The sequence below is a fragment of the Pseudonaja textilis genome, chromosome 2, assembly GCF_049901715.1.
Source record: "Pseudonaja textilis isolate UNSWEBS1 chromosome 2, rPseTex1.2, whole genome shotgun sequence".
NCBI classification, from domain to species: Eukaryota; Metazoa; Chordata; class Lepidosauria; order Squamata; family Elapidae; genus Pseudonaja; species Pseudonaja textilis.
This window is the reverse complement of record NC_141991.1, coordinates 71,908,756-72,035,662: the sequence shown is the minus strand read 5'-3', so window position 1 is coordinate 72,035,662 and position 126,907 is coordinate 71,908,756. Positions and strand designations below refer to the sequence as shown.

The window sequence follows — 126,907 nt, the reverse complement described above, 5'->3', positions numbered from 1 at the left end:
GCCCTTCATCTAGCCAGCAATGTTGACTGACCCTACTTATAAAGGAAATTGGATGTGGAAATTCTGCAAGTACATCAGACAGCTGAAGAATAAAAAGGGCATTGGAAGAATATTTGAAGTAAAGAAGATGCCCTGAAGCTAGCATACCACGAAGGCTTACTGAATACAGGGCAGACCAAACTAGCCTACAAGAAAAGCCCAAATGAAGAGTAGAACACAGAGGCAAAGGCAAAGTATTACATAGTACATTAAAAAAAAGAGCAGGCAAAGCAGATAACGAAAAGACCTAGCGAAGAGGTGGAAAACTGAAGAAAGAGACAGACAGGCTGCACAAGGCCAACATTTAAGAACAAATGCAAAGAAAGCCAGAACTGAAAAGACAGCAACGGGCATCAAATGCCACCTCCGTAATGAAGCTAAAGAAACACTGGACCATCTAGTTAGCTGCTGCAACAGGATCACACAAACTACAAACAATGGTATGACAAAGGAGTAGCAATGCTGCACTACAATATCTGCAACAAATATAATTTGCCTGCAAGCAAGAACTGGTGGGACCACAAAATGGACAAAGGAATAGAAAATGAAGATGTGAAAATGTTCTAGAGCTTTAGAATTCAAACAGACAAGCACCTGCCACATAATACCCTAGACTTAACAATTGTTGATAAGAAAGACATAAAGTCTGCATAGTGAATATAGCAATACATGGAGACAGCAGGACCAAAGAGAAACAATAGTAATAGGAACCTTGGGTGCAATCCCAAAACATCCAGAGCAATCAACCAATGGGACAGAAGTTGCCTTCAGAAGTTGTGGGAGCTTCATCATTGGAAGCTTTCAAGAAGAGACTAGACTGCCATCTGTCAGAAATGGTGTAGAGTCTCCTGATTAGCGGGGGATTGGACTAGATGACCTACAAGGTCCCTTCTAACTGTTATTCTGTTAAATCAGGTGACCTTCAGTTCCCCATATTAAAAGCACAGAAATGAGGCCTTTTCCAACCTGCTCATTATATTTTGAATACACTTTTCAAAAGATAGTATTTTTCAGTTTTAACAACAGAGGGTTCACTGTCCATAGATATTGCCATTCTTTTTACTGCAGTGGAAACAGTCAGTATGGACAATCAACACAGCATTGGTACTAGTTTTTGAATAAAACCAAGACAATTTTAGACACAAATATGTTTGTGAGTATAATGGAATTTACCATATTTTTTTAGAGTATAAGACGCTCCAAAGTATAAGATGCACCTAGCATTTGGGGAGGAAAACAAGAAAAAAAAATCTGCCTCTGCCTCCCAACAATTTGCCTCCTTGCAGCAAACAGCAAACAGCCTGTTTCAGCTTCAGCAGATCCTGATTAGCACAAGCGGCTGATTGTCAGTTGGATCAGCTTCCTGACAATCAGCTGTTTCAGACTGCAGGGATTGCCCTAGCCTATTGCTGGCTCTGCACGCCCCATTTTTGGCCTCTGCATCCTGTTTTCAGCCTCCATGTGCCCCATTTTTGGCCTCTGCATGTCCCATTTTTGCCCCATTCTGGGCAGCAGAGATTGGAACAGGTGGAAAATGGGCATACAGAGGCTGAAAACGGGGGGCGCGGAGGCCAAAAATGGGATGCGGAGGCTGAAAATGGGGCACGCGGAGGTGGCAATAGGCAATGACAATCTCTGCAGCCTGAAATAGCTGATCATCGGGAGGCCGATCCAACTGACAATCAGCTGCTTGTGCTAATTAGGCTGTGCTGAAGCTGAAACAGGCTGTTTGCTGCTTGCTGAAAGGAGGCAGAGGCCAAAGGATGGGTGTCAGTGGGTGGGCAGGGCTTTGGCAACATTTGCTGTATAAGATGCACAGACATTTCCATCCACTTTTGGGGGTGGAAAAAGTGTGTCTTATACTCTGAAAAATGTAGTATATCCTTCCCAAGGCATCCATTTTTCTATCAAGGAACATGTGAAACTGTCTTGAGCCAGTCCCAGTTGAAAATTCTGGAGACCGAGTCTAGGACAACCTGCTTGCAAAGTAAGTTGTCTACTCCAAATTACCCCTTAACCCCCAATTAAGATGAAGCATGAAGGGTTGAGATTGATAACTTTAAACCAGACATGCTTGGACAATAGTTTTCCCATATTTCATCCCCATTACATCAAATAGGCATGTTCATATTAGTCTAGAAGAAAGTTTGATATCAGGTCTTCTCTGCGCCATCAGCTATTTATTTATAACTTTCAGGCAAGGAAATTAATTCAGATCTTATTACTGGAAGGAGTGATAGTCCACTCATTCTTCTCCCTGATTGATCAAGGGCCTGAATGAATAGAAATTCTGAAAGTTGGGATCCCAATAAAAAGACTCTTCATTTGAGAAGAAATCATTTTTTTCTTGCAGTATGGGATAATATGCAACCTACACATATCACTTTCATGGTTATAGAGGACAAGTTAAAGAAGGAAGACACAACTCTGATAGTACATTGCAATATAGTTGAATATTATATGCCAGAGAGCAAGAACAGCACCTTCTGTGTTCCTCACCTTTGACCAAAATTCAGAGGGTGTTTCCAGCCCAAGTATTTATTGTAGAATTCCACTGCAAAACTCCAAACAGTGGTATTTTCCATTCAAAGTCTTCCCACAGTTTTCTACAAACCTTTTTTTTTCTTATCACAGATAAGAAAAGGAGAAACATGGTTTAGCTGGGTAATGCCTTCTGACTGGCAGTACTAACAGCCTTCCACCTTGATATAAAAAAGATGTTGAGATTCTAGAAAGAGTGCAGAGAAGAGCAACAAAGATGATTAGGGAACTGGAGGCTAAAACATATGAAGAACTGTTGTATAGCACTGGCTATATTTAATCTAACAAAGAAAAGGGGTGACATGATAGCAGTCTTCCAATATTTAAGGGAATGTCACAAAGAGGAGGGGACAATCTATTCTCCAAAGCACCTGAAAACAAGAAGTAACGGATGGAAACATATCAAGGAGAGATCCAACCTAAAACTAAGGAGAAATTTCCTGACAGTGAGAACCTGAAAATACTCAACTATCAGCTTCTTGTAAAAAACTTTCTCGTCTTAAAACAAATGGACAAACAAACAATAAACTGATCCATAGGATTAGTCTGTAGAAGTTTGTAAAGTGTGTAGAACTATGTTTTCTAACTGAAAGTATCATACAGAGCCTGGGCTCTTATTTTAGGATAGGATAGGATAGGATAGGATAGGATAGGATAGGATAGGATAGGATAGGATAGGATAGGATAGAGCAGAGCAGAGCAGAGCAGAGCAGAGCAGAGCAGAATAGAATTCTTTATTGGCCAAGTGTGATTGGACAAAAGGAATTTGTCTTGGTGTAAATATTCTCAGTATACATAAAAGAAAAGATACATTTGTCAAGAGTCAAGAATCATAGGATACAAAACTTAATAAAAGTTTGTCTAGCATTATAAAAATATGCAATATAACTGGCTGCAGTTAGAAAAAAATGAAATGAACTTTCTAGGTTCTTCAAAAATATCACAAAGAACTGAGGAACTCTAGCAGCATTCCACCATATATGAGTAGCATCGTAGAGAAGTTAGAACTTATCTTCTGATCGACTTCACAGTTTGGGATCATTTAATATGAAATTTCATTCAGTAGATCCAAAAAACTGTGTTAATATCCATGAAGTATAAATTTCCTTTTAATTACTAGCATGTTTATATCGTATTATATTTCATTACATTTTAACTGTATGTACCATTCATCCCAACAATATTGACATTTCACCATAACATGTTTTATATATCATCATAAAAATGTTTTTTTCATAAATGAGTACTCATTGATTGCCTAAACAACTGCATATCTTTCTAAGAAGGTATTGTATATTTTTTATAACTGGTTTCTGTGCTATACAAACAAAAAGACAGATGAGAATAAGATAAAATAGTCTTTTCCAAGAGCCAATTTGGTCTAGTGATGAAAGCAGCAGGCTAGAAATCAGAAGACTGTGAGTTCAAGTCCTGCCTTAGGCATGAAAGCCGGCTGGGTGACTTTGGGCCAGTCATTCTCTCAGGCCAACCCACCACAAAGGGTTGTTGCTGTGGGGAAATTTGGAGGAAGAAAGTGTATTAGGTATGTTATTCATAAAAAGAAATAGCAATAAAGGCAGGAAAAACAAACACACAAACGAATACATAACTAAATATCCTTGTTTATGAATACCTAGATTGACTCCTTGGGGCAATGGGAAAAATTACATCAGTGATCTGCTTCTTCAACAAGGTTTATTCTTTCCTTGTTTTGCTCAACCTATTTTTCAAAGTATCAGAAGGCAAGGCAAGAAGCAATGGATGAAAACTAATGAAGGAGAGAAGCAACCTAGAATTAAGGAAAAATTTCCTGTCATCACAATTAATCAGTGGAATGACTTGCCTGCAGAAGTTGTAGGCGCTCCCATCACTGAAGGCTTTTAAAAAGAATCACAACAGCCACTTTTCTGAACCAGTATAGGTGTTATTCTGTTTTCTTAAGGGGCGGGGGGATGAAGCTGTCAATGGCTGCTCACTCATGTCAGCTTTATATTATCTTTGGAATCCAAGTATCAATCTTTGGGGGAACAGCAACAGAAAAAGATGATTATGAGCTGAGAGAAACAGGATCATGGAAAGGTGCAATTCTAATGTTCTAATGTTAGAATGTTAGAATAATACATCTAGTTCATTCTGTTCATTCTTTAAGATACCAGGAAAAACAATGAAAAAAGCAGGCCATGCACTATTGACTAGAACCGTTCTACTGGTTCCAATTTTGCTAACAAGTACAGCTGCTTATAGCGGAAGAGATTCATACTGATCCCAGAGAAAGGATTAAAACGTTCACCCAGAGCAATTATTCTATAATGATTTTGCAATGATTACATTCTTACAGAAATGCCCATAAGCAAAATACAAGTAGGAGAACCTACAGTACGGTACAGTCCTCCCTCTGTTTCCTGTTGTGGAATATCTAAATGGGCCTTTCTTCAAAGGGCAGGAGCTGATCCAACGGGCACCTCCGTTCCCAGAGCAAGGAAGATGGACCATAATGGGTCCTGCCCCGTCAGCAATATCTTCCGTACATGCAACAGAACGATCGATCTTAATTCATTCAATCTCAAGTTTTGTGCTTCTGCAAAGAATACCATGAACATTTGTAGCCCTTGCACATGGTGTTTTTCAAACTGCAATTTTTAACCCCTGTGCGTGCCATCAGGGCATTATGGCAGTTGTGATCTGAAACCAGCGGGAAACTCATTTCCTCAGATTGTAGCAGTGAGTGGAAGTGACAAGAAACCATCTAGGGTCCACTCAGGCAGGGGTTCCAGTCTATTGGGCAGCCTTGGAAATCAAGGGATGTGGCCAGTTTTTCCATTATCTTCTTTCCCCACCTTTTGTTATTGCAGACTAACTGAATCACGAAGAAGTTCCCCAGGATGACTAGCAATGGTGATCTCCAGGACAAAGGCAAGGAAAGTTACCACACAGGCCCCTTTCCCTTCCCAACCCAGCAGACAGGTTCTTCTGCAACTCTTCCTCTTCCCTTCCCTTGGGTTCTGCAGGCACCTGGGCAATTCTGTGGCCCGGGAAGCGAGGAACTGAGGAACTCATTCTTAATACGGCCCCTTTTAAAAGAGGAGAAAGCTTGCTCGACTCTTTGCAGAAGCTTGACAGAGGAACTTGGCCTGGGCTTCTTCTCAAATCTTTTGCTTTTTAAAAGTAATTTCGGAGGAAGCAAAGAACAACTTGGCTCCAACTTGGCTCCAAGTCAAAAAGAGGCAAAGCAAGAGAAGAGGCCAAAACTATATCAATCATTTGCCTTTTCCAAGTGCTGAACCTTTCAGAATTGTGCTATGGCATCTGGTCATTCTCAGCTAGAGGATTTCCCTGGGGAGAGTAGTCCTATTCTAGATCTTCAAACTAATCTACGTTTCTAGAATTAAGGAGAAATTTCCTGTTAGTTAGAACAATTAACAGTGGAATGGTTTGCTTTCAGAAGGTGTGGGTACTCCATCACTAGATGCTTTTAAGAAGAGACTGGACAACCATTTGTCTGGAATGGTAGATGGTAGATGCCTGGGCAGGAGTTGGACTAGAATGCCTCCAAGGTCCCTTCCCATTCTGGGATTCTGCAATTCTTTCCCAAGTGACCCCCCTCCCTGCCCATATTGGTGTAGTTGGTGCAGGCCCATGCCCACCTGGGTTGGACCCAGTTGCCTTCTGGCAGTCGTGCGCAATGGAGCTAGTCCTGTGGAATCACCTGTCCATTCCACACTTTCACCCTTCTCGTGGTGCTGGCCACGCTCTCTCGCAGCGGTCGGATCACTGCTTTTGCCCCCACAACATTGTAGGAAGGTGGGAAAACAGAAGAATCGAGATTGGGGGTAAAGCCAAGGCGTGGTTTACTTTTGCACTTTTTCTGTTCTGACCTAAGCTTCCTAAGAAAGCATAAAACACAATTTTAGTTCCGGCAAAACCTCTTTTATTTCCACAGCTGTGAATTACGTTCATTCACAGCCTGCAAGGCTTCACAAACAGCCTTTCAGGGGAATGTTTATAAACACCCAACTTATCGCACTTGGAATGCTGCCAGAGAACTAATTGCCAAATGCAGGGAAAGGCCAAACTTGACAGAGTCAAATAGAACTTTTCAAAACTTGAACCGACCGGATGAACTAATTGCTTCTTTCAAAAGCTCACATCCCGTTTGCTCCTCTTTTATGTCCTATGGGAGGATCCAATCATCTCTGAGGTGTGGCCTTACTCTTGAGTCGACCCTGCTTTTTCAACTGTTCTTGTCTTCTGGTAGTCCTGCGCATACGCAGGCTGGGAACTGGTTCCAGAAACTCCCCTGCCTCAGTGCTGTCTGAGTCTGAAGGCAGTTGATAACTGCCAACCTGCTCTGGCCCCATCTCTGCCTCTAATGCAGAGCTCTCATCCGAGCCTTCCTCAGCCTCCAAGACTGGCCCAGGTTCCTCCCCAACCTCCTCACTACTGTCCAACTCTGCTGCCAGTTCTGTCAGATGCCGGCAGGCCACAACATTTTCGTTCCGATTTTTCTTAGGGAAAGTTCCTGGTTTTTTTCTGATTTCAGACTCATCTCCTTTCCCCGGTTCTGGCCCAATGGACCCTTTGGTTTCCTTGTCCCTGTGAAGTTCTGAAGTGAAGCTGAGAAAGCAGCTTCTTCTGTGGTTTTATTGCCTCCTAAGTGAAGCGGTTATTATTATTTTTTCCATCCATGGAAAGAAATTAAGACTACGGAGGAAAATCTAACTAAAGCAAGTGGTGCTGGCGATGGTAATACACCTGGTGTTTGGAGCGATTTTGATCTCAGACCTCTTGCAAGCTAGATTAATAATGCCATTCAATAATATAATAGGTGGCCAGTGATGCAGATCAACTGCTATCTTTATACTATTGGCCACCAGATGGCAATAAAATTTAGGTTTTTTAAAATGGTAACATGGGGGTCTGTAGATAAAGCCTCTTAATTTTGCACCATAATGGCTACCATTCTTGTAAGAACAATTCATTCTTGAAGGTGGCCATAATATTACTAAGCTTAATGTTCTAGCTAGCATCACATGAGATCAGCTTTAGTCACTGAAGTGGATAGTATTCAACACACTAAAGAGATTACTCCAATGCAGAATATATCAATATCTGAAATGCAGCATAGATGGCTTGCATTTGTCTTTTCTGTAGTTGAAGCAAGAAAATCTTGGGTTAAAGCACTTTTGTGCAAGAATTATATAATTATTTATATGTTTATATAATTTGCACCAAGACAAATTCCTTGTATGTCCAATCACACTTGGCCAATAAAAAATTCTATTCTACCTCACCCCATTCATTCCTAAGAGGTCCTTAAAGAGGTCCCACACCAGCGTGCCTACCATCCGTCTTACGGTCCCCATTTATTTGTATTTACTCCCTTGTTCTTGTTTATGTTCATACTTATACTTGTTATCCTGCACATGTTTGACAAACAAATAAATATTTTAAAGTTTATAAAATATTTATATATTATAAACTTTATATAAATTATATAAACTATATATGTTTATATAATTCTGAAATCATTTTCTAGAAGTCAAGAGGTTGGAGAGCTTTTGTAGCTATAACTTATCAACAGACAAATGAATAATGCCTTTCTTGCCCTGTATTTGTCATGGTCTTGTTGTTTAAAATCAGTTACCTAAATTCATCTTCATCATAATCTATTTAGGATATGAATTAGGCACATCCATCTCCTGAGATAGATATATGATACCATCAATTGTTATGTCTGGAAAGCTCTTATAGCTGGATCAGGACTCCTCCCTTGGACAAGGGGTTGAATAAGAAGATCTTTAAGGTTTCCAGCCCTATGAGTTTATGATTCATGGCATAGTGAGATGAGACTTTTAAATAAAAATAAAATTTCCACAATCCATTCCCCCTAATTAAACAATGAGCTATGAAGACTATTGATTATCTCCAATACCACCCATACTTCTTCTACTACACGTATAACATTTTAAAATTCTTTATTGCTTTTTATAAACAAATATTCACAATAAACTCTCACAGAGAAATTTAACTAAAGATATATAGTGCATTTAAAGTATGGCCCAGCCTTGTATTAAATAATTCCTCTTTTTGTCTGGTAATTATTTTATGTACACCCCAAAATGGACTCTATCACACATTCTTTTTCATACACAACTTTGCACAATATATGCATATATACTATATCCATAACATGAATAGTTCAAGGCAGTGATTTGTGGAATATATTCAAACAGATGTCGATGAAGTCAGCCCTTTTTAATTTCTCATTATTTCCTAAATAGGAATATAGTTTCTTGATAGTTTCTGGGAAATTATGAGTACCAGAAAAAAGATAGGGTCCATCAAACACCATCCATTAGTGCCCTTTCTGGATTAGTATGGAACCCTTGTATATTATTTCTTAATAGAAATAACAAATTCCTAGATAAAAGCCAATGCAACACACTCCTTTTATAAACTTTTGTGTTATTTCAGTCAGATGCTTCCCCCTGTCAATTACCAGTGACACAACTGCAGGATAGCCTGTCTTTAAAATCTCAGTTCTATTCTGGGAGTTTTTAAACCAATGAAAATCTTGGTTTTTAGGAATAAAAGCACTATTAAAAAATTCTGACTACTACTCAATAATGCTTTAGTTCCAATCTCTCTGATGTTTACAGCAAGAATCCACATTATCAATTTTGCTACCTTTACAATGCACAACCAATAAGTGCTTTCCATTGCATCATTACAATAAATGTAACCATTTTCAGAATGGGATACATGAACAAAACAGAATTGATGTAGTTTGCCACTTGCTTTTCAAGGAATCACTATGACTGAGAAAAACAATTTCTACCAGCACTCACTGAAAGCGCTTTCATATGTCCTGGTTTGCAATTCCATCTTTCTGTCCAGATACAATCCAACTTTATAAAACAGGGCTGGACCGTGGGCAGAACCATCCATGCTGTTTTTTAGCATAGTTACCCAGGAAGGAAAATGCTGCTGTTAAAATGGAAAGGTTGCACATTTCAGTAAAGTATACTTGAATTAAATGCCTTCTCCTTCAGGCACATTGAGAATGCAGATGCACTTGTTTTGTTTTAAAACATCACTTCTTCACAGCTTCCATAGTCACTCTCCACCATGTCAGAGCCCTCATAGTTAGAAGGCAATGCTGGCTGAGTTCTCACATTCGGTACAGGCCTGATTTCACAGTCTGCGTAGGAGGGCTGGGCCACACTAAGTCTCATGCTAACCCTCTTGTACCCATTGTCTGGATGGTAAAGTGGCCCTTCATTTTCCACCAACTGAGAAGGGTAGTAGCTGATTGCAGTGTATTCGTTCTGACACTGGGAAGCAGGTAGCTCAGCAGAACCAGGGGGTAAGAAGTCTTCCAGATTTTGATTGCTGTAACGAGGCGGAATAGGAGCCCGCTTGTTGTTTTGATCAAGTGGGAAAGGAAAGCCACCATAAAGGCCAGCTGGATCTGAGTCTACAGTAGGAGGAAGAGGTCGATGGCACGGGGAAGGTGGAAGGGGAGTTTCAATAACTTCATATTGATGATATTCTTGAGTGTCTGTTGACTGATATCTTGGTGGCCAGTAGGTTGTTTCTCCTGGATACACTGAAATAAAACCAGAAGCTTATGAGTATCTCTCAATAAATGTGTAGTCTGCAATAGCTACTATTATTTCACTGCATATTACCACATACTTTTTTCATAATTTGGAGCCTGAAGATCTGCCATGGGGAAACTTGTTTTCTTAAATATTATATAATTAAGAATCTGAAATATGTAAACTTGTAAAGTCTGCCAAGCATGGATAAAAATTATCTACTTGCAGAGAATACCTGACCAGGAGCTAAAACAATTTTTAAGGCCTAACGTGCTACTCTAGTTCTAATTTTCGAACAACACAGTACCTGGTTTGAGGGAATTCTTGACAAAGATTTTTCACTGCATGAATCAATCTTAGTGACAGAATTAGAGACAGGATAAACAAAATATATTGATAGATATTTTCAGAAGTGAATTACATGTTCTTGACCAATTCTCAGACCTATCAGGTTTTGTCAGCACTGAACAGTTATTTACTTATTTACTGTACAAATGCTGTTTCCAACAACTACTCATGCTCATTGTATCCTGCAATTCTACTATTTCTGCGGATACACAAAACATATTGAACTAGAGATGGCTCCAGAAACATTCTGACATCAGAACAGCAGCTTTGCGACTTGTGATCTCAAAACAAAATGTATATGTTTCAAGATCTTTATTTTGAGGGGGAAACAACCCATACATACTCAGAACAAAACATAACCACTTCATTTTCAGTGTTCTGATTGTTCTAAACCCAGCATCTGAATTGCTGTTTCTTTTCTTCAAAAGTTTTCTAAACTACCCAGTAGAAAACCAGGGTTCAGTCATATTCTTGTTGCTTTTAGTGTAGGCTTGCGTGGAGTAATGTGTGAATGTAGTATTCAAAAAAAGGCATCTGTTGCCAAACAAAAAGGAGACTGATCACTGCTGCATATATATTGGTGGTGATTTTGTTATTTATGCCGACCAGATAGTTTGAACTGGATTTAGTTCTTTTGACTATTGGATCCTTTCCAAGGTTTTAGAGTAATTTTAAGATAAATATACCTTTGCAATACATGTCCTGTTAAAAGTAATGTTATTTTCTGTAATTTATGTCTTGAGTAGCTGTTTATTTCTACTGTGTCCAGTTATTACTGTCATTTGCTGTGGGGGATTTAAGGTTGCTATGACCAGTTGTTGCAATTAAGAGTTTGTATGAGACGATTTCAGTATCTCATTTCAATTTCAGTAAATTGTATCATTTTGTGCACCACCATTTTAATTGACACTTAATATGATAATATCCCATATATTTATGTTTTTCCTTTTTCCTCATCTTAAAAGTTGTAATTCAGTACAAATTTAATGCATCTCTTATATATTTGAATGTTCTTTTATTCTATATATAGATTTTTTCCTCTGAATATGATTCTTGTTTCTAATTTTTTGATACTTATTACTTTCTGCTTTGCCCAAGGTCATACAGAAATGGTTTATGAAATTTCTTTTTCTGTTGTGTTTGATTGTACTAATCAGGTCTTTCTTTAACATGAACTTTCTTTAATATGAGGTGTATGCCCATTATTATAACTTTGATATTGACGAATATTGCTACTGGAAGATAACAGTCATAACTGTTCTATTTAGCTCCTTTAAAAATAGTTGAAAATTTTCAACTATCAAATCCTGGCTACATTTGTTTACTTAGAACTTACTTGATTCACTATGTCATATTGCTCTTGATGACTGATATGACATATTTTGCTAACTAGCTAGTATTTGTGTAACTACATTCAATATGTAGAGCAATAATACATTAACTGGAAAAGGAATTAAAATATATATATATTTATGTTTTAAATGTGACAAAACTGATACCACCATAACACAATACTGTTATGAAAAAGGAGAGCTGGAGACCCAAAACATAGGAATAACCAGTGTGGTTTTACAGCATAGAAAGAACATTACTTGGAAAGACCCAATGAAACAGAAGAAAGGGGGAAAGAGAAACAAAGATAAAACAAACCCATTTTTTCTCCAGTCCAGGAACTCTTCAATGTAGAGTCATTCTCAGTGTTAGATAATGGGGCAGCAGCTGGGAGATTGGGAGCCACACTGCACACAATGGCACCCCGTTGTTTCTGCACATTGCTTGAATGGAAGGTAGTGAATTCTGGCACAACAGAAGGCTTGGCTGGATCTAGAGCACTGAAATGGTTGTGATGACCATTATTGAGAATATTGAGTTCAATCGGTGGAAGACCTTGAGTGCCAACCCCAACACTTTTTGAGAATTCATTCTTGGAGAGCAGGTCTGGATCTTCTTTGGCCACTGGCTTGTGAGCTTTGACTTTGTGGCAGTAGCATTTGTAGATGGTTATAATAGCTATCACCAGGATGACTATACCTAACACCCCAGCAGAGATTTTGGCAATCACTTCAGGCTTCCAAATCTCACTGGATGGATTAATAGTTGTAATCCCAATTGTTTGGCTGCAGAATGGTCCCTGGAAGTGATCTGTACAGATGCAGCGAAGAAAACCCTCACTATTCACACAACGTCCTGAGTTCTTGCAAGGATTTTGCAAACATTTCTCAGCGACTTTTTCACACCTGTGATGGAAGACAGATTATAAAGGGATATCAGCAAGCAAATACCAGTAACTCTAGTTATGAAACTAAAAGCAGGAGTTTTAGAGAAAAGAAGGAGACATAAATATATTGCAGTTTTCTGCACATTTGTGAATTTGGTTCATTTGTCCAGTTCATTCCTTTACAATATATGAATGAGGTTGAGGAAAGAATTAGGAAGCAGAAATCAATACTGCCCTTGAGATATATAGAATTTTTCAATCCCTGTCAAGTTACCCCAGGTCCATAGAGTTTTTCCAAATTTCTTCCTCTGAAATAGAGTGACAGTTCTGGTCTCAGAAGAACAATATCCTAATGTTAGAAATCTGAATCCTCCTGAGAAAACCCACAAGGATGATTCCTGGGTCTGAATCATGGGTTGGGAAGTGGGAGAAAATTGAAATGCCAATCATGATCATATCTGCTCAACTGACAGAGACCTGTGGATCTCAACACATAGGACTGCTGTGTCAGTGAATCTGAATTTAAGTGGAAAGTTTAGAAAATATAACTACACGATCTTCAGAGCTTTGGGGTCATGCAGATATTAAAATATGATTGCTGATTTGTTCAAAACAGCCGGACCTCACCTAACTCCTCCATAAGATCCTGATATATTAGTGTGAACTTTGAGCAGAGAAGACAAACATAAAATATAGTATATTTAGAGGAGCATTTCTTATAAAACATTCATCTTCTTCTTCTTCTTTTCTTCAGCGTTTGTCTCATGCTCGGGCGAGGTCCGCTAATGTCCTTAAGTACTGCTTCCACACCTCTCTGTCTACCACGTATGTCGGGTCTGCCTTCGCGATCTCTAGATCGGCCTTGATCGTGTCCATCCAGCGTTGCTTAGGTCTACCACGCGGTCTCGCTCCTCCGACAGTCACCTTCATTGCAGATTTGATGATAGATTCTTCCTTGGCGCGGCTCACGTGGGCGAACCATCGTAGCGGGACTGCCTCATGACCGTGGAGATGGGCACGACGTTGAACCGTCTCGCACTTCTTCGCTCCTGACGCGATCGAGTAGGGTGAGGCCTACCGACCATCGGAGCATTCGCATCTCCATTACCTGGAGTCTGCTTTGACTTCTTTGGTCGCCGCCAGCACTCTGCGCCATATATGGCCACGGGCGCACCACAGAGTTATAAATTTTCACCTTCAGGCGCATCGGCATCTTCTTGTCACAGAGGACGCCCGTGACGGACTTCCATTTGCCCCACGCCTGCGTTGATCCTGGCTGCCACCTCAGTTTGTAGTAGGCCTTCTTCCCAAGAATAGTTCCCAGGTACTTGAAGGTGGAGGCGCGCTAGCTCCTGCCCGTTCACGTGGATGGAGCCTGTCATTTCATTGTCAGTGGTCAGGTATTCGGACTTCTTTAGGTTCAGCCGGAGCCCGAACTGCTCGAGGCGGTCGTGCCACTGTTGGGCTAGGTGCTCGAGTTCAGCCTTGCACAGGTTATAAAACATTCATCTATATAAACAGAATCCTAAAATCTCAAGTTAAAATTTGCATGCCATGTAAGAGACACGAAATCAGACAATCACAAAACAATGAAAGTCATGCCCTAGATGTTCACAACAGAAGCTCATTCAACAAAGCAATTAATTCTAAGTATTCATCGATATTGTATCTCTAGTCTTGATTATTGATACAATCACAACAGTTAATTTGTCTACATAGCAGTTCATTCATGCATTCAATCAATCTTTCTGTTGAAAGAATAAAAAGATAAGCAATTGGATCTCAATCATAATTGCCAAAAATGCTATAATATTTGAGATAAGGTGAGCAAAATCTTTAAAAAATGTTCTAAAGTTGGTTATTCATACATTCCTAAACAGACATGACAATTGCACTGTGGTATTCATTGTGTGATGAATATGTGCAATGCAGGATAATATAGGCATGTATTACAATGTTGCTGGAGTTTAGAAGGACAAAGGCAACATTGAGAGAATATTCTTACCTTTCCCCCCAATATCTCTCTGGGCAACGGCAAATATAGCCGCCTTTCTCAGAAAGTTCACATGTCCCTCCATGTAAGCAAGGATTTCCTTCACAAAAGCCATCAGCCACTTCACAGTGATCTCCAGAAAACTGTGTGGTGCAGGTGCAAACATGACCTAATGAAAATAGGTTAAATAAAAGCAAAAATAAATATATTTTTAAAAAGTGGGCAGCCATATACAAAATCAGCATATAATTCAGATAATGTTATGACAGTTATAACGATTAGGTGTATAGTTCCTCTTCACAAGGAATAACTTCTTTAATGCATTGAAATCTCCATTAAGAAGCTGAGGATATGATGTTTCCACTTAAACCACTTTGGTAACTACAATTACATGCACAACAATTGACACTGCAGGTAGCAACACTGATGTGAAAAGTATTGTAAATTCACAGGTACAGTTCAGCCATATGCTATTGACCTGAATATAAATCTGCATGGACTTGAATTTGCACCCCTTCTCTTGGTAAACATTCTTGTTTATGAAGGGCAGCTGAACTGAAAGAGGAGCTGAGCAAACAGGATTCTAATCTTGTCATTGTAGCTCTAGGAAAGCAAGAGGGATGTAGTCCACTTTGTGTTAGTTGCTTATTTGTCAAGACATGCCACTCAGTTGCAGTAGCAGGCTTTAAGAAAATGTAACAAAGTACACAACTGAACCCCAACCCTAGAGAAGATATTTCCAAGAGATTTATGGTAGACACTTTCTATTACCAGTATCAAAGTTACTTCCAGGTGACCAAGATAAAGGAAGAATATTAACAACAACAACAACAACAACAACAACAACAACAATAATAATAGTAAAATTAACATAGTCGAGAAAGTCCAGAAATATTTCACAAGAAAAGCTCTCCACTCCTCTACTCGTTGTAGAAGAGTTCTCCACTTCTCTACTCGTTACCTTATGCCACCAGACTCGAAATTCTAGATCTAGAAAACCTACAACTACGCTGCCTTCGGTCTGATCTAAGTATAGTATATAAAATCATACATTGCAATGTCCTACCTGTCAATGAATACTTCAGCTTCAACCATAACAATACAAGAGCAAATAATAGATACAAACTCAAGGTTAATCACACCAAACTTGATTGCAAAAAACACGACTTCAGCAACAGAGTGGTTAATGTCTGGAATACTCTACCTGACTCTGTGGTTTCTTCCAGAAACCCCAAAAACTTTAACCTTAGACTGTCTACTATTGACCTCACCTCTGTAGGGGGCGTGCATAAGCGCACCAACGTGCCTACCGTACCTGTCCTATTGTTTATTTATTTTTTCTTATATGTATCCATGTATTCATAACTATGTTTTTACTTATACTTATTATCTTGTAAGCAATTGACAAAGATAAATAAATAAATAAAAATAAAAATAAAAAAAATAAGAACTGTGCAGGCAGAGAAATTATTTACACAAAGATTCAGTGCAACTGAATTTCTTCCTCCCTTATTGAACACATTATTTTCACATTGCCATTTTTATTTAAAATTTTATTCACTCTGCTGGAAGCTCATGCAGTTATTTTCACCCATTTCCATAATGCTTCCATGCTTTATTTCCACCAGAATCACTCTGTTGTAAGTCAGTTTACAACAACAGTTCATTATAGTTAGAGCCTATCAGTTCCTTCATTAAGAGAAAATCCTGCAAATGGAAGTTTAAACATGTAGCTCACTGATACATAACGATGAAAATGAGAATATTCAACCTGCTCACTTTACCCATCCCTTCTCTTTATCCCCCAGAAATTCATGTCTTTTCAGAACACACAACTTTGGATTATAGAGGTTAACTAACTAGGAAGAGAAAGGAGAAGCGTCTGTGATCAGTTACCTAGATATTTCACAAGTCCTTGTAATTTCCCCAAGATGAGCTGCTCCAAACTACACTTACCTCCATTTTGTACCTCACTGCAGAGTCCGTCATTAAGGCAGGGGTTGCTGCTACAGGCACCACTGTGTGGACAGCACTGCCTAATGCTTGATTCTTCAACCACCCCTCTGGACCGTTTTTCTTTGGGCAGAACCACCAGATTTCTTCCATCCATAGTAATCATATTCAGGCAGCCCTTGAACCCACCAGTGATTCTCTGAGGCTGATGATGCTGTACTAGTCCTCCAATCAACAGATCTCTGGTGGAGTGGGAAATGCTACAGCTCTCTGGGAGATGGAGGGAGGCATTTCCCATGTCATCAACCAGCAAATGGATCGAATGGCTTTTCACTTCTAGAAAGACGGAATGCCACGTGCTGTCACTCACGAAACGGTGAGATGAAAGGTTCGCACTAAAGCCACTCCGACATCTGTATCCAAGATGAGGTACTCCGTTAACAAGCTGCATAAGATATAGAAAGCAGGTTTAAAATAAGCATTTTGTATTGCTTTAAATTGCAAAGGTCTAAGAATCTAAAGCATAATTTAGACTTTTTCCCCTGCATTGGCCAATTAAACAACAGCTTCATTTTGAAATATCTACTGAAATTTCCACATCTAACTGCTTTACTTGCATTACTGAGCAATTATCACTTCAAAATAATAATTCTTTGACATTGGACAATTTATACACTCCAAGTTATAAGTGTCCATCTAGATTTCAAATCGCTCCTACAATTTTTGATGAATCAAATCTTTGCTGCTCAAAGTTCGTTATTTCTTCCTGCTCCAATCCACTTAGTGAGGAACAAAAAAACTACATGAAGTAAAGTAACACTTTTTCTTCTGTCAGAAAATTTTAGGACCAGAATACATTGTTTTATTAATGGGATTAATAACACTGCAGGTAGTCCTAGACTTAAACTCATTTATTTGGTGACTATTCAAAGTTACAACAGCACCAGATTATGCTCTGAGAAAGATTTAGGCAAAAAATGACTTATGACTGGTCCTCACTCTTATGACTATTGCAGCATCCCCATAATCACTGATAAAAATTTGAGCACTTGGCAACCAGCATATATTGATGATGGATTGCAGTATCCCAGAGTCATGTGGTTGCCATTTGTGATCTTCCTAGCTGACTTCCAACAAGCAAAATCAATGGGGAAAGCTGGATTCATTTAATGACTGCACTTAACTGCAGTGATTCATTTAATTACCTCAGCAAAAAGGTTGTAAAACTGGGTGTGACTCATTTAACCAAGACCTAGTTTAGCAATAGAAATTCTGTGCCCAGTTGTGGTAGTAATTAGAGAAGTCTGTGCTACTTCATGGCAATGATATTAAAGACTATGTTTATGAAGTTTTTAGTGACACTGATTATGTACAGTACATTCTCTAATATATGTTATATACATATAAAAAAGATGGAATATATTTTCACCTTCGCTCTTGGTTCCTTTTTTAAGGGAGGAACAGAGCCGAATTCAAAGTGAAGTGATTTTCCTCTTTTTCTTTTCAGCTGCACTGGCACTTTCTATTTGTCACAAGGACATGCAGAAAAGATGGGGCTGTGCTATTGCATGTGAAGTACCATGCATGACAGCAGGACGCCTGACCCATCTGTCTCTGTCCCTGCCTATTATCTATTCAGAAATGAAGAAAATACGCTGACATTTATGAATACTTCTGGCCTTTGGATTTGAGTGAATCAAATGGCTTAACAATGATTCTATTCTCCTTCTAAAACTACAGAGGTTGCTGCCTATTCTGGAATGGCTTTTCCTTCACTGCAAGCAAGCAAGCTGGAGCAGCGGCAGGATTCCAACAGGAGAAAGCAGCTGATAGCTATTTTTTTCTCATGCCTGTCAGGTTGGAAACCATGAGCAGACCGTTCTCATTCTGTCTGAGAGAAAAGATTTTATATTTCTCCAAGCCTGCTTCAGAAAGAATCAGTGCTTCAGGGACTAGCCTAGAATAGGCACAAAATTGGGGCCTCTCCTCCCTTGGATTCCACTGATTCTTCTATCACAGAGTGAGTCATTTATCCATAAACAGAAGCATAGTGGATTAGTCAGGTCATGCAAAGAAAGACAGATAGGAAAAATGTTGAGAAAACCTACAGATAGTGTGGGACATATAGGGATCACCTATGAATGAATCTATGATAACCTCTTTATCTAGTGATCATACTGCAACACTTAGTAACAAATCCAGGAAGAAGTGAGATGTTTTACTAGTATTGTTCAAAAGAATGAAACAAATTAGGGTTCAATTACATAAAACTGTTCTGACAACACAATCCCTAATCCTTATGAACCAGAGTGTATATAGGGAAGAGCTTTCTCTATATCCCAGGAAGGAGGAATCTATACTTCCATATGATCTTCTGAGATGCCAATACTAAGGTATACAAAATTGCAACTTAAGTGCATAAACAGGTTCAAGGAAAGTGATTTAAAAGTAATTTACATTGAATTTATCTACTCAAATGTATTTATATCCTAGCTAGTGTTAGAATGCTGATCTATTTGTAAATGGCAAGTGTGCTTTAGCAGCAACAAAGAGGGAAAAAGAGTACTAAAATTCTGAAAACTAACCAATTATAAAATCTTACTTCTCTATCAAATTGTATTAAAATTGATGAGTCACCAACAAATAGAAAACTGTATCTGGAAGATGATGCCACCTAGTGTTCCTTTGGTAGATGGGCAGCCATATAAATAGCAATAAATAAAGGGGTATTTTTTACTTCTTGACAAGTGATTACTTCTGCACATTTCTTTGAATTGCACATGGATTTTAAACACACAGCCAAAAAAGAGGATGTTATGAGAAAGTATGTAATTAAGATTTCCCTGCATCTACCAAATGGTAATGGAAGATATTCAAAGATATTAATATGATTATATTTTAATCTCGTATCTTGTTTATAAACTCTCAGTGTTTACCTAAACTGTTCATGAAAAACTAAATGATGTAGCATGAGATTCAAAAATCATGTTAAATTCTGTGAAGTACTTTAAATCATATACCTATGGCATGATCTATCCATCCCTCTATTAATAGAGGAAAAGCTTTACGATCTGTGAATGAAACCATATTTTCCGATTATATTTTTTTTTATTGTTTACAAATATAAATATCAAACACATTGCAACCATTCTGGCATTACTCTGCCATACATTCAAGGATATTACTAAACCATTAACATTCATATTATTTGTACAATATTAATTTTTGTTACAGTTGTTTTATCTATGCTACTTGATTAAATCCTCTATCATATCACATTCTGAATACTATGATACTTGGAATAAGTTCTATCAATGGTTGCAAAAGAGAGATAGAGGCCGGAACAAAAAATAGTTAGGACAAATAGACCCAGAGAATGAAAGCATATTTTCCTTTAGGTCAATATGTAACATTGTTCCAGATCTCAATTGGATTAGATTGTAAACTTGGATGAGTATGTGAGTGGTTTAAAGGCTCTTGAATAATTAACTTGAAAGCAGAAAGTGTTATACTTAAGAGTTACCTCATTAGGCAGCCGATGAGATTTTGTTTTGTTTAGTACAAAATGCGTTGATCTTATTGACTCTATATTGTAGATCTTACATGTTTCATTTTACTAAGATTGTATGTGCTTTAACTTTCTTAAACTTGTACCCGGTCTTCTGTCATTATGGCTTTTGGCAATGCATAAAATAAGATTTATCTCATAATCTAAAAACACACCTTGCTACTATGAATCAACGAAAACATAGAAAGTAAAATATATTGTGATATAGAATGGTACCACTGATCAGGACAGACCTTCTAAGCAGAGATTGCCTTTCAAAAGACTCTAATATTAGATTTCCAATAATGCTCAGCACTGCCCCAGTTCCTTTATCATCATTGTATGGATATCTGAGCAAACTGGGAATTCTACTCTAATAAATAAATAGTCTCTACACAAACATTTCAGTGGAAATGAGAAAATGTGTGAAAACTGAGACATAGCCAAGGCAAACAAACTGCAACACAAATTATTTTTAGCCTTGGCTTAGAATACAAAATACGCAAAAGCAGATTGCAAATTGTCATCCACCTGGCTGAACAATGTTATTATCCAACTGGTTTCTCTCTTTATTTTTATATAACTTTTCTTAAGCATTGGATACCTACAAAGATCCCTGTGACTGCCTTTTCCAGTTACATATACATACATATATATATTTATTTATTTAATTACAGGCCCGTTACAGCATTCTTTCCACTGAATGCAGGAAGTATGGCTTTCAAATCACTACTATATCTAATTTCAAATGGATGAAACATACAAGAAAAAGATGCATTCTACTTGAGTAGCTTTGATATAGAATGTAGAGATGTTGGGCAATAACCTGTCGGGTTTTTTTTGCAAACATAGATTGACTGATTAAAAACAGGTATATCCCATACAGTTAATGCATTTACATGATTCAAGGTTGCTTGCAATTAATAAAAAAGAATAAAAATATAGCAATAACAGCCGACAATATTGCTTGCCAGATCTGAATTGCTCTGGTAAAAAACCTGGATTGACCATCAGATGATGGAATCAAATTTGTTTTCAGGATCTTTTTGCTGTCATCTAATGGATGTCCAAAGTTCGGAAGCCCAGTTCTAGTAGCCTAGTCAATACTAACAATTTAGATTCAAGGAGCAGAGACTGGCACAGCAGATCAAATCAACTATACTGGCAATTAACTTGGGAAATTTCAGTCTGACAAATGAACTGCCTGTCAAATTATGAACAGTGACAACAAAAAGAATTAACTGCTACTGTCTCCACTGTGCTGCTTCTCTCCCCAATATTTGTACATTTAACTTCTTTTTCATTTGCGTACCTCTATTAAATTTCATGTAATTATGATAATATATATCCTCCACTTCATCATCCTTCAAGTCATAAATAAAAATACTGAAGGACACCAAGAGGCATCAAACCCTGTGGAATCCCACCTAGTATCTCTTCCTTCCAATTCGATTCACGAGGTAAAGTTTGTAAGTCCCTTAATAGTTGTATCCTTCAACTTACACTTAAGCAAGCTTGCTGATCATGAAATAACCTTAGGAGTCCTTTGCTGAGATCAAATATATTATGCCCACAAATTACATTATGTTCCCACAATCTACTAATAAAATTCCCCTATAGATAAATGAGATAAGCTTATTCATTAGGTTTTTATTAGTTCATGCTAATGAGCAGGAGGCAAAGCATAATAATATTCAATAGTAGGCAATAATTCAACATTAATAACATAATGTTCAAGGTGCTTACAGAAGGGTTACTTCATCGTTTACTCAGAATGTTCCCAGTTGACAGGTTGACTGATCCTGCAGTTCTCTAAATCTTTGCAGTTGGTATAGCTGCTAAAACTCAATGAACTTCATTGCTGGAAATGCATATGTAAAAGGGTGGGGCAGAGGGACAAATGGCAAGACACAACCTTGTAATTTATATGCTTATGTCCTGTGTTGGGCCAGGTATTAAAGGGGTGGATTTGCATTGTAATGTCACTAAATGTCTCTAAAGGTGATATTCTACTGAGTTTAGGTTAGGATGCCTATGGCCAGAGTTAAAGCACTTTGATGGTGGTGATGTCATGCTTAACAGCAGGCATTTAAATATTAAGAAAAGGAATGGGAAGGGAAGAGAAGTGGGAGAAGAAAATACAAAGAAAGTACAGAATCAGCAAAGTGTAAATCAGAAGTGACCTTACTGGACAAGAGGATATTATTCAAGTTGAGAAAGAGAAGAAATCATTGAGGAAAGAACCCAAAATGCTAAAGTGTTGCTGGTGAAAACTACAACAGCAAATGCAGGTTGCCTTCCTACTGAGTCTAGATGAAGACACTGTGATCTAAACACACTGAAACAGAAATTGTTACACTATTTTCCTCCTGAAATTACATGCAACAAATGCCCTTATCCTCTTATCAAGCCCTTTACCGCCAAAGGTAAAATTATGTTAGATTAAGACATTTTATATCTTTTCCCTGTAACACATCTTACCTGTACCTATTTTATCAAGTATTTTCTACGTATTTATTGCATCATTTTAATTATTTTTACTGATCACGTATCTCCTGTACATCCAAATCGACTTTTGCTTCTCCAATTCAATTCATCCATTTGAAAGACACAAATTTCTACTGAGATAATGGTGGCAGCATTAGGTTCAAGGAATGTGTTTGTCCAGGAAACCAGATTAAGAGGAACTTACTGTATCTGCCAGAAACCCTTTTATTTGGCTAATTGCAATTTTATATATAAGTAAACATTCTTATCCAGAAGGCAAGGAAACCGTGCTGGTTTCAGTCTTGAGGAGTGGTTTTATGGCAAACGAAGAAAAGGCTGAATTGTACGATCAGAGGACAGATGAATCCTACCTGTAGAACAGCACTGTTGCTTCCATTGGTTGTAAGCAATATGGCATGAAGCTGGTGGGTTTGTAAATGGAAGTGCATCTGCCAATCCCGTTTGCCTTGATGGTGATACCATATGTAACTGTGCCCACTGAACCTCAAAGCTGTGCCTGACAATATATGCAAAGAAAGTTACAGGCTGAAAAAAGAACAGCTGCAAACAATTGCGCTTCACAGCTAATAAAATACATTAAAAACATGTTACTGTTCAAACTTATTTGTGTTGTTTGTTGATTAAAGGTATACAGCTTCTCATCTAACAGAAGAGAACAGCAAACAACAATCAAAACTGCATTATAATTAAAAAAATATATTAAAACAATGTTAAGGCTGTGATAAAACTTGTAGCTATTAATCATACCATGCTGGCTCCATCCATATCCTGGCCCCATTGCTTGAAGGAAAAGCCAGAATTTCACTGTCTGAAGCCAGCAAAATAAAGGCCATCTGTATTTCTTGGGGAGGCTAGTCTATAAGGCATCTGCCATATCATAGCACACTTCTGAGACACCATCAGGCAGAACTACTTCAGTAAGGAGACTGGGTGCTTAAACATCATACCAAATTTAGGAATCATCAGGGATAGGTAGTGTCATATATAACCTGGACTTGTGACATGTAGGGCTGTAAAAGATAATGGCCAGCATCTTGAATTGTGCTCAGAACTCTACTGGGAGCCTGTGCAGTTCACATAACAATAGTGTTACGTGGGCATTCCATTGTGTGCCCACTATTGCATGCGCCCCTGCATTCTGGACCAGCTGAAGCTTCCAAATGCTCTTCTACAGCATCCCCACATAGAGCATTTTGCAATAGACCAATAGGGAGATGACTAAGGCTTGAACAACACAAGTAGTATCTCCCAACCTAGAAAAGAGTTCAGATGCTGCACAAGATGTATTTGTCCAAAGGTTCTTTGGGAGGGAGGATGGAGAGATCGTTCCGCAATAATGGACTAATTATGTTTGGCACGGAAATTCTTCTCTGGCTTAGAAAGAGCCTGATATCTCTTAGAGGCACTGAATAAATGACATTTCCCAACAAATATGTCATGCTTTGCTGCTCTGCCAGATGTCAGAGAAGGAGCTTTTTTCCATACCTATCTATTCCATTATTGGTGGAATCAAGATTAATGTGCAGGATAGAGTTAATTTTGAAGGTCATGAGATAGGACAAAAGACAGTAAAACTTACTAAGATACCACTGGGAATTCTATAGGGTTAAATCTATATTTGTAATAAATTAGCTATTTTCTCAGATTTGGGAAGCATTTTTTTCCCCTAAACTCAGTTTTGAACCTTAGTGGGAAATTTTTTTTCCAACTTCACAGGCAAGTATCTACATGGTCTAGCAATCTGAACAAAATGCAGTAAAATGCCAGAGTTCAGAATTAAAACATTCCAGACATTGTACCATAACAAGCACTGCCAGAGAACATTGCAATATCTGTTTTACAAAGTAGGGGAAATGATGATCTTAAACAGCAATATTTTCTCACCATTGCAAGAGCAGATCTGTTCCAAACTGTGCCGAGGAGTGAGCACACTGAATCGGGCAGAACTATATGTGAACACTGTGCCTGGATCAAGTTGAAAGGTTTCTTTGCAAGTGCGTTGAATGATACAGTTGACTTCATGGCATGGGACATAGGTCACTTTCTTTACTCGCAGCCCAACTCGCTGGTCCATTTCTTCAGTCGACTGAGAAATCCGGGTAGCAATGAAGCTGGGCTTATAGAGCGAATATTGGGGTTCTCCAACTGCCAACAGAAGATCTACCCCATTAGAAGCCTCTGAAGGTTGCAAGCTAGCCATGTGGACATTCTGTCGCTTTGTCTCTAAGATATTCCCCAGAAACCGCTGCAGGTTGCGCCAATGGTCACTTATAAATTCTTCTGGGTTAAGATGACGGAAATGCAGTGTCACAGCTTTATCAAGGGCATCCTGGCTGAAGGACCATACATGAACCTGGACTCTGGTTATGGTTGAAAAGGTTCCATCACTCACACTTACATTCAGAGAATAGTGGCCATGTTGGAGACCTTCGGTTGCAATTATTTTTCCATCTGAAAGTCCCACAGAGAATTGTTTCTTTTCAGGGACTACTGACACAAAGCTGTACAATAGAGTATCATGGGGATCTCGATCAGTGGCATGAATTTTGCCAAGAACTCCACCTCGGAAGGTTCTTTCATTGGTTGTGATGAAGATCTCGAGAGGAAGTGCGGAAGGAGGGTACTGGCTTTGTTGTATCACGTAGATGCTTATAAATGCTGAAGAAGAAAGAGGAGGGCGACCACTATCAACAACCTATTGGACAAAATTAGAAAAATCTTTATTACCACCAGAACTTACATACTTTTCTTGTATATCTGATCTGCTTACTTAAGCCACAAGGCAAGAAATCCAATCCTGCTGGCTGCCTGCAATTTGGCAGTTTGAATCTCACCAGGCTCAAGGCTGATTCAGCCTTCCATCCTTCCGAGGTCAGTAAAATGAGGACTCAGATTGTGGGTGCAATATGCGGACTATGTAAAATGCTTAAAGAGTAAAAAGCTCTATGAAGCAGCATATAAGTCTAATTGCTATTGCTATTTAGGCCAATAGCCATTTCTTCCATCAGCCAACAAAATGTCTTTCTTGTTATTATTCTCAAGAAACATCTATTTCAATACAACAGCTACGACAGCTCTCCTTGCATATTTTAAGTACTAGCAGGAAAGAAGTCTAACTTAGGCAGTAAACTGGATATATAAAATGCTGAAAAGATACCAGTTGCATTTTTGAATGATTACAGTGAGATCCAATGAAAATATCTTTGGGAATTAAGGGACACAATGCCCCTTCTGCAAAATACACTTATGAGCTTTCATATTCTGTTGACTTCATTTTTAAATATTATTGGTCTCTATATGTTTCAACAACATTCCAGAGGGTCTGTAATGAAATCCAATTTTGATAGATTCTACAGGCATTATATAAGACTGGGTTTGTTTGTTTTTTAGAAAATTGTCAAAACTTATACTTGGATTCTAGTATTTTATTTCTGAAAAGAGGCTGGGATTTTCTTTTGATACAGAGTTTCACTGTACAAGCCGGTGGTATTTGGTGAACAGTAGTCTATAGTAGTGAACAGATGTTCCCTGAACTATTCTTTTCCATAATGGCTGACTAATTTGGCAGCCCCTTATCTACCTTTCCTTGGTCACTCCTTGTCAAAAAAAAAAAAGATCCAATGACCTTCTTCCTATTAAGTTTCAAGTTGATCCAGGTATACATCTACCTGGACTTGCAGAAGATATTGTTCCTTTGTTCTTCTGTTCAAGGTAGATGATGTCACTAACACTCCGGCCTGGTTAATCTGGAATGCCTTTCCTTCATTTCCCTCAACAATTTGAAAATTGTATGGTGGTCCATTCTCTGGGGAATCTCTGTCACTCACAATTAGCTCGAGAACACTGGTGCCAATTGGAGAGTTCTCCTGAAATGTTAGTGGGAGAAAAGCAGATTAATTAGAAAAAAGAAATCAGTCTCCCTTGTTTTGGAGGAAAAGCGAGAGAAGACAGAATGATTAAAAAGATACAAACAGAAGAAAGGTCTGTAAATTAATCTAAAGATCATTATTATGTGCATAATAAACATGTCCCAAACATGTTTATTTCGTACTTATTTGAATGTTAAGGGACTATGGTAACTTGTCTACTATTGCTATAAGATATCTGCTGATCACAAGTGCACATTCCTGTCTATAAATCCAATCAAATTCAATGGCTATATGTAGCAACCTTTAAATGAATGAAACAATGGGATTGCAACTGACTGATTTCTTCCTGCTACTAAGTTTCTGCTATCTCTGGGTCTTTGGCAACCCTATGATTAACTTGGCAACTTTCAAGATTATCTCTGTAAAAGACTAATTGGGTAAGGTTGGTCTCTGTGAATGATTAGCTTACCTGAACTGCAACACTGTAATTGAGCTGAAAAAACCTAGGTGGGTTGTCATTAACATCAGACACATGAATGAGTACGATGGTGTCACTGGAAAGAGCTGTCTCTCCATTGTCCATGGCTTGGATTTTGAGAGAATAGCTGGCTATCTAAAAAATATAACATATTTGGAAAATTTATAACTCCAACAACTATTAACCCAGTGATTCTCAAACTTGGCAACTTTAAGATTTGTGAACTTCAAATTCCAGATTTTGCCAAGTTTGAGAAACAGCATGTTAACCAAACAGTGATGATTAAATAAGGCATTCCAGTTTTTAATACAGATGGTTAGTTTCTTCTGACCTCCCCCCAAATTCCACCACACAAATAATGAGAATTTATTACATGACATCTTTCGTACCCATAACTCATTGATCAACTCCAATAATGGATTCTAAATAAAGAAAACAGTTGTACTTTTGTTTTCTAATCAAGGCACTTCTCAAATGGAGAAGTAATGCACCAAATCAATAAACTCATGCCTGCGTCCGTCTATTAACAAATATCACTCCTTGCCATGTATTAGGGCTGTGCAAAGCAATTAAAAGGGTTCTTTGCAATGTGCAGAAATTGCTGAGATGACTGTGCACACACTCAGATGTAGAGGGAGCTGTGAGCAGTTTTTAAATCAACTGTGTGAGACAACTATAAAGATTCTTTGGATCTTTTTCAAATGTTTGCACAGCCCCACTGAACAGCACTTCCTATCATTTTAGAGCTGCATCTGGAATCTTTCTAAGGTCAAAAAATGGTAAGTAGGTTTTTCTTGGTTCTTATATGTCAGGAGAGGGGCATTATGAATTTCTCTTGCAACACGTCTTGTGGAGATATGACTCAGAGATTTTATTTTCAGTATCAAAGGGAATCATGTTACTCACTTCTTCTCTATCCAAGTGTTTGGCAGTATAGATTTCTCCAGCTTTGGGATCAATCATGAAATGACTTAATGGATTTCCTTCCACAATAGAATATGTGATTTGATTGTTCATCAAGCCATCCTTATCATTCGCTAAAACCTGTCAAAAGGATAAAAATGCAGTAATAACAACAAACACAGACAGTCCTCTTTGTAGGCACAATATCATTGACTGTGCCAGTTCCAACTTTTTATAGAAGATATTAATTTTGGGATTGATTATTAATGTAATCAATGTTTGGCTTTTCTACACTGATTTGATATCTTCCTTTCCTTTCCTTTCCTTTCCTTTCCTTTCCTTTCCTTTCCTTTCCTTTCCTTTCCTTTCCTTCCTTTCCTTCCTTCCTTCCTTCCCTTCCCTTCCCTTCCCTTCCTCCTCCCTCTAATATCAAACTCCTAGTAGCCTTGTCTGACTATAGTAGCCTTGTTTCTAGTAGCCTTGTCTGACTATAGAAAAGACGAGAGATAGCCAATTTGACTTCAACAATGCCATTCTATTTTTGTCTTTACCATTTCCCTGTTAACAGGAGTCAACTCCTATTATTCATAGTTCTTCCAAGATAGCAAAACACAAAATGAGAGCAGGAGAAATGAGTTTGCAGCATGGGCCTGGCTTGGACAACCTATAGTCCCAAAGCCATAAACAGACATAGGAACTATAGAGTAAGGGGAGTGGGAGTGCCAGTGATAAAATATATATAATGATGACATGAAGCAAGCTCTGCCTCTTATGCCCTTGCCTGCAGTATTGCAATAAAAATAACTATGAAAAGTTGGAAGTTGCATCATAATGTTATGGTGTATGTTTCATCATTTTGGCATGGCTTTAGTCAGGAAAAGATTGCCTGGGCAAGCAGACCCTGAAGCTTTTTTTCAGGTCCCTGGATTCCACTGTTAATGATGGTGCAACAATTAGTAGGGTAGATTCCTGTCATTTTGAGCAAAAACAATACAAACTACAGTGCAAGCTATGAAGTAGGAATAATTGTAACTTCTAATAGCAATAGGTCTTCCTGAAGATCCCTCAAAAATCCAGATAGAAAAACACAAAAGGCAGACCCCTGTGCAACACTGTAAAATGTGGCTTGCATCCCACAGAATGTTGTCCACCCTGATTGTGATTATGTCTCACCGTGAACACTATTTCACCAATGGCTGCATCCTCACTGATGTTGGCAATATAGAGATCTTGGCCAAATTCTGGCACATGATCATTTATGTCTGTGACATTGATCAAAATCATTGTGACATCACTGAAAGATGTAGAAGTTTTTCGTATACCCTCGATGGTTAAATAATATTCATGGGCAACTTCAAAATCCAGAGTTCCATTAATGTACAGGATGCCTACGAATAAAGATAGAATTAAACACACACACACACACACACACACAAACACAAAGTAAAACAGCCGAAACTCTTATGCAAACTGGCTACTTTGAAATTTTTTAACCATTCAAAACAATCAAGCAACCCAAACTTGAAGGTCATTGGGTGCCATCTAGTGGTAATAGGATTGCCACATGAACTGCTTTATGGGCACATCAACTTATCTCAGATAAATCAATATTTTTAATTAGAAATTTCAACATTTATTGAGTTTTGAGTAGGAACATTAAAAAGTAAATACAAGGAAGGAAGAATAGCTTTGACATTTCTCTAAATTCCTTCTCTGTCTGAAATCTTAATATGTTCATAATTAAATTAGTAAAGAAATAGAACAGGGATAAAATCAATCTTGTTATAAGAAAGCAATTGGTAGACTGGATTATTTGCTGAACAAAGAACTCACCAGTGCTTGAATGGAGCCTGAACTTCCCAAGATAATTTCCGCTTGTGATTTCATATCTAATCTCCGTGTTTGCAACAGTACTTCTTGTCAAGGTAGATAGATTCAAAACTTCTGTCCCAACAGCCACATTCTCCTTTACCTCAATTAAATATTCTGTGCTGAGAAATACTGGCAGATATTCTTTTAGATCCACAACTGAGACAGTCACAGTAGTAAAGGAAGAGAGGGACTGTGGAACCCCCCTGTCCTCGGCCAACACAGTCAACTCCAGAACTGAAGGGGATTCCTTAAGAGGCTTCTCTAGAAGGATTACACCAGTTACCTCATTGACTGAAAAATGGCCATTAGCTGACTCAGCAAGGTGATATCTCACCTCACTATTGAGACCTGGAAAATATCAAATGAGAAACGTCATGCAAGAATTCACTTGATTCGGGAATTATTCTTTTAGAAACAGGATGAACGGAAGGGAAACTAGTACCTGTCATGACTTATGTTTTTATTTTTTTAAACAATATCTCCAAAGTTAAAGTACAAAAGAAAAAAAAAGAAGGCATCAACTACAAACAAAAAATGACCCCCCCCCTCAACTGAACAAAGTACAATAATAAAAAAGTGTGTGGAACAAATAACAAATATACCATTAACATTCAACATACAATGTCCACCCTGATTGAATGTTGAAAAATATATCTCAAATACATGATACATTCTATCTCCTCTTACATAACAGGTCTACAACTAGTTATTATTTCCCAATCTTTTATTTATTATAAAATACTATGTTACATATAAAGATGTCACCAATGTGGAAATCTGTTGTGAATCTATCAAGCTGACCCAGCGTCTATTCACTTAAAAGAAAAAGTTAATAGGTAACCTCAAAAACAAAAATATGTATCTCCTTTAAGCATTGAAAACAACCACACATGATTTAAGATTTGGGAACAACTTACTTTCATCAGGATCCTTTGCAAAAACAACTGCAATGGGCGTTTTTATTGATGTATTATCATATATGGCTACAGCATAATGACTGGGATAGAACCTGGGAGCATTGTCATTTATATCATCTATGTGCACAGTAATTTCCATCTGGCAAAAACGCCCCCCTCCATCTGTTGCCTTGGCAACAAGGTGATACTTTGAATTCAGTTCCCGGTCCAATAACGTAGAAGTAGTCAGTTCTCCTAGTAAGTATAGTTGGAAGACAAAGATTTGGTGCAGGACTTTCAGTATCATTATGGGCAAAATTTCTTCTATGCAACTGTACATTTTAAAACATTTTAAGAAATAGAGCCAGGCAAATAGAAAAAAGGATATGACTATAAATGCTTACCAAAGATTAAAAAATATATCTTTTATTCCCCTATTCATGGGCATCACAGAACTCTTTAGAATTGTATTATCTAAAAACTATAATATTCTATGGATTGATATCTAAGGAATCTTTGTATTTCCACTGGAATTGGGTGGTCAATAAATTGAAATAAATTGTAATAACTTTTCAGCTTTGGGCTAATCTTTTATAAGACTATTTTGCAAAAAAATACCCATGCATACTCATTCACACAAAGAATGAATCTATTTTAAGTTTTATAGGAGCCCTAGAAGGTAGTACCCAAGGAAACCGGATTTCTTAATGCAAAGTCTTCTTGCATCCTAAGAACAAGAAGGAAAACACCAGACAAGACTATTACAGTAAGTTTTGGTGCATGAGAAGTGAATAATATTTTACACTAAATTAAATAGTTTTTCTTGGGGAAATCCTACCAACAGTTTACAATAAGAGGACAGAAGAGAGAAATACCAGTCTTAATAGTTCAATTGAAGAAGTCTTCAAGATACATCGAAAAGTCTGCCTACCTCTGCTTTATAGTAAACAGGAGCAAACTATATTGTTAATTCTAATATGTGGTGAAGGAATGAGTATGAACAGCAAAACTGTTCCTTTAAAAGGATGTAATAATTTTACCTGTATAAGAGTCCAGTCTAAAATCCTCAGCACCAACTCCATGAAGGCTGTAAGTGATCTGACCATTGCTACCAGCATCAACATCTGTAGCCAACACTTTAAGAACAGAAAATCCTTGGGATGCAATCTCTGAAACTTTCCCTTCGTACAGTGTCTGGAAAGGAAGAAAATTATTTTATCAAGTTAAAAGGTTAACATTAATCCACACGAACAATATACCTTTTTGTTAACCAATAACACTGAAGTGTTACAGATGGGCCCCTTCCTGTTACCCTAATGCTATCCAACATTATGTTATTCCAAGGTAATAATAATTCATGAATCCTCCAAAATGAGTAATAGAAGTTTTGTTCAGGTGAGTAATTATTAAAATAATTGCTCTATAATTGTGCATTCTCCAGGTCAACTCTGGCACCATATCAATACAGAGCCTGTGTGTACATGTTTGTATAATTTCAGAATGAAGCCTTTTACATAGATCTACAATTACCTGCTTGCATTCAGGGCTGTTATCGTTAACATCAAGGACTAAAATCTCCACTTCTGTGGCTGCTTGAAATTTTCCATCAGATACCATGACTTTGAGCAGATATTTTTCTGTTTCTTCCCTGTCCAGAAGCTTCTTGGAAAAAACCTTCCATTTCCCATCAACTTCAGTGATACCAAATTGCCCCATAACATCTCCTTCTGATAAGACAGAGAATATATATGGTTATGAAAAGAAAGTGTTTCAGGTTTCAAAATAACAAAAAGAGGCATATACCTGGAGTCTTCTAGATATTGTTCACCTATGTTATGTGTAGAACCAGAAAACTTACTTGATATCACATAGATAACTGATTCTGAGTTAATTCATAACATTTAACCAGGAGACTGATTATGGTATGTACTGAAGCAGCTATTTTATTATCCTTCAGTCTGTGGGTAGGGACAATTTTATAATAGATACCGACTATTAATTATGAAGATACATAGGGAACTGATTAAACCATTCTTTGGTATGCTGGACAATGTTTCAATCTACACTGACAATTTGAGAAGTGATTTCTTTGATATATTACAGTGAAATGCAATTCTTCTTAGTTCTATTCTATATCTATGCTGAATAAATCACAAATTATAAAATGTGCCTCCATAGTTTATATTTGGCATGCAAGGACACATATATTAGTTGGTTAGAGTATACAATTGACATGAAATAAATGCATAATTAACTTTTGATCGTTGGTCAGAAATTTAATTCAGGACTGGAATTAAAACTGCAGGTTTGAAATAATGCAGCTGCATTTGACTAACAGCAATGATGTTCTAGAGTCAGATAAATGTCACACAGTTAAATCACAATGCATTTTAGATCAGAATTTTTCTTATAGCAATTATTGGGCCTGGTGTAGAAGTTCTCTATATAATAAGACCCAATAGAAAGTACTCTTTCTTGGAATATTGGCATGTAGCTATTTCTCTACACATTTAGTCTCAAAATATCTCCTGATAAGGCATCTGTTGCATCAAATGGCCACTGTTAATAATGAAAATCATCTTACATTTGCCACTGCAGAGATATCACAAGATTAATTTATAGAAAAGGGTGCTGTTCAAAGTTAAGTAAATTTATCCAAAGCACCCTCTCCACTTTTTACCAAATCTTAACAAATATAGATACATACCAGTGATGTAACACACAACCTGTCTATTTTCTTCTGAAAGATCTCTGTCAATACTATTAAGAATGGTTATCATCTGCCCAGGCTCAGCATTCTCAACAACCGATCCTTTGTAAATTTGTTTGGAGAACTCTGGAGCATTATCATTTTCATCAGTGACAGTGACTTCTACTAGAGTTTGAGAAGAAAATTGGATCTTCTTTCCATGATCTGAAGCTACAACAAAAAATTTGTAGCTATTCTGAACTTCACAGTCTAGTTCTTTAAGGGTCATAATCCAGCCATTTTCACTATCAATAGTGAAAAAATCTCTGATATAGCTTAATCCTGATCCTAGGCTATAGGTCACTTGCCCATCACTTCCAGTATCCTGGTCATTAGCAGTTATCTGAATCACAGGAGTCCCTGCTGGCATGTTCTCCATGACAAAAGCTCTGTAAGGATCTGCCTCAAAAATAGGTTTGTTATCATTGACATCTTTTACGTGGATGTTGATGGTTACTAAAGAGAACAACTCAGTATTCTTATATGAAGAACGAGCTAAGACATCTACTTGGTACCATTTCATCTTTTCATAGTCCATTGGCTTCTGAACAGTCAAGATCCCTGTTTGCTTATCCAAAGTGAATATCTCTTCCTCATTACTTTCAGCAGAGGTTCCTTCTACCAGACTGTAGATGATGGGTTCTTTTCCTATAGCTCGAACTAATCCTATTTCTGAACCTTCTGGGAGATCTTCATATGCTGAGAAAGTATATAATGGCTCAGAAAACCTTGGCAAAGACACTTCCCTTGGAACAACTTGAAGCTTCACTGGGACAACTGAATGCCAGTTGGGAGGCTTGGCATCTTCAGCTTTGACTCCAAATTTCAGAGTTTGGTTTTCTAGTCCCTTGAGACTCTCCTTGACTACGATAACACCTGTGGCAGTGTTAATCTCAATCACATCTTCTGTAATGACTCTATCAACAGAGTAGATGACATCAGCATTTACTCCTTCATCAGCGTCATAAGCTAAAACTTGAATGACTGGAGATCCCTTTCTCATATCGGACCGGATAGACAACAGGTATTCAGAAGCTTTGAACTGAGGTCGATTGTCATTTTCATCTGTAAGTATTATTTTAACAGTGCAAAATGCCACCTTTCCTCCCCCATCCTTGGCCATGATTTTAATATCAACAACTCTTTCTGTAGAATTTTCTCTGTCCAGTTTCTGCAGAGTTTCAATGCGCCCCTTGTCATCGATTAGAAACTTCTCCTGGCCAAGCTTGTTTATGATGATATAATTTATGGTGCCATAAGCACCATCATCTGGGTCAATAGCTGACAACTCGATCACTTCAGTTCCTACTTTTGTATTTTCAGCTAACACAACTTCATAAACATCCCGTTGAAATGCTGGGCTATATTTATTTACATTAGTTGTATTGATATATACTGGCACAGTGGCTTTAAAAACTCCATCTGAAGCAGAAACTCTAAGACCGTAAAATGATTCCAGATTTTTTTTGCAGTGGTTTAGTGTAGAAATGATACCAGAAGTGCTATCCATTGTGAAATGCCTTTTCTCATTTCCTGAAAGTATCATATATTCCAGTCTAGGAGTATCTCTGCTGTCAGGATCAAAAGCCTGTACCTTTACAACAACCTGACCACAGCTGACCATTTTACTCACATTAGCCTGATACTGAAGTTGACTGAATTGTGGTGGGTTGTCATTGATATCCAGCACGCTGACGATCACAAGAACTTCATTGCTGAGTGGGGGCAGCCCATGGTCTGTGGCTCTCACTTTAATATGAAATTCGCGGTTCATTTCATAATCTAGACCTTGAGTTGTTGATATTTCACCAGTGCTGCCATCAATGCTAAAGAACTGTGAGGATTCTGAGCGATCCTCTAAAATCTGATATGAAACAAGCTTGTTCCACCCTGAATCTTGGTCAGTAACCAAGAGCTGAATTACAGGGGTCTGAGCTGGCACATCCTCTGAAATAGATACAGTATAAACTGTCTGTGAAAATAACGGAAAATTATCATTAACATCCTCAACATGAACTTCCACAATTGCTTCTGAATAGGAACCCGTTGCTGTTTCTGTAGCTCTGACAGTAAATGTATGTTTTGTATCAGATTCATAATCCAATTGGCTTGTGGCCATAAGCATGCCGGTCTTGAAATCAATGTGGAACAGTCTGAGAGCGTCTTTTTCCACAATATTATATATCAAGCGTAATCCTTCAGGACTTCGGGCCTGGAGGTGGAGAATGGGTGTGTAGGGGGGATTGCTTTCAGGCACCTTTGCAGTATAAAAGAGACTCGGGAACAGAGGGCTAGATTTGTTCTTCACCATTATGGTAATCTCTTCCTCAGCATACAAGGGAGGCTCACCACCATCTCGGGCAATAATACTCAGTGTGTATTTATTTAAAGTTTTCAAATCAAGTGGTTGTTTGAGTGAGATGTCTCCTGAATAGGTGTCAATCCAGAAATGCTGGTACTCTTCTACAAAGGAGTAAAAAATGACTCCGTTATTTCCCAGATCCTGATCTGTTGCAGAAACCGTAAAGATAATATCACCTGGCTCAGTGCCAGCCGGTATTGCTATATAATAAGGTAGGTTTTCAAACTGGGGTGGATTATCATTAATATCATCCACTATTATTCTTACAATTGCTTGAGATACCCCTGGTGGATTTCTAACATCTTTTACTTCCACTGCTATTTCATACACATCTTGAATTTCACGATCAAACTTCACGTTCTTGGTCTGTAGCACTCCTGAAGATGGAATCATTCTGAACCACTCTGTGCCATTCAAGATAGAGTAAAAAAGGGGTTCATTCAGTTGATTCCCAATAACACCAAGAACAATAATAATCTGAGATTCTGTGGAATTTTCCTTTACTGTGGCTAAATATACATCTTGATCAAATTTTAAAATGCTGTCCTGTGGTTCAGTAAAATGTAGTCTGACCAATGTACCAGCCACGTATAAACCATCTCCAGCTCTAATTGTAAATTCATGATAGTTTCCTACATTAGTATGATTTACTACAGAGATAGCACCAGTTGTTTTGTGGATGAAAAAAGTATTCGTAAGGTTTCCTTCGGCTATGCTATAGATTACTTCAGAGTCTGCATCTTTTGCATTAACTTTTAAAAGTTCCATACCATCATGAATAGGAAGTATCACAGAAAGGTCATAAAAACTTTTGATAAATACTGGAGGACAGTCGTTTATATTTCTGATATAAATGGTGACTTGAACAGGTTTGGAAGCAAACAAAATGGGGTTGCCACTATCATGAACATGGACACCAAAGTGAAAAACTGTATTATGTTCATAATCTATATCAGCACAAGTAGTAAGAGTGCCCATAGTTTGGTCTATTTTGAAAAAAGTCATGGCTTCCATCTCCAAAATTTCATAAATCAACAAAGCATTAGAATCTTGGTCAGCATCTGTTGCATTTATCACTAGCGGTACATTGTTTTCATCCACAACTATGCTACCAAATGGAATATTCTCATCGATCCAGCCAATAAAAGAAGGCTTATCAAAGATAGGCAGGTTGTCATTTTGGTCTATGAGATAAACAAACACTGGAACATCCATAAATGATCCTGCCATGTTGGTGGCCCGAATTTTCAGCTGGTAAGATGAAGTCTGTTCAAAATCTAAGCTCTTCTGGGTAGAAATAAGTCCAGATTGATAATTGATAGAAAAGAAGCCCTCTTTATCTCCAGCTTTTATTTCATAAGTAACAAATGAAGAGCTTATAGCCGAAACAAGGATTACTGGAGATCCAATGACTGCAGATTCACTGATCTCGACAACATATTCTTCTTCTGTAAACTGTGGGGGAGTAGTATCAGAAGCCTTAATATAAATGTTCACAGTAGTTGAATCTTTCAGCTGGGGAAATCCTTGATCTTCTGCTTTTACTGTGAGAGCAAATCTTTCTTGCTTGGATTGATCTAACTTCTGAGAAACTGTAATAATTCCAGATAACTTGTTGATAGTGAAAAAGCCTCCGCTGTTCCCTGAAAATAAACAAACAAATCTTAAATGAAAAAGCATAATTAAATTCTACAATGTTTATTGTTTTCTATCACATTAGTTTGCTATATTTAAATGTACCCTTTTTTTAGTCCCTGGGAAGAAGTTGTTTTTCTTAAGTAGATTTAAAAAAAACGTGCCTTATCTTCTTTGTGTGTGGTCAATTAGGTCTTTTTAAAACTAATGAAAATAGGTATATTACATTTCTACTGCATGAATGTATCCATTTCCTCTGAAAGCAAAAACAACATTGGATCTAGCCCTTTGATGATGTCATTATGCCACACTCCCTAAGCATTCTCTTAAATAAATTAAATTGTATCAGCTGATGACTTGGAGACACTGATGTTATCAGAGACGATTGTCTTTAAGCAGGTCTGTTTACTTTCTTACCCTGTTCTCAAAACTGTCCAGCAAACAATTCTGGAAGGCAGAAAAAATGGTGTCACCCTCTGTCAATCTTCCAATCATTCTGAAATCTCCTCACATATTTCCCTGCTTTAATTCTAAACATACTTTAATGTGCATGTGTAGTCACATGCATGTGTACACACACACACACACACACACACACACCATGTATGTTCAGGAAAACCTGCCCACAGAAAGAAAAATGACTGGTGTTTGGTATCGTTTACCCTGGTTCTATGCCTCTCTCACCTTTCTGTATCTGGAAAACAAACACGTGACTCAGTCTGTTCATAATTTGATTCTTTGAGTCAAGAAGCATCAGCCCAAGATGGGAAGCCCCCAAATATTAACAACAAATGTGCCCTTTGATTCAAAGAGGAGTGTTAGGGAGTGTTTGGTTCAAAGAAGGGAAACAACAGAAAATATTTATGGTCCAGTTGGCTCTAATTTTCTTATTTTATTTAATGTTGAATACATAGTAGATTCAGAACAATATGCTTATCTGACATATATCATTGATGCAGTTAAACATATAGACAAAAAATCTTCATAAGGCAGTACATATAGGTACCTTACCTGCTTCAAAGCAATAGTGGACTTCAGCATTAACTCCTTGATCTAGATCCACAGCACGGACTTGCACAACTTCTGTGCCAATTGAAGCCACATTCAGAATTTCTGCTTTATAATGGAGGCTGGTGAACTGTGGAGGGTGGCTGTTACAGCCCTCGATATGAATGACAATTCGGGCAAAGTCTCGCTTGATAGGGACATCCTGGTCTCGTACCTGAACAGCCAACAAATCAACCACAGATATTTTGTTTAAACAATATTACATTACTAATAAATTTAAGTTTGCAATATAATTTTGAATGTATTCCTTCTCATTCTATCCACCTTTTTAAAAAAATCATGAGATACAACAAACAAACTTTAGAAACCCTGCTGCAATCTGCCCACAGCCCATAAGGTAAGACAGAAGAGGATAGAAATTAAGCAAATCATTTATTTTCTGCTCCTCACGTACCATAACTGTCAAAGTATGCAGTGGCATGGATTGAGCATCAAGGTTTGATACTGTGACCAGCATGCCACGGCTTGGGTCTATTTGAAAGAATTTCAAGCTCCTAGGATCTAAGCTGCTATGAAGGGTGTAGATCAACGCTTTCCCATGATCCTGGTCAGCTGCACTGACGCCAAGGAATTCTGTCCCAGGGGGCGTGTCTTCTGGAATGCGAGCTTCATAGTGGTACTCCAAAAACCGTGGTGGATGCTGGTTAATGTCAATCACATGGATGTAAGCCTATGAGAAGAAGACAAAAAGCAAACAGTAGAGAAGGTCAGTAATAGGGCTATGCAAGCATCTCCTTTCCCTGATGGTACAACGTGGCTTCGGATACACAATTTGTGTGCATGGTCTGTTCCATGGGTTAAATAATTCCTAAGACATGTGTTGCTACTGTTCACTTTAGAGCCTTCAAATTTCTTCTTTGGTATCCATAGTGGTGGTATTCTACTGGTTTGGCCCATTCTGGCGTACCAGTAGTACCGAAGATCAGCTGGCAAAGAACCGATTCGCTACAAGTCTCTTGCATGATCCCACCCCTGCAGCCATGCCCACCAAGCCACACCCACAGAACCAGTAGTGGGAACTTTTGAATCCCACCTCTGGGTATCCATTATCTTGAACAAACTGCTTCAAAAGTGTGTATGTATGCAAACCAATGCCCAATGATGACACTTCCACACTTTTTGAAGTTTACCCTGCTTTTTCTTATTCTCACAGTTCTCATGCTTATTTATGTACAAATTCATGTAACCTTATTATTTCTTTATGAATTAATGCGAAGTAGCTCCAGATTGTTAGTGGAAAAGGGGAGAGTTTGTACAATGTATCTTGTGTTAAGTCATCTTTATGGTTTGAGAATCTGCACGAGGAATTGCTAAAAATACTATACCTTGGTCAAACATTACTATGGCAGCTAAATCTACCTTTTACTTGTAAGCACCTGGTTGCATAAGAAGATAATAAAATGAGCCTACAGCAAATTTCAAATTCTGGTGGTCTGGCAGATATCCCAAGATGCCAGATGCTGATACTAAGTTTGATTTGATGGCACAATATATATTGTAATGATATCAGGACTTCATCCCAAAATGAGATCATCTAGTTTATTACAGCTAGTTACATGTAAATGAATGGAAACGTAGCCAAACCAGACTGAGATGGTAATAGTAAAGGAGAAAAAGGAAGAATGAAATGATGCCAGGAAGCAGCAGCTGGTGAAGAAACAAAATGAATATAGAGCAGTGACTGGTTTGGCTGCCTCAATATACTTACCCCGAAGCAAGTATCAAATTAAATAATACTTATTTGTTTTATGAAATGTATGGAGTTGCCCAACTCAACTAGCATTAGGCATTTATGATAAAAAAAAACAACTGGTAGTGGTCCCCCTCTCCACCATACATCATAAAATGTCTACACCCGAGTAAAAATTATTTACTTATTTATTTATTGAATTTATATTGCTGCCTATTCGCCCATGGTGACTCGAGGTGGCTTGCAGAATGTAAAACCATGTCTAAGAAAAAATAAAATAAAAACTAAGAAAAAGAATTAAATAAATTAATAAAGTACAATAGAAAAAAATCTGAAAAAAAAAACCCCAACCTGACGACAGCAGATCACATGAGCCATTTGATGGGCTCCATCCTGCTCTGGGTTCCCCAGGCCTTCAGCGCCTTCCAGAAGAATATTAGAGAGGGGGCCATTCTAATCTCTGGGGGAATGATGTTTCAGAAAGAGGGAACCACCACAGAAAAGGCCCTTCTTCTGGTCCCACCAGGTTTATCTCCCTCAGGGATGGGACCCACAACATTCCCTGCCTGCCCACTCTGATGGAAACTAAACTAAAAATAATGGAAACTAAAAAGAATAAGACCTAATTAAGAAACAACCAATAGAAATAGAATTTCATCCCAGGGTGGGAGGGAAGATCCAGGTTTTCAAATTTGCTTGAAAGACAACAAGCTCAGGAAATTAGAGGATATTGTTCTAGAGCAAGGCTGTCAAACTTACATCGCCACAATGATGTTATGTGACATATCAAAATTTCCTCCCCACCTTCGTTAATCTGGGCATGGGCGTGGCCAGCGTGTGATGCATCCAGCCCGCAGGGCGGGAGTTTGACAGCCCTGTTCTAGAGGCAACATTTCAAAGAAAGCACATTTCCTGAGACCCATCTTGGAAAAGGACTTCCTTTCTTCAGTAAAACCCAAGCCCATGATTTTGCAGTAGCAGGTTCTCTACCTATCCAACAATCTATGTTAAAGTAAGCAGAGAAAGAAGTTTCTGGGACTGGAATTGTTATGTTAGCCAAGGTATTGAAAGATGACATGGTAACAGAATAAAGTTCTAAGACATTCAAAAAGACAGTGAGCTACTACGGAATCCCAGTGGAAAGGCACTCTTAGTATTGATTACCTACCCTTTTCAACATTACATATAATGTTCACAGCCTCTAATAAAGTAAGGATCAGACTAGATTATCGCTTAAAGTAGCTAATAATCAGACTAGATCTTTGCTTAAAAGATCTCCTCTATAGAAGTAATACACTTCAGTCCTCAGCTGCCATAAAAGATGAAAATACTCAGAGACGAAACTCATGTCTATAATTCCAGCTAGACAAGGCTCTATTGAAGTAGCTTATTGGAACATACATTGGTCATATATGAGGGAAAAAGTAAAAAAAAAAAAAAAAAAGACCAGCTCTATATCTCGCCTTCCTCAACAGTCAATAGATCTTGGCAGAGTCTGGAATTAGAAGTGTATTTGTAGATAATTTGCAATCCTTTTGGATTTCCAATCATCAATTATTGAAGTAGAGATTTAGGAAAAAATCTCTGAGTAAGGATATCCCTCTGTTTATTTGGCTCACTGAATGACCAACAGTAGTTTGGACCCTTCTTCCCCAAATGTGATCACATTATAGACAATATTTTGTTTACTGGTTCTAATCCACCAGAGTGTGAGAACTGGGTAAATTGATCATTTTAGAGAAAGTTTAACTCAAAACTTGAGGCAATAATTCAACTGGCATTTGAATATCTAGTACTTTTCTAAAACAGATGTGAGCACTATATACAGTCCATTATGAACTGGACTTTGAGGCACTGACCTGTGTCTTAATGATGCTTGATCCATCTGTGACTTCTATGGTGAGATTGTAGTTTGATCTTTCCTTTGCATCTAGAGTTCGTGCAATAACAATGCTGCCAGTGCTCTTCTCGATGTCGAAATTCATAGCATCATCACCACCTTGGAAGAGAGGGAGGACTTTAGAAATAAAGAATTATGATGGAGGCTAGATGTCTGAACATCCGCCTCTCCTGGGGAGGACCAGAGGAAAATAATCCTTGCTGTTGGCAGCATTTGTAACAAGCTCACTCATGGAGTTTGATTAGAAACATTTAGTGGGAGGAAGCAGAATAGCATAAAAGTTGGGTGGGGAATCTCTGTGAAAGGTTTCTATTGTCACCACTGATCTATGTTTATTTACTTAATATACAGTATTGACTTAAGAAGCTAATGTCTACTTGTAATGCAGTGTTACTTAAGGTAAAGGGAGGGGATTGACATCAACCAGTGAAAGGCAGGAGAGCAGGGAATATTGGGGCAAATTGGCAGAGAGAGGATATATTCTGGCTCCACTTCAAGGTGCAATGCTTAAGCCAGTTCCGCTCTCATGCTTATGCCCTGTTGAGGCTTGCCCTATTTCCTGGAGGACTTTTTCAGTCCATTCCCCTGCTCACTTCCTTTTTTGTAATTCTTTAATGGATGATACTGGACTCTGTGTGTGTGTGTGTGTGTGTGTGTGTGTGCGTGCATGTATGTGTGTGTGCACATTTATGGGTGTGTGTCTGTCCAATAACAGGAGCTTGGCTGTTTTCTTGCGGACGTTTCATTACTCAAACTAGGCAACATCTGACTGACTTATTTGTGAATACCCCAGGCATTAGGCAGCATTTGATTTTCCCATTCTTAATCAAACTGAGACAAGAACCCAAATTCTATGCATCCAAGAGCATAGTTGCAGCAGTAAAATAAAGCTGAAGGATAACCTGAAGAATTACTTTTAGCTGCCCTATTGAGGGATTCCTGAAGAGAGAGAGAGAGAGAGGGAAGAAGACACTCCTGCTAACCCCACCCCCCAACAGTATAAACCAGAGGTCTCCAACCTTGGCAACTTTAAGCCTGGAGGACTTCAACTCCCAGAATTCTGGGAGTTGAAGTCCTTGAGGCTTAAAGTTGCCAAGGTTGGAGACCCCTGGTATAAACAGTCTTCTTGATCATGAATCAATGTTTGTCTATTAGACTCACAAATGCATGTCTCATATAATTCAAACAACCATGGAAGGGTAACGCATAGGATAGAGAAGTAATTGTTTTGAATGCTGGGGGAAAAATATGTCCCCTCCCTCCGTGTAAAATGGTTTTGCTTTTTTTATGTATATAAATTTTATTTGAGTTTTCACAAAAAGAAAAGAAATACAAGTAAAACATCTTTTTTGATAGCAGCATAATCCCGGGTTACATCTCTTCGTACAGACACAAATTCAGGTTCATGCTCATTTTTATATTCTATTCCATATCTTATTACTACTCTACATTTTCTACATGGCTTCTCCCCTCTTTTAACTTTCTTAATTTTATTTTATTTATTTCATCTCAATTCAAATCATTGTACTTATATTCTTTGTCTGTCCGGTTTCAACTGTCTACTATCTTTTCTCATTAAACAAAATTTCTCCTGTAATCACTGATTGGAGTATGACGCCTTTATATCTTTCCCCTAAAATTATAATACTTAATATAATACATAACTTCCATTCAGATTCTGCTTGGTACATTCTAATACTACACACTGTATTCTTGAAAAAAGAAAAAATTATAAATGTATAATATAATTAAAACAACAATCCATTCCAATTCAATTCTATCATTAATATTAATATTCATTTAAATCTTAACATTTTGCACATTACTTTTCAAATAAATATCATACTTCTATGGGAACAATTATAAACTTTCCATAGTTAATTCCCTCCCCTCTTCACTTATATTTTATAAAACATTGACTCATTAAAATGTTCCCGTTCCTTCCTAATTCAATTTTCTCATTTATTTTATTTCACTTATTTTATTAACAAACATTTCACTAAATTACACTAACCATTCTATCCCTCATTCTAATCATATGTTGTTTCCAATTTTCTAAAGTTATTTCTATTTCAAATATAACAACACAATCTCATGTACCTTTACAGAATCCCCTTTCAGTTAGATTTTCACCCATTATCTCTAAATAGGTCCTGTTTCTTTATATCTTGCTCCGGACCTTTGTAACTTCTTTTCCTTTCCTTCTCCTCTCTCTTCTTCTCTCTCCCCCTTTTACCTCCCTGTCTCTCCACCTCCATTTCCCTCTTCTGTATTCCCCTTTTCTGTTGCTTTCCAACATTATATCCACTTTTCAAATTATTTTTCCCTTCTTTGGCTGTTTTTTTAAGTATTAAATTCTCCATTCTCTTTCCCCCCTTTCCCCTTTCTTCCCCACACAGAGTTACTTGTTCATTAAAGATGGCTTCTTCTTTGTCCCAGTCTTCTTGTTTTGCAGTCTTTTCTTGTTGTTTCTCGTAGTTGCAGATCTCCATTTCTAAGAATTGAAAAATGAAGCCAAAAGAGCCCTTCCCTTCTTCTGCATCTTCTTGTTCTTTTTAAGTTCCATTTTCAATTCATCCAGAAGTGATGCCATTGTAAAAAATTTTAAACAACCACCCAATTGATTTTAGTCATTCAAATATAATAACCAAAAATCCAAAAGTCACCAAGCAATCCAAATACACACAAGCTGTTTCTTTTTACACTTTCTTTCTTTTTCACTTTCTCTTCCTGGGGTTACTATTTAGTTGCAAAGTTTCAGTAAAAAATTTATCTTTTAGAAGTCTTATTGAAATTTTACTTTAGATTCTTTTTAATTCCAGGCAGTCTCCTCCCTCCATTCTCCTTATTCTTTTTCTCTCCCTTCCTGCTCATAGAAGAAAAAGTTTTTAATGTCCAGAAATCTTTATTGTCCCTTTGGCATTTAGTTATATTTTCAGCTTAATTGCCTATTGATGCCAAAGCGGATTTTTCTGATTTCTTATTCAGATCTCTTAGTTGTCAATGTAAGGAAGGAGAGAAAAGAAAAAAAAACCTTTCCCTTTTCACTTTCTTTCGCTGCTTCTGACTCTTCTTTGGGAGCGATGTTATCTTTTGTAAAATTTAAATTCCAGGGTACCTTAGCTATTGCTTTTTCAACTTAACCCGGTCAGCCAAAACTTTCACTTCTTATCTTCCTCCTGCACTTTCTTTTCCGGTTGAGTTCTTCTTTGAGGTGGCCATTTCTGACCACCGCTCCTACCGCCTTCGGGAAAGGGAGTTTGGCCAGCTGAGGAGGAGAGATGTGGCTCTCCTCGACCCTACTGGTGATCTCCCCCCTCTTCATCACCTCTACAGGATGGCTTAGCCCCGAAACCAGCTGGCTCGGGGTGCTCCAGCGGCAAGCCCAGGCAGAGACCGCGCACGATCGCGGATTCCTGTCTGTCACCGAAGCCCTTCAAGTCAAATGTTTTTGCTTTTTCAGTAATGATTTAAGGTGGAAAAAGGAAAATACTCAGGAAAGCAAATGTCAAGCAAAATGTTCATGTTAGGAAGAAATAACAGAAAACAAATACAAAAAGGGCTAGAGGATGCTGCATTGTGAGGTTTGTGAGAATGAACTTGTGCAGCTGACTTACTGTATCCAAGCAAACAGGTGAGAATATTAACTTGTACAAATGCTTAAGAAGGCAAGTGAAAGGAAAGAAAGGATAAAGGGAGGCACAAAATTTGGAAATTACGGTCAATGTGATGAAAGTTCCGTAATTCCGGTGAAAACCATACAATGTTGAATAGACTATGTTCTGAAACATTTTGTTCCCTCCCACATGATCCTGACAGAATAGCAAAGAAAAATCAAAGCACTGCTCAGTTTCTAAAATAAAGATTATTTATTTCCCTGCCCTTGTATTTACATTTAAATTTATATTGCATGCTACATGTAGCATGCAACACACTCTTTCAGAGACACAAAGGCACATATAAAAAGAAAACTTTGTGTAGATACACAAGCCTGTTTACTGGTTATAATTATTTTATTCTCTGTTTTGCAAAAATGTATCACATTTTTATACAGAAATGCTCATGCAATGAAAGGCTTGCCCTCAGGTCAAAAGGTCAAGAGGCAGGGACAAATAATTATTCAAAGTATAGTTGGAAATCAACCTAGCATCCTTACATCAGAGGGTGAATGGGATGGCATGCATCCAGATGCTACTATGATAAATGCTAACTTTTTAAAGTAAAATATACTAATGTACTATAAAATATACTATATTGATACATTATATAATATTTCCACAATAAAATGTGCTTACTCTAAGAAATAGTCCCTCATAGGAACACTAAGTTCATTTTATCCTATACAAGAATATTGATTCTTCAATTCATACACAGCAGCATGCAAGTTATGGTTATATTCCCTTCTGTATTCCCATTTTCAGGCTTTGTGAAACTGTCACAAAGATAAAATTAATTTGTAACAGGCATGCTCTCTTTACCTCTTCGCTCTTTGGAAAAAATTGCAATATATAAATATGAAATATACTCTAAAAGTGGTATCTTTTAGATTCAGATTGTGCTGTGTTTTGGAGCAGACTGAAAAGGGATTAAAAGTAAAGAAGTAGCTCTACTGACATCATAAGTTTACCTGGATTGTATGGGGGGTAGTGGAAAGCAAATACAGGTGGTCCTTGACTTATGACCACAGTTGAGCCCAAAATTTATGTTAAGTGAGTTTTTCCCCATTTTACAACATTTCTTGACACAGTTGTTAACCAAATCACTGCAGCTGATAAGTTAGTAACCTGATTGTTAAGTGAATCTGGCTTCCCCATTGACTTTGCTTGTCAGGAGGTTATAAAATGGAATCACATGACTCTGAGGATGCTGCCATGGTCATAAGTATGAACCAGTTGCCAAGTATCTGAATGTTGATCACATGGGGATGCTGCAAATGTTGTAACTGTGAAAAATGGCCATAAGTCACTGGTTTCAGTGCTGTTGAAACTTTGAACAATCACTAAATGAACTGTTGTAAGTTGAGGGTTACCTGTAATGCAAAGTACGATGTTGAGTGGTAGCGCAGCAGTTAGCATGTAGTACTGCAGGTTACTTCTGCTGACTGCCGGCTACCAGCAGTTCGAATCTCACCAGCTAAAGGTTGTCTCAGCCTTCCATCCTTCCAAGGTTGGTAAAATGAGGGCCCAGATTGTTGGGGGCAATGGGTTGACTCTGTAAACTGCTTAGAGGGGGCTGTAAAGCACTATATAGCAGTATACAAGTCTAAGTGCTATTGCTATTGAGCCAATTAACCCTTAGATTCTGCTCCAAACAAACCAATTCTCCCCAATCATCTAATTTCCTTGCTGCCGTACAATTTACTTATGTAAAGGTGATTTCTGTGCTGAAGGCAAAAGTTCAGAAATGATCTCTGTGATGAAGGCAAAAGTTCAGAAAAAGTTTACAAAAATGATACCTTTAGAGATGTGGGTTTTTGTACCCCTCTGTAGCCACACAGATTACATTGGATGAATAAAAGAAGACGGACACGATTGGGTAAGTATAGTTCACTTCATTGAGGATGATACTGACGGCACCAAAATAAAATACAGGTAGTCCTCAACATATAACCATTCATTTAGTGATCATCTGAAATCATAACATTACTGAAAGAAGTGACTTATTACCATTGCAGCATCCTCACAATCACAAGGTCAGAATTTGGGTGGCTGACAACTGGCATGTATTAATAATGATTGCAGTGTCCCGGGGTCATTTGCAACTTTCCCAGCTGGCTTTCGACTTTGACAAGCAAAGTCAATGGGGAAAACTGGATTGGCTTAATGACTGCATGATTTCCTTAAACTGCAATGATTCACTTAACAACCAAGTCAAAAAAAGGTTGTAATATCAGGTGCAACTCACAAAACAACTGCCTTCTCTCAGCAATGGAAATTTGGAAATTCTGGTTCCAAATTTCAATTTTCAAAGAAAATATAGCCTAGCTTTCCTTATCCTTTCGTTTTCCAGATGTATTGGAAATACATCTTCCACAAATGCCAAGTCATGCTGGCTTAGACATCTAGGAGTTGGAGTCTCAACCTTCCTGGAAGGTCCTAATTGAGGAAAACTGATCTAGTCCCATTTTAGGAATAGGAGCAAATTCACTCTGCTAAAACTGTCTCTTTGATATGAATCCTTCAGTAAAAGAATGCAGCTTAATGCAAGCACAACTGAATGAATATTACAGAACATTGTAACGAAAGCTGAAGTAGGTGGAAAAGTAATGCTAGGACTGACTATATGCTATAGAGCAGTGGCCTCCAATCTTTTGGGTGCCAAGGACTGGGTTCCATGGAGGACAGTTTTTCCATGGACCGGAGTGGTGGTGATTTTACATGCTCCCTGGATTGCACATGTGCGCAGATGGGGCTTCACGTGCTTACGCGGACCAGTTTTTGATAGGCTGTGAATCAGTGCTGCTCTGTGGACTGGGAGTTGGGGATCCCTGCTATTGAGAATGCCTTATACTATATACACATACTTTAAAATTCCTATTTCTACTCCATGAAACAATTTAATTATAAAGTTTCTTACATTCATTTTATGTTGGGAGGAGAGATCATCCCATGAATGTTGACTTAGTTTTTACCAGATGCATAGAATTGTTTCCTTGACTGAATTTAATTTTACAATTTGTATTTTATTTCCAGATTCTAAAAAAACACAAAAACAAAATACAAACCAGTCTAATTTATATAGTGTTGAACTACTTGAAACTGTGTGTTTTTAAAAGTTCAGCCTCAGTCTAGAAATCTTCTTACAAAACTACTTATTTATCTCAAAAATGAAGTTACCTCATTTTTAGTAAATGAAGTTAAGTAATTCACTTTACTATTGTTATGAACTCCAAGGGTCAAGGTGGGCAGTGATTAGTGATAATCACAATACAATAACATCCAGTTATTGTAGCTTCTTCGACAAAAAATTGAACCGTGTTTTTTCCATTTTACTGCATATGTTATATGTTGTTTTATGTCCCTGGAAGATCCAATGATTGTACTTGCTGAAAATAGATATTCTGATGAAATAAAATTATAGGATAAGTCCTTAACTATCCACTTCACAATTAAAGGCCAAGAAAACACCATATTCCCCTTAAGCGTGGCCCATGGCTACCAAAATATTGCCCATCCCTATACTATACAAATGAATTTTCCACTTTGCTTCAATATTTCCTGCATTACCTCATGGCATTTACTGAAATCAGATACAGCCCAGCTTCTAATTTTCATCCACAATGCAAAATAATCCTTCCCACAATGGGAACATTGTTGGTCAATTACAGCCTTTTCCAACCTGGCTCCTTCTAATTGTGTTGGGATTGCCTACTGCCTAAGGATTCTGGGTGGCTGCTGCCTCAACATGCTGGACTAATTACTAGTCCATAGATGGCTATCACATAGATTTTGGGTAAAATTCAGGTCATTATCAGAGTACCAAGTTCTTAATTTTTAAAAATAATTAATCACTACCTAGTAACAAAGAGATCTCTGCTGATAACAAAATTGTGCACACAATTCCTGCTGATCAATACATTCCTATAAAAAAAATCAAAAATGTATAGTAAGAAGATGTGTGTTTCTGTCTGTTTACAGAAAAAGAAAAGAGCATTTCAGATTAATTGGCCCAAACAATGGAGAAGGGAACAAGAAATGCAGAAGATTAGTTCCATTCTTCCAAAATGTTTTTCTCTCCCCCGCCCCTGCCCCCTTGGGTAGATTTATTTTTTATTGTTGTGGGAAATAAGCATGGTTATTACATATTCCATGTGAGCCACAATATGTGTTTGGACCTGTCTGAAAACACTAAAATTTTCATTAAGATTGGAACACTGCCAAGCAATGGCATGCTGCAAGTTGTATAGGTACTATAATACAAAATGTACATTACACTGTTCATCGAACTTTTATCAACTTGAATACTGCTTCATATCAGTGCTGAAGCTTTGTTTATAATACTCCTGCCACCTACAATATGAACAGCCTTTGATAGTCAGGCCCCTATGGATATGAAATACCAGGAGAATACAAGCAACGTTTTTTTTTTTCCAGTTCAGAATCACTGTGAAGCTCCTTTCTCAACTGCACATATTCTCACCTGTGATATTAAACCAGATCTGGCTGAGCCCAGCATCAACACTGATCACTCCCACCATGTGGTTCACGGGATCTGTTTCCATGACTGTAAAGTTGAAATGAGGTTCATCAAAAGCTAATGGCTCTGAGGAGGGGAAGGGCTTTGGGATCCAGTCAATGTGAAGCCTCACACTGGAGGAAAGCTGTGGGGTGCCACCATCAGTAGCCTTGACCTGCCAAAAAGAAAACACTAGCTCATATAGATCTAGGGATCTGAAAGATAATATATTCATACTGAGGAGCTTCTGCCATGCTTGTGACTTATTCCTACCTAAATTAAACTTCTATACTTTTAGGATGGGAAAACACAAAACCAAGTTAGACAAACATAATGTATCAGGATTACTGTATTTATTGACTTCTATTGTTTATACAACCTCGTATATGCAGGACAAACCATATTTTTACATTCTTTTAACTATTTAATCAAGGCACACATATTTATTTGCATCTACCACCATGCCAAGGATTGAATGATAAGGGTTATCAGTAGGACGAATAAATCTAATTAGGTAAAAAAATCCTCCTAAATTAAAAAAAAATTGAACCATGATCTGAAATGCTCAGCTTAAGCCGATTTACTGCTCAACACAAAGAAACATACGAGCCCTTCTATCCTTGATAAATTGTTCCTCTACTAAGATGCCTCCAGGACAATTACATCCTACATTTCATTGGCCTCTATTTTTATTATTATGCTCCATCGAGTCTAGCTTGTGCTACCACAGGTAATCCCAGTTTAATACCTGTCTTATTTAGCAAGTGTTTGAGGTTATAAAAAAGTAACTTTAAGTGCTAAAAAATATAATCTGCATATTTACAATCATCACAACATCTTCATGGTCACATGATGAGATTTGGGCACTTTGCAATTGGTGGGTGTTTATTCTGTGGTCATATGATCTCCATTTGTGCACCTCACAGCTGGCTTCTGACAAGCAGTCAATGGAAAAGCTGGCACTAAAATCTCAGGCCATAATCACACAATGTCTTAATAACCATGGTGTTGCAAGCCCATTACGATCATAAGATGTTTCACTTAATGACCATGTAACTTAGAAATGAAGTTGCTGATCCGAATTCTGGTTTTTAAACAAAGACTACCTGTCTCTCACTTTGCACTCAGCTTGATAAATGAATGAAGCTCTTACTTAATTCCACATATACTGTATTATCTTTAGGATGAGTTCCATGTCAGGCTGTTTTCCTTTCCAATGGTCAATAAAAAGATTCTACTGTGAATTCAATATTCTAGTTCAAAGAATTCAGCTTTAATGAACTGAACAGATGGCATACTCTGAAAAAAAATGTTTAATTTGTGTGCAAAGATTTCACTTTGTAGTGAAAAACAATACATGCTACTAATCAAAAATATTTTTCCACTCTTCAGTGTGGCCTTGCATTGCCTAACTATTCCATGCAACATTAATGCCATTTTAATTCCCTTTTCCAATACTTCTTTAAATTGGGTTGGAGAAATATGTTATTTTCTTAAGGGAGTTAAAAAATTGTCTTTATTGAATTGTTTCAAAATCAGCTAGGGTCAAATCGTTATTAAAAGAGTTTTTTTTTAAATGTCACCAGAGTCCAGTTTAACTACAGCCACAAGAGGAAAAAAAGTGTAAATCACAAGGAACAGTATTGTTTCATATCATTCCCATATTCAGAAGGACGATCACCTGTCTTTAGTCTCCTTATGCTTCTAATGATACTCACTGTAAGTATGTTGTATTCTTGGGCAGAGAAAGCCTTTTGGGAGAACACTATGCCTGTCACTGGATGGATGCTGAACAGTCCCTCACTGTTTTCTTCTAGGCTGTAAGTGATCTGGCAATTCAGTCCCTCATCACGATCAGCAGCAATCACCCTGTAGACCGGCAAAGGAGTTTCGGACGCTGCTTTTTCTGGCAGCTGAACCATAAACAACTTTTGGGAGAAGCTGGGAGGATTGTCATTCACATCGAGGACCTGGATTACCACTCTACTGCTAGATTGCAAAACCGGATCCCCATTGTCTGAAACTGAAACCTGCAAGAAAAAGGCAATAGAGAGTCCCATCAGAACACAATGGGAGGTAAGAACCTGTTTGTAATATAGGCATGCACTCCTTTCTAGGCAGGAAACTCGCTTTCAATTATGATTCATCTAAAGATGACTGAAGTTAGTCTTCAACTGTTTGTTGCATGCTGGACTACACTGACTGGATTGATAGATGAGACATAGACTCCGATAAGAACAAGTGCCTTAAAAGTCTAAAACCAAGTTGTTGGAAAAAGCAAGTGTTATTGTTGCAAAGAAGAAAGACCACCAGCAGAAAAACAAAAAATACAATTGCTGTGTTTGTGTGTTTAATACAAAGATACAGCCCACATTTATAACCCAAAGCTGGAAAAGATTACGAAGTAATTGGTCTGTATCATGGAACCCACAGGCACCAATGTACTCAAAGACAACTTGCTTGATGGCCCACATAATCTTTATTTCCAAGAATGCTTCTGCACTCCGGACATACAACCAACACTCTCACAAAATAGAAATGACAGAAGGTTGAAGCCCTCTCTGTTGTTTAAAAAAAGTCATTTATCTTAATTCCATAATAAATGGCTTTCAAAAAACCCAAAAACAAATGGTTGTACCCATCACACCAGCTATTTTGTGAGAGTGCCCATAATATTGTATGTTCTCAAAGATCCAACTATGCCCATTAGCTCAAAGGATTGTAGGTTTCTTCATTAAACTATACCTGCTAGATTGTTTAGGCAAAGGAGAAGACAACAGAAATTCACTTTAATAATTTTGGTATTTGTAGCAGAACCTGGGAAGAAATTTAGTAAAAATCCTTAAAAGTAAACATACTGGAATCTGCATTTGTAAATTGAAGCAAAAGTTTGTCTAATTCGGTCCTTTCAGTTAGAACATGTCATGAACAGCTATCTTAATCTGAAATGTATTGTTACTCACTTTATAAATTTCAATTAATAATCACATGGTCATTAAATTAAGTAAGTCAACATTTTTTATACTATGTTCTCTCAAGTGGCAGGAAATTAATGACCATATTCTATTCTTCATGGCTTAGGAAAGATGTCCTTAAAATGGTACCCTCCAGAAGGGTTGATTTTAAATCTGATATTTTCCAGCATTAATGTTTTGGATAAAAGCAACATGAAGGAACAGACATCTAGAACATCTGGATCCATCAGCTTGGCTTTGGCACAAGATTCCTGCTTTAGTCTTCAGTTAGGAAGTCAAGTCATGAGATATTTCTTAAGCTGGCACTGGGTACAGAAGCACAAAAATGCAGAACAAGCAATTATCTTCCTGAGCAATTTGGAAATGATGGAACGAAGTCTTCCTCCTTCTCCTCTATCTATGCTCTGACTTGTAAGGAAATGTCTTTGAGGATTTTTTTTTTTTAAAAAACTACTTACAAGTAAATAAAACTAATTGCAACTTCATCATTACTCACTTCTAAGATATGTTCAGCCTTGTGTTCACGATCTAGCTGCTGAGAAGTGGTGTAAATCAAACCTATTGGGGAGAAAAGAACATTGTGAGATCCAGGCACTGCAGTACACATGATCCTCACCTGTGCCAATCCTCAAAATGAGGTTACCCTGCAGCAAGTCAATGCTATAAGCAAAAGAACTTTACAGTTAAAAATACTTCCTGCCGCCTAAGCATGGAAGCTTTCCGCATGTCCTAATTAATTAAAGTGATTTAATTCATCCCCTTCCCAAATGTTCAACAGCAATCTCACTGTATTATAATATCCAGATTGTTAAGCCTCCATCATCAGATAAATCATTTAAACGTCAAAGTAAATAGCTTGGATTGTGTAGGAGGAAGATACTTTAGGATTGTATATAGAAACACATAAAATGTCAGGGTTCCAGAAAAACCCAACTCCAATTAAAAACTCAGAGACAGGCATTTTCTCAAAGCTTCCTTTTATTAGAGTAGGTTTACTGGCACATCTGGGAAATCCCGAATCTGAAAGTTCCAGGTTTCCCTCCAATAAATAAAAAATTACAAATCCACCTCCTGCACCCATCATTCCATCACATGCCCCAATCACCATCCGTCCCAATTTGAGACATCCCCTCAACCACTCCTCAGCCAGGTGCGGGAATAATCTGACCTTGACTTTAAAGAAGAATGCTATTATGTCTAACCACATAAGCTCCATAAAATCCCCCCTCCCATCTTCCCATGCTCAAGAATGTGGCAGCGTGGAAGCTTCTGGTGCTAATATGTCTTCAAAAGCTGACATAAATATTGGTCCATCTATCTGTGATGTTCTGTCTATCTATCTATCTAAAATGTATATACTGCTCATCTCACTAACACACATTGTCACATGATTCATATTAATTAACTGTAACTTCCTGAAAGTTTCAACTTTTTTAAAAAATCCAATCAATCAGGAATTGGAGTGGGGTTATATTCTATGTAAAGGTCTACTAAAACTTTTTTAAAACTGAAAATGTGTCTGAAAGTTGAAAGCTTTGTTTTTGAATACAATCTATATCTCAAAGCTGAGAATTTGGAACACTTGTTATGCCTTATTCTTATATTTCACAGGGATTATAGCAGTCAGCTAAACTGCAAACATTACAGACCTGTTAAATAAATGGAAAACATGCTCAGCAACTGATCTTTCTATATATTGAGTACATCATTTGTTTATTTAATTGTCCCATCATATGTAGTTTGCAACATGCAACAATGAACAATGTTTCCTTAAAAGTTGATAATATTACCCAGATCACCCACTTTCATAAAAAGAATATATAAAAAGAATGCCAACAACTGTACAATAAATGCCCACAGTAACCTGCAATCAAAGATAATTCCAAACACTTTTTATTGGAAAAATAAGTTTGTTTATGCTGCATTTTGAAGACCAAAACATAGATTTAATTTTTCTTCTTCATATGTATAGTTTGTAGTTTATCTTATCTTCTTCGGCAAAAGGAGGTCTGGAAAATGTCATAACAGTTGTTCAGTTTTTGAAACTGAAATTACAGTAAATGGAAAAACCCACCACTGTAATGCTTTGAATAACTTTTGACTTAGGATAAAGTAGTAAATATTAGGCAAGATTCAAGGATATTTGAAGGAAAGTTCTGAATCTTATCAGTTACTGATCAACAAGAAAGATAGAAGCCTATTGACCATTTACCTCTTTCCCCCTACAAAATTCAGCACTGTGAGATTCAAATGAAGGAAAATGGGTGTTGGTTCTTACCTGACACACCATTTCTCTTCAAGCTGTGAGGAGCATCCAGAAGTGGGTGGTGCTTCAGTTTCTGCAGTTGTAGGCTGAGCTTAATTTTGAGGAACGCTCCTCCCTCCATCACGTGGCTCCAGCGTAGCGTTCCCCAGTTTTGCGAAGACGAGAGGAAACAAAATTCGTGCTCTCATCCTAACAATCTAACGGTTCATTGGCCGAAACAAGACCCCACCAGACGGTGAAAGATAAGGGAGGGGCTGGATGCTCCTTGCAGCTCGAAGAGAAATGGCGTGTCAGGTAAGAACCAACGCCCATTCTCCTTAGAGCTGCTCGGAGCATCCAGAAGTGGGACATAGCAAAGTTGGGCCTGTCCTATGGGAGAGGCACCGTCTGGTCTGTAGTCCCTTCAGGTTCTCTAAGAACCTTCTGTAGAACCCTTCTCCCGAAGGAAGCCTCGGATGAGGCATGCCTGTCAATCTTGTAAAGCCTAATGAAGGGAGATGGGGAGGCCCATGTCGCTGCCTGGCAGATGTCGATTATTGGGGCCTGGGTAGCCCAGGCAGCCAAAGTTGCTGCACTCCTAGTGGAATGAGCCGTGATGCCCCTGGGCACCTGAAGGGCCTGTGACTGGTACGCTTTGGCAATGGCCGCCCTTATCCAACGGCCTATGGTTGTTGGTGGAACCTTGAGCCCTTGTGATTTAGGTTGAAAGGATATGAACAAGGCCTCAGACTTATGAAAGGTCTCAGTGCATTTAATGTAAACCCGCAAGGCACGTCTGACGTCCAGAGTGTGCCACTGTCTCTCCCTTTCCTCAGTTGGCCTGGGGCAAAAATTAGGGAGGATAAGTTCTTGAGCTCTGTGGAAAACCGAATTGATTTTGGGCAAGAAAGAAGGGTCAAGCCGGAGGACCACTCGATCAGGATGGAACACACAAGGGTCTTTCCTAATGAACAGTGCAGCGATCTCTGATATCCTATGGGCTGATGTGATCACTACAAGGAAGACTACCTTGTATGATAGAATCTGAAGAGGAACTTCCCTTAAGGGTTCAAAGGGTGGTTTTGTGAGTGAGGTAAGGACCTTGCTGAGGTCCCAGGTTGGGTACCGGTGGAGGGTCGGAGGGTGTAAATTGGTGGCCCCCTTCAGAAAGGCCCGAATACAGGGATGGTGAGAAAGGGAACCGGCTTCTTTACAGGAGATAACTGTAGACAAGGCTGCTACCTGACATCTTAATGTATTGGGGGACAGTCCTTTGCTGAGGCCCTCCTGCAGAAAGTCAAGGACTTGGGCAATAGAAGGGGCAGCTGGGTCGATATGAAGCCTGACACACCATTTACGGAAAATGGACCAGGTGGCGTCGTAGATTCTTATAGTTGAGGGCCATCTGGCAGCAAGAATGGTGTCAATGACCCTGTTAGAAAGGTTCTCCCTCTTCAAACGTTCCCGCTCAACCTCCAGACGGCTAGTTGGAGCCATTGGTGGTCCTAGTGGAGAAGTGGGCCTTGAGACAGGGAGATTCTGTCTGCTGGGATCCTCCAGGGAGGGGCCACTGATAGGCTGCGAAGGTCCGCAAACCAAGGGCATCGGGGCCAATAACGTGCTACAAGAAGCAGTTCCGCCTTCTCGTGAAGTACCTTTTGAAGGACTATGGGCACCAGCGGTGGGGGGGAATACATAAAGTAGTCCCGTGGGCCACAGACACCGTAGGGCGTTGTGGTTCTCCGTCCCTGGGGATGGGAATATTGAGAAAAACCTTGGAAGTTGGGCATTGAGGGGAGAGGCAAATAGGTCCACTACTGGTAGACCGAAGATGGATGCTGCCTCCCTGAACAGTGATGGGTGAAGACGCCACTCCGACTGGTCTATGGTGGCCCTGCTCTACCAGTCTGCTTGGGTGTTTGATACACCTGAAATGTAATCTGCCCTGAGGGAAAGGAGGTGGGACTCGGCCCACCGACAGAGACGCTCGGCCTCCCTCATTAAATGTAATGATTGAGTGCCCCCCTATTTGTTGATGTGTGCTTTGGCCGTGATATTGTCTGTGAGGATGAGGATGTGGTGGCTGCGTACCTGGCGAAGGAAGCTACGGAGGGCCAGGTGGACAGCGTGAACCTCCAGCCAATTTATGTTGCACAGTTTTTCTGTCGCTGACCATCTGCCCTGTGCTGTAAGGGACTGAAGGTGAGCGCCCCATCTGGACAGACTGGCATCTGTGGTGACGGTGAGTCTTGGGGGCTCCTTGAGGAGGCAGCCCTTGTTGATGGATGATTTGCTCCACCAAAGGAGGGACATGAGGACCCTTGGTGGAACCCTGACCTTGACTCTTGAATTGCTTGATCCGGTTCTTTGGTACGGAAGCAGGAACCACTGGATGGATCTGGAGAGTAAATGGGCCCAGGGAATAATGGAAAGACATGATATCATTTTACCCAGTAATTGAGATAGTTCTAGAAGGGAAACCCTCTTGAGGCGCCTGATGATTCTGACAGATTTCTGGATGCTGAGGATTCTCTCCGAAGATAGGAACACCTTTCCCTTCAGAGTGTCGATTACCGTCCCCAGGTGGGTTATCCTGGTGGAAGGGGATAATTGGCTTTTCTTCCAGTTGATAAGGAACCCATGTTCCTGGAGGGTGGCTAGGGTAATCTGAGTATCCCTCATTGCCTGATCCTTAGAAGGGGATAGGATGAGGATGTCATCCAGGTAACAGTGGAGGCGCACAGGGAGGGTTCTGAGGTGGGCAGCTAGTGCGGCCAGGACCTTGGTAAAGGTTCTGGGGGCAGAGGCTAACCCAAACAGGAGAGCCACGTATTGGAAGTGGAGGTTATTGTAACAAAAACACAGAAATTTGTAATGGGAAGGTCGGATGGGTATGTGAAGGTATGCCTCTGAAAGGTCAATAGAAGACAACCAGTCCCCTTGTCTAACGCCCAGCAGGATGGATTGCAATGAGTGCATCTTGAACTTGCGATATACCAGATAGCGGTTAAACCGCTTTAAGTCCAAAATCGCTCTCCATCCCCCGAGTGCTTAGGGACCACGAATAAGTGGGAATAGAATCCCTGCCCATGTTGAGACTGAGGGATGGGCTGGATGGCTCTTATATCAAGTAGGTGCTGAATGGCTGAGTCCATGAGGCTGTGCTTAGTGCGGTTCTTGGAGAGAGGGCATGGCATGAAAAAGTCGGGGGGGGGGGCAGATTGAAATTCGAGGGCAAGGCCAAACCTGATGGTGTCCCTAACCCAGGCATCAGAAGTAGAGACGTCCCACTGGTTGGCGAAAGCCTGAAGGCGCCCGCCAATGGGAATTAGATCATGTGGCCTATCTGGAGCGCCTGAAGGGCCAGCTACCAGAGCCTCAAAAGAGCCTTTTGAAGCTACCACCCCTTCTGCTTCTGTCAGAGGAGTCGTCCTGTCTTGAGGCTGGCCCGACCCAAAGGGGGGGGGCTTTGGTACCTGGGAGAGTAGGAGGCCTGGAGAAAGGGACGAAAGGGAGCTCTCCAAAAGGGCTGAAGGGATCTGGGCTCTGACTTCCGGGTGAGGGAAGGAAGAAATTTTTTCTTATTTCGCCCTTCCACTAAAAGGGGATCCAAGGATGGTCCAAACAATTTATTTCCCACGAGGGGAGCGGAAGCCAATTTTACTTTATTCTTGAGGTCTGCCTGCCAATGCTTTAGCCAGAGCAGATGGCGGGCAGAGACATGGGAGGAGATAGCTCTGGTGGAAAATTTGACAGAGTGGAAGGTAGCGTCGGCCGAGAACTCAGCTGCGGCCATAATCTTGGCTATGACCTGATGAGCTTGGACATTGGAAATTGGGGCATGCTGCTTGAGCTGGCGAAGCCAGCAAATGGATGACCTGGTAAAGAAGGAGGCGGCCGTGGCCGATCTGATTGCCCAAGCATCTGACTGGTGAGCTCGGCATAAGGCCAGCTCAGCCTGCTTCTCATCTGGCCTCAAGGCCTCTAAGGGGTCGCTGAGGGTGGAGGAAGAGGCCAGACCTACAATGGGCTCATCAACCTCCGGAGTGCCTAATAAGTTGGAAAATTCTGGATCCAGATTGAAAAACTTCTTATCGTGGGCTGATGGGGCGGGGTGTGTGCAGAAGAGGCCAACTGCTTGGACACCAGGTCAAGGAAGATGGGAGGGGTTGGGATGACTTCAGCTTCCACTACTGGCTGTTTGAAAATGGAGTCCTCTGGACCTTCCGGGGCAAGAGGAGAGGGATCAGAGGAGGTCTGAGTCTTTAGCCCCGAGATATTTCTGGCCTTGAACCGGAGGGATTTGAATAATTGGGGCTTGAATAGCCCTACAAAGGCGGGTTGGTCGGGGGTGAGACCCTCATCCTTGGACATCTCCACCTCTGATGGATCCACATCGGAAAGGGGTTCGTTATATTGTAAAGACCCCAAATAAAACTCCTCCTCCTCCTCCCTAAATAGATCTAAGCCCCCTTCCCTCTCCTCCTCCCTTACTGAAGGGGAAGCCTCCCCCTGAGGGGGTACCTGATCCTGGAGCGGTTCCGATCTGAGTGGGAGGGATCTTACGGAATGAGATTCAGATTCGGGGGCCAGTGGGTGGAGACCTGGCCTAACTTTCTGTTGGAGTCCTTCTGCGATTCCCTGGAGGATAGCCAACTCCATCCAGGATCTCAGTTGCTCCGGAACCTCTTGTATGAGTGGTTCCTCCCAGCGTAGGCCGGCAGCTGTAGGTGTGAAGGTAACCTCTGGTGTTCGTCCGACCAGTGTTCCAGAGCCTGGTGACCCTGAGAGGGTGAGCTGTGCCTGGATAGGGAGGAATAGACTAAAGGAGGGGGGGGGGGTTGAGTAGAGGTAGAGGGAGTGGAAAGTGGTAGTACTGGAGGCACTGAGCCTGCCTGCCTGGTGCGTCTATCGATTTCTTTTTCCAGTGCCTTGTGGCGTCTTAGGGTGTCCCTCTGGGAGGCTTTGGAGGCATCCTTAGCCTGCCTGCGCAGATGGTGGGTTTTAGACTTGGCCTTCAAAGAAGGGCCCTTGGAAGGATTGGCCTCTGCCATTTCAAAAATAATTGAAAAAGATAAGAATCAAAATGGGGTGGTTGGCACGCCTAGGGGTCAACCTACAACAAGGCCGGGAGCCCTGGAAAAATCCTTTCACCTCCTCCCTTTTTACTTCTGCTGTATTATTGCTATAATATTATTTCCTCTTTCTCTCTCTCTCTCTCTCTCTCTTTTTGTAAAATAAAATGTATAGAAAAAAAAATGGGTCCAATGGACCAATGAACACCAGAGGCCTTGGAGAGAAAGTTAGGCCTTGACCAACTGCCTTCCCAGGCGGAACTGGGCGGAAGTGGTGCTGCTTTTTTATTGCTGCGCCAGCTGAGACAGGCTGCAGGAAGCCAACAAGTCAAATTATGGAATTAACCTCCAAGCGAAAGGCTGGAACAAGAAGGCAAATTCGGCTCTGAGCAGGCCTACGGGTCCTGTTGCTGGGCTGGAATCACACCGCAGCGTTCAGATCGAGGGAAACAAAAAAACAAAATGGCACCCGACCACAAGGTGGCACTTAAAATGGCGGCCGCCTGCGACGTGGAATACAGGGCCTCTCAGCAGCGGAAAGAAACAACCTCCCCAGGGACAATGCAAAGTCCGCAACAGAAGAGGACAGAAAAGGAAGAGGAAACAACCTCTTCCGGAGAGAAAAACGGCGTTCAATGGGGGGGGGGGGAGAACGGAATGAATCGAAACGAATTAAAACAAGTCGGTAGAAGTAATCAGAAAAAAAGGAAAACGGCAGGCTTAAGCAACTGAAGAGGGAATGTGGGGGTAGCGTGGGAACACTGCTAGCCCTCCCCTTTGCCACCCACTGGGGTGAGAAAAACGCTTCCCAGAGGGAAAAGGCAGTCTGGACCAAATGCGCAGGGCTAAGTGGATTAAGGAAAAATTATACAACCCGAGAGGAGCGAAAGGAATGAGTCAAACTAAGGATTTCTTGAAACGGCCAAGGAGAACTTTGAATCTCTGCCTAGTCTTGCATGAGGCTGAGCATAAACTGGGGAACGCTACGCTGGAGCCACGTGATGGAAGGAGGAGCGTTCCTCAAAATTAAGCTCAGCCTACAACTGCAGAGTCTGAAGCACCACCCACTTCTGGATGCTCTGAGCAGCTCTAAGGAGAACATCTGGTTACAGACAATATGGGGGGAAAAAACTAAATCAGAAAAAAACAAGCAAAAGAGGATTCAAAGAATCCCTCCTGCTATGGCAATATTGATCCCTTTCTATAAACAATTTCTGTTTTCATTACTATATATGAGGAAAACAGCCTTTAAAAATGATTGTGCTAATTATTACCTTGTTAACAAGCACAATAGAAATTCTTGCAAATTATCAAGGAATTGCTAATTGAAGAGGATTTTGCAAAGAATATTACACCCATCTCTCTTCCCTTTCCATCAAGAACACAGAATTCACTGTATGTATGGCAGCCTAACAGCTAGCCTAACATAACATAACATAACCCTATTGTTGGCAAGTATTTGGCATTGCAAAAGCAGGATCATTGTCAAGAGTTGAATTGCTGTAAAAATGGCCATATGACTTGGTGAAAGACATCAGGGATGTACACCTGCTATTGATAGAACACTCCATGGGCAAAAGCACATATAATGTGCTAGAAGCACATTATATGTGTGGATTGTGGGGATTGTGCTAGAAGCATTTGGAACAGGGCTGCAGTTTGCAGGCATCACTTGTTCATTACTTTCTCCCTGTTAGGGATTATATACAGTATATTCATCTTTGGCTCCCATTATAAACTAAAGACGAAAGAAAGCAATGTGTTAAGACAAGCTGCATTTAATGGACTTGTGTGTTCTATATGGTGTGTTATTGTTTTTTTCATCCTACATCTATGCATGAACAGAAGATCCCAAGAGCAACAATGAAAGCATAAAAGAATATTTGCATATATATATTAGCTCTAAAGATCTTTGCTAAACATGGTTCTAAATAGTGTGCCACGACTCAGTGGAGGCAAGACTCAACAGAGGATGTTCTGATGATCTAAGTATATAGTGTGAAAATACACAGGTTGAGGGACTTCAGCATGAAAACAAAAACTTCCCTCTCAAGTATTGTATGTTTTTCCCAATACATGTATGTAAACTGACAGCAGAATCGAACTTGCTATGCCTATAAGACCAAAGAAACGTATCTAATTTGCAACTGTCAAGTTGCCCAATTTTGGTGGTAGTTGCTGAAAACAGTCAATGTTTTATTATTATCTACATTTTTTATCATTGCCATGGTAATTCTCTACTGTTTCCCCCCTATTTCCAATCTAAGGATTACTGTAAGCTGCACAGAGATAAATTCTTTAGCGATAAATAACAATAGGGGTTTTTTCCTCGAAACATTAAATGCTAGCAGCTTTTCAAAATAGTGCACTCTATTTATTTATTAGGAATAGACTGCCATCATACTTGTCCAGATTATGATGCCCAGAACTACCAGTCAGCACAACTAAAGGATCCAAATACAAAAGTTACAACTGTAGTTTATCTATTACAAGTGAAAAGTTCCTTCAGTAATGTAGATCGAAAATGGAGAAGTGTGTTATATGAATAGTCTTGACACATGTAATTAAATACAGGAGAGTTTTTACATTTTTCTCAGAAAATATTTTTCAGAACTCTGGCATGGCATGGCTCTTCAACAGGTCATGAAGAAAAGCATGAATGTGAAAAAGAAAATTTACTGCAAGTTTGATTTATAAAAGTATTTTCCTGAAAAATATGGAATTGCTGGCACAATTATGGGAATGGAGATAAAGAGTTTCAAATTTATTTATAACATTTATTTGCCACCCATCTCGTATCCAAAGGCTCCGAGTAGAAACACTGGGTGTACTAGTAATCCTATTATAATAGGTAATCACATTATCAGAAGTCCCAGCTATGACAACAATTGGAATCAGGATTGCCATTGCTAAGTGAAGTAATGTATTTGTAAAGTATGATGTCACTGGTTGCTGTCATAACTCCAAGACACATGGATCATTTTAGTGGGAAAAGGTGGGAGTCCCAGGAGAACAGGGTGCCATTGGGGTGGGGAGAAGAGCTTGGGAGAATCAGGGGAAGGCCGGGATAGGCCACATGTAAGTCACAGAAGGTCTCAGGAGGGTCTGAGAGGGTTAGGACAGGGGATAGGTGTATTGGATGGTTGCAGCTATAACAATTAAGTATCTTTTGGTATACTAAAAAATAAACACTTGTTTTATAGTGTGTTTTATTCAAACATGCATACTTTTCTTGACAAATATCTCCTAGATAACTTATAAATAAATAAATAAACCCAAACAGTTTTAGTTTTAGCACTGGCTAGTTAAAAAAAAACAATTTAAAATGACCTAGATGAGTGTTCATAGGAGAAAATCAACACATGAATACTTTGGGGAAAAGTTTTAAAGCCTCCTTTTTTAATTTGCCTCGATATTTATTGGGCACTAGTAGGAAGGAGGCAAGCTGGTTTGGCTGCCTTGTGACTCTAGAATGCCTCAGTTACACACATATCCACCACTGATTTCCTTACAAGGTCAGTTAAACACCCCATAATGAGATCTTAGAGCAATTGTGGTTATTTTTTAATCACGCTAATTCCAAAATAGAGCTGTGGTGTTTCTGTTCCTGCCAAGGCAGGCAAAAATGAAATGTATTTGTGTGGATTCCAATAGCAAATCTTAGAAGTTGCATGAAAAAAGGCCCTAGACCAAAGTTAACTGGATGAATACAATCATTTGCCACTACAGTTTCTTGTCAAAAGGAAGGAAGTGTAGATATTAAGCCATCTATCTGCTAGAAGACAGATAGAAACTGGAGATGTAAACTGCTAAAGAGAGGAGAGCCGATTTCTAACCTAAAGAGAATACATTAAGGCATGAGCAGAGGGTTAGACCATTAGAAGCCTCCAAGATCCCTTCCAACTGTTATTCTGTTAAAAATCCTAATTTTTAACTTTCTTAATTATATTTCACAGCTTCTAAATGTCTATTAAAAACAAGAAATAAATATGACAAATAGATATTCAGAAGGGAATACTGTAATTACATTATTTCACTGTCAGGAAATTTAACAAGTTACGAAGTCACATTCGGATATTGCACTGATTGAGAGATGTACCCAGAGCTCAATCATGCACCGCCAATCTTCATAAGTTACTTTACAAATAAGCGCTATAAAAAAATGTCACATGTATGAATGAAAAATTTTCTTTAAGTGACTGGGAATACATTTTCCCCCTCTTCCCCTATTCAATGTATCTAGAAATATGACTTACATATTCTGATGACAGATGAGTTTCTAGAAAAATTACAATGGTAACAATTATACAGGTTGTTTACTCAGCTACTCAATGAAATGTCAGGTTAGTATGTTTCTGCTTTATCCATCATCTATTTCCATTTTAGATGCAGCAAATTAGTACATGACAGATTAATGCAGGCCTCAGTTTTACTTTTTATATGGTCTTTCAGGTGTACAGATTATGCCAGAGGTGGTATTCAGCAGGTTCTGACCAGTTCTGGAGAACTGGTAGCGGAAATTTTGAGTAGTTCGGAGAACCGGAAAATCCCACCTCTGACTGGAGATTTTACAGTATCCTTCCCCTGCCACGCCCACCAAACCACGCCCACAGAACCGGTAGTAAAAATATTTGAATCCCACCACTGGATTATGCATATATTGGGAACTCAATCAAAGCATGTTACCAAAAGGGCATACACTATCATTCTAATGTCTGCTCTACAAAACACCCTTTTAAATAAATACATACATAATTTGAGCATTTGTATAATTACAAGCTACAAATGATTAAAAGCATGGTTTTCTTCTAGTGCTATTTGTGGAAATGCCCAAACAGAAAATTGTCTTGGACTGACATCTCTTAGGTGCCCTGTACCTGTCCTATTCAGCTGATCACCACTCTTAAGCAATAACCTTTAGCACACTGTTAAAATCCCAAAAGGACCAGAACACTCATATTTATGCTTAACACCACTAGGATTATAAATGAGAGAGCATGAGACACCACTGAAAAATATTATCAGAAGACCTGTGTCTGAATGGGATTTATTCATTTTCCTATCTTTAATTGAGTGTACTTCCTGGATTAATGTACATGTTTTTAAAGATGTTGTATTTTTAATGTTTTTACTGTATTTTTTAATGAATATTAGTTGCACAATTCCTGTTCAACAGATATTGTCCATGTGTAATGGAATTTGTGTGTGTGTGTGTATGTGTGTGTGTATATTAAAACACTTGCACTAGTAGAATACCTTCCTTCTGCTTCTTGTCAGTAAAGAAAACCAAGGGCACGCCTGAACAGGAACACCCTTGTTTTTGTTAGTCACCAAAAACATTGAATTTCACTTCATTTCTTCTGGCAGAGTTCAGGACAAAGCCCTGAAAACAAAAAAAGCCCAGAAAAAAGATAAAAGTAAAAAAAGGCCTGAAAAAAAAAGGACAAAGCTACAACTTGCCTAGCTTGAGAAGTTCTGAATTGAAGGAAAAAAGGAGTAAAAATGTAGGATTTTCCCATCCCACTACATCCATATTATGAATAAAGATGAAGTGTATTTTCCTAATGAAAGGATTTTCCTTTCAAAACAATTTGCACTGATTATCTTATTTCATCATGACTGAGAGAGAGATATTTTCTCCAGTGTCTAAGAACAGATTGTTTCTATGTTCATAATTGGTTGCATGCATACATTCAGATTGTGGAAGCAAGCAATCCCGGAAAAAAAAGTAAATTCAAACTTGCTTCCAAATCTGAATTTCTGGCATGGTCTAATCATCAAGATTACTTCTAGCAGCCTCCCAAGGCAGAGGGGACTATGCCAACATTGTTGGAAAGCTCAGAGAAATAGCAAGAAATAAGTTAACTCATTGAAACACTAAACAGAACTTTGGGGTTTAATAGAAGATAGGTACCAGATATCAGGTGTCTGTAATTTGTTTCAGCTCATGTCTTAATGTCACAAACAGAGAAACTAGTTCCTCACAGAATCCCACTTCCAACTTCATAGCATCTAATGCTTTAGCTACAACTACAATCTTTAAACTACCACAGAATTAGAAAAAGTTACTGTGATATGACAAGCTGAAGTGCAAAATGCTTACGTGCAGGTGCTTAAGACTAGGTACATTTAGTACTACTAATTATTGTGGTAAATAATTACACCATTTAGGTATTCATTGTAAAAAAAAATCTATTATAAATATGTTACATTCACGAATACATGCATGCTGTTAATAGCTAATTTATTCACACAGTAATATGCTCACACATTGTTGAAACATAGGACACAAGGGCAACCTATTACAGTTCACTGTAACAGGTTGTGGGTCAGTCTGCATTCATGACATAGGTCATGTATTCATAAGGTACATTTTCCATTTAGTTCACAAAGATGAAAATTATATTGAAAGATTTCAAAAACTAGCAAGAGTATTTGGGTTAGGGATAGTAAGACTATCCCTGTTCCTCAAAATAACTACAGTTAAGAAAAAGTAAGCATTTTATTTGTGTGTGGAGGACCATGATCCCATCCTACGTCATCCAATAACTTACCTCCATTATTAACTATAAAGCTACTGTCAACCAAAACAAGGAGAGATTTAACCTGGAAATAAGGAGAAATTTTTGGACAGAACAATTAACCAATGGAACAGCTTGCCTTTGGAAGTTGTAGAAGCTTCATCACTGGAGGCTTTCAAAAAGAGATTGGATTGCAATTTGTCAGAAATGGTATAGGGTATCCTGCTTGGGGGTGGTGGTGACGGACTAGATAGTCTCCAATCTTTTCAAGGCAGCATTTTTATTCCATTCACTAACAACACTAGGACCATCATTCTGTTCCCTATTAAATATTTATTTCTATGTGTTTCTGCCCATTGAACATGATAAGGGTTGAATATCCTGGAGTATTTTCCAGGTAGACCTCCGTTCCTTCTGCTTTATTTAATGGCAAGTAATGTAGCAATGCAAACTTGCAGTGGCAAGTAATGTCGTTCAAAATATTTAGAAAGTGTCAGGCTGCCTACACAATATCCTGAAACTACCAGCAAATCATTTTCTGAGTGCAGCTCTTTAATATTTAATATCACATAATCTATTCAAAACTGCGTAAATCTGAAAATAAAAAAAATAATTAAGTAAACATAATTAATATAAAAGATATGCATTAAAATGGGTGGATTTGAAAATCCATGCATAGACTATGACACTCACACAGGAAAGTTCTGGTTGCAGCCAAAATGTTTTAATCAAAATCAGAATGAAAGTTTTAATAAGCTTGGGTGAATCCCAAGAATTACAAAACTATCCTTCGGTAGATAAAAAGCAAACAGAGAAACAGTTCAGTTATAATGCTCAATAGATCCAAAATACAGATGGTTGGAATAGGAGAAGAGAAAAAAAGAATGGAATAAAGGTTTTTAGTTCACTAACTGGGGTACTTCATATTGCAACACTTTTTGTGTCTTCACATTTTGAAACCAGTCCCTTTTTTTCTTCTTCTCTTAAAAAGCTAAATACAATTTCATTATTATCACCTTCTGACTCAGGACTGAAACTCACTTCTACAAAAATTATTTGCAAAGTATTATTTACAATTAGCATTGTTCACATTTGCTGCAGTAAAACAAGTTATATGGATAGGAAAAAGGACAGTTTATAAACTGCAATGAGTGAATATGCTTTGCTTAAAGAGATATCTTACAATGAACAATTTCATCAACCACAGTAGATAAAAGTTAAACTATTTTATCAGCCAGAGCTGCAAATTTTAATTGAAAAATAAAATAAACAAGAAGTATCCAGTGAAAGAAGTTGTAGGAAAATACAATACAAATCCAGGAAGCTGAAAGACAATATAGGAAAGCAAGAAGCTAACCTAAGTGCTTAACTTACAAAAAGAAAGAACTGGAAATTCAGACTGCCTGGAAGATCAAAGCTTCACTTCTTTGCTGGATGGAGATAGAATGACAGTGTGCCTACTTTTATTTATTTTCTTATTTTACAGCATTTATATGCTAGCTATTTTGCAAGACTCTGGGTGTCTCACAATATAAAACCTTGACTTTTGAAGTCTTATTTGTTGAACAAAACATAATGATTGGGTACACATGTAAATTTAAACGATAACAAGTGGTTCACACATTGTGTAAATTAAAACCAAATCAAACAATAAGTTAGTGTGATTTGCGAATACAAACACTTCAGTTACTTGATACTAAACAAAAGATGCTCTGGACCCCAAAACTAGAACTCCACAAAATATTCAATACAATTCTTAGGAAAAAAATTACACTTACTAAGTACTCATAATATGTACAGTAGATAACATTAGTTATCATATATTACAAAATTTCTCTCCAATTAAAAACATATGTACCAAATGTCTGTCCCATATGCTTCTATGGGATACATAGGAGTGCCTTCTTTGTGATTTTCAGGCACTATATACTGGGAGATTGAAGCACCCAAGTCCTTCATTAAGTGATATCATTACTAAAATTCAGTAAGTAATATCATTACTAAAATCTGGACATCTGAATTGTAACACACATATAGCCAATGCAATTATTTTAGATATGATATTATGTGGATTCTAAAGGGCAATAGCCACATTGGACAACAGTGTCACTGCTGCATTCTGCATTAGTTACAGTTTCTGAATCATTGTCAAGAAATAACTTCGTTCAGCATCTTTTGGTAGTTTTAATGTGAAGTTAATGGGAGCATAAACTGATCCGTTTATTGTAAGTTGTAACTGCTGGAACAGGTAAAGCCAGAGCTTCAATCTATTGGAGTCAATTTCAGTTTACTTCAGTTTATTCAGTTTTCAACTTCAACCTATTATAGCTTATAGCACTTAAGACTTATATACCACTTCACAGTGTTTTACAGCCCTCTCTAAGTGGTTTACACAGTCAGCATATTGCCCCCAACAATATGAGTCCTCATTTTACCGGCCTCAGAAGGATGGTAGGCTGAATCAACCATGAGCCTGGAGAGATTTGAACTGACAAATCGCAAGCAATCGGCAGTAGGCAGTCAGCAGAAGTAGCCTGCAGTTCTGCATTGTAACCACTGAACCACCGCAGTTCTTCTAGACCCTAGTTAAAGACTTGCATCACCTCATTTAACTCAGATGTCAGAGGGAAATAGATTTGCATATTATCAGCATATTAATGGCACCCAGCCCAGACCCACAATTGACCTCACTCAGCATCTTCATAAGAATATTAAACAATAAAGGTGGTCCTAAAAAACAAACATCCTAGAAGCCACTCTCTGGAAGGAGATAAGAATAATGCCAAACACAGATAATTAACTGATCAGGATACCATGATCAGAGCTATATTCAGGAAGATTAATATAACGAACTCCAGAGCATATGATCTAATGCCCCAGGTAGTTCTGGAGCTAAAATGCAGGGCTGAAACCCACTAAAATAATTTGGATAATTCAAATGAATGCATAAAATTGATTGACCCCTCAAATACCTTCATGAAAAATTGAATTTGCAAATTAGTTATCTTTAAATAAATAACACCATCTCTTTTGACAGAGAGAATGAATTCCTGATATAAGGAGGCATTTCCAACATTCTAGATCAGTCCATTTCTTCCAGATCTTAATAGCTTAATAGCTAAAAATCGAGGCTACATGCAGTAGCTAGAAATGCATTTTGGGGAAAAAATATCTGGATGACCCTCCCGATTCTGTTACAAGTGTCATATCAGGTTGCAAACAGATGTAAACAACTTTGTCTTTTATATTTTCACAAAATCATTTCAATGGATTACCAAAGTTTGCAGAATGATAAGCCAGCATTCTATAGTACAGAATCCCTTTGTGATAAAAGCGGTTCTATTAGACAGTACCATGACTTCTTTCTTTGCCCCCACATTGCATGTAACAGGTACATCTTAAGACTCCACAACCTCTCCTTTCAACAGGTCCAATATAGCCTCTTTGTTGTAGATATTTCCTCCATATATTGGTGGAGGGGAAAAACAAGCAATGTTGTCATTATTGAAGGACAAGACTGGCACAGAAGCATACCAACTTTGTTAAATAATGTTATTCCCTTTTAAATGGGGATATCTGAAATAAAAGGAATCTAAGAATTCACTGTTTTGATGATCACTTGTACAATTCTACAAATTGCACAATTTATTCACAATATCATAATCAGTAATGGTTTATTTGAACGATATTAGTTTTAGATGTATCTTGTATCATGTTAGGTAGCAGTCTGGTTCCCACATGTATGTTCATCACATGATATCTAAAACATCAAGTATAACCTAAAGATATAACACATGGCATTAGATATAGGAACAGATTATGGCAGACTAAATTCCACATACTAAATTACTTATCCATTATCTATGTGTCATCATTAATTGACATTTCAACGGACAACAATTGAAGCAAAGTATAAATATGCAGAACTGTTTTGTGATCAACTCAGCAAGTAAAATGTTTAAGAATCAAACTGCAAGATGATTTGCATCTTCAGAATACTGAAAGAAGCTGAAAAACGTATTTAGCATGGGGAAGGCAACATGCCTCCTACTGATGAGATGAGCCATGAGGCAGACAAGGAAAAGAAAACAGTGTTGTTTACCAGTGGCATTATGGTCACTGGTCCTGATACAGAACAAGGTTGCTAACCTCTACTCTAAATAGTTTTCTCCAGACTGGAACCCTCCATATGAGTTATACCATATGGGTACAACTCTCAGAATTTCTAGATAAGATCAATGCTGACTTTATTCAATTGCTTTCTTCATTTCAATAAAATCTAATCCTGAAGGCTCTAGGCAGCTACCAAACTCATCATAAATGAAAACATCCATAAGGGAAAAAATGTAGGAATTACACTTCAAACAATTCTGACCAGTGCTAAGGTAGGAAAATGCAGTATTAACATTTATCTTAAAATTAATATGCTAGACAAAATAGATAAAGTTAACAGAGAACAGCATATACTGCTACCTTTCAAAAAGACTTTGACTATGTATCAGAATGGTCAAACAAATGGCAACTTCAAATCTCAACAAATAAATGCTCTGTCTTACATATTGGCAAAAAGAACAGAAAATAAAATACAGGCTGAATAGTCAAGACCTTGTTGATGATCTAAACTCTGTCAAGGATTTTGGAGTACTCATCTCTAATGATCTAAGTGCTAGAGCCCACTATAACTACATAGCCAAAAAGGCGTTAAGAGTTTTTAACCTAATCTTACGTAGCTTTTTCTCTGGTAATATCACACTACTAACTAGAGCATACAAAACATTTGCTAGACCAATACTCAAATGCAGCTCATTAGTCTGGAAGCCACATTACGTATCTGATATTAACAGAGTTGAGAAAGTCCAGAAATATTTCACAAGAAAAGTTCTCCACTCCTCTACTCGTTGTAGAATACCTTATGCCACCAGACTTGAAATTCTAGACCTAGAAAAGCTAGAACTATGCCGCCTTCGGTCCGATTTAAGTATGATATATAAAATCATACATTGCAATGTCCTACCTGTCAATGAATACTTCAGCTTCAACCATAACAACACAAGAGCACACAATAGATACAAACTCAAGGTTAACCGCACCAAACTTGATTGCAGGAAATACGACTTCAGCAACAGAGTGATCACTGTCTGGAATACTCTATCTGACTCTGGTTTCTTCCCCAAACCCCAAAAACTTTAACCTTAGACTGTCTACTATTGACCTCACCCCTTTCCTAAGAGGTCTGTAGGGGGCGTGCATAAGCGCACCAACATGCCTACAGTCCCTGTCCTATTGTTTCTTTTATTTTTCTTATATGTATCCATGTATTCATAACTATGTTTTTACTTATACTTATTATCTTGTAAGCAATTGACAAACCAACTAAAATAAAATAAATAAATAAAAAATATGGTCAACATAGAAATTTAATCAAGATTAATTACTATTTCTCAATCCCCAAAATTATATGAGATAACAACTTCCTCATCTTAATGGAAGTTGTACTAAGCACTAATGATTTTGTTTTTGTGTTAATTAATCTCCCTTCTGCAACGATCAGAGAAATCTAAACTAAAAACAGTATACATCTTTTCCAAGCAATATGAACATATATTTGAATGTAAAAATAGTGAGCAAGAGAAACTAAAGCACACAGCTTATACAGTAGGTATGTCTTTAAAAAAAAATCCTTACCAGTGAATGGATTAATGGCAAACATTCCTTGGTGGTTTCCATTTATGATGAGGAAAGTCAGTTTTCCCTGTGAATCAGTATCAGGATCAAAAGCTTCAACTTGAAGGATGGAAGTGTTGGCTGGTGAATTCTCCAAGACAGAAGAATAAAAGACAGTTCTGGACATCTGAGGTGGATTATCATTGATGTCACTGATTTCAATGTAAATTTCAACCACAGAAGACAGGGGGACTGATCCTTTATCAACAGCAAGTACTGTCAACCAATAATGAGAGCACAATTCTCTGTCGAGTGGCCCCATGGTAAAAATAAGACCTGAGAGAAACAGAGTATTACATGGTTTCCAGCATCAAAAACAAAATTAAATACAGTATTATTATCTTTTTGAGAATTAAAGTGGAGTTTCTCTTCTGGAACTCTTGAAAAGCAACTTAATCTATGGAAATACACTGTTCTTCTTTATAGTGACTATATTTTCAGTTTCTGCAGATATAAATCTATCCTAACCAATACAATGCAAGCTATATAACTGGTCCAATCTTATCATTAAACAAACAAAAACATTTACTATAAAATCAGGTGCATCTGAAAATGCAATGTGCTCTTTTGAGAAATTTATATAATATAGCCTTCTACTAACTCTAGTTAGTATATTACGAAGAAGCATGCATTCAATGCCTCTTACAGCATTATTATTTTTTTGTTGCAAGCAGGCAATGTTTGTTGTATACTAGAAGGCTTATGATGGTTAATACCAAAGAAAAAAAATGATAAATCATAATCTTATTTGATCACTCTTCTTCTATACTCCCCCTACAATATACCATTATTACCTGTGTCATTTTCAATGTTGAAGAGAGCCATGCCAGATCCCTCTCTGATGAAATACTGGATTTGTCCATCTTTTCCTCTATCACCATCTTGAGCTACTACTCTCATCACAGGTGTCCCTTCTTGGCTGTTTTCTTTCACTGATCCTTCATACACAAAAGAATCAAAGGAAGGAGGGTGCAGATTTTCATTAATGTCCAAAACATTTACCTCAATGTAGCAGAGAGAAGAGAGCTTCCCAGCATCACTAATCTTCACCGAGATGTTATAAAACTCAATTTTTTCATAATCTAATTCTTTTTCCAATGTTAAAGACCCTGTAAGTTCATTCAGATGAAACGTATTTTCATGATCAGTGATCAGACTGTATTTCAGCTCTCCTTCAGAGGTAATATCTGGATCAAAAGCTTCCAGGAATAGTAGAGTGGTCCCTAAAGGCAAATCCTCAGGAACATTCATCTTGTTCAAGGCTGGGATACAGTACGGAGCATTGTCATTTACATCTTCCAAAGAAATAACCAGATCAGCAATTGCAAAGAGTTGATGGCCCTTTTGTGGCTGGTCTCTGGCTTCAACTTTTAATATGTACTGAGGCTCCAATTCTCTATCAAGAGTAGCAGTCACTACTACTTCTCCAGTAACACTGTTGATAGCAAATTTATCACTGTGTGTCAGAAAGGAATATTTCACTCTGCTGTTGTCATTTGTATCAGCATCATTAGCTGTCAACACAGCAACTGTTGTACCCATTCTTATGTCCTCTGGTATAGGTATTAAATATGTGCTTTGCAAAAATGTAGGTGCATTGTCATTTACATCCAGAACATTCACAGCTAATAATTTCCATGTTGACTTCTGAGGACTGCCGAGATCATATACTGTGATGTTAAGTACATAGAAACTTGTTCTTTCATGGTCCAAAGGAGAAAGTACTAGCAGTAAACCCACTTCTGTGTCAATATCAAAACAGCTCTCCTCGTTTCCCGAAGAGATGACATAGACCATCTTTCCATTAAAGCCAGCATCACTGTCTATTGCTGTCAACTGAGCAATGGTAGAGTTAACTGGGGTTGTCTCCGGTATATCAATAGACCGTGGAAAGGTGTCATCAAACTGTGGTGCATGACGGTTTATAAGATATGTATTCAAGGAGGAATCTTCATCCTGGTGGTCTGGAGAGGGGGAGACAGCAAACTGCATTATGGTGTTAGCCAATTCCTTCAGTACCCCGGTTTCCTCACATTGAAAAGAGAGAGGAGTTTCTTGCTTGACCACAGTAATATTTATACATGCTGGGGATGCAGAATTATTTCCATCAGTAGCGCTAATTTTGAGAGCATAGGAAATCGGTAGGAGCGACTGGTAGTGGAAATCCTTGAAATGTGCTCTCAGGGAAATAACACCAGACACCGGATTCAATTCAAAAAACTGTTCTTCATTGCCAGACTTGATTTCATATTTTATGGGATTTAGTTCATCCCTATCAATGGCTGAAACTGTGAACACAGAGTGCCCAATAGGTAAATCCCATGGAATGCTTCCATTGCAATTAATCTTCTCAAATACTGGCACATTATCATTTAGGTTATTCAGAAAGAGGGAAACATGAACTTCAGTCTGATGACGAAAAGGAGATCCTGAATCTGATGCCCAGATGCGCAAATAATACAACCTCTGCATTAACTCATAATCCATTAATTTGGTAGTAGATATGACGCCTGTAAATGGGTCAATGACAAAGGGAACCGTTTTCTGATTGGCTATATTATATGTAACGAAGCCATTCTCCCCACTATCACTATCTGTAGCCTTTACTGAGAGAACACTTGAGCCAGGAGGCAGATTTTCATCAAAATTACTGAGGTATGAAGATCGGGTAAAGCTAGGAGCATGATTGTTGCAATCAATAACGTCAACAATAACAGTGGTAGAAAGGTGTCTATAGGTGGCTGTAACTTCAAATTCAAAATGAGACTGTTTATGGAAATCTATTCTTCTTGCTGTAGTTATCACACCAGTTTGTGGGTTGATTTTAAAGTTAATGCTATCAGAATTTAGTTTCAGCATATATTTTACATTTTGGAGAACTGGAGTAATTTGAACCATGGCAACATGACTTCCAGGGGGCGCAAATTCATTGAGTTGGACTTGATAACTATCTTTTTCAAATTTGGCAGAGGAATATTTAGAAGGTTGTATTTGAACAAATACAGCCTGGGAAAAAAGAGGTGGCTTGTTCTTGTCTTTAGCCTGCAAGCTGAGATTGAAACCACGTGGACTGTTGCTCCAATTGATCTCTTTGTCTGATACTATCATGAAGTCATTACTTCCCATGTATGATCTTACAGTTCTGAAATGCCCTCTTGGGTCTCCATCCACAATATCAACAGCATCCACCCCAGCTCCTGAGCCATCAGCTTTTACACTTAAAGTAGCGTAAAGGAGATCTTCAGCAGAATCAACTAGCTTCACTGAAGCAATAACAGGGGGTTTCCTGGTAGATGGTTCCACCAGGATGGTAAGACTGGCCATATTTCCAAAACCATTTCCTTCAGAGATCTTCCTCATTCTGTCCACAGCCAAGGCCTTTAACTGGTGCTTCCCTCTGTGGGTAGCATTCAGTCTCACTGCACTCATGATTATTCCACTGGTGGGATGAATGGTAAATAATTGTGACCTTGTGCTTAGCATATAATAGAACTCTGCATTCTGACCAATATCAGCATCTGTGGCACTGACCCAACCAATTGTAGTTTTCGGAGGTGTGTCTTCTTCAACTGTCACTTTATAAGAAGGGGGTGAGAATAGAGGCTTTAGGTCATTTCTGTCAAGAATTTGGACCAGCACTTTGGCCCATGTCTCGTAGGCAAATGTTTTCTCTCTGGCATGGATTATTAAAAGATACTTGTCTTTGAACTCTCTGTTCAACCGATCAGTGTTACCACTTCTGGTTCTAATTCTCAAAAAACAGAAGTCTCCAACAATATATTCTTCAGCTTTAAAGAGACCACTAGTATCCCCAAAAACTATTTGATATTTGATATCCCATGCTGGATCTGTGATGTATATACCCATTTTGACATAGTTCTCCATGTAAGTTTTGGGTGCTGAGTTTTCATAGATTGAAGTGTTATAAAGAGGATAAGTAAAGTGTAAAAGGGATCCATTGCCTTTCTCCGAATTCCCCTCACAAGCCAGAAAAAATGCTAAGCAAAGGGCAAAGTTCACAAAAAGCTTCCTTGTATCCATTGCAGATCCTAAATGGAGGGAAATGAAAACAAGAGAGTGAATGGTTTTAGACAGAGCATGATTATAAAAACATAATGTGACACCTAAACTATATGTTTACTATTTACTATCAAGTTCTTTTTATCATTTTTAAAGCTTAAACAACATAGATTTATTTTTTCAGAAACCCTTTCAAGATCAAAAACCAGAAATAGTTCTATTTTCTATTTTAACGGTACCATCTCAATTCTAAGACAGCTCATTTTGCACGTATTGGACTGTTTGGGAATGCTGAATTGTGACCCTGTAACATGCATATTGTCATCAGGATTTGTCATCTGCTGCTCTATATGCCTTTTCCAGTTCAGGCAAGAAACTGATTTCCATTTCTTTTCTTCTGAAACAAAACTTTTTTTTAGTTTAAAAGCTTACTAGATTCTTTTTTCTTGATCCATTTGTTTAGGTTAGCAGTAATTAGTCTATAATTTAAGAGAATCCCATAATGACATGTTTTTTATATAGCAAAAAAATGTAAGTTATGACTGTACAGCAGCTACATGATTCCAAGCAAAGGCGAAGCTGCTTTTAGATTGGATTCTGCAACTCATTTGGGCTGAAAGCATCTTTCTGGAATGGAAGCACTGCAGCCTTAATATGCCATTTTATAGTAACATTACATACAATACAGAGATTTTGAGCTGCATATAATATGGTATTCAGGAAGTTGTCATCGTTTTCCTTAGTGAATTGTAGAAAGGTCCTTCATATGACTAAATCTCATGTCTTAGTAACTGGTTAAATATAATTGGCATGTTCATGCATCATGTTAATCCATAAACCAAATAAATCTCATTAAGGCTTAATGTGCTACATAAATTGAAGTGTGTGTGTGTGTGTGTGTGTAATATCAAAAGTTGTACAGCACTTGAAAGTATCAATTTCTTTCTAGAAAAAGCAACCATTTTAATAGTTAATCCACTATTAATTGTTTCACAGTATAATTGGGAAAACATTCTCTGACCCCTACAGGCACACTAATCAGTAACATGGAAAAATCCATTATATTGAAATACCATTTCATTTGGCATACAATGTAGCTGTCAATTTCTAAACATTTCATCACTGTTCGTTACATTTATCCTACCAGCTTCCCTTAAATATTCTCCAAATGTATTGGATTCCCATAATTGGTCTTACTTGCTAAGAATTATGAGAACTACAGTCCATTATTATCAGGGCATCAGCTTGGAGGACACTGATCATCTAGAGATTAGACAAAGAGCAAATTAGCACATGGAGAAGCAAGATCAATCCTATATTACTTTGTATGTAAGTCTGAAGTAGTAATTATTCAGATACCCAAATAATTCTGGGAAATTCCTCTTGCAGTTTTCAAGATTAATTCTTACCCCTGACTAGCTTTTGAAATTCTTCTCTGAAGTCCAACTAATTCTTCATTCTTGAGTTTGCCAACTATGTGGGGCTTGACAACTAGCAACTGAACATCTTTCCTAACTTTTCCCTTTCCTCACCTTCCTTATTGCAGAGAGCAGCAGTAACTTCTTCTAAAAAATAGCATGAAACTGCTCCAGAGGGTAGGATTGTAACAGTATAAAAGCATTCTAATATGCATATTGTCAAACTAAAGATTTCATTGCACAAAAAAATATCAATAACATACATTGGAACATCCCAAGACTACTATTATATTCTTGCACAGCACAATTCAGTAACACTTATAGCTGCAGCAAAAAGGGATGAACAAGGAAAGCTATTTTCTCTCTTCCTTACAGTACTGCTATGGCTTCAGGTCTGCAGCATGCAAAATGTGCAGGGCTAATTAATTATCTGAAACAGAACTGCTAAGCTGTCAGCAATGCTTTCAACTAAGGGGTTTAGACCTTGTGTTTCCATACTGGTCAAAGAGGCTTCCTCCTTTGTGGCCAGGAGGAACTGTCACCTATACAGTTTCTGCTCAGAGGTTCATATAGTATAAAATGCACATTGGAAGAGGAAATATATGAGTTTGGAAGAGGAAAACAAGGCACAGGAAAAATAGAATCTATGGTACTGAAGTTATATTGAAGTGGGTTTAGCTTTCTTTATTTAAATGAACTCACCCTGATACAACTGTGGAAGAATACACAGTTCAAAGAACAATCAATATCTACTGAGTGCATAATCATTCTTAACTATCTCTAAACATTGCTGCATTCATCTCTCAGACATATATTTCCCTGCATGTCCTTGTCCTTCCACAATGTAGACAAATGGCCTCCAACCTTTTGGGCACCAGGGATCAGTTCCATGGAAAGAGTATTTTTTCACAGACTGGAAGGGGTATGGTTTCATGTGCTGCCTGCATCCTGCAGAGGGGGCTTTGCTTGGTTGGTTACTGGTTACACGCAGCCTGGTTACTAACATGCCACGGATCGATGCCAATCCACAGGTGGAGGTTGGGGTCCCCTAATGTATGCACAGGAGTATTGGAATCATTATCTGATAAACTTGGGAGAATTTCACAGAATATTATCTTGACTAGACAATCAAGGGAAGACAGATTACATTTCTGTGCATTCTTTTCATACATTTGCTTAAGGTATGCTTCTTAATCTGCACCCCAGTCATCTTTCCGAGCTTTGTACTTTACCATACTAATAAAACTGACCCTGTTGTGAGTCACTTGAAAAACTGGAAGAGTTCGCCACCTGCATCCTTTTCTTTATTTTTTCTAGTGCTCTTTAAGAAGATCATAAACATGTTTCTACATGTGGGTCTCTGTGACAGGAACCTTAAGGTAGGACAAGAAAAGGCCTATCTACAACCTCATGCAAGAGGTGGGAAAATACTGTCCAAAAATCTGCCTTGGCCATACATTTTGCTTCATTATCTGGGAAGGTCACTTGAAAATAGCAGGTTAAGTAAACAAATACACAGGAAATCACATAGATTATTTATTCAGAAGACCAAAGAATTAAAAGGTCAGTTATTCTTACATTTATAACTCCTACCTTTTCCATTGGGAATCCAATTATTGTACATAGTATTATTGTACATAGAAAAATCCCCCCAGATCAGTTTCTATCAGTTCACATTTAATCTGATGAAAGTATTGATTCTTGAGACTGCTTTCAAAGATAATTTTGGGGAAATTTTCATGGGTGGAAGATGGGTGACCTATGATGTCCTTGCATTAATTCTGGCACAGTGAAATACCGATATCTATCTTTGCAAACTTCTCTATCTTCTCACTCTGCTAAACTTGAGGGAAGCTGACGCCATTTCTCCCATAGGCAAACATAGGGGTTTCAAAGAGATGAAAATCTGGTAATAAATAACAAAACTAGGACTTTCCTCCAAAACAAAGATTCAAATTGAGATTAACAGAGGAATGAACATAAGAGGACTGTTGCAGAAGACACAAACTAAACCTTCTGAACTGAACATTCAGCCAAAGTTTATTGAGCATGCCATCAATCTTCTTTGGGGAAAAAATGTTAGGACTTTCTGTGATCTGCTGGTCAGGGAGCTGGTTAGCAGGCATATAGACAGAAGCCATTCATATTGTAGAAGCAAAGTTCACTATGATGAAAAATTGGAGTTTGGGAGAATCACTGGGAATTTTATGTTCCTGTGACTAAATAGATAAAAAAAACATTAAAGACTCAACAGTAGACAATGGACTTGACTATAAGTGATCAAGGGATCAGAGAGAGATTTAATTCTTTTAGTGCAGATCTTTAATTTTTGTGGATTTGTTTTTCTAGTGGTATAATAAAGTACAGTCCCTGATAAAGTGCTTATTGAATATACAAATACACAGCAGACACATTTAATGCTACCCTCTTTCGATTAGTTAGGGGGGGAAATTCCCTTTTTAATAAGTTTGATCAGAATGAACAGAGGACTACAAGAATGTCATTTCATTAGTTTTGGCATACTAGCATTCAAAAATGACATAACCTCCATTGCTTTGTCTTTCTAACAGAAAATTTTATTTTTAAAATCACATCCTTTCTTCAGATAAGTATATACTATGAGCATGGCCTTGCAAAAAGTTGTTATACAAAGCATGACATACATAAACATATCCCATAATAATATTATCACTATTCAAAAACTGATGTGCTGCAAATAAATATAGTACATAGTGTGGATCTAACCTGACTTTTATTGTTCCTGAAAATATTAGAAAGTATTGAATTTGAACCACAAAGTAAATTTACATGATTAGTAAGCTGTATTTGTAGTAGTAAAAGTTATATTCAACCACTCCAATATGTAAACCGTGGCTTGCAAAATACAGTGGCTGGACTCTCACAGCACAGTAACTTTAGCAAATTGTATTGTGACTTAATGTGTAAACACAGCCAATGTCATGAGATGCCAATAAAGCTATCAAGTAGAAAAGCAGTGGCTAAACTGGGGCACTGCTGTGTTTTATATTTTCGTCTGTCCTTCTCAATCTATAATCTGCCATAATAATGGAGGCTATAACCCTTGAGATGAGAAATGGTTCACACTCCAATTATGTGCATTTTGATATTATTCTGTAAAGAATCTAGTGACCTAAGAGAAGTATAACTCCACAGAGTAAACATACAGGATGAAGCTTTGTACTGCCAGGACTCCCAGGGCAATAAAGAAAGATAAATGACTACATTAGGGGATTAGATAGCAGATGGTTGTCTGCAGAAATGCCACTTTGTCTCTGCTTGCCTAAAGAAGCTGTAGGTGGGACTTGGGAAAACCTTCAGCATTTTGGGGTCTTCATAAATAATTTCTATATTGCAGGTGGGTATGCAATTCCTGCCTAACACTCTAGATGTAACTATGGCTTCTTTCAGAAGATATCAAGAACACTACATAAATGCATGCAGATGTTCTCTATCCATTACTTGCAAGTGATATTAATGAGAGATGAATACATGGCAATCAGAAACTGCCTCTATTGAGGCTCCCCCCCCCATTGCTACAATATTGTGACATGAAGAAAACAAAGATGATCAAATTCAAATTGCAAGTTCTTCTACTTATGAATCAATGAACATTATGTTCGTCTGAAACAAGCCTTAGTTGAAGCAAGGAAATTCAAACAAATTTGTTAAAGAAACAGATACAATTGTTGTATAGCATTCATGTGATGTGCTTGGAAGTTAGTCTATATTTTGTAAATCATGATAGTAAAGCTATAGATGAGACAACAAGTGCATATTCCTGCTTCTTGTTCCTCCCATTGCTACTATCAGAGATCCAGCATGCCTAAAAATCCAAACATGGCTTAACAAACCAGGGTGATAACCTGGTAATTAACAAGAAAGTCCTCCTTATTATATATCAGTACCACTGTGGCGTACATAACCGTGATAGTATTTCTCTTCTAGGTATGAACACTATGTAAAGTCGAACTATGGGCAGTGAATTAAATTTTTAGTCTTTCTAGCTTTTGCTAACTCCTTTTAGCTAGAAAGAAGTTAAGTTTGGTAAAGTGGTTAAGGCATCAGGATAGGATCCAGGAAACCATGAGTTCTAGTCCTGCCTTAGGCATGAAGCTAACTGATAACCATGTACTCTTAATCTCTATCAGCCTAGCAAGGAGGAAATGGCAAGGCACTTATGAAAAAAAAAACCTTGCCAAGAAAACTGTAGGGATCTGTCTAGCAGTTGCCAGGAGTCAAAAATTGATTGAAAAGCACACAAACACAAAAAAATCAATGATAGACACAGTTAAATTACTTGCAGATAAATTAAGAATTTTAGGTTCCAAAATATCCTTCAAAAATTGGGTTCCTGCAGACCAGGGTTCAGATTTTTTAAAAGACCATCATGGCTTTAAAATATCATGTAACCATTTGCAGTTTCCCACCAACTGTTGCAGTTAAAAAGTCAAGGGTCAAGTTATTTGCAGGTAACACATTTTTAATAATATTTTGGTTCATATTTTTACTGTTGTCTTATCCACAGATGGGCATGTGTGATTATATACAGTCACTAAAGCACAAAAATCCATGGCAACAATACTATAAAACACAGCTGCCCTAATCAAATTCACAAAAATTGAAAATACCCCAAATCATGGATTTGATCAGCTTCTGCCTTACTGTCTCAGTTTGATAGACAACTATACCAACAAAGAGCACTCATAGGATCACCACTCTCAGGACTCATAGCAGAGGTTATATAATGCAGTATCTGGAAAATACAGCACTCCTGTACAATTAAAAATAAGGAACCCATATGTAGAAGACACCTTTGTGTCATAATTAAAAAGCAATAACTTTTTGGTTGAGAAGTTACATGAAATAGTGAGTAACATCTTCAAATGAATAAGATTCACAACAGAAGAAGAAAATAATTCCTTATCAGAAGAGGAAATGGTAGCAAATTAGAAATATACATTTATAAAAACAACATCCCACCATCATTAACTAAATTTTCCACTATCAAAGTAATAACCCAATCTCCTTCCACAAGAGGAGCTGTGTAAGAGCATTATTCAGATAAGGACATACACATTGTAGCAACCCATAATACTAGAAGAAGGAAGCAGACCACTTACACAACAGCTTCCAACAAAATGAATACCCACAGAATTTCATCAAAAAGTAACTGACTATTCAACTCACTACGGCACAACCAACACAATATGGAAAGAATAACAACTAAACATACATCTAAACACACATCAAAAACATCTCAGAAACAACCAACAGACTCTTACAAACACATAGCATCATTGCAGCATACAAATAACAGATAACAGATAATCAGAGTTGGAAGGGATCTTGTAGGTCATCTAGTCCAATCCCCCACCCAAGCGGGAGACCCTACACCATTTCTGACAAATGGCAGTCCTATCTCTTCTTGAAAGTCTCAAGTGATGACACTCTCACAACTTCTGATGGCAAACTGTTCCATTGGTTGATTGTTCTCACTGTCAGAAAGTTTCTCCTTATTTCCAGGTTAAATCTCTCCTTGTTCAGTTTCCATCCATTGTTCCTTGTCTGGGCTATAGGCACTTTAGAAAATAGCTTGACCCTTTCCTCTCTGTGGCAGCCCCTCAGATATTGGAAGACTGCTATCATATCTCCCCTGGTCCTTCTCTTTACTAGACTAGCCATGCCCAGTTCCTGTAACTGTTCTTCGTATGTTTAGTCTCCAGCCCGCTAAATGGTTGCTCTTCTCTGTACTTTTTCTAGAGTCTCAACATTTTTTTTATAATGTGGTGAACAAAACTGGATGCAGTACTTTAGGTGTGGTCTTACTAAGGCTTTATAGAGTGGTATTAGTACCTCACTTGATCTTGATTGTATCCCTCTGTTAATCAACTTAGGATTGCATTAGCTTTTTTGGCTGCTGCTGCACACTGCTGGCTCATATTTAGCTCATTGTCCACTAAGACTCCAAGATCCCTCTCTCAGTTACTACTATTGAGCCTGGTTTCACCCAGTCTATATGTGTACTTTTGGTTTTTCTTGCCTAAGTGTAGGACTTCACTTTTCTCCACACTGAATTTCATCAACTAAAGCTCCTAAAACATCTTAAACAAACTAATAGACACAGTAGCCCACAAAGAAAATACAGGAGTCACCTATAACACAGTGTCAGGACTGTAGTAATCACTATGTAGGGCAGATATGCAGAAGGCTAGCAGAGCAGATCCATGACAGAAGACAAAATGAAAATCCTTAGTTTTCTAACACACGGACAGACTCAACCATAGTATCAACTGGGAAATGTTAGCATCCTAGACCAAGTTAAATCCAAAAAGCACTAGGGAATTCCTAGAAGCTTGGCACTCAGACAAATCAGCCACCAACGGGTACATAGAGACAAGCATACCATTGAAGAGACAGTAAAAAAAAATCTAAAAACCTCACCAATAATCAACATCCTAATAAGTAGGAACTAACATCAGAATTAACACCAGATAAATAATAAAGCAGTAAACAATATCTTAATTAAGGAACAACCTACTTAAACAACGAGCAGTAAATAACAACCTAATCAACACACTAAAAGGAGAAAACAACACTCTCACAACAATGACTGGGCAAGCTACTATATGTAAACAGAAAGCAAACCCGTTTTCCTTTCTAGCACTGAAGATACACTGCTCAAAAAAATAAAAGGAATACTTAAACAATGCAATGTAACTCCAAGTCAATCACACTTCTGTGAAATCAAACTGTTCACTTAGGTAGCAACACTGATTGACAATCAATTTCACATGATGTTGTGCAAATGGAATAGACAACAGGTGGAAAGCATAGGCAGTTAGCAAGACATCCCCAGTAAAGGAGTGGTTCTGCAGGTGGTGACCACAGATCACTTCTCAGTTCCTATGCTTTCTGGCTGATGGTTTGGTCACTTTTGAATGCTGGCGGTGCTTTCATTCTAGTGGTAGCATGAGATGGAGTCTATAACCCACACAAGTGGCTCAGGTAGTGCAGCTCATCCAGGATGGCACATCAATGTGAGCTGTGGCAAAAGGTTTGCTGTGTCTGTCAGCGTAGTGTCCAGAACATGGAGGCAATACCAGGAGACAGGCCAGTAAATCAGGAGACGTGGAGGAGGCCGTAGGTGGGCAACAACCCAGCATCAGGACTTCTACCTCCGCCTTTGTGCAAGGAGGGACAAGAGGAGCACTGCCAGAGCCTTGCAAAATGACCTCCAGAGGGCCACAAATGTGCATGTGGCTGCTCAAACGGTCAGAAACAGACTCCATGAGGGTGGTATGAGGGCCCAACGTCCACAGATGGGGCTTGTGCTTACAGCCCAACACTGTGCAGGATGTTTGGCATTTGCCAGAGAACACCAAGATTAGTAAATTCGGCACTGGTGCCCTGTGCTCTTCACAGATGAAAGCAGGTTCACACTGAGCACATGTGACAGACGTGACAGGGTCTGGAGACGCCGTGGAGAACGTTCTGCTGCCTTCAACATCCTCCAGCATGACTGGTTTGGCAGTGGGTCAGTAAAGGTGTGGGGTGGCACTTCTTTAGGGGGCCACATAGCCCTCCATGTGCTCGCCAGAGGTAGCCTGACTGCCATTAGGTAGTGAAATGAGATCCTCAGACCCCTTGTGAGACCATATGCTGGTGCGGTTGGCCCTGGGTTCCTCCTAATGCACAACAATGCTAGATCTCATGTGGCTGGAGTGTGTCAGCAGTTCCTGCAAGACGAAGGCATTGATGCTATGGACTGGCCCGCTTGTTCCCCAGACCTGAATTCAATTGAGCACATCTGGGACATCATCTCTCGCTCCATCGACCAACGCCACGTTGCACCACAGACTGTCTAGGAGTTGGGGGATGCTTTAGTCCAGGTGTGGGAGGAGATCCCCCAGGAGACCATCCGCCACCTCATCAGGAGCATGCCCAGGTGTTGTAGGGAGGTCATACAGGCACGTGGAGGCCACACACACTACTAAGCCTCATTTTGACTTGTTTTAAGGATATTACATCAAAGTTGGATAAGCCTGTAGTGTTTTTTTCCACTTTAATTTTGAGTGTAACTCCAAATCCAGACCTCCATGGGTTGCTAAATTTGATTTCCATTGATAATTTTTGTGTGATTATGTTGTCGGCACATTCAACTGTATAATGAACAAAGTATTTAATAAGAATATTTCATTCATTCAGATCTAGGATGTCTTATTTTTGTGTTCCCTTTATTTTTTTGAGCAATTACCTAGTTTGATAATGAAACCTCTATCTGCAAGCAAACCACCAAGATCAGAGAGCACCAAGGACTTCATACTTCAAATGTGGCCTACAAATATACTCTTCCAATTTTCCATCTGATGAAAAACCAAGCCAATAAATAGTAAACTGCCAAACTAAGAAATAGAGTGAAAGATGGAAAAAAACAATTGTATGAATGATTTTTTTTCTCCAGATGCAAATTATCATGAAGATAAGTTTTAGATTAGATTTAAGGTACATTTAGGTTTCAAACTGGAGAAATAAAGTGATATACCCAAGCGATACCACCTGGAAGAGAGAAAGCTCTGTATTGGCTACTTTGATTGGGAACACCTCTCAAAAGTTTCCTGCCTTCTGCTAGTTGAGCCTTTTATCCAGAAATGCCAGAGCAAGTACAAGACATTATGCATGCGAAGTACTGACTTTACCAATGAGCTACTCTTCTTTAAATTTAAAAGTAATACTTTTTGCTAAACATCAGAAAACTCAGGCAAAATACCCACTGATGAAACATTCTAAATCTGTTTCCATAGAAAATGAGCCAAAATTTTAAAATTCTGACTCTTTTTTCCCTAGGATACTTCAGATGTCAATGCTTTCTATAAAAATTCCCATTTTGAAAATAGCAAAAGCAACGACACTATTATAAACATTTAAATTCCTTACTTTATTGATTGATTTATACCCGCTTCAGTAATTTCCAAAATATCTTACAAAACGTGAATAATTTCATTTATTGAACAAATAGGAGAAGGGAATATCTGTTAAAGCCAAATATCCATTAAATGTAACTACTTTAATAATTCATATCTATTTTGAGGAGATGGACTGAATATTATCCAGAGTGATCTGCTAACAGTTTTTGTTATAGTTTGGGGCAAAATCCATTATTGCCTAATACTGAGAAAAAACTGGATCTAGCAGAATTTGTCCAAAGACACTCTATCATGGTGTGATAAATTGAAGGTTTACTGTAATACAATATGCAAACTTACAAATATCACCATGTTGCACTCAAGTTAACCATGGACTTTTCCCACTATTTCCCATGAAACAATTTATAATGATGATGATGATGATGTTATTGTTGTTATTAGTATCTTCAAGTCAGTACTGATAATTTTCAATCCACATGGAAACAGGCAGTAGCAACTTAAATCTCATAATGGGGATTTAAGTTTAAATGGGGATCCCAACCCCCATTTCATGGGCTGGCATAGGGCTGTGGCATGCCAGCAACCAGGCAGTGCAAACAAGCAAAGCCCTATTTGTAGGATGCAGCCATAATGCAAAACCATGCCTCCTCCACTCCGCGGGAAAACCTTTCTCCATGGAATTGGTCCCTAGTGCCAAAAAGATTGGGGGCCGCTGTTCAAGTCTTCTATTTACCATAGGATACTATCAGCCCAAACATTTATTAAGCAGCATGTAATAGACAGAGAGTGCCAACTGGATCTAATCAGTAGCCTTTATTGTGGCATGATGTCATGCCCTCCACTCAGCTATCCTTGAAGGCTGATGCAGGGGGCTTCCTCACTCAGAGAGACAATGTCCTTGTGGCTCTAGACACACAGAAATAGCAGTGTGTATGTCCTTCTCCAGTTCCTGTACTACACAGACCTTTGTACTAGCCTTGTCTCAACATTGCTGCATAAATACTGAGGCCACACAGGACTATTCTATACCTCCCTGCTGCTTTTAGATACCAACTCTGTTACAACATACAATATTGTGCAGCAGTACTCAAAATTCATTGAATGACCACCTGTGCCATAAACTAAGCTAAATTAGTACCTAGTTCACCATATTAGAGGGTTCCGTAATTTGATATAATCTTCCATAAACTAATGCTTTTTTAAAGATTATCTTAATACTTTCTGTTTTAATATATTCTAGCTTTTCACAATTTTAGCATATTTTATGATTTAAATTAATTCTATCCTACCCTCCTTTTGCTGGTCTATGGCCATAATAAAGGTTTGATTGGTTTTTATGTTGACTCCTCGCAACTGCTTCATCCCTGCAGCTTTCTTGGCATTTTTTTTTTTTTTGCAAATGGTTTTCCATTGTCTCCTTCCTAGGGCTGAAAGGAGGTGACTGGCCTAAGTCATCCAATTGGCTTTGTGCCTAAGATGGGACTAGAACTCAGTTTCTTCATTTCTAGCTTGATCCCTTAACTACTACACCAAACAGACTACCTAATCACATAGATATGAATGGAACTAGTTGGACTTGGTCAATTTGTTCGACTTGATCAATTGTGTTACTCTTTTTCTCTCCCTTTCTTTTAGGTAATGCTACATACTGTCCCCTTCATATACAACCAGAAAAACTGGGGTAATTCTAGCCTTTTTCCATCTCTTTTGCTGAGTTCAAGTTTTCTTTTTCCGTTTTATTAATTGTGAAGCAAATTAGCACAGATATATAGGACAAATTCTGTACTAATTTATGTGACCACATTTTTTCGTGGTTTAATTCATGACAGAATTTTTTTTAAGACTTTGAGATTCAAGAAAAAAAGCAAAAATGTTTAGCAATTACCTAATTGGTAATAGGTCAGGTCCATAAGTCAGCCAGACATGACTCTGTAGTATGCACTTGTCTCATTTTAATTCTATGGAGCAGACAGCATTTTAGCTACACTTATATATTGGTTGTCTAAAGTGGATGGGCAACACACAATCACCAGTACCCTCAAGTTATGCCCACAAAATCTGATAGTAAAGTGGATAAATAGTAAACTGCTCTTTCTTCACCTTTAAACCCTTATTTCATCACAAATTTTAACTGTTTTGATATTTAAGGTATCGAAGATTGGAACTGGACTGTTTTGCCTCTAACAAGCCTCCTATTCCCATTCCTACTCTGAAATCCTCATAGACAGACAGACAGACATCCCACCCCTCCAGAGACATTACTAGATCACCCCCTTACAGCTTTCTGAAAGTTTGGTAGGCTGAACTGTAGCCCTCACTCACTGCTTGCTCTACTTTGAATAGCTGACATAGATATACAATTAAATATATATAAGTAATGTTAGGCCAGGTTTAAAAAAAAAAGCAGGAAAAGCTTTCTATAATTGACTAAATATCACAAATATCACAGTATGCATAGCTTCTATTGACAAAGGTGTACTGAATTTACTTTGACTTTATTGCTTATTAGCAGTTTTCAAAGGCATGTGAGTACTTGGCAGTAAAAGGAATTAAATCTTAAATCTGTTCATCTTTCATGCAGCCTACAATGTTATCCCTTGTTAGCAAATTTAGTGCCCTTGAAAAACTATGGGAAAACTTTGAAACTTGATTACAGATTTCTCCCTCATTAGTTTTTGTCAATAAATCCTTGACTCTGCTCTCCTAATTTTTGTCCCCAGGTACTTCCAGATTGAAAGACACAAACTTGTAGGCATTATGGCGTAGAGAGGGATTGTTATTTCAAATCCATCAAGTTCTCTTGTTTTCTCTTTCAAAGGCAGTATAGCAATAGATCATAGGATATAAGTGACACTGATAAGGATGTCATAGGCTTGTATTGTCTATGAACACATCTTCATAGATTAAAAAGCATTATTAAAAAACAAAAGATGAAGTAGGATGCATCTAGAAAGTTGTCTGACAACCACACCATATAAAAGATAGGGCAAGCAGGACCAGAAGGCATGGGGAAGGATGCACCCTTCTTCCTCAACGGGCTATCAGGAGACATGTCCTTACAAACAGTTCTTGTTCTCTCTGGAAGCAAGATTTGTGGTTAAAACATTCTTGATGCGTTCAGTCCTTGGCAGAAAATTTCACAAGGTCCAGAACTTCAAAACCACCAAGGGGAAAAATGAATTTGGGAATTGCTTCTGTCAGTTCTCACTGACTTCCATTGCTCTATTAAAATTATGTAGGTAAATTATTGCTTTTATTTGTTTGTTTCATTTTATTTGTTTAATATTTGAGTATGTATTTTTATTTTATAATTTTGACTGATTTTCATCTATTTATGGAAAACTTCAGATTGAAGGACAGCATAGAAATAAAAACAATTAAAATGTCTAATTTCTTACATCAGACCTTTGTGAGTCTGCCATTGAAGAAAAAAGAAAGTGTAACAAAACAGCAAGACCTGATTGGTTGATTTAATGACGTAAGAATTAGAAGTGTAATATATTTATCCCATTTGAGCACTTATCATTGTCCCCAAATTTGTGTAACTGCAACATGGAGAGCCAGTTTAGGCTAATTTAGTGATTATGGCACTAGATTAGAAACCAGAAGACTGTGAGTTCTAGGCGCACCTTAACCATGAAAGCCAACAGGGTAGTAGTCTCTGGGCCAGTCTCTTTCACTTAGCCCAGCTCACCTCATAGGATTGTTATTGTTATGGGAAAAATAGGAGGAGGAAAGGTGTGTTGAATATGTTTTCTACCTTGAGTTATTTGTAAACATAATAAAGACAGGTTATAAATAAATAAATAGACCTCCCTCTATTATTAGGTTTCCTTTCTTTTTAATTTATTACCTAGATGTTATTATGTAGGGAATAATATTCTGTGCATGCAAAACATAAAAGTTTCTTTAAAGCATATGTTTTGCCAATGTCCTAAATTTATTCTTCTTCTGGGGGAAATTAGCTACATATTAATATGAGCTTGGGACAAAGTTTTTTGATATCTATATTCTTTTGAATTATTTCTATTACATGGAAATTGACTGAATTACCCCCAAATGGATTCTTTGTGCTATTCTTGTTAAGAGATAAGTCATTCAACACTAGGAATATAAATGTATGGCCTCAACTACCCAATGGACTGAAAATCTGGTGTTACTTGTAACTCTCAGATAAGTAGGATATAAGATGTAGATTATATAAGAATAAGTTCTATGAAATATGATTAACCTTTAGTGAAAATGTGTAAAATTTCATATACTTATGATACATTGTTTGTTTTTTCTGTGTTCCATTAACTATTATATATAGATGTGGGGTGATGAGATTTAGGGTGGAGTAGCTATTCTTAAAAGCCACCATTAATGATTTGTAGGCATGCACTTTTGTGAGGGATGTATTGCACTGCAAAATGGAAGGCACAGGTAACTTTATCTCAGTGATACTACTTGATTTCTGCATTTTAAAAAAATCGTTCTTCCATGTGCTTAAAAGGACTCTATTGCACCATGAAGAACCAGGAAAAGAAAATGTCTATACTGCATGATGCTTGCTTTTTCTACTCCACCTCTCCCGAAAAACCACAAAAAAGGGGGAGAAGGAGAAATCTTGCCTGTTCAGCAAAATTGGGTGTATTCTAATAACACAATGGTACCCAGGTTTCAAGAAAAGTCTCTTACTTTTAATCCTATTATCTCCATGCATTTCTGAAGATTAAAATGTGCCTTGTTGATATGTGTGGAACATTTGTGCCTGTATTCACTTGCTGTTACAGACACATTTAATGAGAGGCAGGAAAAAAAACCCCATGTTGTGCAGCTAAGAACCAGCATGAATGATCCTATACAATCTGTATTGAAGCCAACAGTTGTTTCTCAACATCATCATGCAAAATGCATTTGTTGCCTGTAGCTGATGCTGCAATCCAGGTGTGCTTAAATTATTTTTTATTTTCCCTTCCCTTTCTTCATAAGGACAATGTTTATATTTACTTGCTTAACACTTCCAATGGTCTTCTACAAAAGTTTATTAACAGAACAAGAGTATCAGTCTCTTAACACCAGAGAGCTGGAAGTAATGAAAATAGTAAATAGTATGTATAGTAATACGCTACATTCGTTTTTCATTTTTTCATTTAACATAAACTGTACTTCATTTAAATGAACTTTTATGGTTAAAAAAAAGCTTTCAAAACTTGCTAATCTGCAAAACTTCCAGGAAAGTCTTGGGCTGGACTTTTGAACTTACTCTTTCCATTTAAATTATTGAAATAATTATTTTAAGACTAAATATTCTAATCATTAAGTCTCATGTGAAAGTAAAGTATTGAAAATATACGGCCAATAATTAAATGGTTAAAGGAATATTCATTAAACTAAATTAATTACAATATACTCAGGGAGAAAAAGATCCATGTGCATTCTTCACTATGCATACAAAGACACTGAATTCTGTGTGAACAGGGTTACGTCCTGGTACATTCTTGTTTGGCTCTTTTTACCAAAAAGAATGGTTTAATAAAGCAGAAATTAAGATATTACTCTACAATTCAAAGTGGAGCTTTGACTTGTTTACACTGCAAGAAGTTTGGATTGCAAAAGCAAACCTCCCCCCCCCAAAACCACGAGAAATTTGGCTTACAGTTTTTAAGAATAACCACTCACAAAAAAGTTTGGATGTACAGGTGAAACTCAAAAAATTAGAATATCGCTCAAAAGTTCATTTATTTCAGTAATGCAACTTAAAAGGTGAAACTAATATATGAGATAGACTCATTACATGCAAAACAAGATAGTTCAAGCCATGATTTGGCATAATTGAGATGATTATGGCTTACAGCTCATGAAAACCCCAAATCCACAATCTCAGAAAATTAGACTATTGTGAAAAGGTTCAATATTCTCTGCTTAAAGTGTCCCACTCTAATCAGCTAATTAAGCCATAACACCTGCAAAGGGTTCCTGAGCCTTTAAATGGTCTCTCAGTCTGGTTCAATAGGAATCACAATCACGGGAAAGACTGCTGACCTGACAGATGTGCATAAGGAGGGAAAACCACAAAAGAAGTTGGATGTTCCTAAAGTGCTGTATCAAAGCACATTAATAGAAAGTTATGTGGAAGGGAAAAGTGTGGAAGAAAAAGGTGCACAAACAACAGATATGACCACAGCCTGGAGAGGATTGTCAGGAAAAGGCTGTTCAAAAGTGTTGGGGACTTTCACAAGGAGTGGACTGAGGCTGGAGTCAGTGCATCAAGAGCCACCACACACAGGTGGATCCTGGACATGGGCTTCAAATGTCATATTCCTCTTGTCAAGCTGCTCCTGAACAACAAACAATGTCAGAAGCATCTTACCTGGGCTAAAGAAAAACAGAACTGGTCTGTTGCTCAGTGGTCCAAAGTCCTCTTTTCTGATGAGACCAACTTTTGCATCTCATTTGGAAACCAAGGACCCAGAGTCTGGAGGAAGAATGGAGAGGCACACACTGCAAGATGCTTGAAGTCCAGTGTGAAGTTTCCACAGTCTGTGTTGATTTGGGGAGCCATGTCATCTGCTGGTGTTGGTCCACTGTGCTTCATTAAGTCCAGGGTCAATGCAGCTGTCTATCAGGAGATTTTGGAGCACTTCATGCTTCCTTCCACAGACGAGCTTTATGGGGATGCTGACTTCATTTTCCAGCAGGACTTGGCACCTGACCACACTGCCAAAAGTGCCAAAACCTGGTTCAATGACCATGGGATTACTGTGCTTGATTAGCCAGCAAACTTGCCTGACCTGAACCCCATAGAGAATCTATGGAGCATTACCAAGAGAAAGATGAGAGACATGAGACCGAACAATGCAGAAAAGTTGAAGGCTGCTATTGAAGCATCCTGGTCTTCCATAACACCTCAGCAGTGCCACAGGCTGATAGCTTACATGCCACACCGCATTGAGGCAGTAATTGCTGCAAAAAGGGCCCAAACCAAGTACTGAGTACATATGCATGCTTATACTTTTCAGAGGTCTGATATTGTTCTATGTACAATCCTTGTTTTATTGATTGCATGTAATATTCTAATTTTCTGAGATTGTGGATTTGGGGTTTTCATGAGCTGTAATCCATAATCATCACAATTATTCCAAATCACGGCTTGAACTATCTTGCTTTGCATGTAATGAGTTTATCTCATATATTAGTTTCACCTTTTAAGCTGCATTACTGAAATAAATGAACTTTTGCACGATATTCTAATTTTTTGAGTTTCACTTGTAACACTAAACTTTTAATTCCTGGTTAGTTAAGTCACTCCTGCCAATAGGAAGAATTAAACCAGAATTAACAGCACCAGAATTCTCCAGTTAAACTGCATGCAAATACAGCTGTCTTCTACATCCACGAAAGCATGAATGAAGTAAATGAACCCTACCTATATGTATGGCACTATCATGTTAACAGATAAAATACTGGCTGTATCAGATCCAGTGCCAATATATTCTACTCAGACAACAATTGGCTAATTTGTAACATAAGGTTGTGACTTATAGTAGAAATATCAGAAATTACTGGCTGTCCAATCCATGCTCCTCCACACTCCTGATACGCCACTTTGTGTCTCTTTCAAGGAAAGTTTAGAATTCTATCATTTTAATTTGAAATGTCACATTATTCTAAGAAGTAGATGCCATTGACCAGCTGATCTTTGTCATTAGTCTGCTCTTAAATCCCCAAGGTTAATTCTCTGATAACTGCTACTGCTTGTGTTACCTTTGTTCTGTCAACATCTGCATATTTCCTTTCTCTCCCTTCTTCAGCTACCTTCTATCTTTCTCTCACTTGTCCCAGAAGAAACAAAATGTACATCAGTCATGATTTCAGTTTACTTATAGATTGTTACCTAAAGCAGTCAATCCTACTGCTCAACCAAGAATCTGGTGTATCTTTTCACACACATGAATATTCATTAACAAGGTATGGAAATACACATATGCACATACATCACACCTGTACGGAAAGACAACATCTGGGAGGCCTTGGCTCCACTGAGGTATCTGTTCAACACTTCTCACAGCTGTCAATTTGTCGATGACAGCAATAAGCAGTCAGGCTGATAGAAATATTTTACAATCTTGTTCAAACATCTGTAATGGCAGAATTACTCATTTGTTTGAGTATTCTGGCACGATTTCATTTTAAGTTTTAAATTCCAATGAAAGATTAGCTACAATTTCATAATGACATGAAGCCTGGGGAGGATCACTCCAACCTGCTTATATGTTTTTGGTAAAACATTTGTCTCTCTATCCCTGTTCCAAAAACTAAATCCGCTTCTTACTACCATAGTCATCAGCTGTATTCAGTTGCAAACTGTCATAAAGTTATCTACATGGAGGTATGTATGTTTTGGAAATGTATAGTCTTCTCAAAATAGAAATGCATAATTTGCTTCATTAAAGCCAGCAGATTAAATCCATTGATTTCACTGTGAAGAACCAACTCAACTCTGACTCATCTTGATATTCCTAGAGTTAGAACTTGGACAACACAGCAAAGGTGTAGAAGAAAGGAATAAACAGAACATTCTCAACAGTCAACTGGTTTTTTCTTTAAATAAAATCTAGTATTGTTTTGTGCTTCATCCCAGATGTTGAAAGCACTTCTCTTTATGATTTCAGTACTTATCAAAATAATCCTTAAAACAGATCAATAGTTTACCCCCACAGACCAGTCAGGAGGCTGAGGCAATAGCAGGTAGCAGGTGGGGGGTGGGATCATAAAATTTCATAGCCCATATTACATCTCTTTTTATTTGATTTCCAACTGAAGACTTTTCACTTCTTTGTAGGCGTAGTTGCAGCAGCACGGAAGATTAGTTAAATACAACTCCAAGGTTCACCAAAATAATTCCCAGATCAGTTGGTATTAATAAGACGTAGGCATACCACTTTTTGAAAAGCACAGACATGTCACTTGACAATTCGACCCCATGAAAGTGTAGGGCACCTACCCAACACGACTGGATCTGCAGAACACATTTCATTCGAATACAGAATTTGCAGAGAGAATAAAACATTAATAAACCAGACTGGCTGGCTTTGTGATAACCATTAAGCCACAAAATGGAATCAAAACAGAATTTAAAGGAACCCAATTTAAACGCTGTGAGAAATAAAAGAAACCAAACTCAAGTTTTTTTGTGTGCTAACTCCGTCCTACTCTGTTTTAGCGCGCCGCGGCGTGTGAACGCGGCCCAAGCGCCGTTCGTCTTCGGATTCAGCCGCCGCTAAGCGCCTAAAATCCTACCCGGACGAGTCGCCAAAGGTTTCGAGGGCGACTGCGAAACCTGCTTCAAACCCGCATCGCTTCCCGCTCCACCCCACCCCTCACTCCGCGCTTTTCTTACAGTTCTCCATTTGTTTTCCAAAGGGGCGCCCGAATCCAGCGCCCCGGCCTTCCCGTGCAAAACGAACTGGAAAGAAGCTCTGTCCTACGCACACGCTTTACCCTTCCTGCGCGCTAAAACCCAGCAACGAAGCCGCCCGGCCCTTCTTTCTATATACCTGGTATTGCAAGAAAGGAGCGTTCCTCCAAATCTTTTTTACCAACTCTCCCTTTGTCTGGTTGGATCTTCCGAGGAGGACGGTGTACAGCGCCGAGCCGGTTGGGGAAAGCGCATCACGATGGCCGCTCGCGGCGGCGGCTCTTCCGAGAAGTTCAAGGCAGCTGAAAAGTTGCCGAAGGAGCTAGAGGAGGGGCAGCCGCGCTCGCGCCCTCTTCGCTCCTTTCCTCCTCCGGCTGCCGGGGAGGAGAAAAGAGGCAGCGCCAAAAAGGTGGGGCGGGGTGGGGGGTACCTGCGCGCCCGGGTTCAGGCAAAAGGTGCCGCGCGCGTGTTTGAGAGGCAGCGAAACAGCGCGCGCCGGGGAGCTGTGTGTGTCGCGCGGCCTGTGGAGATTGTGGGCGCGCGCCCGAGGGTGGAAAGGCGCGAAGGGACCCCGGCCCTGTGGAAAAACCCTGCTTCTGAGGGAGCGCCAATTAGAGAAAACTAGTAGCAGTGGCTTATCTTCCTCTTGAGGAAAAAAATGCCAAATACTGGAGTCCGAGGGGAGGGGGAAAGGTGAGGGATGTGGATTCTTTCTTGCCCCACCATCTCCCCCGCAAAATGCTCCCTTTTCTTTTTTTTTCTTTTAGTCTTGAATACCAAGGGATGGACTCCCCCGCCCCCCCAAAGTGAGGGTTGGGAGAGATATTGTCTCAACAGCTTTGAAAAATCTTTGTTAATTATTTACTGGTCTCTAATCTCAAATTCTTGGTCCAGCTACTGATAAGGCTGAGCCTTTGCAACCCCAGGTGTATTGGGTTGAAATTGATAATCTGACCCATTTCTCAATTGGGGTTTGGTCTGGAAGGTTTTTGGTGACCTTGGCAGATGATCTAGGTTGGAAGCTTTAAGTAGAGATGTGCAACTTTGCTGCTGTCTGAGTTTGGTTGTTTTCTGGGGGATTTCATTACCAAAACTAAGTAACAGCATCAGTGCTAGTTAGAAACATCTGCAAGAAAACAACCAAGCTCAGAGAGCATCAAGGATGCCTCATCTCAACCCTAAACTGTAAATATTCTCCTTTATTGTTGTGAAACTCCCTGGGCTTTCAGGCCCATCAACGATGCATCCTTCTAGGCTATCTGGTGGAGTTGGGTTTTATGGTGAGTTGGGTTTTGTAGGATGGTTCCAATCTTTCCTTTCACGATGCACCCAGATTTTAGCACTGGAGGACCAAGGCTTGACACCTAAATCATTGATTCTTGGCATCGCCCAGGCTCTTATCTTGCTCCCTGTGCTTTTAAACATTTGCATGCAGCTGCTGCTGAAACTTTGAAGTGGGGCACCACCTAATATCATGGAAGTAAATAGCACCCTGGAATAATGCACAAACTTGATAAAAGGATAACAGCTGAAATTATATCCAGACAATATAGAACTGCTATTGATAAAAGGAATGTTTGGATTTAAGGACTGGACTCAGAAAGAGGAAGTATTCCTTGAGCCCACAGCCTGTCACTAGACTTTCAAATGACTGTGGCAAGGAGCTTGTTTGAAGAAGTACAGCTTGTGTGGAAACCATGAGTCTTTCTGTATTCGTTGGACTTTGTGATGCTTATTCATACCTTCATCTCCAATATTGCCCTTTTATTGAGTACCTGAGAATTACAGAATACAGAATAACAGAGCTGGAAGGGACCTTGGAGGTCTTCTAGTCCAACCACCATTTGGTCTATTCCACATTTTTTTTTAAATCTTACCAAGAAGTAAGTTGTGGTCTACTTTGCCATATGCCTTACTGAAGTCCAAGTATACTATATCATAGCATTTGTTGATTCACTAATTTGGTCACTTTTGTCAAACAATGCAACAAGGTTTGTCTGGCATGATCTGTTTAACAAATCATGTTGGCTTCCAGTAATAGCTTTGGTCTTTTCTAGGGGTTCACAGATCCATTGCTTGATTATCTTTTGTAGGATCTTTGGAGGCATTGATATCAGGCTGATTAGTCTGTAGTTTCCTGGATCCTCCCTCCCGCCACCCTTGTTGAAGGTGGAAACCACATCAGCTCTTTTCCAGTCCTCTGGTAGTTTTCTGGTGTTCTCAGATTTTTGAAAGATATGGTACAGTGGTTCTGAGATGACACCTGCCAACTACTTTAGAACTTTGGCATGTAATCTATTTGGTCCTGGTGATTTGATCGCGTCTAGAGTGGGCAGGACCAATTTGCAAAACTTTGGTTTCCTCTTAGACATGATATAGTATACTTGGACTTCAGTAAGGCATATGGCAAAGTAGACCACAACTTACTTCTTGGTAAGATTTGAAAAAAATTATGGAATAGACCAAATGGCGGTTGGACTAGAAGACCTCTAAGGTCCCTTCCAGCTCTGTTATTCTGTATTCTGTAATTCTCAGGTACTCAATAAAAGGGCAATATTGGAGATGAAGGTATGAATAAGCATCACAAAATCCAACTAATACAGAAAGACTCACAGTTTCCACACAAGCTGTACAAACAAGCTCCTTGCCAGTCATCATTTGAAAGTCTAGTGACAGGCTGTGGGCTCAAGGAATGCTTCCTCTGAGTCCAGTCCTTAAATCCAGACATTCCTTTTATCCATAGCAGCTTTATGCACACACACACACACACACATGTACATACATATATATATTGTAAATTTTATTTGAGTTTTCATAAAAAGAACAATTAAAACATCTTTTTTGAAAGCAGCATAATCCCGGGTTACATATCTCCGTACAGACACAAATTCAGGTTCATGCTCATTTTTATATTCTATTCCATATCTTATTACAATTTTACATTTTCTACATGGCTTCTCCCCTCTTTTAATTTTCTCAATTTTATTGTATTTATTTCATCTCAATTCAAATCATTATATTTATATTTTTTTTCCTGTCCTGTTTCAACTGTCTATTATCTTTTCTCATTAAACAAAATTTCTCCTGTAGTTACTGATTGGAGTATGACACCTTTATATCTTTCCCCTAATGTTATAACACTCAATATGATACATAACTTCCATTCGGATTCTGCTTGGTACATTCTTAAACTACACACAGTATTCTTAAAAAAAAAGAACAGAAAAAATTATAAATGTATATAACTAAAACAACATTCCATTCTAATTCAATTCTATCATTAATATTAATATTCATTACAGTCTTAACATTTTTCATGTTACTTTTCAATTAAATATCATACTTCTATGGGAGCAATTATGAACTTTTCATAATCATTTCCCCCCCTCTTTTATAAAACATTGACTAATTAAAGTGTTCCCATTCCTTCCTAATTCAATTTTCTTATTTATTTTATTTCATTTACTTTATTCACAAACATTTCACTAAGTTACACTAATCATTCTATCCCTCATTCTAATCATATGTTGTTTCCATTTTCTAAAGTTATTTCTATTTCAAATATAACAACACAATCTAATGTACCTTTACAGAATCCCTTTTTCAGTTAGATTTTCACCCATTATCTCTAAATAGGTCCGGTTTCTTTATATCTTGCTCCGAACCTTTGTAACATCTTTTCCTTTCCTTCTCCTCTCTCTTCTTCTCTCTCCCCTTTTTACCCCTTTGTCTCTCTACCTCTATTTCCCTCTTCTGTATTCCCCTTTTCTGTTGCTTTCCAGTATTATACTTATTTTTTGAATTATTTTTCTTTTCTTTGGTTGTTTTTTTAAGTCTTAAATTCTCCATTCTCTGTCCCCCACTTTCCTTTTTCTTCCCCACATAGAATTACTTGTTCATTAAAGATGGCTTCTTCTTTGTCCCAGTCTTCTTGTTTTGCAGTCTTTTCTTGTTGTTTCTCATAGTTCCAAATCTCCATTTCTAAAAATTGAAAAACAAAGCCAAAGGAACCCTTCCCTTCTTGTGCATCTTCTTTGTACTTTTTAAGTTCCATTTTCAATTCATCCAAAAGTAATGCCATTGTAGAAATTTTTAAACAACCACCCGATTGATTTTAGTCATTCAAATATAATAGCCAAAAATCCAAAGTAAGTAATCACCAAGTAATCCAAATACACACAAGCTGTTTCTTTTTGCTCTTTCTTTTTTTTCCACTTTCTCTTCCTGGGGTTACTATTTAGTTACAAAGTTTCAGTTAAAATGTATCTTTTAGAAGTCTTACTGAAATTTTACTTTAGATTCTTTTAAAGTCCAGGCAGTCTCCTCCCTCTTCCAGCTCCTGCCCTTATTCTTTTTCTCTCCCTTCCTGCTTATAGAAGAAAAAGTTTTTAATGTCCAGAAATCTTTATTGTCCCTTTGGCATTTAGTTATATTTTCAGCTTAATTGACTATTGATGCCAAAGCGGATTTTTCCAATTTCTTATTCTTAATTGTCAATATAAGGAAGGGGAGAGAAGAAGAAAAAAGTCAAACCTTTCCCTTTTCACCTTCTTTCGCTGCTTCCAACTCTTCCTTGGGAGTGATGTTATTTCTTGTAAAATTTAAATACCAGGGTACCTTAGTTATTGCTTTTTCAACTTAGCCCAGTCAGCCAAAACTTTCACTTATCTTCCTCCTGTATGTTCTTTTCCAGTTGAGATCTTCTTTGAGGTGGCCATTTCTGACCACCGCTCCTACCTCCTTCGGGAAAGGGAGTAATGGCCAGCTGAGTAGGAGAGATGCAGCTCTCCTCAACCCTTCTGGCAGTCTCCCTCTTCTTCACCACTTCTACGGGGTGGCTTAACCCCGAAGCCAGCTGGCTCGGGGTGCTCCAGCGGCAAGCCCAGGCAGAAACCGCGCACAATCGCGGATTCCTGTGTGTCACCGAAGCCCTTCAAACCAGAAGTCACATAGTAGTTCTATATTGTCTGGATATAATTTCAGTTGTTATCCTTTTATCAAGTTTATGCATTATTCCAGGGTGTTATTTACTTCCATGATATTAGGTGATGCCCCACTTCAAAGCTTCAGCAGCAGCTGCATGCAAATGTTTAAAAGCACAGAGAGCAAGATAAGAGCCTGGGCAATGCCAAGAATCAATGATTTAGGTGTCAAGCCTTAATCCTCCAGTGCTGAAATCTGGGTGCATCGTGAAAGGAAAGATTGGAACCATCCTACAAAACCCAAGTCACCATAAAACACTTTTTGGCTGCACTGTGATTTCCTAAGGACTCTAGTTCAGGGGTCACCAACCTTTTGGACCTCAGGGGCCACCAAACTTACAATTTTAAATCCCGTGGACCACTATTATGAATTTTAACTGATGGTGGCTTACTGACACTGGTGGGAAGGTCAGTCCCACATTCCAGAGCTGCTCCGGGATGACCAAAGGGCCAGTCCTGTGACTATTGCAGCTCTGGAATATGGAACCGACTTTCCCACCACTGTCAGCAAGCCACCCCGAGGCTGATTTCCCTCCCCCATCATTGGTCTTACCTTCCAGTTCCAGCTCGTGTGGCTCTACTCTAGGTAAGGTTTGTGTTCAGCCAAAGGGTGGGGGCCAGTGGGTGGAGGCCATGTGGGTGGTGCAGCCTTGTGTTCCCATGCAGCCTGGATTAATTGGTTTGGAGAGTGCTTTCGGGGGGGACATTTCTCTGTGGATCACCAACATTTTCTCGCGGCCCACCATGGTTTATGGTCCACCAGTTGGTGACCACTGTTCTGTCCAAGCCCCTGCTTAGGCAGGAAACCCTACACCACTTCAGACAAATGGTTATCCAACATCTTTTTAAAAACTTCCAGTGTTGGAGCATTCACAACTTCTGGAGGCAAGTTGTTCCACTGATTAATTGTTCTAACTGTCAGGCAATTTCTTCTTATTCTAAGTGGCTTCTCTCCTTGATTAGTTTCCACCCATTGCTTCTTGTCCTGCCCTCAGGTGCTCTGGAGAATAGTTTGACTCCCTCTTCTTTTGTGGCATTGAACTACTTGTATTTCCTTTGATCATATTCCAATCAAATATTTATGTAGATCATATTTTGGATGAAATTATCCTGATTATTGATCTTTGCTGATATATTCTCAGGAGCATTTTGTGAACTTAATATAAGAGTTCACTTATATCCAGTTCCCAGAATTCACTAGGAAAGAAGGAATGACTCTATTTAAAAGAGATGAAATCATCCTGTACGGGGCCATCTGGTTCCATGATGACTTTGAGAACATGGTGAAACAGAAGGCTTATTTCAAGTTGAGATGCCAGTGTCATGCTGAGGATAGTTGTCATTCCTCCTCTAAGCAGATGGGGTCCCGATAAGAGATGTTTCAGGAAACTCTGGGCAAACAAAGAAAGTGGTGGAGAACTTACTCATGCATTCAGTTAATGAGTTGGCACCCATCTATCAAGTGAATCACAATCTTTTTATAAAAAAGTGACTTGTGACAGAAGGATGGATCATGAGTACTATTTTCTCAGACTGCGACGGGTGAGAAATAACCCACCATGAGATGATTTGGCCATCAGTATTTCTTGTATACTTGTAAACATTAGCTCATCTTCAACTAATCAATCTCCATCTGTTTTTGAAACTTATGTAATGTCTAGATTTTGCCACTGGGATATTATCCCTGCAGCTTGTCTTGAATATGGTAGAGTATCAAAAGAAACGAAAGAATGGAAAGGGCAGGAAGATGTACGTTCCACAGAAATCTTTGCATCTACATCATGAGGATTCAGAAATTAAACCATTCTCTTTTATGTACTTCAAGGAGTGATAAAAACTTCCCAACAACTTTTTAGAATAGCAAATACTGCAATAACCACATCTGTTGATCCTCCAATTTGAATATGATTGTGTTTCCGCTTATGGGATGACTGCCACAGAGTTGTCTTTCCAACTCATAGGATGACTGCCACAGAATCAGACCCCAAAAGAGACCCCTAACAAAACAGGAATGTATTGAACTGCATAGTACCGAATTTACTATATTTAGAGTTGGTAGAATTGTTTAAACTTCTAAAAATACTGTATATATTTTTTAAAAAGTCTGTAAACAAAATGTCAGAGCCACAAATGACAATCTTTTTTTCTCTTGCGGCCTTTTTGCCAAACTAGCAATAGTGTCAGCATTCCTATCCTTTCTGGGCAGCTAAACTGTGACGCACAGCTCAAATAAAATTTCAGACTTTCTGTTTCCTCATTTGATGGACCTCTTGTTTTCCATGTCCCAATTGACATGTCTAAGATTTTACAGGTAACATTCTCTATTAACCTGATCTTTATTCTGACTGGCAGCAAGGTGGATGCATTCAGCTATTGTGGCTAAGCATGCATCATTGAAATATTTGAAGAACCAATACAGAGATTTCTTGGGGAAATAAATCTATATGGCCACTAAGAGTATACACTTGGCACATATTTAATTTATCTATCTGTCTGCCTGTCTCTCTATCATCTCTCTATTTCCTAAAACATATACATATCAGAATCCAAGATGTATTCACACTTGTCCAAATACTGGAATGTATTTTACAATGGGAACCACCTCCCTTATGAATCTATTTCATAAGGAAATTGTGTAGTTTGTCTTGTTTGGAAACTATCTATTATAATTGGAGGGCATTGGATGCTACAGAATAAATACAAAATACTATGTACTATTACTGTAATGTCATTGAGTAGCAAATGTGATTCTAATATAAAGATTAACCACATTTATTCAAAAGTTCTTTTTGCCATTATTCTTTAGTCTCTACCAAAAGTACTCTACTTTTAATACAATTGTAACCAAGTATTGGAATTCATGTCCTGGAATTTGATTTTCACTTATATTGCCATTTCTGAACTTTTGTGAAACTCAAGCAAAACAAAACTGCTCACTTCATAATTACTTCTCTTTACTACCTTCCTTCAGTAGAAGGCTGGAATGTAAAGTAATATGCATATGGATGTGCAAATTACCTTACAGAAACATCAGAATATGGAGTACTTTTTCAATGGTAAGCATCTTTTGTCTACCCTCATTTAGCTAAATGATACAATAATGCCATTCTGAACTCCAGTCGTCACTTATTTTCTTGTGAATGCATTCACACCCATTGGGAGGGACAAGAAAATATCTTAAAAATACTGTTAGCATGAATATGTGCATTATATGAGTATATGTTACTAATGCTGCTATTACCATTAGAGTTTTATATGTGGCTGTTCAATACCAAATGACATTCAAATAAAAACACTAAAACACACAACAATCTGGAAAAAAAAAACATCAAGAGTGTCTAGGTAAAAAGTAAATGTTTTGTCCTCCATTCCTGTAACTCCAGCGAAAAGTATATTAGTTTTAACTCTATAAATTGCCCTTTGGAAAAGGCAGAATTATCTGTGGATGTCAGATTCAAGATCTGCAAAAGATGTCCTGCTGAAGACTTGAAAATGTGAGACGGACAGGAGAGAAGGTTTTCTTTTGTATCTGCACTAAAGAGAGGCATATAATAAAAGAAAGCATATGCAAAGACTCAAAACAAATCATGCCAGTTATAGTAATGCACACATATATCAATAACATTAAATGCCTAATCATGGGAAATTCAGTAATAAAGATGTCTAACCACACATACCATTCTGAGAGGTACAACCTTTATTTACACAACCTGGAACAAGCAGGTTCTATGGGCATGTACAGGCAGAGTAATGCATCCTTGCTATTGTTCTCCTGTATTCTCTTTGGCAGCAATTGTCTGAGTGGCTCAGGTCTTTCTCACCAGTGCTAAGCGGTGTGGGCAGATTCTCTCAAACTGCCCACAAGGCAAAGCAGTTCACCTTTGTTGTGTTCAGCAACAGTGCCAACTACAAGTGTAGGTGTAGACCAATATTTCTCAACAGTAGCCACTTGAAAATGGATGGACTTCAACTCCTTGAATTCTAGGAGTTGAAGCCTGCACATCTTAAAGTAGCTCAGGTTGAAAAACTTTGGGGTACACAATGCTATTGATCACCCAGGGGTGTTTCCTGCAACACAATGAGCAAAGCAGAAAATTAATGAGGTACCTAACTTTTATTTTGAGAAAATAACACACTGTCTTTTCAAGGTTAGCAACAGAAAGATAAAATAATAATTGTTTTGTTACTGACATATTTCATCTATAGGGTACAGGTTCTCTTAAGTGTGAAAAGGCCACCCATGTAGCCTGTAACTTAAGAACTACTTTTATATGTAATTCTCAGTGTTAGCTATAAAAGAAGATTAATGTCCAGTTAATGACTTTCAGGAAGTTATTGACTACCATGCAGATGTTGCTGCTATTGCCTTCTTATTGTTATTCCTTTGTTTCATTCTAATATTACACAGAAACAAAAATTCAAATAATAAAAAAACAATCTAAAGTGTTGGTTTTCCTAAGGGGTGTGTGTCTGTCCTCAGACACTGTTTCCCCCCAGTTCTGTAGCTGCTGTGTTGGTTGTCTTTTATAAAGCTTTTGCTACTATTGTTTTGTTGATTATAGCTTTCTTTTCACTGTACGTAATAAAATAGCATATAGGAGCAGCATTTTAAAAAAAACAGTAAAGGCCTTTTCAATAATCTGATCTTTTGTGGCTAATCTTTTAGTAAACTTTGCCAAACTCTGTATAGAAGATAGAGCGTGTTCAGGCCTAGGATCTATCTACCTTTATCTATCTTCAGTGTCTGAATTTCACTTTTTAGGACTACTGGTTTTAACACTGATTTGTTGGTTTATGAATGTTTTTCTTGTTTGTAAAACTGCTCCAGGGTTACCTTGGAGAAAGAATGGTATAGGTATTTTTATAATTAAAAAGTACTTTTATGGCTTTAATATAAAATAGAGAAAAACAACAAAAGAGAACAAAAACAAAACAAAAACAAAAAGGAAAAAGATAGAGGAAAGGAAACCAGAAAATATGCCATTTATAACAAATCATTCAGCCTTATTTCCTATCACATCATGAAATCTTGACTTCACAGAATAATATTGCTCAATCTTTCCGGGACCTCCATGAAGAACTAATTCATGAAATCCTTCAACAAGGTTTTTGTAATACCGTATTAATAAATGTATTGATATTAAAGAAAAGAACAATAATAGGGGGAGCCATAGCCTCTCGCTCGTTTTACATTTTAAACTTTTTGAGATTGACACCCAACCATTTTTCAACATTGTCTAAAGCAGTGTTTCTCATCTCAGTAACTTTAGATGGGTGGACCTTAAGTGGCCTGGAGAATTCTGGGACTTGAAGTCCACCCATTTTAAAGTTGCTGATATTGAGAAACACTGCTCTAAAGCACCTGGATAATTTATTTGTTTCTTTTTGCAAATGAATAGACCTGTCAAACAAAATCAACTTTGAATGGCTTAAAATGATTAATTAAAAAAACAAATAAACAATAAGATGTCATGACCTGATAAAACTATTAAGACCCAAAAAAGAACAAGGGCAGACTGACAACTAAAGAAAACTATGTCTCATCTCAGGGCCTGGAGGAAGAGCCAGGTCTTCAAAGGCCACTTAAAGAATGGTAGTAGCATCAGGGCAAAACCAGCCCTTGTGGAGAAAGAAAGCATGTTTCTTGGGACCTGCAAGTTGCAATATATTTCAAGGATGAGGCCTGGAACATGCCCACTATGCCCTTTCTTACCAGGTGTAATGGAAGAAGGGTACACCATCAGGTAGCTAGACCCGATGTCATGACAGGTAACTAGACCCGATGTCATGTCCCTACCAGCATCCTGAATTGCATCTAGAAGCTTATCAGTGATGTGAAAAGGAAATGTTGGTTTTATTTGTCTTAGGTTTGTGACATTTCATTGTTTATTCAAAATACAGAAAAGTTACCTAGGGAGCAGAGGTGGTATTCAGCAGGTTCTAACCAGTTCTGGAGAACCAGTAGCGGAAATTTTGAGTAGTTTGGAGAACCAGCAAATACCACCTCTGACTTGGCCTTCCCCCATCTATTCTCTGCCTCCCAAGTCCCAGCTGATGGGCTGGGTCTTCTTTTGTTGTCCTGCACAGGAGAACGGAGCTGGAAATCAGGTTAATGGGGTGGGGAGGGAATGGGGATTTTGCAGTAACCTTCTCCCTGAAGTGGGGTGGAAACGGAGATTTTGCCTGCCATGCCACCAAGCCACGCCACACCCACCAAGCCATGCCCACAGAACCGGTAGTAAAAAAATTTGAATCCCACCACTGCCTAGGATACATTCTAATACTGATAGAAATTTGATAATCGCAGATGCTGTTGATGTAATTGATTGATTATTTATTTAATTAACTTTTACTATTTATTTAATTTATTTGCTGCAGTCATGATTTAAAGCGATTATGCAGACATTTCTCAATTTTAAGTACTCTGAAATTCTCTAGCGATGACATAAATGGCTTAAAACCAGTATTCATAATAAACTGATTCAAAGTATTAGTACTTTTTACTTGCACCAGATTTGCAAAAGAGGAGCCAGGATTTCTGAGCAGCAGCAGCAGCAGTTGAGAAGAACATAGAACGTTTAAGTTCTAAAATGCTTCTTGCTCTTAGACGTTAAAAAAAAATGGTCTTGGGGATCCCCTTCAAGGAGTCTCACTGATTCACTTCCTTTTTCTATGAATTATGAAATTAAAGTTGCTGAGGTTAACAAATATTTCTCTATAACAATAGAGTTCTTGTATTCTTTGTATGTTCTATGCCCTGCCTACCTTGAAGGAACATAAGCAGGCAGGTGGATCCAATTTCAAAAGAAAAATAAGAGGAGATGAAGGTTATCTGTAATAGGTTCTGTGAGACATTTTGATAGAAGAAGAGATAACTGCATTTGTAGTACAAAAGGAGAAAATCCTTATTTAGGCAAGACTTGTTTTGAAAATTTCTGTTGCACCATAGGAAACACCTTTTTTTACATGCAATGAAACCATTGCTACAGATTTCTATTTTTCTCAATAAGCATCCAGAAACCCAATTAGTTATAACTATTACAAGAATCTTTTACAAAATCAGATTGTGAAAAGTGATAATAAAGTATCAATTGACAGGATTTTTGCCAATATTTTGTATTAGTGTTCAATCTAATCAGGTAAGTCTGTACAGTCAGCAATTTAGCTTACTGAAGGAAACAAGAAATCCTTACCTCAGGGGTGTCAAACTCAAGGCCTGGGGGAGGGGTGCTTAGATCTGGCCTGCAGGGCCACCCTGGAAAATGAATGACCAGCTCACAGTGCCTCTGCCAGTGAAGTGGCCCTCACAAGCTCCATTGTGCAGTGGGTTGCAAGAGGCCATTTCAGCCGAAAACAGAGCTTGGGAGGCCAGTGCATGCCCCCCCGACCTCCATTTTTTCTGGCAGAGGGTTGCAGGAGACTGTCAAGTTGAAAACAGAGCTCAGGAGCCCATTTTTGCTGACAGAGCGCTTGGACCACCACACGCACCCCCGACATAAGTGATGTCATGCTAGCCATGCCCACCCTGGCCTTCCAAGATCAAACACAACCCTGATGAGGCTGTCAATGAAATTGAGTTTCACAACCCTGCCTTACTTTAAAAGACTTCATTATAGACTTCCAATTGTATTGGGTGAGAAAACCCAATATATATCTTATGCCACTCAATAGGATAATCACCCAGTCTGGGAGCTTTTCCTGATTTCATAGATGTAATGAGATCTATTATTACATATGAGGTAAAAGTGTAAAGTAGACAGTCTGATCATGCGTAAATCCATGGAGCAAATATTATATCAAATATATTAATTTCTTCCTCAGTTTTATTTAACTCAGTATTGTACCATTAAGAGAAGAAAAGAGTAGATTAATTAAGACATTATATATTTTACCTTGGACAGCCTTAATAGAAGAGATAATATTACATTTTTCCTATTGTTTCAGCCAAAAGGCTAGTAATTTGTTGGTCTTTCATCTTGCTCCCAGTATATCTGATGTTTGTAACTTGAATATTCTGTTTCAAGGGTATAAAAAGATTTAACATCTTAGTTCACAACTTTAAAAAAGCTTTATATAATTTTGGTATAGATCATATTTCATTTATGCTCAAAGGTACCTTTGAACTTTGAACAGCTTTACAGGCTTTTTTCCAAGGACATACAAATAGTAACAAAGCTATGAATATTAAAGATAATCCCAAACAACCAATTTACAAAATACATATGTGTAAAAAATATTCAAACTCTTATTACATCTGTTTTATAAAATCTGTTCTCAGTTAGATTATTTTTGGTAACTTGATCCTTAGTTGACTGGATTGATAATTGTAATAGATCTATTCATGTCCCAGTAACATCAATAATTATAAAGACATTGTAATTTTTCTTTAATTAAAAAAGTTACAGAAAAACCTATGTGTATGTGTGTATAATATAAGAAATGGAAGTTCAAAATTTTAAACAAAGTCTTCATCTTAAATTCAGATGATGCTAAAAAAGAAATAATTAAACTCTGGCTTAAGTACTGTCAAACTAAGTCTTTTTGAGCAGCTTAGTCACTCATTACTATCAGCCATGAAAGATAGTCCAGAGAGAAAGCATGCCCAGATGAACTAACCATATTTTATTTTATAGGATTACATTAACAAAATCTTGCAAGTCTGAAGTAACCTTTTCTCATGTCATCTTTACAACCCAAAAAACCAGAGGGTGTCTTTTTTGTGATGTTTGTCATGCCCATAATCTAGTTGTAAGTTAAACTACCTATGGTTCCCCTGGCAGTGGCTCTTTTTACTGTTTCCTAAAATCATTCCTGCATACCATTACAGTTTTCCAATGTGGGATTGCATATTCCATTGGCTGATGATGGGAATTATCCTGCTTTAAAGGATAGAGTCCCTCCACAATAGTTCAGAATGTGTATTGAGGTATGACTCAGCCAGTGTTTGATTTAGGTCCATGCCAGAGGTGGGATTCAATTTTTTTTACTACTGGTTCTATGGGTGTGGCTTGGTGAGCGTGGCAGGGAAGGATACTTGAGTAAAATCTCCAGTCAGAGGTGGTATTTGCTGGTTCTCCAAACTATTCAAAATTTCCGCCACCGGTTCTCCAGAACTGATCAGAACCTGCAGAATACCACCTCTGGTCCATGCTGAAAATGGTAACTCAGTCCCCAATGTGGATTTTATGAACATGGAAATAACTGTGGGTAAGAGAGGTGTGGCAAAGCATCCCTAAATCTGCGGTCTTCATTTTAATTATCACATTAGGTGCTTTGGCAAAAACAATCCAAACCATTTCACAGATTCTCTTTAATTGCTCTATTTGATTCATTAAAGGATTACAACCAAAAATAAGGGGAATACTAAGGAATATGCATAGCTTAGTAACTGTTGTCATTCTCTTTCAAATAATCAAATATGCGTAAAGGCCTTCTTGTGGTCTCTTCGTGCATCTGCTGAAATAATATCCCCACTACAGCTCCTGTTTTATGCACTGGAATGAACAGTAAAATGATATGAAAGTGGAAAGTTATTTAGCAATCACAAATATGGAGATTATTTAAAAGCTTGTAGAAAAAGTTGGATCTCTGTCTCCTGCTGAAATAATTGAAATAGACCTCAAGTGGACATCTCTGGGAAGTCAATTCCATTATTGGGGGAGAAAAAGCTACACGTCTAGCAGAACTTTTCTTCTTTTATTGGTGATGTCAAACTCTAATAAGTATAAAAGTTAAGAAGTGATTGAAATTTCATAGTCTTAAGCCAAGACTACCACCTGTCTCACCCAGGGGTACCTATATCAACTGGGCTGGCCATCCAGGGTTTTAATCAAGGGATGAATGCTAGTGTCATGCCTTTTATTGTGCAGTCATCCATTCTAAGACAACTTCTCTTATGAGGGCTTTTCAGATCAGGATATTTGTTAAAAATTGGCTGTAATAAATGAACCAATATATAGTTACACCTGACCACATTTATATTCTTCATTTCAAGTAATTTGAGGAATTAACATATTTTGCTTACTTATTTTTTTCTTCATTCCATTTCCCCCCAATAACATTTGATTGCAACATGCTTAATATTCTATTGCACAGTAATAAAACAGGCTCTAATTGTGAGGGGTGTATATTTAAAAGGGAACATAAAAACTAACACAAACTAATACAGAATAAAGAAAAGAAAGAAAAGGAGAAAAAGAGAGACAAAAGTATAGAAAGAAAAGGCAAGAAGAAATAGAAAGAAGCTTCCAATTTCCTTTGCAGCAAATATAATTACAATACGATTTTTAAAAAAGCTTTTTTTTTCTATTATTCATTTTCCCCCAATCATCAAAACCACAAGTCACAAGTGCACTTTTTCTTGTTCATGCAATCAAGATAGATATTTTCCAGATGAAGGTACTTTATTCTCTTTATCTGCTTCAGAGACAAAACTAGATCTCATTATTCTGAAATGTTCAAGGTCTTTGGAGTTTACCATTCCCAATAACAAAATAGATGGGGAGGCTTTTTCTGTACATTACAGAACAAATGATATGCATGATGAAATGCAAAATGTTCTCTTGAGTCCCACAAGAGATCAAGATAAGGAATTATAGATGAAAAGCACAGATATGCAAATAGCTAGACCGATCCCAGATATGCCTCTTATTAATCACCATGTATAATAAAATACACCAAGCAAAGTACAGCAACCCCTTTGTCCTTTTTTTCCCCCATCCTGGGAATCATAATAGTAATGTAATAGTGATTACATTTAAAACAGTGAAATGAGTTTACTTAAGTACTTCTTGTCATGCCTGGGGGTGCTGAAATAGTTTTGAAAGACAAAACCAAACAAAAGTATCTGCTTGCCCTCCAGCAGTTACATCCTGCAGGGGCAACTGTTCAAAGGAAATGAAAAAGTGGCATTTGTGTTCACTAAGGTGAGGCTCTTGGATGCACTTCAACATTTCCAAGAGTTACTTTTACATTCATTCCAGAGTCTTCCTACTCAATTTATAGACTTCTGAATGAATTTAGTCATTCATTTTCCAGCTTGAAACAACCATCTCCACTCCTTTGCTCATAGAGAGACTTTTTTAAACGGAGTTTACTAAGTTACAACATAGAGTATACAATGTCTATGGAGATTCTCAATTATCCAGGTCATGGTTGTCCCAAAGGTGCTTTTCAAAAGGCAACTGGATACATGCTGTGCACACATAGACACAAGTTATTACTTAGATAAACAGACTCTCCAAAAGACCCTGCAGAATGAAACATTTGATCTTCACAATTGGACATCATTTAAAGGTGAGGAAAATTCAGCATTATGCATTTGCAAAGCGTCACTCAATAACAGAAATCAAGTTAACCAGGAAGTACACATCTACTATTTCCAGTAGACCATGAATTTGAGCCCTGGAATAAGAAATTGGTGCAAGGAGAAACAAAATACGATTTTGTTTTATAATGTAGCTATTGTTCTGAATTGTTAATATCAGAAGCAAGAAAAACTCTCTTCCAATGTAACAAAGAAAATATTATAGGTAGGGACAATAATATGTAAAACTATTGAAATATAATAGTTACACATTTAAAATACTTTTGTCTTGTAAATTCTGAAAATTCAAACTTCATCTTTTATACAGTATATTTAATTTTATTAAATTATTTATATCTACAGTATTTACCTTGTGCATACTCAGAGTATTTTTCCCATTATCAGTCTTATTCAATCCTATTTATAATACTCCAGTTATGAAATAATGAAAATACCTCCTATCAGACAATCAATCAATCAATCAATCAAATAAGTTAAGTGGGAATACACAAGAGAAAGGATAAGAACCTGCCAAAAGTCATTTATCACTTGCCAAAATATTTCAAATTTTAAACAGTGTTCACAAGCATCTATGTATTTGTTTGTTTCCTGCCTTTATTATTTTTACAAATAACTCAAGATAGAGAACATAACCAGATGGAGAACATCTGCCATCACCTATTTTCCCAACAACAATCCCGTGAAGTGGATGGGGCTGAGATAGAGTGACTAGCTCAAAATCACTCTAACAGACTCTTAGGAGAATACTAAACACAGTCCTTCCAGAAAGGGACTTCCAACTACTGTAAAGAAACCTTCCTTCTGGTGGTTCCTTAAGGGAATCATTATCATTCCTGATTAGAAAATTGTGAGTGTGGAGCAAATTTGTATTGAAGAAACTATATTCTCTCACGTAATGAAAACCAAACTATTTCAAAAAAGTAAAAGTCAGTATTTGTAATGGGTATTGAAATCCATTAAAACCGATGTAATTGCTTCAGAAGTGTGAATAAGTTAATGAATCCACATATTCTGCAGGAAATGAAGTTTCAGAACCATTTTCTTCAAAACTATCAAAACTTATATCAGTTTTCTTCATATTTTCTTCAGAATATTACCTAGTTTGTGGCCAGGCTGACTCTTAGTAAACATAGGGAAAGAATAAGCTTCACCAATGAAAATATTTAAATTTCAAATGATTCTCCCTCCCCTAGTCCCCTTTTGTTAACCTTGCTAATATTTTTCCAGCAGGTAGAAACAGTTTGCTTGCTTTTGCACAACCTCCCTTTGCATATTTGTCGGCTATATTTTCAGGCATTTCTTTCCCTCTGTCCAAACGCAGCCATTTTTCCAGTGACTCTGCCCGTCAAGTGCACATTCTTTAGATTAGCTGGGCTACAATAATTTCTCCCTGAGCTACGTCTCTACATGCAGAACCTCTTCTCCATTTCAGTGACTCACAGGTCTTCCGATATCTCCCCCTGACCTGTTATATTTCTTAAAAAAAACAAAAAACCACCAACTTTGCCCTCAGGTGATGACTCATAAGGGAGTGGTGAAGTTGTGATACAATCAGAATGGGGAATCTTGAAAAAGAAGGAACTGTATCAGATATAGAATGAAATTGGTCTGGGTGGATTCTATGCTTCTGATAATTATGGGGTAAGCCTGTGAAAGTATTCTCTGCTGAGCCAGAGGCCTGCTCGCTTTATTTTTGTTGTTTATTTTTGTTGACAAAATGAACTCATTTGCTGTACTTAATCATCAATTCTTCTATAAACTACCTACAGGTTGTTGCTTGGGAAGAATAATCACTGGTGTCTCACTTGCACAGCTGTTACTATTGGGGAACATTCTGGTCCATATTCCCTTCTTCCATCTGCTTCCAGAGGCTGATTTCAAGATAGCGTCATGCTACTTTTGTTAGCAGAGCTCCATCTTGTCAGACCTGAGTGCCTTCTAGACTAGCTCTTTGTCCTACAAAAATAGTTTTTTAAAAAAGAAAAGAAACACAGAAGCCCAAGGAACCTGACTTCTCAGTATTCAATAGCATCAAGAATAGATTGTTGAAAAAAGGGACGTGGAAAAAAAATGAAAGAAGTGGAAGAAAATAGAATGAAAATGAGAATGGCTAGAAAAGAAAGTTTAAGTTGTGTATTTAATATAAGATAAGGGATAGCTGAGCCTGTCTAATGACGGGGATACAGAAAATGTTCCAATAGAGAGAATAGCATTGTTTAAAGATAATGAGGTGAATATAGAAGAACCCCAACAAATGGGAAAAATAACAAAATAAGTACAAATTGGGAAAATAGTATAATGTATATTGATATATAAAAGAATATATTATAATTATAATGAGCATATCAAGGTTAAATGTTGGGAGATAGAATATCTGTATATGTAATTGTATTATTATTGTTAGCATTGTGTGAAAAATACATTACACTGTCCACAAAAAATGTTGGTTGTTAAAGGAAAACTACAAATAAAACATATACAAAAAAAAATGTTCCGGTAGAATAGATGTAAGGTAAAAAGGTATGATTTGATCATATAGTACAACTAAATAAACATTGAATTGCAAAATAATATATAAGAAGAAAACAGATTGGGAGGAAGGGGAAGACAGAAGGTAGTGATTAGATAGAACCAATAAGTCTTATCAGCAGAAATTGCAACTTTCAAATCTGCTTGTATTCCCATTCTTGTATAGTGATGTTATGCTCCCATTTTTGTATAGTGATTTTAGAGAGCGGGGGGGCAGGCTGAGGAAGACTATACAGATAGTCCTGAACTTACAACAATTCATTTAGTGATCAAAGTTATAACAGCAATGTGGAAGTCAGGGTCACTTAGCAACTGTATCACTAACTTAACAATTGCAGTGATTTATTTAACAACTGGGGCGAGAAAGATTGCAAAATGAGGCAAAATTCATTTTAACAAATGTCTCACTTAGCAACAGAAATGTTGAGCTCAATTGTGTTGTAAATCGAGGACTACCTGTACTTAGTAAATGACAATAATGTTCTAATAATTTGTGTAGCAACACCAATACAGTAGCTTTCCACTGGGAAGTCTGAGGTGTCCACCATTGCACAAGATACTGTGAACCAGTTGCTTGGTGTTCAAGAAAATAACTATATGCCACATGGCCTCCTTTGCATTCTGTAGAAGAATGGTGTTGTCAACTTTCAAAACGATTTCAGCCGAAGCCATATTTACTTTTCTTCATTTTTTAGTTACCATACATACAGGGGGAAAGGGGACCTACGGGATGTGGGATGTTTCCCTCCACTGTGCCAGACATAACAGCGATAAGGTCCATGTGAACCAAGGTCATCTCAATGAGTGCCAGCCTGAACAGCCTGAAGCAGCTGAACAGCCTGCCATTTGATTGGTTAATGTGAGGGAGGTGGGTGATGTCTATTCTTTTAATTGTAACAAAGTGTGGGTTTTATTTAGAGTTGGTTTCACATTGGAATGTGCCAATATGATGTACCCAATAAAATGCATTTTTGAGAAAAGCTACAGCCTCAGAATCCTGAATTGATTGGCACCATTACTCAGAATCATAACAAGTGTCTTCAGATGCATGAAGGTGACTTTTCATCCAGAAAGACTGTGGGAAAGGGGAAAGAACCTGGTCCTTCCCCACCCTGTTCAGCAATCTTCTATATTGCTAAAAGGTTTAAAAATTGATTAATATGGTGCATGTGCATTTGGGAAGAATGTAACTGTTGTGCACATCTATAAAGTTGTGCAGAGTAATAGGTGAAGATAGTATCTCAAATCTTCCACTCTTATTTGAAAGTGTGTGACAGCAAATATGTTACAGAGTATAATGTATACACACTCATACAGTTGGCAACTCATACAGTTGGCAACAATTTCTCATCCATCCAGGAACCATCTGGACATGGTCTAGCACTTGGCATCTTCCTCTGAACTCATGTTATTAAAGAGCAGTTCTCTTGACCACCATGGCTATATTGTATGCATGGAGACACATCTATAGTACATTGTAATATAGGTAGTTCTCGACTTAAGAGCCCAAAATTTATGTTGTTACGTGAGACATTGACTAAGTGAGTTTTACACTATTGTACGACCTTTCTTGTCACTGCAGTTGACAAGTTAGTAACCTGATTGTTGAGTGAATCTGCCTTCCCCATTGACTTTGCTTCTGAGAAGGTTGCAAAAAATGATCACATGACCCCGGGACACAGCATCGGTCATAAATATGAACCAGTTGCCAAGCACCTGAATTTTGATCCCATTATCATAATTCTGAAAAATGGTCAGAAGTCGCTTTTTCCAGTGCTGTCACAACTTTGAATGGTCACGAAATGAACTGTTGTAAGTCAAGGATTACCTATAAGGTCTCCATTCCTCTTCTGTGTACTATGGCAGCTGTAGACATTAATACCTCCTTCTTGATAGCAAAAGTTGCTTACATGAATTTATGCACGTTTTGCAGTACTTTTGATTTTAAGCAAGAAATTAATAAAAGGAGGACAGCCCCAGTGCCATGTTCAAGTAATAGTTGCCTTTGCAAGATCAGACCTTCTATCATCACAATTGCTATAGGACTCAGCATTAAATGGTGGTGCTATTAAGGCTCCGAGGGAGGAAGATTTTGGGCATGTTGCTACAGTTCTCTGCCATTACCGCATGCAAAATTAAATGAGTGTACAAGACAGGTAGTAGAAACCTCAAAACGCACCAGGACTCGTTTGGAAAAGAGCAAATAATAACAATAAAACCCCACAGGGAAATATGCACAGAGTGAAGGCTTTTCTCAGAGAAAAATACTTTAATACTGGCAGACTGGTCTTTCAAATTTGAAGAAACATGTCCACAGAAAGATGTACAGAGGATTCAGAAGGTGCTGGAAGATGCTGGCAGATCTTGATTCATAAGCCTCAGGAACTTAGCCAAAAATAATTACTTTCTGTGGTTTATGCCACCCAGCATGCAATAGTTTTGGCTGGCGTTGTTCTCTACCCCCATTCTATCCTTACCCTAAAGGGCTGGCTCCCAGACACTCAGTAGCAAGAACCCCATATTTACTTTCCTTGTAAGGATTGCATCTTGCAAAGCCACTTATTCAGGAAGAAGAAAAGAGGAATAACTAATTCATAAAAGAAAGTGCTTTATGGGGTGTAGGATTGAAGAGAAAGGATGGTGTACTTGGTCCATGACTCCAACCGAGCAAGTGAGATTCTTCTTGAATAAGTCACAAATTAAAGCCATGAGATGAAGAAATGATCATCCAACACCCCAAGAAAAAGTACCTGAGAAAAAAAGAGGACAAAAGAAGATGCAGATATGAATTTAATCATAGAGTCAGAATGTCAGAATGATTTCTCATCTGGACATAGATTACCAAAACAATCATCAGATCCACATTGTCCTGTCATTACAAAAAAGATAAACTTCCACCTCTTTAAATAAATTAAAAAAGAAGAAGACAGAGCAATGTGTTGCTTATAATAATATAGGTTTTTCATCTGAAAGCAGAGTATTTGCTGGAATTCTTTTTTTTTTTGTAAATTTTATTTGAGTTTTCACAAAGAAAAAAAATACAAATAAAACATCTGTTTTGAAAGCAGCATAATCCCGGGTTACATTTCTTCGTACAGACATAAATTCAGGTTCATGCTCATTTTTATATTCTATTCCATATCTTATTACTATTTTACATTTTCTATATAGCTTCTCCCCTCTTTTAATTTTCTCAATTTTATTTTAATTATCTCATCTCAATTCAAATCATTGTATTTATATTTTTTGTCTGTCCTGTTTCAATTATCTATTATCTTTTCTCATTAAACAAAATTTCTCCTGTAGTTACTGATTGGAGTATGACGCCTTTATATCTTTTCCCTAAAGTTGTAACATTCAATATAATACATAACTTCCATTCGGATTCTGCTTGGTACTTTCTTAAAATACACATTGTATTCTTAAAAAAAGAAAAAAATTATAAATATATATAATTAAAACAACATTCCATTCCAATTCAATTCTATCATATTAATATTCATTAAAGTCTTAACATCTTTAACATTACTTTTCGATTAAATATCATACTTCTATGGGAACAATTATAAGCTTTCCATAGTTAATTCCACCCCCCTCTTCACTTATATTTTATAAAACACTAACTAGTTAAAATGTTCCCGTTCCTTCCTAATTCAATTTTCTCATTTATTTCATTTCACTTATTTTATTAACAAACATTTCACTAAATTACACTAACTATTTTATCCCTCATTTTAATCATACATTGTTTCCAATTTTCTAAAGTTATTTCTATTACTAAAATAACAATACAATCTTATGTACCTTTACAGAATCCCTTTTTCAGTTAGATTTTCACCCATTATCTCTAAATAGGTCCTGTTTCTCTATATCTTGCCCCGGTCCTTTGTAACTTCTTTTCCTTTCCTTCTTCCCTCTCTTCTTCTCTCTCCCCTTTTTACCCCCTTGTCTCTCTATCTCTATTTCTCTCTTCTGTATTCCCCTTTTCCGTTGCTTTCCAGTATTATACTTATTTTTCAAATTCTTTTCTTTTCTTTGGTTGTTTTTTTAAGTCTTAAATTCTCCATTCTCTTTCCCCCCTTTCCTTTTTCTTCCCCACATAGAATTACTTGTTTATTAAAGATGGCTTCTTCTTTGTCTCAGTCTTCTTGTTTTGCAGTCTTTTCTTGTTGTTTCTCATAGTTCCAAATCTCCATTTCTAAGAACTGAAAAACGAAGCCAAAAGAACCCTTCCCTTCTTGTGCATCTTCTTTGTACTTTTTAAGTTCCATTTTCAATTCATCCAGAAGTGGTGCCATTGTAGAAATTTTTAAACAACCAACCTTTTGATTTTAGTCATTCAAATATAATAACCAAAAATCCAAGGATCACCAAATAGTCCAAATACATGCAAGCTGCTTCTTTTTTGCTCTTTGTTTCCTCACTTTCTCTTCCTGGGGTTACTGTTTAGTTGCAAAGTTTAGTTGCAAAGTTTCAGTTAAAATGTATCTTTTAGAAGTCTTGTTGAAGTTTTACTTTAGATTCTTTTTAATTCCAGGCAGTCTCCCCCATCTTCCAGATCCTGCCCTTATTATTTTTCTCTCCCTTCCTGCTTATGAAAAAGAAAGTTTTTAATGTCCAGAAATCTTTATTATCCCTTTGGCATTTTGTTTTATTTTCAGCTTAATTGCCTATTGATGTCAAAGCAGATTTTTCCAATTTCTTATTTAAGTTTCTTAGTTGTCAGTATAGGGAAGGAGAGAGAATGAAAAAAAAGCCAAACCTTTCACTTTTCACTTTCCTTCGCTGCTTCCAACTCTTCTTTGGGAGCGATGTTATTTTTTGTAAGTTTAAATTCCAGGGTACCTTGGTTGTTGCTTTTACAATTTAACCCAGTCAGCCAAAACTTTCACTTCTTATCTTCCTCCTGCACATTCTTTTCCGGTCGAGTTCTTCTTTGTGGTGGCCATTTCTGACCACCGCTGCAACCGCCTTCGGGAAAGGGACTAATGGCCAGCTGAGGAGGAGAGATGTGGCTCTCCTCGACCCTGCTGGTGGTCTCCCCCCTCTTCACCACCTCTACGGGGTGGCTTAGCCCCGAAACCAGCTGACGCTCCAGCGGCGAGCCCAGACAGAAACTGCACATGATCTTGGATTTCTGTCTGTCGCCAAAGCTCTTCAAACTGGAAGTCCTCAATATTTGCTGGAATTCTTACTGTGTAGCTTTAACCTTCCTTCTCATAAATATTAATAATAAGAGTTTCGGGTGACTTGATCCCTGAATTGATCCCTACTTCAGGATCAGACTCTATGATGGAAAATCTAAGAATATATTTTGAAATAATCACTATATTAAAACAGTGATTGCCCACAGTGGAGACTAGATGATTGGTATTCTTATTTCATCTGGTAGTTAGATGCAATGTAATGGATTTTGTGGACATTTCTGATGGTCCTTAATCTTTACACTGGATTGAACAGTTCAATAAATGAAGTCATCTTTCAATAGATGACTGACAGTTTTTCAAAAAGTGATTGTAGCTTATTGAGCTACAATCATTATGTAGTCAGCTAATTCTTTGTTCATGGACATGCCTGACAAGTACACCCACTTCTCTGGTTGCAAAATCATTCTGTTTCTTTGGGACATAATCTCAAACAAGTTTACTAATGTACATCAATGTGAAGTTGTGGATACTTTGGAATTTGGGGAGTGTCTGACAAAACTACATATGTTTGTAACATTGCCAAATACAAACTTCATATTTCTGTATGGTTAGGCAGTGTTAATAAGGAGTCAATGATGTAATATTTCTCTAGATGTTACCCATACCCTTTTGTTAAAGTTATATGCATTTACTTTGTGGGTTTTTTTCTCCTGTAGCCAAATATTGATAATATTGGATCAATGGACAAACTGTTTTACACATATCCTCTAACAGCTGTCAGCAAAGAACTGCCTGGATCCTTATTTCTATTGGGCATTTGTTATGCAAATAAAAGCTGAATGAGGAATAAAGTGAATTGAGTAATCAAGGATAACGGTTATATTTGGAATTGCTTTACTTTAATACAGTGAAGAATGTCATACTTTTGAAAAGTGTTAACTATTTTCATTTTGTTGGATTTATTTCCCTAGCAAGGACATGAGTATAGGGTATTCAACTGTAGATGAGTATTTTCATATTTCTCAGGGTCCAGTCTAAGAATCTAAATTTAAATATGCTTTTTGTAAACTAGTTGCCCCTTTTTCTGTGTTATCCAGATGGATTGACTTCAGCTCCTCTTATTTCTAGTCAGCATGATAGGAATTATGGAAACTGATGTCTATCTGGAGAGCACAAAGTTTTAAAGAAGGTTGTCTTAATCATTTTAATTTGGTGATTTAATGACCATGCTTGCTTTCCTGATTTTGTATTTGGAAATTAGGTGTAAATTAGGATTAGATGGTAAAAATGTTATGGGGGTGAATGCAATTGAGCTACATCTAGATTTGGAAAGCACCTGTAGCCACATAACCTGAAGGAATTCCAATGTACAACTGCATAGTTGTTGATACAAACAGTTACCCCATATAGTAATTAGGTTGCTTTCACTGTGGAATGCAAGTGGCAAACATGGAAACCACCAAAATGCATAATTTCATCCCAGTTCACCATTTTGATTAAGATCACTTAAGAAACTCTAAGATGAGGACAATCCACATAGTTCTTACTTTAGGTCAAGTTCTACTCATCCATATCTGTCTCTATCTCTATAATCTACTTCCATCCATTTTCTGCTACTTTAAGGAATCAGTTACTAGAGTGAAAACTACACAATTATCATATTCTTCCAAAGAGAAGCATACAGTGTCCTGGCATATATATTCAAGCCAACTCTGCATAATTTGGAGGGCTATGAGTTTGAATAATGTCTAAGAAAAAACAATTGGTTGGAGAGAGAATTTGACCTTTAAAATGGCTTTCATTTTATTATAGAACATCTTCTATATTTGTTGAGTTTTACAGTATTGCCAGGGTGTCTTATTTTCCTTGAGAGTATTGATAGTATTCACTAGTTTTCAAGCTAATAATCTTTGTCCTAGTGTTTTTCCACAGATGCAGGGTCTACTTTTCAGATCAACGAAAAACATGTCACACGATCAAATGTAGCAAATGGAACTAACTGGATTATTTTCGTGTCCATTTTAACTGTATCTTGCCATTTTTGCTTGGTCTTTGTTGGGTGGAGGCATTTGTCATCAATGTTAAGTGGTAAGCTATGCAGGCAACAGTGTGAGGTGCTTCTTGAACATGGCCATTCCTCTATAGGTATTTTTTTGCGTTTTGTTTTGTTATTAACACGTGACTCCAAATTGAAAATTGAATTGAGTTAGCTCAATTCAATTTTCATTCATCTAAATGGTGGTTCATTTAAATTATATTTTTGCCCCACTGTCATGAAAGAAACTATATATATATGTTTTCTTAAGTTTTCGTGGGTACTTACTTGTATGGCATTCGGCTTTGCTCGGGTATTTTCCCACGTCATAGTAATTGTGCTTTTAAAGTTGTAGCGACGTTTCAGCAGAATCTCATCTGCCATCATCAGGCTTCTGTATACAGAAGCCTGATGATGGCAGATGAGATTCTGCTGAAACGCTGCTACAACTTTAAAAGCACAACTACTATGACGTGGGAAATACTCCGAGCAAAGCCAATGCCATATGTATGTATGTATGTATGTATGTATGTATGTATGTATATATATATATATATATATATATATATATATATATATATATATATATATATATATATCTTATTCTACATTAATTCCTACCAATTTAACAAATATGTTATGCATTCATTACTTTAGAATTGTTCCATTTTTCTTAGTAAAATCTGGACATAGAGTTGTGAAATTCTGCATGAATCCTGCAAAGATTGCAGATGCCTAATTTTCAAGCCGAGCTGCCTGTAATCATCTACTTACTCATGTTGTGCCAACTAGTAAGAGGGAAAATACCATCTTGGAAGCTACACAGCATCCATTTGGAAGCTACACAGCATCTACTCACTAATTGGATACTGTTGTTATCTCTGAATGAGAAATAAATTTTGTGGTTTTCTTTTGCAGAAAGCATAAACTAATACATTAATGGTACACACACACTCATACACACACACACACACACACACACACACACACATATTATAAAGGGATTACAAGTTACTGAAAGTTTAATGATTCTAAGAAGATATGATTGATTTGAGTGAACATTATAAACAGTTACCAAAGCTGCTGGTATATTGTAACAAGTAGGCACAGGGTGAGATTTATACTAAGTATTTGAAAAATCTCAGTAGTTAAATGATAATTAACTGGCCTATCTTCACAGAGCTTAGAGCAACAAAGTATGAAAACCACGATCCACTCAGGATAATCTGCACCCACATGTGGAAACAGGCTTTTGCACATGGATTTTCTAGGTAAAAATGGCAAGGTTGATGAAGCTTGGGGTTTGGGAACAAACTGAACCATAGATGAAACTCTAGGCTTAAATAACTCTAGGCTTAAATCTCTAATTTTGAACTTCAACCATACAAAAAAATATAAGGTTTGTGTGATGACCCAGGGCATGGCACAAATAAGCAATAACAGTCCCTTTATTATCTCCAAGTTTGCCCCCAGTGTCCAGGTTACCTTTGGCTGGAGAAAAACTCTCCCAGGAACAGCCTTTAACTGTAGAAAATTAAGTCCAAAACAAGGTACATATAAACTGTAACTTAAAATGCAAGCAAACCAAGCTGAAGTAATTAACTTGACAGGGCAGGGGAAGGAATTTTGGATGAAAGCACAGCAAAACCCACACAGTTGGGAAGATGCCAGGAGCACAAATAAGCATGATGATCCAAGATCAATTCACATTTGCTCCCAACAACTTGCTGTGTGCAACTTCCTCTTTTATACACTGTGTTCCCAGCTGCAGCTAATGAAGGGAATCAAGGCCCTTTCCTCCCCCATAAGCCACACAACTCACGTTGCTCCCTTCTCCCTTCCTTCCTGCGTGCCCTAGGATGAAGAGGGGGTGGGCCCAGGTCTTCCTCTGAATTCCCTCTCCCTTACTCTACTTCTCCCCTGCTCTGCCCAGCCGGACTTTGTCCTTCTCCAGTTTTTTCCACAGCCAATGGAATCACACTCCCATTCCCTGTCAGCTGTTCGGCTTCCCCGTCCTAGTCAGATTCCGATAGGGACATGACAGTTTGCTTAATAATTCTGTTTTGTTCTTTGGAAAATCAGGGGGTTTACATACTCCTTCATACTTAATTTACCTACTCCCTAAGGTGGTGCCACAAAGAAGAGGGGGGTCAACCTATTCTCCAAAGCACCTGAAGGCAGAACAAGAAGCAATGGATGGAAGCTAATCAAGGAAAAAACCAGTCTAAAAATAAGGAGAAATTCTCTGACCGTTAGAACAATGAATCAGTGGAATGCTCGACTTTAGAAGTGCTCTAAAACTGGAGGTTTTTAAGAGGAGATTGGACAACCATTTGTCTGAAGTGGTATAGAGTCACCGGTTTCAGCAGGAGGTTGAGGTTGGACTAAAAGAACTCCAAGGTATCTTCCCACTCTGATATTCAGCTTTTTAATCTCCACAGCAATCTTGAGAAGTAGGCTAAATTGCTCAAAGGCAGGAATATATGGAATCGGCTCTTAAGGTCATTCTTCTCTAAACAAGATTACTCCAGGTTGATGGACTTCATCTTCTGTCCTCACCAAGACAGCATAATTATGATGGTAGAAGTTTGCTACAGTTTTTAGTAAATAATATGACAGAGTATGAGCCCTGATACCACTGTTTTGCTTCCCTCAAAGCATAGATTATTTTAAAGGAAAATTTGTAAAGTCCACCTTGTCTAAAACCCAGCGGAAAATAAATCAGGTTCAGTCTACATAGCTAGTATTATTCATTGTAGCCTTTCTCCCCATAAAAATTTAAGTGCCCACCTTGGCTATCAAAAAATTGTCCACTCTTGCTCTTGCTTATTCAGAAGGGGTAACCTCTTTGCAACAAACAAGGACAAGCCAAGTCATGATTTAAAAACTTGGTTATATAGGTCTGCCTTTAAAATGCCATTCAGTTATGGAGCTCAGGAGATTTGGCCTTGGGTGGAGGTTGCAAAAATATGCAGCAGCATTTCAGTGCACTTTTACATATGTAATTTATTATGAAATATTTTGTAATGAAATTAATATGTTTTGGTTTGAAGCGTTATTTGGACTATTCATTAAAGAGATTGTATATTAATTAAAGCAAGGAGACATAGGAAAACCAAACTCTTTGCTTTGTTAGTTGCTGTCAGGAATTTTGCAGAGCAAATCTATTTACCCAAATGTACTATTCTAACCGTAAGTGACCATGCTCTACATGGTCTACAACACTGGGCTACTGAAAAGATAAAGAGAGAAGAGAGAGTGTTAATCTTCCCTCTCATTTTACCCTAGAAGTTCTTTTTGTTTTGAGGTAGGGCCAACAACATAAAAAAGGAATAATTGGAAATAGTTATCATCCTGGGAAATTGATTATCCTAGAACTAACAAGTGATTCATGTTCAAGTTGTGTGACTGGTTGATCTCTTCAGGACCAATTGAGTACATCTCAGTGCCTAAGAAATCCAGTTGCTCATTGGATCTCTTTTAAATATGCCTAACATTGGACTGTTGCTCATACTTATTGTTGTTCATAGCATTTTTATTTATTTATTTTGGCACTTTCGAGTCAGTTTTTGACTCCTGATGACTGCTTGGACTAGTACCTGTGGTTTTTCTTGGCAAGGATTTTCAGAAGTGGTTTGCCATTTCATGCTTCCTAGGACTGAGTAATTGCCCAAGGTCACCCAGATGGCCTTATGCTGAAGGCAGGACTAGAACTCACAGTCTCCCAATTTTTGCCCGATGCCTTAACTACTATTGTACACCAAACTGGTTCTTATACATAATATATTCACATATTAAATGTCTCTTGATTTATACAGGGTGAGAAAAAGTAAACTTTAAATAGAAAAAAAAAGAAAAGATTCAGGGCAAATTCACTATATTTACTTTAGATATATATCCCATCTTCCTGTCACAGCTCAAAGAGGCATATACAGAACTCTTTCCTCCAAGGTTTAATCACAAGAACAACCAGAAATAGTGACAGGCTCAAAAATATTGAGGTTCTGTGTTGCAGTGACTTTGATCATGGGTCTACCCAGTCTTAGACCTGTACATCAGCTATTCTGCTATCCTTCTCAAAGATGTACTTCCTGAAGAAAAGCACATAATCTTAGTCACTATTCTCTCCTTGTTCACCACTTCTATGGCAAGAGAGGTAAGGACTTGTGGCTGACACTCTTCACAATATGACTGGTAGGTAGCCATATATGTTACAA

At 38.1% G+C, this 126,907-nt stretch overlaps 1 protein-coding gene across 1 annotated transcript; it reads right to left on the bottom strand.

Annotated features, from left to right (window-relative positions):
- Window positions 1-8,540: 8,540 nt before the first annotated feature.
- On the bottom strand, window positions 8,541-96,951 carry FAT2 (FAT atypical cadherin 2). Its single transcript, XM_026696631.2, has 24 exons — window positions 96,811-96,951; window positions 73,680-76,934; window positions 72,847-73,161; window positions 53,817-53,878; window positions 52,064-52,375; window positions 50,310-50,520; window positions 42,130-42,269; window positions 38,975-39,250; window positions 38,524-38,734; window positions 33,474-37,520; window positions 32,297-32,493; window positions 31,807-31,960; window positions 30,788-31,021; window positions 29,832-30,218; window positions 29,172-29,386; window positions 28,002-28,139; window positions 27,087-27,230; window positions 26,417-26,614; window positions 24,633-25,443; window positions 23,099-23,244; window positions 16,697-17,138; window positions 14,753-14,909; window positions 12,180-12,766; window positions 8,541-10,189 (listed from the first exon to the last, which is right to left on the bottom strand). Exons 2-24 carry the CDS (start codon window positions 76,924-76,926, stop codon window positions 9,666-9,668), a joined length of 13,155 nt encoding a protein of 4,384 aa, XP_026552416.2. The 5' UTR covers window positions 76,927-76,934; window positions 96,811-96,951; the 3' UTR covers window positions 8,541-9,665.
- Between the last annotated feature and the right edge of the window lie 29,956 nt (window positions 96,952-126,907).

What these genes read in the sequence shown, in the direction of transcription:
- FAT2 (XM_026696631.2), bottom strand. Translation starts at nt 76,926, where the DNA reads ATGGATACAAGGAAGCTTTTTGTGAACTTTGCCCTTTGCTTAGCATTT. An exon ending in GGTTGTGTGTTACATCACTG is followed by an intron (nt 32,494 to 33,473) that starts GTATGTATCTAT and finishes CTGTCTTATCAG; the next exon opens with AAGGAGATGTTATGGGGCAA. An exon ending in ACAGATCTGCTCTTGCAATG is followed by an intron (nt 23,245 to 24,632) that starts GTGAGAAAATAT and finishes ATATATTGTCAG; the next exon opens with GCACAGCTTTGAGGTTCAGT.